General features: G+C 37.5%; 1 protein-coding gene across 1 annotated transcript; it reads right to left on the bottom strand.

Moving 5' to 3' along the window:
* Window positions 1-51062: 51062 nt before the first annotated feature.
* Window positions 51063-111762, bottom strand: LOC127672476 (cytochrome P450 3A13-like). Its single transcript, XM_052167622.1, is given in 13 exon segments — window positions 51063-51158; window positions 53612-53774; window positions 61562-61788; window positions 64665-64825; window positions 65599-65668; window positions 66418-66545; window positions 76587-76735; window positions 77341-77429; window positions 77726-77839; window positions 95216-95315; window positions 101703-101755; window positions 110079-110172; window positions 111692-111762. Coding segments are annotated over 13 exon segments (1515 nt in total).
* Window positions 111763-144179: the final 32417 nt, after the last annotated feature.

Raw genomic sequence — 144179 nt, 5'->3', positions numbered from 1 at the left:
AAGCAACCCCGCCTAAATCAGGGCCTAGACAAGGCTCCTAGACTCTCCCTATAACCCTCACTGCACTATCTAGAACAATTAGAGAACAAAAAGAGGTCAAATGGATACAAACTGGAAAGGAAGAAATCATGATATCACTATTTACAGATAATATGATAGTATACTTAAGTAACTCTAAAAATTCCACCAGAGAACTCTTATACCTGAAAAACAACTTTAGCAAAGTGGCTAGATAGAAAATTATCTCATACAATTCATTAACCTTTCTACACTCAAAGAATAAAAAGGCTGAGAAAGAAATTAGGGAAAGGACACCCTCATAATAATCACAAATAATATAAAATACCTTCGTATGACTCTAACCAAGCAAGTGAAAGATCTATATGACAAGAAGTTCAAGTTTCTGAAGAAAGAAATCAAAAAAAGTCTCAGAGCATGGAAAGATCTCCCATACTCATGGACTGGCAGGTTTAATAAGGTAAAAATGACCAGCTTGCTGAAAACAATCTACAGATTTAAAGGCAATCCTCATCAAAATTCCAACTCAATTCTTCATAGAGTAAGAAAGAGCAATTAGAAAATTTATTTGGAATATTAAGAAACCTAGGATATCAAAAATTGTTCTTAACAATAAAAAGTAAAGGACTGAAGGAGCTGAAGGTTTTTGAAATCCCATAGGAAGAACAACAGTATCAACCAACTAGACACACCAGATCTCCCAGGGACTCAACCACCAACCAAAGAGTAGATATAGAAGGATCCATGGTTCAAGCAGTATATGTAGGACTGGATGGCCTTATCTGGCATCACTGGAAGGAGAGGCCCTAGCCACTCTGTAAGTCAGGATGTGAGAAGTTTTGATCATGCTTACATCAGGTTGTAAAATGGCTGGTGTTGGGATGTAGGGCAGCCTCAGGGCACCACTCAAGGTGTTGGCAGGAACAATATGAGATGCTGGACAGCCAGACCTGACTTGAGGGTACCCAGGTCTGCCACAAAGCTGGGGCTGTCAGGTCAAATTGATACCAAAGGAATTGGATATTCTTTCTAGGTGCCGCTGATATTTCTGTATGCCATGATGATCCTATAAAATGGAAAACTGACGATACAGTGTAGATTGATCAGTGGCCCCTAACTAAAGAAAAACTAGAAGCTGCTCATATGTTAGTGCAGGAACAATTGGCAGCTGTTCATGTTAAAGTCAGTAACTCCCCCTGTAATACACCAATTTTTGTCATTAAGAAAAAGTCTTGTAAATGGAGATTGCTTCAGAATTTCAGGCCATGAATGCCACCTTGGTTCTCATGGGTACTTTGAATCCAGGGTTTCCCACACCTGTTGAAGTTCCCCAAATTTTCACAAAATTATAGATTTAAAGGATTGCTTCTTTACTATTTCTCTCACTCAAGAGGGTAGGAAGAGATTTACCTTTTTGCTACCTGCTGTAAAATTTAAAGAACCTATGAATAGATATCAATGGAAAGTATTGCCTCAAGGGATGCCTAACTGTCCTATACTGTCAAAAATTTATTGCTGCTGCTATTCAATCAGTTAGTGAGAAATGGAAAGATGCATATATAATTCATTATATGGCTAACATATTACTAGTTCATCCTAATTATGATAATCTACAAACATGTTTTAAGGACTTGTAATTTGGTTTAGATGAATTTGTTTTAGTAGTTGCTCAAGAAAAAAATTCAGTTACAATGTCCTTATTTATATTTAGGCTTTCATCTTTTCCCTCAAGATATACATTCTCTGAACGTTATTATTAGAACTGAGCATTTACATATTCTACATGGCTTTCAAAAGTTGTTAGGGGACATTTATTGCTTGAGACCTTATTTAAAATTATCTATAGGACAGTTACAGCCTCTATTTGACATTTTAAAAGCTGATTCTGATCGTTTATCTGTTGGAATCCTGACCACAGAAGCTAAGAAGGCTTTAGAGTTAGTAAATCAAGCTATTCAAAATCAATTAGTCAAATATGTTAATTATGACTGTCTCATCATTTTAATTATTTGCAAGACAGAAATCTTACCCACAGGACTCTTAAGGCAGGAGGGACTTTTGCTATGGCTTCATCCACCTTCTTCACCAAAGAGTCATTTATCCCTATTATTTATCAGTTGCTGACCTTATTATGGGCAGATTTGAGAGTGTAAAATATTTTGGCACCAACCCTACATCTGATAGATGGCTAATATCCAATATATACAAAGAACTCAAGAAGTTAGACCACAGGGAACCAAATAACCCTATTAAAAATGGGGTACAGACCTAAACAAAGAATTTTCACCTGAAGAAGTTCGGATGGCCAAGAAGCACCTTAAGAAATGCTCAACATCATTAGCCATTAGGGGAATGCAGATGAAAACAACCCTAAGATTTCACCTCACACTAGTCAGAATGGCTAAGCTTAAAAACTCAGGAGACAGCAGGTGTTGACAAGGATGTGGAGAAAGAGGAACACTCCTTCACTGCTGGTAGGATTGTAAGATACCAACCACTATGGAAATCAGTCTGGCAGTTCCTAAGGAAACTGGTCATGACTCTTCCAGAGGACCCTGCTATACCTCTCCTGAACATATACCCAGAGGATTCCCCAGCATTCAATACGGACCCATGCTCCACTATGTTTGTAGCAGACTTATTTATAATAGCCAGAAGCTGGAAAGAACCCAGATATCCCTCAATGGAGGAATGGATACAGTAAATGTGGTACATATACAGAATGGAGTACTATTCAGCAATTAAAAACAATGAATTCATGAATGTTTTAGGCAAATGCATGGAACTGGAAAATATCATTCTAAGCCAGGTAACGCAATCACAAAAGAATACACATGGAATGCAATCATTTTTAAGTGGATATTAATGAGCCCTGAAGCTTTGAATACTGAAGATACAATTAGCGTATCAAATGATTCCCATGAAGAAGGAAGAAGAGGGCCCTAATCCTGGAAAGGCTTGATCCAGCATGTAGGGGGAGTACCAGGACAGATAAAAGGGAGGGGGAAAGACAGGAGAATGGATGGAGAGAAAACGACATATGGAACATATGGGGCGAGGGGTACTGGGAAAGGGGAAGGCTTTTAGAATGTAAACAAAGAATATAGAAAATAAAAATAAATAGATAAATAAAATAGCGGTAAGGCTGCAAGACCTGAAAAAAAGGAGTCATTTATCCCCATTATTTATCAGTTGCTGACTTTAATATGGGCAGAATTGAGAGTGTAAAACATTTTGGCAAAGAAACATCAAAAATCATTGTGCCCTTTAATAAAGAACAAGTACAATGGCTTATAGTTAATGATCAGCAATGTTTGTTATCTTGTATCAGTTTTAATGATGATATTGATAATCATTACCCTCCAGGTAAATTAATTCAATTTGCTGAGGAGCATTCCTTTTTATTTCTTTTTATCACGTTTTTTCTCCTTTTGTAAAATGCTTTTAAAGTATTTACTGATGTCTCTGATAATGGCAAAGCTGTATATCAGTATAAAGATAATACTGTTATTTTAGATGTTCCTATATCTTCTGCTCGAATAACTGAGCTCTATGCAGTATTTGAAGTTTTGAAACAGTTTGCTGATACCACTCTTACTATCTATTCTCATTCTAATTTTGTAGTTCATTCTGTTTCTTTTTGGGAGACTTTAGACAGTTTCATGTCTGATAACCCAACTGTTCCTATATTTTTACAGCATGTAGATGCTATTAGAACACGTACCAAAAAGTTTTCCTTGGGACATCATAGAGCCCACAATAATCTCCCAGTTCCCATATTTCTTGGCAATGCTAAAGCTGATGCTGCCACTAGAAATACTTTCTTTGTAAAATTACAGGAAGCTCAAGAGGCTCATAAATTACATTATTTAAATTCTAGAGCACTATGGCTTCAATTTTGGCTAACTTGAGATCAGAGTCATCAAATTGTTAAACAATGCACAAATTGTGCTAAATTGTTACCTGTTACTCATTTAGGAGTTAACCCTTGCGGACTGATATCCAGTGCTTTATGACAAATGGATGTTACTCATGTTCCTGAATTTGGACAGTTAAAATTTCATTATGTCTGTGTAGATACCTTTAGTGGATTTGTTTTAGCTTCCATACATAGAGGATAGGCAGTAAATAATGTCATAGCACATCTCCTATATTGTATTTCCATATTAGGTCTATGTTCTTTAATTAAGGCTGATAATGAACCTGATTATTGCTCTCATAGTTTAAAGAGCTTTTGTAGTAAATTACAGATTTCTTTAAAAACAGACATACCTTATAACCCACAAGGCCATGGTATTATGGAAGGAGCCAATGGCATTTTAAAACATCTTTTTATTAAACTAAAAGTGGAGGGATAGTACTCCCAAAGAAGACTGCAAAACCTACATCTTTTTTTTTCCTTTTTTTTATTATTTTCTAAATTCTTTGTTTACATTCCAAAACCTACTTCAATAGTCTCTTTTCATTTTGAATTTTTTAAATGTAGATAAGGATGGTACATCTACAGCTGATCATTTTTGGCATGCAGATTCCATATCTATGTATGCAAACATCATGTGGAAGGACCTATTGTATGAAGTTTGGAATCAATCCTCCCTTGTTCTCATATGGGGTCAAGGATCTGCTTGTATTTTTTTAACTGATTTTTTTTTTTTATGAAATATCTTCTTCATGTACATTGCCAATGGTAAAACCTTTCCAAATTTCCCCCTCCCAAAAGTCCCCTACCCCAAAATTCTCTACCCTGCCTCCCACCCCCTGCCTCCATATATATGCCCCTCTACTGACACACTCTCACCTCCCCCCCAACCGTCCCAAGCCCTCTTCCGTTTCCCTTTGTTGGGGCCTCTATTGAGTCTTTACCTGACCAAAGACCATTCCTCGCACTGATGCCCAATGAGGCTTTCCTCTGCCACAGTTTTGGCTTGAACCATGTATACCCCTTGGTTGATGGTTCAGTCCCTGGGAGTCTTGGGCTGTCTGGGTGTATGAAGTCATTGTTCTTCCCATGGGGCTATAAACCCCTTCAGCTCCTCCTGACCACTCCCCAGATCCTCCGTTGGGGAAACCAAGCCCAGTCCAATAGTTGGTTGCTAGTTTCTGCCTCTGTATTTGTAAGGCTCTGACAGGGCCCCTCTGGGGACAGCTATGGCATGCTCCTTTTTGGTACATGCTTCTTGTCATAGTGTCGGGGTTTGATGACTGTTTATAGGAAGAATCCCCAGGTAGGGCAGTAGCTGGGTAGCCTTTACTTCAGACTCTGCTCCACACTTTGTCTCCCTTATTGCTCCTGTGAGTATTATGTTCCCTTTCTCAGAGGAACCATAGCATCCTCACTTAAGTCCTCCTTTTTATTGAGCTTCCGTTGCTGGGTGAATTTTAACTTGTTTATTTTGAGCTTTTGGAGTAACATCCACTTATTAGTGAGTGCATACCATGTGCATTCTTTTGTGACTGGGTTAACTTGCTCAGGATGACACTTTCTAGTTCCATCCATTTGCCTAAGAATTTCATGAATTCATTGTTTTTAATAGTTGAATAGTAATCCATTGTATATATATATATATATATATATATATATATATATATATATATATATATATATATATATATATACCACAGTTTAAATATCCATTCCTCTGTTGAGGGACATCTGGGTTCTTTCCAGCTTCTGGCTATTATAAATAAGGCAGTTATGAACATAGTGGAGCATGTGTCCTTATGACATGTAAGGAACACCTTCTGGGTATATGCCCAGGAGTGGTATAGCTTGTCCACAGGTAGTACTATGTCTAATTTTCTGAGTTATTGCCAAACTGATTTCCAGAGTGGTTTTACCAGCTTGCAATCCCCATTGTCTTGAATTTGGAATCGACCCTCCCCTGTTCTCATATAGGGTCAAGAATCTGTTTGTATTTTTGAGCATCAAGCTAATTCTGCTAGATGGCTACCAGAAAGATTGGTGGAACAAATTGATGATTGATCCAAGGCTGAGTCCCTGAGAAAATATCTTTTATGTATTTTCAAATAAAGAGCATCATGCTGATGGTTACGATCCAGATTGTTGTGGAGGCTGCCCACATACCTGCACTACATGAACAAATGGAGCTGACATGGATCATAGAAGATGGAAAGGGGAGAAAAGTTACATGTTTTATGTGCTGCTCTAAAGGAAGAATGTTATTTTTATGCTGATCACACTGGAGTCATAGATGATTCTATAGCCAAAGTGTGTGAAGGGCTAGAGGCTTGTAAGAGGTTGAGGGATAGGGATGTAGGATGGTTTCAGACTTGTTTCAGCACTTCCCTGTGACTGACTACTCTTATACCTTCTCTGCTTGGGCCATTGTTAGGTCTGATCTTCCTATTCTCCCTTGTTCCAGTTTTGTTTAATAAATTCATGAACTGTCTGAGACAACAGATTGATCAAATTCAATCTAAACCTATACATGTTCATTATCAGTGGCTAGCCTTAGCTAATGAGTAGTCTGTGACAGGTAATCTTCATGGTGACAGTTTTACAGGGGACATCATGTTTTTGAGCTAAGACAGAAGGCATACCTTTGCTGGATATTCATTCAATGACAGCTACAAACATGAACTGAGACTGATTGCACCACAGAACCTAAGACAGACTTCATTGGCTTTTATTTTATTTTACAGAAGGGTGACATGTAGGAGACCACTGAAGTCAGACATGCCTTTCTCATGTCTGAGCAGGATCGAGGTGGGGGCATTAGTCACAAGAAGTGGTCTGGTCAGTCTGGAACTGTTGCTGCTGACTGTACCCTGAGCTCTTGATGAGACACAGCATACTGACATATACTTTAAATTAGATTCTTTGTGAAGGTCAGGTTGTTTGTCTGTGCTGGTTACTTACCACATCTTTTATTTTTCACTGCCAAATGTTTTACCATATAATGGCTATGTGAACCTGCATTATAGGAAACTTGATCAGAATCCTGTCTTGTCTCAATTTCCTGTGTCTCTTGCCCCCTAGGTCCTCACTCTACCCCATAGGAAACTCTTGGAGAATCTGCAGACAGGTTCAGATTATTTTTGAGTTAACTATATCCAGTCACTTTGTTGAAGTTGTGTATCACCTGAAGGAGTTTTCTGGTAAAAATTTTCATTTTCTTTATGTATACTATCATATCATCTGTAAATAGTGATACCTTGATTTCTACCTTTCAAATTTGTATCCATTTAATATCCTTTTGTTGTCTTATTGATTTAGCTAGAACTTCAAATACTAAATTAAATAACAGGAAGAGAGAAGGCAGCCTTATCTTGTCCCTGATTTTAATGAGATTTATAGTTTTTCTCTATTTAATTTGATGTTGGCTGTTGGCTTGCTATATATTGCATTTTTTATATTTAGGTATGAGCCATGAATTCCTAATATCTCCAAGATTTTTAACATGAAGGGGTTTTGAATTTTAAGAAATTCCTTTTTCATAGTCTAATGAGATTCATGTGATTTTTTGAATTTGTTTTTACAGTGGATTACACTGATGGATTTTTATTTTTGTATATTAAACTACTCCTGCATCTCTTGTATGAAGCTATTTGTTATGAGTGATGTTTTTTTATATGTTCTTGCATTCAGTTTGTGAGAATGTTATTGAATATTTTTTGCATCAGTTTACATAAGGGAAATTGGTCTAAAGTTCTCTTTCTTTTTTGGGTCTTTGTATGGTTTAAAGTTAAAAGAGTAACTATGGCATCAAGAACAAATTAGGTAGTGTTTCCTTTGTTTATATCTTCTAGAATAACTTGAGGAACATTGGTATTAGCTCTTCTTTGAAGGCCTATTAGAATTCTGCTATAGAATCATCTGGCCCTATACTTTTTTGATTGGGAGGTTTCATTGACCGCTTTTATTTCCTTTGTGGTTATGGGAGTTTTTAAATAGCTTACCCGATGTTGGATTGAGTTTGATAAGTGGTATCTGCCTAGAAAAATAATTTATTTCCTGTAGATTTTTCACTTTTATGATATGGTCTTTTGTAGTAAGACCTGATGTTTTTGTTTTTGTTTTTCAATATCTTCAGTTTCTTTTCTTATGTGCTCCTTTCCCTTTCTGATTTTTTGATTTGAATATTGACTCTGGATATTTAGTTAGTTATGTTAGGGGTTATTCTAGTTTGTTGATTTATCAAAGAACCAGCTCTTGGTTTTGTTGATTCTTCGTATCATTCTCTGTTTCTAAATGTTTGATTTCATCCATGATTTTGGCTATTTCCTGCTATCTATTTCTCTTGGGTGTGTTTGCTTCTTTTTCTTTTAGAGATTTCAGTTGTGCTTTTAAATTGTTAGTATAGGATCTCTCCAATTTCTGTATGAAGGCACATCATCCTATAATTTTTCTCTTAACACTGCTTTCATTGTGTCTCACAAATTTGGGTATGGTGTGCCTTCATTTTCATTGAATCCTAGATAGACTTTACTTCTTCCCTGAGCAAGTTATTTAAAGACTTCTTTAGTTCAGGAGTATGTAGGCCTTCTGTTGTTTTGGTTTTTATTGAAGTCTAGCCTTAGTCAGTGGTGATAACTGAATCTTCTAGTATCCATTGAGGCTTGTTTTATGGTTGATTATATCGTCAATTTTGATAACATTACATGAGGTTCTGAGAAAAAGGTATATTCTGTTTTTCTTGGTTGAAAATTAATTTATTCATTTTTTAATATTAGAATGGCTACTATGAGTTATTTCTTGGAAAAGTGATTTCTAGCCCTTTTCTCTCAGGTAGTGTTTGTTTTTGTTGTCAAGGTGTGTTTCTTGTATGTAGCATAATGATAGATTCTTTTTACATATCTGGTCTGATAGCCTCTGTCTCTTTATTAGGGAATTGAGTCAATTGATGTTGAGAGATATTATTGACCAATGATTGTTAATACCTGTAACTCTGGTAATTAGTGTGTGTGTGTGTGTGTGTGTGTGTGTGTGTGTGTGTGTGATCCTATTGTGTTGGGTTTGTTGTGAGATGTTTAAATTTTTGTGTTTCCTTGAGTATAGTTACTCTCTTTGGCTTGTAGTTTTCCTTCTATTATCTGGTGTATGGCTGGATTAGTAGAACAATATTGCTTAAATTTGGTTTTGTCATGGAATATATTGGTTTCCCCATCTATGTTCATTGAGAGTGTTGCTGCATCTAGTATTCTGGGTTCTTATCTGCGGTCTCTTAGGGCCTTTTGACATCTCTCCAGTATCATCTGACTTTTAGAATCTCTGTTGTGACTGTAATTCTAATAGATCTGCCTTTATATATTACTTAGACTTTACCCATTATAGCTTTTAATATTCATTATTTGTTCTGTATATTTATGTTTTGATTATTATGTGGTGGGAGGATATTATTTTGTTATACAATATATTTTGTGTTCTGAAGGATTTTTGTAAGTTCATAGCTCTGTTTGTTGGTTTATGCTTGGGCCAGGGAGTGGCACTACTAGGAGGTGTGGCCTTGATGGAGTAGGTGTGTCACTGTAAGCAAGAACTTTAATATTCTGGTCCTAGCTGGCTGGAAATCACTCTTCTTTTAGAGTTCTTCAGATGAAGATGTAGACCTCTCAGTTCCTCTTGTACCATGGCTGACTGCATGGTGCATGTTAATGCCTTGATGATATTGGACTGAATCTGTGAACCAGAAAGCCATCCCCAGTTAAATGCTGCCCCTAAAAATTGTTTCAGTATCTCTGCACAGCAATAAAACCCTAACTAAGACAATAGCTAGCTCTTTATTTAGGTTAGGGAAGTTTTCTTCTACAATTTTGTTGAAGAAGTTTACTGATTTTTTGAACTGGAAATCCTTACACACGTCTATTCCTATTGTTAGGTGTGGTCTTTTCATTGTGTCCCAAAATTCCTCAATATTTTGGGTTATGAACTTTGGAAATTTTGTATATTCTTCAACTAATGTACCAACATCTTCTATGGCATCTTCTATACCTGAGATTCTCTTTTCCATCTCCTGTATTCAGGTTTTGATGCTTGCATCTATAGTTTCTGTTCTATTTCCTAGGTTTTCATTCTCAAGAATTCCATTTGTGATTTCTTTTACTTCTCTATTTCCCTTTTAGGACTTGGATTGTTTTGTTCAATTCCTTCACCTGTTGTATTGTGCTTTCTTGTTTTTATTTCTTTGGATCTTTTTGTTTGTTTGCTTGTTTTTTATTTATATTTTTTATTATATTCAACACAAAATATATACCACTCATAAAAATGATGGGCATATTAAATAAACATTATCTATTTATGACTTTATCTTTTTAAGTCTTTTTGTTTGTTTCATTGCTTTTAGTACAGCTTAAAATCTTGACCTTTACTGTGGATCAAACCCAAAATAAGAACAATTTTTAGACATTGTGGTTCATTGTAATAAGGCTGTATTTCTATGTGTCTCACATCACCAGAGGATTGTACCTCTCTGGTAGCTTAACTAAGAGTTGACAGTTCTGCCATGAGAAGGAATGAATTATAGGCATTATTATTTCCATACAGATTTCCTGCTATGATCATAGCTATTTGACTTGAGTGATTGTCATCATTCTCAAGCCACAGGGAACAGGTTACATTCATTTAAGAAATCAAGTATGTATTAAGATGGTCTATCCATGAAGTCATTCATGGTGGACACTTGATCTTCAACAAAGGAGCTAAAACCCTCCAGTGGAAAAAATATAGGCTTTTCGACAATGGTGCTTGTTCAACTGGGAGTGAGCATGGAGAAGAATGAAAATTGATCCATTCTTATCTCCTTGTACTAAGCTCAACTCCAAATGGATCAAGGAACTCCACATAAAACCAGACACACTGAAATTAATAGAAAAGAAATAGGGAAAAACATTGAGCACATGTGCACAGGGGAAAATTTCCTGAATAGAACACCAATAGCTTATGCTCTAAGATCAATAATTGACAAATGGGACCTCATAAAATTACAAAGTTTCAGTAAGGCAAAAGGACAAGACAGCAACCAACAAATAGGGAAAAGACCTTTATCAATCCTATATCCGACAGGGGGCTATTTTCCAATATATACAAAGAACTCAAGAAGTTAGACTCCAGAGAACCAAATAACCCTATTAAAAATGGGGTACAGAACTAAACAAAGTATTTTCATCTGAAGAACTTCGGATGGCTGAGAAACACCTTAAGAAACATTCAACATCATTAGTCATTAGGGAAATTCAAATCAAAACAACCATGGGATTTCACCTCACACCAGACAGAATGGTTAAGATTAAAAACTCAGGAGACAGCAGGTGTTGGCGAGGATGTGGAGAAAGAAGAACACTCCTCCACTGCTGGTGAGATTGCAAGCTTGTATAACCACTATGGAAATCAGTCTGTTATTTTCTCAGAAAACTGGGCTTGTCACTTCCGGAGGCCCCTGCTATACCACTCCTGTGCATATACCCAGAGTATTTCCCAACATGCAATAAGGACACATGCTCCACTATGTTCATAGCAGCTTTATTTATAATAGCCAGAAGCTGGAAAGAACCCAGATGTCCCTCAATGGAGGAACGAATACAGAAAATGTGGTATATTTACAGAATGGAATACTACTCAGCAATTAAAAACAATGAAATAATGAAATTCTTAGGCAAATGGCTGGAACTGGAAAATATCATCCTAAGTGAGGTAACACACTCACAAAAGAACACATATGGAATGCAGTCACCGATAAGTGGATATTTGCCGAGAAACTTTGAACACCCAAGACACAATTCATATATCAAATCATTCCCAAGAATGAAGGAGAGGGCCCTGGTCCTAGAAAGGCTTGATGCAGCAATGTAGGGGATTACCAGGACAAAGAAGTGGGAGGGTGTTGATTGGGGAACAGGTGGAGGGACAAGTGCTCAAGGGACTTATGGGGAGGGGGTAACATGGAAAGAGGAAATCATTTAGAATGTAAACAAAGAATACAGAAAAAAAAGAAATAAGTCCAGGGTATGTCCAGTTTGCTGATGAGTACATCCACTGTCTTGCTGTCACATTTCTTTGCTGATGTTGGAAGCCACACTCTTCAGTTTCCACTGTGGACTGAAGACAAGAGGCTCTTGGGAAATCCTCCAGCCTTGGGGACTGAACAGCTATTGGGTTCCAAGCATCTCCAGCACATACATGGCCATTGTTGGATGACCAAATCCTGTCATATGAGCCAATCCAATGAGTCTGTTTTCTAGATTCTGTTCCTTTAAAGAGAGAGAGAGAGAGAGAGAGAGAGAGAGAGAGAGAGAGAGAGAGAGAGAGAGAGAGAGTGAAATGAGCCATTATAAGTCAAAGGAAAGATATGTACTTATAATTGTGATCAAATTGAATATTTGAATGGATGTGTTTTTTAAAAAACTGTAATTGTCTAAAGCTCGGCAGATAGAAGAAGAAAAGACAACTTACTCAATTAGTGACTAAAAAGCAAACTGAACAATTTTTTAAATGAAAAAATAAAATGGAGTCTTAACAAACATGGAAACAAAAGATATATTGAGGAAAAGTGATTGTTACTTGCTATTATATTTGTTGTTAGAGGTAGAATTATGTTTGCGTGGGTTTGTTGAATGTTGACTTTCTTGCTTTTCCTAGGGTGTAGTTTCCTGCCTTGTGTTGGTGTTTTCCATGTATTTTCCTCTTTAGGGCTGGTTTTCTGGAAAGATATTGTATAAATTTGGTTTCTCCGTCTGTAGTATTAAGGATTTTGCTGGGTATAGTAGCCTGGGCTGGCATTTGTCTTCACTTAGGGTGTGTATGACATCTCCTGAGGATCCTCTAGCTTTCAGAATCTCTGGTGAGAAATCTGTTGTAATCCAGATAGGCCTGCCTTTCTATGTTACTTGACACTTTGCCCATACTACTTTCAATAATTTTTCTTTGTTAGTGCATTTTATGTTTTGATTATTATATGTCTGGAGGAATTTCTTTTCTAGTTCATTCTATTTGGACCTCTGTAGGCTTCTTGTATGATCATGGGCATTACTTTCTTTAGGTTAGGAAAATTTTCTTCTATAATTTTGTTGAAGATTGTTACTGGCCCTTTAAGTAGGGAATCTTCACTCTCTTCTATATCTATTATCCTTAGGATTGGTCTTTTCATTTTGCCCTGGATTTTATGGATATTTTTGGATGAGGAGCTTCTTGCTTTTTGTGTTTTCCATGACTGTTGTGTCAATGCTTTCTATGGTATCTTCTGCACCTGAGATTCTCTCTTCTGCCCATTTTATTCTGTTGCTAATGATTGCATCTATGACTCCTGATCTCTTTCCTAGGTTTTCTCGCTCCAGTGTTAACTCAATTTGTGATTTCTTTGTTGTTTCTAGTTCCAGTTTTAGATCCTGGATGGTTTTGTTCACTTCCTTCACCCATTTAAATGAGTTTTCCTGTAATTCTTTAAGGGAATTTTGTCTTTCCTCTTTAAGGGCTTCCAATTGTTTACAGTATTCTCTTGTATTTCTTTAATGTAGTTATTTATGTCCTTCTTAAAGTTCTCCATCATCATCATGAGAAGTTATTTTTAGATCTGAATCTTGCTTTTCCAGTGTGATGGTATATATTCAGGACTTGCTATGGTGGAAAAATTGCATTCTGGTGATGCCATGTTACCTTAATTAATGTTACTTATGTTCTTACCCTTGCCTCTTGACACCTTGTTATATCTACTGCTACCTGCCTTGCTATATCTGACTGGAGCCTATTCTTCCTGTGATCCTGGTTGTGTCGGAACTTCTCAGAGTCAAGATGTCTCTGTGATCCTGTGATTCTTGGATCCTGTGATTCTGATATCCTGGGTGTGTCTGAGCTCCTGGGACTCAAACTGCCTCCAAGACCCTTAGATTCTTGTGTTACCAAACTCCCGAGATCCTGGAATCCTGTCTTCCTGGTATGTGAAATCACTTGGGAGTGGAACTTCCTTGGGATGTTGTGGGACTGGTTGAGGAATTTGTGCCCAATATCTACTCAGGGCGCAAGTCCAAACAGACCCAGGGGAACCCATGTTAATGCTCTGACAGTGTCCCTGAGTGCCTAGATTACACTGGTCACAGTAACTCCTGGTGTTGGGAAAGATATTGTGTCCTCATCTCCTCTGATCCTATGATGCTGGTCTTGTTAGTATGGCTGGGAATGGACTTTCTTCTGGGTATTGTGGAACTTGTTACCTTTTATTGTATTTACTTAATGGGTATATTTGTTTCCTCTTTAAGGCTTCTATTTGTTTTTGTTTTTGTTTTGTTTTGTTTTGTTTTGCCTGTGTTTTCCAGTCTATCTTTAAGGGTGTTATGTATATCTTCCTTAAAGACCTCTGCCATCTCTATAAGATAAGACTTTAGCCCTTTAGCCAGAATCTTGCTCTTGGGGTGTGTTAAGGTAACTAGGGCTTGTTGTAGTAGGAGAACTGGGTTCTGATAGTGTCAAATTATATTGGCTTCTGTTGTTTATGTTCTGGGGTTTGCCAGATAATATGGGTTTCCCTATATGGTTATCGTTGGTGTTAATAGGCCAGGGTGTCTTGGTTTAAAGCAGGCCTCCTCAGGGGTATGTAGAGCTGTGTGACCTGCAATAGAGCAGGCCTCCTTGGAAACAGGTAGTCCTTTCTCTGGTTTGAGCACCCCTCCTGTGTCCTGGTTATTGCATCCCTCCTATGTCCCCGGTTATGTTATATATTCTGGGATACAGGCAGGCTGTTGTATAGTTGTGAGGGAAAAGACTGACAATCTGCTATGTGTGCAGGTGGGGGGGCAGAGCAGAAAGATGATGATTAACATGTTTTACAACTTTGATGCTAACCAATCCCATGCAACAGAAAAAATTTAATTTTCTTGGTATTACAACCAATTGATCCAATTGGATTTATGAAAAAAGGTTCCACAAGATATGAGAATGAAGGAGAGTAACAAGCAATCCATCCCAGAAGAAAGGAACATCCAGAAGAGGCCTTTTGATAGATTTTAATAAATATTTTACTTATCAAGAAATACAAGTTCATAGTCAGATAGTGAAATTAATGGTCCTATTAGATTCTAATTTAGTTAATTACAATAAACAATTTTCAAGATTATTCAATTAGTCAAAAGCTAAGAATAATCAATGTTTAACAGTTCTAATGTTATTTAGAGATGGTGGTTTTCAAAGGCACCAGAGATCCACAGACTATGTCATTTTATGCTATTTAACTATTTAAAGATCTTTTGACTATGATACATATCTATTCTTGACAGTACCCAAATTCCACTTCAATGAACATATTGAGTATATTTATCTCCAGGTAGGATTGCTTCAATATTAGAAAACTAGTCACTGGGAAGAAATGCCCTAATTTCAACTGCAGACAGAAAATTGATGCAGGATATTTGACTGCAAAGCTCTGACAAGATAGGCAAGCTACAAATTTGAGGTCTCCAAGGTTGTTTTACCCAAAGCTGACAGAGTCTGAATGTCAGATTTTGAGTGACACTGTCCCCAGTTGATTGTGATTGGTGAATAAAAATGCCAAGTTCCAATAGCTCAGGAAAAGAGAAAAGGGGAGTATTAAATTTTTGCAGTGTTGGCAAATGGAAGCAAGAGGGGGAGAAAGAATTTGACATGGAATAGAAGAAGATTTTTCAGGAGAGGATAATGAGAGCTGCCATGGATTATATGAACTACAAAAACATTGCCATGTGGGCTGGTCAGTTGCAGCTAAGAGCATCCCAGTTAAAACATAATAACTAATAACCTGGGTTATCTCTACAGTAATACATTCTAACATCATGACAATAAGCAGCTACTCAGCTATTGTTCTGTTTAAGGAATATTAAAATGCAAAGGTTCTATACATGTGTGTCTTTCATCCAGGAATGTAAATGGACTAAGGCAGGTAGAAGCCCTGAGATTTAATGTTTAATACATTATTACTAAAACACAATATCTATTACAACAAGAACATCAAAGGACCAAAAACATGCAGATGACTAAATCCAAACCCAGGAGCTGGTTCTCTGAGAAAATCAACAAGATAGATAAACCCTAAGACAGACTTACCAGAAGGCACAGAGAAAGTATCCAAATTAACAAAATTAGAAATAAAAGGAAGAAAAAAGAACAGAAACTCAAAAGTTTCAAAAATTATCAGTTCTTACTATACAAGCCTCTACTCAACAAAAGTGGAAACTCTGGATCAAATGAACAGTTTTCTAGAGAGACACCAGGTACTAAATTAAATCTGAATCAACTAAACCATCTAAACAGTACAATAATCCCTGAATAAATAGCAGCAGCAGTTATTAAATATCTTGAAAACCAATAAAAAGTACAGGACCAGATGGGTTTAGTGTATAATTCTAATAGATTATCAAAGAAGACCTATTACCAATATTCCTCAAAACATTACACAAAATAGAAACAGAAGCAATTCTACCCAATTCGTTCTATGAAACCACAATTATGCTTACACCTAAACCACACAAAGACCCAACTAAGAAAGAGAACTTCAGACAAATTTTCCACATGAATATCGATACAAAAATATATAATAAAACCAAATCCAAGAACACATCCAAAAGATCATTCTGCATGATCAAGTAGAATTCATTCCAGAAATGAATATAAGAAATATAAGAAAATCCATCTATATTCAAACTCCACAGAAAAAAAGTCATATGATCATCACATTAAATGCTTAAAAAGCATTTAGCAATATTCAACATCCCTTCATGATAAAAAGTCTTGGAAAGATGAGGAAGTCAAGGCCCAAATGTAAACATATAAGAGCAATACACAGCCAAACAGTAGACAACATCAAATTAAATGGAGAGAAACTTGAAGCAATCCCACTAAAATCAGGGACTAGACAAGGCTCCCAGACTACCTATAACCCTCACAGCCCTATCCAGAAGAATTAGAGAACAAAAGGATGTCAAACAGATACAATCTGGAAAGGAAGATATCATGATATCACTATTTGCAGATGATATGGTAGTATACTTAAGTAACTCTAAAAATTTCACCAGAGAAGTCCTATACCTGAAAAACAACTTTAGCAAAGAGGCTGGATAGAAATTATCTTATACAATTCATTAGCCTTTCTGTTCTCAAAGAATAAAAAGGCTGAGAAAGAATTTAGGGAAAGGACACCCTCACAATAATCACAAATAATATAAAATACCTTGTTATGACTCTAACCAAGCAAGTGAAAGATCTATAGGACAAGAAATTCAAGTCTCTGAAAAAAGAAATCAAAGAAAGTCTCACAGCATGGAAAGATCTCCCATGGACTGTCAGGTTTAATAAGGTAAAAATGACCAGCTTGCTGAAAGCAATCTACAGCTTCAAATGCAGTCCTCATCAAAATTCCAACTCAAGTCTTCTTAGAGTAAGAAAGAGCAATTAGAAAATTTATTTCGAATAATAAAAAACCTAAGATATCAAAAAATGTTCTTAACAATAAAAAGGAAAGGACTGAAGGAGTTGAAGGGGTTTGCAATCAGATAGGCAGAACAACAATATCAACCAGCTAGACTCACCAAATCTCCCAGGGATTCAACCACCAACCAAGGAGTACACATAGAGGGTTCAAGCAGCATATGTAGGAGACGAAGGCCTTATCTGGAATCACTGGGAGGAGAGGCCATTGGTCAGGTGAAGGCTCAACATAGGGGAACTCAAGGATTGTGAGCTTGGTAGGGTTATGCTGTACTGCATCTGCTCCACCACAGGCCCCAGCCACTCTGTAAGTCAGGATGTGGGAAGTTTTGATCATGCTTACATAGGTTGTCGAATGGCTGGTATTGGTATGTAGGGCATCCCTAGGGCACCAGTCAAGGTGTTCACGGGAACAATCTGAGATGCTGGACAGCCAGACCTGACTCGAGGGTACCCAGGTCTGTGACAAGGCTGGGGCTTTCAGGTCAAATTGATACCAAAGGAATTAGATTTTCTTTCTAGGTGCAGCTGATATTCCTGTATGCCATGATGATCCTATAACTTGGAAAAGTGACGATACTGTGTAGATTGATCAGTGACCCCTAACTAAAGAAAAAATAGAAGCTGCTCATATGTTAGTGCAGGAACAATTGGCAGCTGGTCATGTTGAAGTCAGTAACTCCCCCTGGAATACACCATTTTTTGTCATTAAGAAAAAGTCTGGTAATTGGAGATTGCTTCAGAATCTTCAAGCTATGAATACCAACCAGCTTGGTTCTCATGGGTACTTTGAAGCCAGGGTTTCCCACACTTGTTGCAGTTCCCCAAAATTTTCACAAAATTATAGATTTAAAAGATTGCTTCTTTACTACTCCTCTCGCTGAAGAGGATAAGAAGAAATTTACCTTTTTGCTACCTGCTATACATTTTAAAGAACCTATGAATAGATTTCAATGAAAAGTATTGCCTCAAGGGATGCCTAACAGTCCTACACTGTCAAAAATTTGTTTGTGCTGCTATTCAATCAGTTAGTGAGAAATGGAAAGATGCATATATAATTCTTTATATGGATAACATATTACTAGCTCATCCTAATTATGATGATCGACAAACATGTTTTAAGGACTTGTAATTTCATTTAGCCAAATTTGTGTTAGTAGTTGCTGAAGAAAAAAATTCAGTTACAATGTCCTTATTTATATTTAGGTTTTCATCTTTTTCCTCAAGATAAACATTCTCTGAAAATTAAGATTAGAACTGAGCATTTACATACTCTACATGGCTTTCAAAAGTTGTTAGGGGACATTAATTGGTTGAGACGTTTTTAAAATTATCTATAGGACAGTTACAGCCTCTAGTTGACATTTTAAAAGGTGATTCTGATCCTTTATCTGTTAGAATCCTGACCACAAAAGCTAAGCAGGCTTTAGAGTTAGTAAATTAAGCTATTCAAAATCAATTAGTCAAATATGTTAATTATGACTTTCCCATCATTTTAATTATTTGCAAGACAGAAATCTTACCCACAGGACTCTTATGGCAGGAGGGACCTTTGCTATGGCTTCATTTACCTTCTCCACCAAAGAGTCATTTATCGCTATTATTTATCAGTTGCTGACCTTATTATGGGCAGAATTGAGAGTATAAAATATTCTGTACAGCTCTCAATGTTCCTAAACTTCACTCACATGTGAGAGTCAGAAGTCTGTTGTCCTCACATACAGAAGAACTTCCTTGCACTTCCTCAAGCAGAGAATTCTGGTGTTCTGTCAAGCAAGCTGCAGACCTGAGGAAGTGCTCTTTTTTTTTTTCATGAGAAAGTAACTTTGTTTATAGCTCAATTAGACAACACATCTAACACATCTCAGAGTTAAACTGCTGACAGAGTTCTCAGTCTACAAGGAGGTTTGGGTCACTTTGAACCAAGATATGCTATTGCTAAGGAAACAGCAGCTGGTGAGAACTAGAAACTGTGGGAAAATCTTATTATATTATAATAAATATAATTTATTTATTATAAATAAATCTTATTTATTTTGGAAAAGAACCAGCAAAAATCATTGTTCCCTTTAATGAACAAGTACAATGGCTTATTATTAATGATCAGCAATGGATGTCATCTCGTATCAGTTTTAATGTTGATATTGATACTCATTACCCTCCAGATAAATTAATTCAATTTGCTGACGAGCATTCCTTTTTATTTCCTTTTATCAGTTCTTTTTCTCCTTTTGGAAAATGCTTTTAAAGTATTTACTGGGGGCTCTGTTAATGGCAAAGCTGTATATCCGTATAAAGATAATACAGTTATTCCTATATCTTCTGTTCAAATAAATGAGCTCTATGCAGTATTTGAAGTTTCGAAACATTTTGCTGATACCACTCTTACTATCTATTCTCCTTCTAATTTTGTAGTTCATTCTGTTTCTTTTTGGGAGACTTTAGGCAGTTTCACATCTGAAAACCCAACTGTTCTTATAGTTTTACAGCGTGTAGATGCTATTAGAAAACGTATGAAAAAGTTTTCCTTGGGACATCATAGAGCCCAGAATAATTTCCCAGTTCCCTTATTTCTTGACAATACTAAAGCTGATGCTGCTACTAGCTGGAGAACATCATACTAAGTGAGGTAACTCAGACTCAAAAGATGAATCATGGTATGCACTCACTAATAAGTAGATATTAACCTAGAAAACTGGAATACCCAAAACATAATCTACACATCAAATGAGGTGCAAGAAGAACGGAGGTGTGGCCCCTTGTTCTGGAAAGGCTCAGTGAAGCAGTATAGGGCAAAACCAGAACAGGGAAGTGGGAAGGGGTGGGTGGGAGAACAGGGGGAGGGAAGGGGTTTTATGGGACTTTCAGGGAGTGGGGGGCTAGAATAGGGGAAATCATTTGAAATGTAAATAAAATATATCGAATAAAAAAATTATTAAAAAAAGAAATACTTCCTTTGTTAAATTACAGGAAGCTCAACGGGCTCATAAATTACATAATTTAAATTCTAGAGCACTATGGCTTCAATTTTGGCTAACTTGAGATTAGAGTCATCAAATTGTTAAACAATGCACAAATTTTGCTAAATTGTTACCTGTCACTCATTTAGGAGTTTACCCTCGAGGACTGATACCCAGTGCTTTATGACAAATGGATGTTACTCGTGTTCCTGAGTTTGGACAATTAAAATGTCATCATGTCTGTGTAGATAACTTTAGTGGAATTGTTTTAGCTTCCATACATAGAGAGAGGCGGTCAATAATGTCATAACACATCTCCTTTATTGTATTTCCATATTAGGTCTATGTTCTTTTATTAAGGCTGATAATGAACCTGCTTATTGCTCTCATAGTTTAAAGAGCTTTTGCAGTAAATTACAGATTTCTTTAAAAACAGGCATACCTTATAACTCACAAGGCCAAGGTATTATGGAAAGAGCCAATGGCGTTTTAAAACATCTATTTATTAAATTAAAAGTGTGGGGGGGGTAATATTCCCAAAGAAGACTGCAAAACCTACTTCAATATTCTCTTTTCATTCTGAATTTATTAAATGTAGACAAGGATGGTACATCTACAGCTGATCATATTTGGCATGAAGATTCCATATCTATGCATGAAAAGGTCACGTGGAAGGGCCCATTGTCTGCAGTTTGGAATCGACCCTCCCTTGTTCTCATATGGGGTCAAGGATCTGCTTGTATTTTTTTAATTGAATTTTTATTCGATTAATTTTATTTACATTTGAAATGATTTCCCCTTTTCTAGACCGTCACTCCCCGAAAGACCCATCAGCCCCCTTCCCTCCCCCTGTTTTCCCATCCAACCCTTCCCACTTCCCTGTTCTGGTTTTGCCCTATACTGCTTCACTGAGTCTTTCCAGAACAAGGGGCCATTCCTCCGTTCTTCTTGTACCTCATTTGATGTGTGGATTATGTTTTTGGTATTCCAGTTTTCTAGGTTAATATCCACTTATTAGTGAGTGCATGCCATGATTCATCTTTTGAGTCTGGGTTACCTCACTTAGTATGATGTTCTCTAGCTCCATCCATTTGCCTAAGAATTTCATGAATTCATTATTTCTAATGGCTGAATATTACTCCATTGTGTAGATATACCACATTTTTTGTATCCCCTCTTCTGTTGAGGGATACCTGGGTTCTTTCCAGCTTCTGGCAATTATAAATATGGCTGCTATGAACATAGTGGAACATGTATCCTTATTACATGCTGGGGAATCCTCTGGGTACATGCCCAGGAGTGGTATAGCAGGATCTTCTGGAAGTGAGGTGCCCAGCTTTCTGAGGAACCGCCAGACTGATTTCCAAAGTGGTTGTACCAATTTGCAACCCCACCAGCAGGATTTTTTTTTTATTGAGTATCTTCTTCATGTACATTGCCAATGGTAAGACCTTTCCCAATTCCCCCCCTCCGAAAAGTCCCCTCCCCCAAAATTCCCTACCCCTATTCCTACCCCCTGCCTCGATGTATATGCCCCTATTCCTGACACACTCCCACCTACCCTGATCACTCCCAAGCATCCGTCCATTTCCCTTTGTTGGGGCCTTTATTGAGACTTTACCTGACCAAAGACCACTCCTCCCACTGATGCCCAACAAGGCTTTCCTCTGCCATATTTTGGCTGGAACCATGTGTACCCCTTGGTTGATGGTTCAATCCCTGGGAGTCTTGGGGTATCTGGGTGTCTGAAGTCATTGTTTTTTCCCATGGATCTATAAACCCCTTCAGCTCCTCCGGACCAACCTCCAGATCCTCCATTGGGGGTCCCCAAGCCCAGTCCTATAGTTGGTTGCTAATTTCTGCCTCTGTATTTGTAAGGCTCGGACAGGGCCTCTCTGGAGACAGCCATGGCATGCCCCTTTTGGTACATGTTTCTTCTCATAGTGTCTGGGTTTGGTGACAGTTTATAGGATGAATTCCCAGGTAGGGAAGTCACTGGGTGACCTTTACTTCAGACTCTGCTCCACACATTTCCTCCATTGTTTCTCCTGTGAGCATTTTGTTCCCTTTCTCAGAGGAACCATAGCACCCTCACTTAAGTCCTCCTACTTCTTGAGCTTCCTGTGCTGGGTGAATTGTAACTTGTTTATTTTGAGCTTTTGGACTAGCATCGGCTTATTAGTGAGTGCATACCATGTGCGTTCTTTTGTGACTGGTTTAACTCGCTCAGGATGACACTTTCTAGTTCCATCCATTTGCCTAAGAATTTCATGAATTCCTTGTTTTTAAAAGCTGAATAATACTCCATTGTGTATATATACCATAGTTTCTGTATCAGTTCCTGTATTGAGGGACATCTTTGTTCTTTCCAGCTTCTGGCTATTATAAATAAGGCAGTTATGAACATAGTGGAGCATGTGTCCTTGTTACATGTAGGAGTGCCTTCTGGGTATATGCCAAGGAGTGGTATAGCTTTGTCTACAGGTAGTACTATGTCTAATTTTCTGAGGTATTGCAAAACTGACTTCCAGAGTGATTTTACCAGATTGCAATCCCCATTGTCTTGAGGTTGGAATCGACCCTCCCCTGTTCTCATATGGGGTCAAGGATCTGTTTTTATTTTTGATCATCAAGCTAATTCTGCCAGATGGCTTCAAGAAAGATTGGTGAAACAAATTAATGATTGATCCAAAGCTGAATCCCTGAGAAAATATCTTTTATGTATTTTCAAATGAAGAGCATGAGACTGATGGTCACGATCCAGATTGTTGTGGAGGCTGCCCACATACCTGCACCGCATGAACCAATGGAGCTGACATGGATCATAGAAGATGGAAAGGGGAGAAAACTTACATCAGTGACAAGAACAACAACTCCTGGAACCTAGTTTCTAGAAATCACTCTCTCAGGGAAGGACTTGTTTAGCTGTACCACATGGACTTGGTCACCCAAAGGACATTTTTACATATGTCTTGCTCATGATTCTGATGAAAATTCTTTTAGCTCTAGTGATTCTTTGTATTGTACAACATGGGGCTGTGAAGCTTCTGGACACATCTCCTGGGAGACTAAGTGTGAAGACTTGATTACTATGTATCTCAGGGGACAAGATTCTGGCATCTCTATGAGATCTAAGTACTTTGTGTCCATAAATAATCTCTATTCTTGTAAAGGAAGCAACACTGTCTATTCCACCTTAGGTATTTCATTCACTGACAAGGGTAAGAGGGTTAATCGCTCAGGGGGGTTTGTATGGGGTATCCTAGTCTACATATCAGGGGTTTCAGGAAGTTATGGTGTTGGTATTACTTTCAGAATTAGATAGATCAAGAAGGCTGTTCCACCTATGGAGGGCCTTGGTCCAAATGACCTTCTTCTTCCATCTCTACTGCATCTAGACTATATTACTGCAAATCCATTTTCTGTGAGTCATCCTACCCTGATCCTCTCTCAGACACATTTGAACTCTTCCCATGAAGAATTGTTTAAGCTTGTCAGTAGATCCTTTTCAGCATTGAATTTTTCTCAACCTAACTTTACTAAAGATTGTTGCTTCTGCCTTTCCTCCAATCTCCCATTTTATGAAACTATAGCCTCTAATAGTACTATCTGGCTAGCTTCTGATCAGGCTGCTGGTTGATGTAATCAATCTCGTGAAAGAGTTACTCTTTTGTACATAGTGGGGATTGGTTTATGCATTGGTGAGTTACCGAGAGACTATAGTCATTTTTGTGATATCCATAGGGTATTCAATGATACTATTTGGTACCACCAGAAAATTTCTGGTGGGCTTGCAACAGTGGCATTATTCCCCGTTTCCTTGGATTTTTTTTTTTGAAAACTATGATTTTTGTGTTCTAGTACAACTTGTTCCACTTGTTACTGTTTCTCTCGTCAGGCCTTTTTAGATGCCTGAGACCCCCATGACACCCTGGTTCTTAGTTGAAGGACCAGAGAACCTGTCACTGCTGTGACTATGGTTGTTTTGCTGAGGTTGGGAGTCATTGGAACTGGAACTGGTATTTCCTCTTTTGTTCTAAAAAACAAACATTATAATGAGCTTTGAGTAGCCATAGATGAAGATTTAGTGAATTTAGAATTAGCTATGTCTCTCATGAGAGATTCTATAACATCCTTATCTGAGGTAGTTCTTCAAAATAGAACGGGTTTAGATTTGTTAGTTTTGCATCAAGGAGTTTTATGTGCTGCCCTAAAGGAAGAATGTTGTTTTTATGCTGATCACACTGGAGTCATAGAAGAGTCTCTAGCCAAAGTGTGCAAAGGGTTAGAGGTTTGTAAGAGGTTGAGGGAAAGGGATGTAGGATGGTTTCAGACTTGTTTCATCACTTTCCTGTGGCTGACTACTCTTCTATCTTTTCTGCTTGGGCCATTCTTACATCTGATCATCCTATTGTTCCTTGGTCCAGTTTTATTCAATCAACTCATGAACTTTCTGAAAAAAAGAGATTGATGAAATTCAATTGAAACCTATACAAGTTCATTATCAGTGGCCAGCCTTAGCTAATGAGCAGTCAATGGCAGGTAATCTTCATGGTGACAGTTTTACAGGGGGCATCATGTTTTTTGAGCTAAGACAGAAGGCCTACCTTTGCTGGATGTTAATTCAATGACAGCTACAAACATGACCTGAGGCTGACTGCACCACAGAACCTAAGACAGACACTTATCCATTGTTTTTTTTATTTTATTTTACAGAAGAGGGACATGTAGAAGACCACTGCAGTCAGACATGTCTTTCTCAGGTCTGAGCAGGATCAAGGTGGGGGCATTATTCACGGGAAGTGGTCTGGTCAGTCTGTAACTGTTGCTGTTGACTGTACCCTTAGCTCTTGATGAGACACAGCATGCTGACATATACTTTAGATTAGATTCTTTGTGAAGGTCAGGTTCTTTGTCTTTGCTGGTTGCTTACCATAGCCTGTTATTTTTCACTGCCAAATGTTTTACCATATAATGGCTATGTGAACCTGCATTAAACGAGACTTGATCAGAATCCTGTCTTGTCTCAATTTCTTCTGCTTCTTGCCCCTAGGTCCTCACTCCACCCCATAGGAAACTCTTCGAAAATCTGCAGACAGGTTCAGATTATTTTTGAGTTAACTTTATATCCAGTCACTTTGCTGAAGTTGTGTATCAGCTGAAGGAGTTTTCTGGTAAAAATTTTCAGTTCCTTTATGTGTACTATCATATCATCTGTAAATAGTGATACCTTGACTTCTACCTTTCAAATTTGTATCCATTTAATATCCTTTGTTGTCTTATTGATTTAGCTAGAACTTCAAATACTTTATTAAATAACAGGGAGAGAGTAGGCAGCTTTATATTTTCCCTGATTTTATTGAGATTGCTAGTTTCTTTCCATTTAAGTTGATGTTGGCTGTTGGTTTGCTATATATTGCATTTTTTTATATTTAGGTATGAGCCATGAATTCCTAATCTCGCCATGATTTTTTTTATTCAATATATTTTTATTTACATTTCAAATGATTTCCCCTTTTGTAGCCCCCCACTCCCTGAAAGTCCCATAATACCCCTTCTCTCCCCCTGTCCTCCCAACCACCCCTTCCCACTTCCCCATTCTGGTTTTGCTGAATACTGCTTCACTGAGTCGTTCCAGAACAAGGGGCCACTCTTCCTTTCTTCTTGTACCTCATTTGATGTGTGGATTATGTTTTGGGTATTCCAGTTTTCTAGGTTAATATCCACTTATTAGTGAGTGCATACCATGATTCACCTTTTGAGTCAGGGTTACCTCACTTAGTATGATGTTCTCTAGCTCCATCCATTTGCCTAAGAATTTCATGAATTCATTGTTTCTAATGGTTGAATAGTACTCCATTGTGTAGATATACCACATTTTTTGCATCCACTCTTCTGTTGAGGGATACCTGGGTTCTTTCCAGCATCTGGCAATTATAAATAGGGCTGCTATGAACATAATAGAGCATGTATGCTTATTAAATGGTGGGGAATCCTCTGGGTATATGCCCAGGAGTGGTATAGCAGGATCTTCTGGAAGTGAGGTGCCCAGTTTTCGGAGAAACCGCCAGACTGATTTCCAGAGTAGTTGTACCAATTTGCAACCCCACCAGCAGTGGAGGAGTGTTTCTCTTTCTCCACACTCTCTCCAACACCTGCTGTCTCCTGAATTTTTAATCTTAGCCATTCTGACTGGTGTAAGGTGAAATCTCAGGGTTGTTTTGATTTGCATTTCCCTAATGACTAATGAAGTTGAGCATTTTTAAGATGCTTCTCTGCCATCCGAAGTTCTTCAGGTGAGAATTCTTTGTTTAACTCTGTACCCCATTTTTTAATAGGGTTGTTAGGTTTTCTGGAGTCTAACTTCTTGAGTTCTTTATATATATTGGATATTAGCCCTCTATCTGATGTAGGATTGGTGAAGATCTTTTCCCAATTTTTTGGTTGCCGATTTGTCCTCTTGATGGTGTCGTTTGCCTTACAGAAACTTTGTAATTTTATGAGGTCCCATTTGTCAATTCTTAATCTTAGAGCATACGCTATTGGTGTTCTTTCTGTTCATAAACTTTCTCCCTATACCGATGTCTTCAAGGGTCTTCCCCAGTATCTTTTCTATTAGCTTCAGAGTGTCTGGCTTTATGTGGAGGTCCTTGATCCATTTGGATTTGAGCTTAGTACAAGGAGACAAGGATGGATCAATTCGCATTCTTCTGCATGCTGACCTCCAGTTGAACCAGCACCATTTATTGAAAAGGCTATCTTTTTTCCATTGGATGTTTTCAGCCTCTTTGTCGAGGATCAAGTGGCCATAGGTGTGTGGGTTCATTTCTGGATCTTCAATCCTGTTCCATTGATCCTCCTGCCTGTCACTGTACCAATACCATGCAGTTTTTAACACTATTGCTCTGTAGTATTGCTTGAGGTCAGGGATATTTATTCCCCCAGAATTTCTTTTGTTGCTGAGAATAGTTTTAGCTATCCTGGGTTTTTTGTTATTCCAGATGAATTTGAAAATTGCTCTTTCTAACTCTGTGAAGAATTGAGTTGGGATTTTGATGGGTATTGCATTGAATCTGTATATTGCTTTTGGCAAAATGGCCATTTTAACTACACTGATTCTACTTATCCATGAGCATGGGAGGTTTTCCCATTTTTTGAGGTCTTTTTCCATTTCCTTCTTCAGAGTCTTGAAGTTCTTGTCATACAGATCTTTCACATGTTTGGTAAGAGTCACCCCAAGACACTTTATACTGTTTGTGGCTATTGTGAAGGGGGTCATTTCCCTAATTTCATTCTCAGCCTCCTTATCCTTTGAGTATAGGAAGGCCACTGATTTGCTTGAGTTGATTTTATAACCTGCCACTTTGCTGAAGTTGTTTATCAGCTGTAGTTCTCTAGTGGGGTTTTTTGGGTCACTTAGGTAGACTATCATGTCATCTTTAAATAATGATAGTTTGACTTCTTCCTTTCTAATTTGTATCCCTTAGACCTCCTTATGTTGTCGAATTGCCTGAGCTAGTACCTCAAGTACAATATTGAAAAGATAAGGAGAAAGGGATCGCCATGATTTTTAACATGAAGGGGTTTTGAATTTTTAGAAAGTCCTTTTTCAGAGTCTAATGAGATTCATGTGATTTTTTTGAATTGGTTTTTATAGTGGATTAAACTGATGGATTTTTATTTTTGTATATTGAACTACTCCTGCATCTCTGGTATGAAGCATATTTGTTACGAATGATGTTTTTATATGTTCTTGCATTCAGTTTGTGAGAATTTTATTGAATATTTTTGCATTAGTTTACATAAGGGAAATTGGTCTAAAGTTCTCTTTCTTCTTGGGTCTTTGTATGGTTTAGTTAAAGGAGTAACTATGGCTTCAAGAATGAATTAGGTAGTGTTTCTTATGTTTCTATCTTCTGGAATAACTTGAGAAATATTTGTTATTACCTGTTCTTTGAAGGCCTGTTAGAATTCTGCTATAAAATCATCTGGCCCTGTACTTTTTTGATTGGGAGATTTCAATGACTAATTTGATTTCTTAGGGGTTATGGGAGTATTTAAATAGCTTACCAGATGTTGGCTTGAGTTTGATAAGTGGTATCTGCCTAGAAAAATCATTTATTTATTTTTTTTAACAAGACAAGTTCCTTTTTTTTTCTTTTTTTCCTTTTTATTTATTCGATATATTCTTTATTTCAAGTGATTTCCCATTTTCTGGGTCCCCACTCCCCACAAGTCCCATAAGCCCTCTTCCCTCCCCCTGTTCCTCCATCAACTCCTTCCCATTTCCATGTTCTGGTATTCCCTTATAATGTTGCATTGAGTCTTTCCAGAACCAGGGGCCACTCCTCTGTTCTTTTTGGACATCATTTAATATGTGGATTATTTCTTGGGTATTCCAAGTTTCTAGGTTATTATCCACTTATCAGTGAGTGCATACCATGATTGATCTTTTGAGACTGGGTTACATCACTTAGTATGATGTTCTCCAGCTCCATCCATTTGTCTAAGAATTTCATGAATTCATTGTTTCTAATGGCTGAATGGTACTCCATTGTGTAAATACACCATATTTTTTGTATCCATTCCTCTGTTGAAGGACATGTACGTTCTTTCCAGCTTCTGGCTACTACAAATAGGGCTGCTATGAACATAGTTGAGCATGTGTCCTTATAGCATGCTGAAGAATCCTCTGGATATATGCCCAGGAGTGGTATAACAGGGTCCTCAGGAAGTGACATGCCCAGTTTTCTGAGGAACCGCCAGACTGATTTCCAAAGTGGTTGCACCATCTTGCAATCCCACCAGCAGTGGAGGAGTGTTCCTCTTTCTCCACATCCTCGCCAACACCTGCTGTCTCCTCAGTTTTTGACCTTAGCCATTCGGACTGGTGTGAGGTGAAATCACAGGGTTGTTTTGATTTGCATTTCCCTAATGATTAATGATGTTGAACATTTCTTAAGGTGTTTCTCAGCTCTTCGAAGTTCTTCATATGATAATTCTTTGTTTAGCTCCGTACCCCACTTTTTAATGGGGTTATTTGGTTCTCTGGGTTCTACTTTCTTGAGTTCTTTGTATATATTAGATATTAGCCCTCTGTCGGATTTAGGGTTGGAGAAGATTCTTTCCCAGTCTGTTGGTTGACGTTTTGTCCTTTTGATGGTGTCCTTTGCCTTACAGAAACTTTGTAGTTTTATGAGGTCCCATTTGTCAATTCTTGATCTTAGAGCGTAAGCTATTGGTGTTCTATTCAGGAACTTTCCCCCTATGCCCATGTGCTCCAGGATCTTCCCCAGTTTCTTTTCAATTAGTTTCAGTGTGTCAAGTTTTATGTGGAGGTCCTTGATCCATTTGGAGTTGAGCTTGGTACAAGGAGATAAGAATGGATCGATGCGCATTCTTCTGCATGCTGACCTCCAATTGAACCAGCACCATATGTTGAAAAGACTATCTTTTTTCCACTGGATGCTTTCAGCTCCTTTGTCGAAGACCAAGTGACCATACGTGTGTTGGTTCATTTCTGGGTCTTCAAACCTATTCCATTCATCTGCTTGCCTGATATTGTACCAATACCAGCAGTTTTTATCACAATTGCTCTGTAGTAGAGTTTAAAATCTGGAATATTGGATCCCCCTGAAGTTCTTTTACTGTTGAGAATAGTTTTAGCTATCCTGGGTTTTTTGTTATTCCAGATGAATTTGAGAATTGCTCTTTCTAGCTCTATGAAGAACTGGGTTTGGATTTTTATGGGAATAGCATTGAATCTGTAGATTGCCTTTGGCAAGATGGCCATTTTAAGTATATTAATCCTGCCAATCCACGAGCATGGAAGGTTTTTCCATTTTCTGAGAGCTTCTTCGATTTCCTTCTTCAGAGATCTGAAGTTCTTGTCATATAGGTCTTTCACTTGTTTGGTTAGAGTCATCCCAAGATACTTTATGCTGTTTGTAGCTATTGTGAAGGGGGCCATTTCCCTAATTTCTTTCTCAGTCTGCTTATCCTTTGAATATATAAAGGCTACTGATTATCTTGCGTTGATTTTGTAGCCAGCCACTTTGCTGAAGTTGTTTATCAGCTGTAGGAGTTCTCTAGTTGAGTTTTTAGGGTCACTTAATTATACGATCATATCATCTGCAAATAGTGATAGTTTGACTTCTTCCTTTCCAATTTGTATCCCTTTGACTTCCTTCTGTTGTCTAATTGCTCTAGCTGGACTTCAAGAACTATATTGAAAAGATATGGAGAGAGGGGACAGCCTTGTCTAGTCCCTGATTTTAGTGGGATTGCTTCAAGTTTCTCTCCATTTAGTTTGGTGTTGGCTACCGGTTTGCTGTATATTGCTTTTACTATGTTTAGATATGGGCCTTGAATTCCTGTCCTTTCCAAGACTTTTAGCATGAAAGGATGCTGAATTTTGTCAAATGCTTTTTCAGCATCTAAAGAAATGATCATGTTGTTTTTTCTTTGAGTTTGTTTATGTAGTGGATAGCATTTATGAATTTCCTTATATTGAACCATCCCTGCATCCCTCGGATAAAGCCTACTTGATCATGGTGGATGATCGTTTTGATGTGTTCTTGGATGCAGTGGGAAAGAATTTTATTTAGTATTTTTACATCGATATTCATAAGGGAAATTGGCCTGAAATTCTCTTTCTTAGTTGGATCTTTGTGTGGTTTTGGTATTAGCGTAATAGTGGCTTCGAAGAAGGAGTTGGGTAGTGTTCCTTCTGTTTCTATTTGGTGGAAAAGTTTGAAGAGTATTGGTGTTAATTCTTCTTTGAAGGTCTGATATAATTCAGCACTGAAACCATCTGGTCCTGTGCTTTTTTTGGTTGGAAGCCTATCTATGACCCTTCTATTTCTTTTGGGGTTATGGGTCTGTTTAGATGGTCTATTTGATCCTGGTTTAATTTTGGTAATTGGTATCTGTCTAAGAAAATGTCCATTTCCTCCAGATTCTCCAGTTGTGTTGAGTACAGGTTTTTGTAGTAGGATCTGATGATTTTTTGAATTTCCTTGGTTTCTGTTGTAATACCTCTGTCTTCATTTCTAATTTTGTTAATTTGGATACTTTCTCTGTGCCCTTTGGTTAGTCTGGCTAAGGGTTTATCTATCTTGTTGATTTTTTCAAAGAACCAGCTTTTGGTCTTGTTGATTCTTTGTATTCTTTTGGTTTCTACTTGATTGATTTCAGCCCTGAGTTTGATGATTTCCTGTCTTCTCCTCCTCCTGGGTGAATTAGCTTCTTCTTGTTCCAGGGTTTTCAGTTGTTCTGTTAATCTTCTAGTGTAAGCTCTCTCGAATTTCTTTTTGGAGGCACTCAAAGCTATGAGTTTTCCTCTTAGCACTGCTTTCATTGTTTCCTGAAGATTTTCCACTTTTGTGAGTATGGCCTTTTGTAGTAAGATCTAATGTTTTTTTTTTCAATTTCTTCAGTTTCTTTTCTTATATGTTACTTTTCCTTTATGGTTTTTTGATTTGGATATTGACTCTTGTCTCTTTTAGTTAGTTATGTTAGGGGTTATTCTAGCTTATTGATTTTCTCAAAGAACCAGCTCTTGGTTTTGTTTATTCTTTGTATCATTCTGTTTCTAAATGTTTGATTTCATCCCTGATTTTGGCTATTTCCTGCTAACCATTTCTCTTGGGTGTGTTTGCTTCTTTTTCTTTTAGAGATTTCAGTTGTGCTTTTAACTTATTAGTATAGGATCTCTCCAATTCTTTATGAAGGCACATAGTCCTATAATTTTCCTCTTAACATTGATTTTATTGTTTCCCACAAATTTGGGTATGGTGTGTCTTCCTTTTCATTAAATCCTAGATAGACTTTATTTCTTCCCTGAACAAGTTATTTAAAGAGTTCTTTAGTTCAAGAGTCTGTAGGCCTTCTGTTGTTTTTGGTTTTTTTGAAGTCTAGCCTCAGTCAGTGGTGATAACTGAATCTTCTTGTATCCGTTGAGGCTTGTTTTATGTTTGATTATATGGTAAATTTTGATAAGATTACATGAGGTTCTGAGAAGAAGGTATATTCTGTTTTTCTTGGTTGAAAATTAATTTATTCATTTTTTGATATTAGAATGGCTACTATGGGTTATTTATTGGAAAAGTGATTTCTAGCCCTTTTCTCTCAGGTAGTGCTTGTTTTTGTTTTCAAGGTGTGTTTCTTGTATGTAGCATAATGATAGATTCTTTTTACATATCTGGTCTGATGGCCTCTGTCTCTTTATTGGGGAATTGAGTCAATTGATGTTGAGAGATATTATTGACCAATGATTGTTAATTCCTGTAACTCTGGTAATTTGTGTGTGTGTGTGTGTGTGTGTGTGTGTGTGTGTGTGATTCTATTGTGTTGGGTTTGTTGTGAGATGATTAATTTTTTGTGTTTCCTTGAGTATAGTTGCCCTCTTTGGCTTGTAGTTTTCCTTATATCATCTGGTGTATGGCTGGATTAGGAGAAAGATATTGTTTAAATTTGGCTTTGTTATGGAACATATTGGTTACTCAATCTATGTTCATTTAGACTGTTGCTGAGTATAATAGTCTGGGCTGTTATTTTTGGTGTTTTAGGGTCTTGTTACATCTGTCCATTATTGTCTGGCTTTTGGAGTCTCAGTTGTGAATGTAATTCTGACAGGTCTGCCTTTATATGTTACTTGGCCTTTACCCCTTACAGCTTTTAAAATTCATTCTTTGTTTTGTGCATTTATGTTTTGAATGTTCTATGGTGGGAAGATTTCATTTTGTGGTTAAATCTATTTGTTGTCTATAGACTTCTTGTATGTTTATAGCTGTGATTGATTGTAGATTTGTTAAATCCATTCGATTAATAACTTTTCTTAATTTTACTGACTGTTTTGTTTCTGTTTCATTGTTGAGAATGGGGTTTTGAAATCTCTCACTATTATTGTGTGAGGTTCAATGTGTGTTTTGAGGTTTGGTAAAGTTTCTTATCTAAATGTGGGTGCCCTTGCATTTGGGGCATAGATGTTGAGAACTGAGACATTATCTTGGTGTATTTTTTCCTTTGATGAGTATAAACTGTCCTTTACCATTGCTTTTAATTTCCATTGGTTAAAAAAATACCCAAAACATAATCCACACATCAAATGAGGTACAAGAAGAACGGAGGAGTGGCCCCTTGATCTGGAAAGACTCAGTGAAGCAGTTTAGGGCAAAACCAGAACAGGGAATTGGGAAGGAGTGGGTAGGATAACAGGGGGATAGAAGGAGGCTTATGGAACTCTTGGGGAGTGGGGGGCTAGAAAAGGGGAAATCATTTGAAATGTAAATAAAAATGTATCGAATTTAAAAAGAAAAGAAAAAATTCACTTATTTTTTATATTAGAATGGTTACTATGACTTGTTTCTTCAAAAACTGTTTTCTAGCCCTTTACTCTCAGGTAGTGTCTGTGTTTACAAGGTGTGATTCTTGTATGCAGCAGAATGATGGATTCTTTTTAATATCTGGTCTGATGGCCTCTGTCTTTTTATTAGGGAGCTGAGTCAATTGATGTTGAGAGATATTATTGACAAATGATTGTTAATTCCTGTTAATTTTGTTGTTGAAGGTAGTATTTGTGTGTGTGTGTGTGTGTGTGTGTGTGTGTGTGTGTATGTGTGTATGCATGTGTGCATGTGTGTGTGTGTGTGTGTGTGTGTGTGTGTGTGTGTGTGTGATTATCTTCTGTTGGACTTGTTGTGAGATGATTAATTTCTTGTGTTTCCTTGGGTGTAGTTACCGCCTTTGTGTGGCAGTTTTCATCTTAGTATCCTGTGTATGGCTGGATTAATAGAGATACTGTTTACATTTGGTTTTGTCATGGAATATACTGGTTTCCCCATCTATGTTTATTAAGAGTGTTGCTGCATCTAGTAGTCTTGGTTGTTATCTGTGGTCTCTTAGGGTCTTTTGACATCTCTCCAGTATCATCTGGCTTTTAGAATCTCTGTTGTGAATGTAATTCTAATAAATCTGCCTTTATATGTTACTTAGCTTTTACCTATTATAGCTTTTAATATTCATTTTTTTCATGTATTTATGTTTTGATTATTATGTGGTGGGAGGATATTATTTTGTTATACAATCTATTTTGTGTTCTGAAGGCTTTTTGTAAGTCTATAGCTCTGTTTGTTGGTATATGCTTGGGCCAGGGAGTAACACTATTAAGAGGTGTGTCCCTGATGGATTAGGTGTGTCACTGTGAGCAAAAGCTTTAATATCCTGGTCCTAGCTGGTTGGAAATCACTCTTCTTGTAGAGTTCGTCAGATGAAGATGTAGACCTCTGAGTTCCTCCTGTACTATGCTTGACTGGATGGTGCATGTTGATGCCTTGATGATACTGGACTGAATCTGTGAACCAGAAGGCCAGCCCCAGTTAAATGCTGGCCCTAAAAATTGTTTCAGTGTCTCTGCATAGCAATAAAACCCTAACTAAGACAATAGCTAGCTCTTTATTTAGTTTAGGGAAGTTTTCTTCTACAATTTTGTTGAAGACATTTACTGACTTTTTGGACTGGAAATCCTTAAGCACCTCTATTCCTATTGTTAGGATTTGTCTTTTCATTGTGTCCCCAAATTACTCAATATTTTGGGTTATGAACTCTTGACATTTTGCATATTCTTTAACTAATGTACCAACATCTTTTATGGTATCTTCTATACCTGAGATTCTCTCTTTCTTCTCCTATATTCTGGTTGTGATGATTGCATCTATAGTTTCTGTTCTATTTCCTAGGTTTTCATTCTCTAGAGTAGCATCCATTTGTGATTTCTTTTACTTTGCTATTTCCCTTTTAGGAGTTGGATTGTTTAGTTCAATTCCTTCACCTGTTGTATTGTGCTTTCCTGTTTTTCTTTCTTTGTATATTTTGTTGTTGTTGTTGTTTTATTTTTATTTTTTATTATATTCAACACAAAATATATTTTATACCACTCATAAAAATGATGGACATAATAAATAAACAAAAAGTCTTTTTGTTTGTTTTATTGCTTTTAGGATAGCTTAAAATCTTGGCCCTTATTGTGGCTCAAACCCAAAATAAGAACAATTTTTAGACATTGGGGTTCATTGTAATGAGGCTGTACTTCAATGTCTCTCACATCACCAGAGGATTGTACCTCTCTAGTAGCTAAACTATGAGTTGACAGTTCTGCCACGACAGGGAATGAATTGTAGGCATTATTATTTCCATACAGATTTCCTGCTATGGTCAAAGTTATTTGGCTTGAGTGATTGTCATCATTCTCAAACCACAGGGAACAGGATACATTCATTTAAGAAATCAAGTATGTATTAAGATGGTTTATCCATGAAGTCATTCATGGTAGTCACTTGATCTTTGACAAAGGATCTAAAACCCTCCAGTGGAAAAAAGATAGGATTTTCAACAAATGGTGCTGGTTCAACTGGGGGTGAGCATGGAGAAGAATGCAAATCAAACCATTCGTATCTCCTTATACTAAGCTCAACTACAAATGGATCAAGGAACTCCACATAAAACCAGGCACACTGAAACTAATAGAAAAGAAATGGGGAAAAGCATTGAGCACATGTGCACAGGGGAAATTTTCCTGAATAGAACACCAATAGCTTATGCTCTAAGACCAAGAATTGACAAATGGGACCTCATAAAATTACAAAGTTTCAGTAAAGCAAAAGGACAAGACAGCAACCAACAAATTGGGAATCGATCTTTACCAACTCTACATCAGAAAGAAGGCTATTTTCCAATCAATATATTCAAAGAACATAAGAAGTTAGACTCCAGAGAGCCAAATAACCCTATTAGAAATGGGGTACATAACTAAACAAAGTGTTTTCATCTGAAGAACTTCAGATGGCTGAGAAGCATCTTAAGAAATGTTCAACATCATTAGTCATTAGGGAAATTCAAATCAAAACAACACTGAGATTTCACCTCACACCAGTCAGAATGGCTAAGATTTAAAACCCAGGAGACAGCAGGTGTTGGTGAAGATGTGGAGAAAGAGGAAACTCCTCCACTGCTGTTGGGATTTCAAGCTGGTACACCCACTCTGAAAATCAGTCTGGCGGTTCCTCAGAGAACTGGGCATGATACATCCTGAGGAGCCTGCTATACCACTCCTGTGCATATACTCAGAGTATTCCCCAGCATGCAATAAGAACACATGCTCCACTATGTTCTTAGCAGCCTTTTTTATAATAGCCAGAAGCTGGAAAGAACCCAGGTGTCCCTCAATGGGGGAACGGATACAGAAAATGTGGTATATTTACACAATGTAATACTACACAGCAGTTAAAAACACTGAATTCATGAAATTCTTAGGCAAATGGCTGGAACTGGAAAATATAATCCTAAGTGAGGTAACCCATTCACAAAAGAACACACATGGAATGCAGTCACTGATAAGTGGATATTTGCCCAGAAGCTCTGAACACCCAAGACACAGTTCACATATCAAATCATTCCCAAGAAGGAAGGAGAGGGCTCTGGTCCTGGAAAGGCTTGATGCAGCAATGTAGGGGATTACTAGGACAAAGAAGTGGGAGGGGGTTGATTGGGGAACAGGTGGAGTGACAAGTGCTCATGGGACTTATGGGGAGGGGGTAACCTGGAAAGATGAAATCATTTAGAATGTAAGCAAAGAATATAGAAAAAAAAAAGAAAAAAGTCCAAAGAATCCTCAGTTTGCTGATGAGTACATCCACTGTGTTGCTGTCACATTCCTTTGCTAACATTGGAAGCCACACTCTTCAGTTTCCACTGTGGACTGAAGACAAGAGGCTCTTATGAAATCCTTCCAGCCTTGGGGACTGAACCGCTATTGGGTTCCAAGCCTCTCCAGCACATACATGGCCATTGTTGGATGACCCAATCCTGTCATATAAGCCAATCCAATGAGTCTGTTCTCCAGATTCTATTCCTTTAAAAAGTGTGTGTGTGTGTGTGTGTGTGTGTGTGTGTGTGTGTGTGTGTGTGTGTGAAATGAGCCATTATAATTCAAAGGAAAGATATGTACTTATAATTGTGATAAAATTGGATATTTGAATGGATGTGTTGTTTAAAAAACTGTAATTGTCTAAAGCTCGGCAGATAGAAGAAAAGACAACTTACTAAATTAGTGACTAAAAAGCAAATTGAACATTTTTTTAAATGAAAGAATAAAATGGAGGCTAACAAACATAGAAACAAAAGATATATTGAGGAAAAGTGATTGTTACTTGCTATTATATTTGTTGTTATAGGTAGAATTATGTTTGCTTGGGTTTGTTGAATGTTGACTTTCTTGCTTTTCCTAGGGTGTAGTTTCCCTCCTTGTGTTGGTGTTTTCCATGATCTAGCCTCTTTAGGGCTGGTTTTGTGGAAAGATACTGTATAAATTTAGTTTCTCCATCTATGGTACTAAGGGTTTTGCTGGATCTAATCCTGATAGGCCTCTCTTTTTATTTTACTTGAGACTTTGCCCATACTACTTTTAATATATTTTCTTTGTTAGTGCTTTTGATATTTTGATTATTATATGTCTGGAGGAATTTCTTTTCTAGTTCATTCTATTTGTACCTCTGTAAGCTTCTTGTATGATCATGGGCATTTCTTTCTTTATGTTAGGAAAATTTTCTCCTATAATTTTGTTGAAGATTGTTACTGGCCCTTTAATTTGGGAATCTTCACTCTCTTCTATATCTATTATCCTTAGGCTTGAGGTTTTCATTTTGTCCTGGATTTTATGGATATTTTTGGATGAGGAGCTTCTTGCTTTTTGTGTTTTCCATGACTGTTGTGTCAATGTTTTCTATGGTATTTTCTGCAACTGAGATTCTCTCTTCTGTCTATTTTATTCTATTGGTAATGATTGCATCTATGACTCCTGATCTCTTACCTATGTTTTCTAGCTCCAGTGTTAACTCAATTTGTGATTTCTTTGTTGTTTCTAGTTCCAGTTTTAGATCCTGGATGGTTTTGTTCATTTCCTTCACCCATTTGAATGAGTTTTCCTGTCATTCTTTGCGGGAATTTTGTCTTTCCTCTTTAAGGTCTTCCAACTGTTTACAGTGTTCTCTTGCATTTCTTTAAGGGAGTTATTTATGTCCTTCTTAAAGTTCTCCATCATCATCATGAGAAGTTTTTTTTTTTTTCATCATGAGAAGTTATTTTAGATCTAAATCTTGCTTTTCTAGTGTGATGGTATATTCAGGACTTGCTATGGTGGAAAATTGCATTCTGGTGATGCCATGTTACCTTTATTTCTGTTACTTATGTTCTTACCCTTGCCTCTTGACATCTTGTTATATCTACTGCTATCTGCCTTGCTATATCTGACTGGAGCCTATTCTTCCTGTGATCCTGGTTGTGCCAGAACTTCTCAGAGTCAATATGTCTCTGTGATCCTGTGATTTTGGATCCTGTGATTCTGAAATACTGGGTGTGTCTGAGCTCCTACGACTCAAACTACCTCTAAGATCCTTAGATACTTGTGTTACCAAAATCCCAAGATCCTGGAATCCTGTGTTCCTGGGTATGTGAAATCACTTGGGAGTGGAACTTCCTTGGGGTGTTGTGGGACTGGTTGAGGAGTCTGTGCCCAATATCTACTCAAGGCACCAGTCCAAACAGACCCAGGGGAACACATTTGAATGCTCTGACAGTGTTCCTGAGTGCCTAGATCCCACTGGTCACAGTAACTCCTGGTGTTGGGAAAGATACTGTGTCCTCATCTGATCTGATCTAATAGGATCTCCTCTGACCCTATGATCCTGGTCTTGTTAAAGTGGCTGGGAGTGGATCGTCTTCTGGGTGTTGTGGAACTGGTTACCTTTTCCTGTATTTACTTAATGGGTATATTTGTTTCCTCTTTAAGACTTCTACTTGTTTTTGGTTTTCTTTTTGCCTGTGTTTTCCTGTCTAACTTTAAGGGTGTTATTTATATCTTCCTTAAAGACCTCTGTCAACTTTATGAGACAAGACTTTAGGCCTTTATCCATAATCTTGCTCTTGGTGTGTGTTAAGGTAACTAGGACTTGTTGCTGTAGAATTTGGTTCTGATAGTGTCAAATTACATTGGCTTCTGTTGTTTATGTTCTTAGGCTTGCCTTTCCCCCATATAGTTATCTTTAGTGTTAACAGGCCAGGGTTTCTTGGATTAGAGCAGACCTCCTTAGTGGGAAGTAGAGCTTTGTGACCTGCATTAGAGAAGGCCTCCTTGGAAACAGGTAGTCCTTTCTCTGGTTTGAGTATCCCTCCTGTGCCCTAGTTATTGCATCCCTCTTGTGCCCCCAGTTATGTTATACGTTATGGGATATAGGCAGACTGATGTGTAGTTGTGAGGGAAAAGCCTGACCATCTGCTCTGGGTGCAGGTGGAGGTGCAGACCAGAAAGATGATGATTAACATGCTTTACAATCAATTTATGCTAACCAATCCCATGCAACAGAAAAAAAATATACTTTTCTTGGTGTTAAAATCAATTGATCCAATTGGATTTATGAAAAAAAAAAAGGTTCCACAAGACATGAGAATGAAGAATGGAAAAGAATTTGAGCATTACTGATGTTGACCCTCACTTGTGAAAAACTGAATGAGGTAAGAAAATCAAGGGATTTTAATTGTACATGTAAAAATTTGTATCTGAGGAAAGATAGAAGTAAAATTTTCTTCAGAGAAATGTTTTGTTTTCCATTAGATTGCTAACGTTTTTTTTCTAAATTAGGCCTCCTACACTTCATTTTAAAAGTGACAATTTATTCATGTTTGTCAATGACTTGTTATTTGAGGATTCAAACCTTTACATTCACAATAGAATAAGTTGGGGTTTGTGCTTAAATGTTGCTCATCATACAACAGTATGGGGATGTGCTCCTGAAAAATATTAGTTAAGAAATAGAGAATGGGAAGCCTGTTACCATGAATGAGTGAGTGGTACATACACTTTTTTGGAGGTTCTATGCCCTATCTGGAGATCTTTTCCTGCCTAACAGGTAACTCATGTCCCCAGTATTAAATTGTTTTAGAGACAGAATAAAGGAGGGGGTGATGTTACCCTGCTGTTACGTCTTTGAAAATGGGCAGTTTATAGACTACCTTGGTAGAAAGATTTTTACCCAGTGTGAACATGAAAAATTTTGATTAAGTGGTACATCTTGTACATTCTAGGAAACAAATTATATAACATCGAAATAACATCTTAATGTAAATGGAGTTGAGATTGGGAACTGAAGAAGGATCATGGTTATGATCATTTGCGCCTCATTTGGAGTGAAGTTCCCTCAACAGACCCAAGGTTCCTTTTGTGAAAAATACCAGATGCTTCTAACATTGACTTTTTCATTCCATTGTTTTTCTCTATAGGTATGGATGTTATTTATTCTTATTATTTGCATTTATTAATTAAATTACTTTTTTTTTACATTTCAAATGTTATCCTCTTTCTTGGTTTCACCCACCTACTCCCCTTTGCCTTTAAGAGTATGCTCCTCTACCCACTCAATCACTCTCACCTCACCCCTCTAGCATCTCCCTTCTCTGGGTCTTCAAACCTCCACGTGCCTCCTCTCTCACTGATGCAGTCCTCTGCTACATATGTAGTGGAATCCATGGAATGCCTCATGTTTAGTTTTATTTAAATAGATCAAACTAATCCCACGCCTCCTATCACATCACTATGGAGTAAGAGTGGTTTTCAATAGCAGAAAAAACAACAGAAAGTCCACATACACATGGAGGCTGAACAATACTCTACTCTATGACACCTTGGCCAAAGAAGAAATAAACAAAGAAATCAGAGGCTTTTTAGAATTTAATGAAAATGAAGGCACAACATACCCAAATCTTTGGGACACAATAAAAGCAGTGCTAAGAGAAAAATCTCTGAGTGCCTCCAAAAAGAAAATGGAGAGTGCATACATTAACAGCTTAACAACACACCTGAAAGCCCTGGAACAAAAAGAAGCAGATTCACCCAGGAGGAGTAGAAGATAGGAAATCATCAACCTCAGGGCTAAAATCAGTCAAGTAGAAACAAAGAGAACCATACAAAGAATTAATGAATCCAGGAGCTGGTTCTTTGAGAAAATCAACAAGAAAGATAAACGCTTAGACAGACTGACCAAAGGGCACAGAGAAAGTATCCAAATTAACAAAATTAGAAATGAAAAGGGGGATATAACAACAGAAACTGGGGAAATTCAAAAATCATCAGATCCTACTACAAAAGCCTATACTCAAAACAACGGGAGAATCTGGAGGAAATGGACAATTTCCTAGACAGATATCAAATACCAAAATTAAATCAGGACCTAATAGATCATCTAAACAGTCCCATAACCCCTAAAGAAATAGAAAGGGTAATAGAAAGCCTTCCAACCAAAAAAAAAAAAAAAAAGAAAAGAAAGAAAGCACAGGACCAGATGGCTTCAGTACAGAATTTTATCAGACCTTCAAAGAAGCCCTAACACCAATACTCTTCAAACTATTTCACAAAATAGAAACAGAAGGAACACTACCCAATTCCTTCTCTGAAGCCACAATTACACTGAAACAAAACCACACAAAGATCCAACAAAGAAAGAGAACTTCAGACCAATTTCCCATATGAACATCGATGCAAAAATACTCAATAAAATTCTTGCCAACCGAGTCCAAAAACACATAAAAACGATCATCCACCATGATCAAGTAGGCTTTATTCCAGGGATGCAGGGTTGGTTCAATATACAGAAATCCATCAATGCAATCCACTACATAAACAAACTCAAAGAAAAAAGCAACATGGTCATTTCATTGAATGTTGAAAAAGCATTTGACAAAACTCAGCATCCTTTCATGCTTAAAGTCTTGGGAAGAACTGGAATTCAAGGCCCATACCTAAACATTGTAAAAGCAATATACAGCAAACCAGTGGAGAGAAACTTGAAGCAATCCCACTAAAATCAGGGAAAAGACAGGGTTGCCCCCGTTCACCTTATCTTTTCAATATTGTACTTGAGGTACTAGCTCAGGCAATTAGACAACATAAGGAGGTCAAGGGGATACAAATTGGAAGGGAAGAAGTCAAACTATCATTATTTGCAGATGATATGATTGTCAACCTAAGTCACCCAAAAAAACTCCACTAGAGAACTCCTACAGCTGATAAACAACTTCAGCAAAGTGGCTGGTTATAAAATCAACTCAAGCAGGTCAGTAGCCTTATTATACTCAAAGGATAAGTAGGCTGAGAAAGAAATTAGGGAAATGACACCTTTCACAATAGCCACAAACAGTATAAAGTACCTTGGGTTGACTCTTACCAAACATGTGAAAGATCTGTATGACAAAAACTTCAAGACTCTGAAGAAGGAAATGGAAGAAGACATCAAAAATGAAAAACCTCCCATGCTCATGGATCGGCAGGATTAATATAATTAAAATGGCCGTTTTGCCCAAAGCAGTATACAAATTCAACACAATACCCACCAAAATCCCAACTCAATTCTTCATAGACTTAGAAAGAGCAATTCTCAAATTTATCTGGAATAACAAAAAACCCAGGATAGATAAAACTATTCTCAACAACAAAAGAAATTTTAGGGGTATCAGTATCCCTGACCTCAAGCAATACTATAGTGACAGGCAGGTGGATAAATGGAACAGGATTGAAGATCCAGAAATGAACCCACACACCTATGGCCAATTTATCCTTGACAAAGGGGCTGAAAACATCCAATGGGAAAAAACATAGCCTTTTCAACAAATAGTGCTGGTTCAACTAGATGTCAGCATGCAGAAGAATGTGAATTGATCTATCTTTGTCTCCTTGTACTAAACTCAACTCCAAATGGATCAAGGACCTCCACATAAAGCCAGACACTCTGAAGCTAATAAAAAAGAAACTGGGGAAGACCCTTGAAGACATCGGTACAGGGGGAAATTTCCTGAACAGAACACCAATAGCATATGCTCTAAGATCAACAATTGACAAATGGGACCTCATAATCTTACAATGTTTCTGTAAAGCACAGGACACCATCAAAAGGGCAAATCAGCAACCAATAAGTTGGGAAAAGATCTTCACCAACCCTACATCAGATAGAGGGCTAATATCTAATATATATAAAGAACTGAAAAAGTTAGAACCCAGAAAACCAAATAACCCTATTAAAAATGGGGTACATAGTTAAACAAAGAATTCTCACCTGAAGAACTTCAGATGGCAGAGAAACATCGTAAAAAATGCTCAACTTTTTTAGTCATCAGGGAAATGCAAATCAAAACAACCCTGAGATTTCACCTTACACTAGTCAGAATGGCTAAGATTAAAAACTCAGGAGACAGCAGGTGTTGAATACATGTGTCTCTAAATATGAATGCATTTGTGGCTAGTATATATATTGCATATAAGCATGTGAGATTCTACACATATGACTACCTTTCAATTTCATTTCATACTTATTTTTGGATGTTTAGGATATGTTGACAATGAGTTACATGATTAGGCCTATAATTACCTGCCCAGTCCTGGTGTTAAAAATACCCAAAACTCTCTATATATTTTAAAGAAGTTCTAGAGATCCAATCTAAAGTGTTCTGCTTATACATCTGCAAAATCTTTACAAATATACTTCAATCTCTTGGCACAACCTTAAGAATAAGGGGCTTTCTCTAGATAAATAAATACTTTTCACTTAATGTCATAAGGGGCTACAACAGTTGCAAGAACATATGAAAACACAAAAAATACATCCCCAAACACAATGGAAGTCAAGTAGAAAGAAATACTTTAAGAACAGTAATGTATCCCACCGAGTACTCTGGGACATCCCCAGCTTTCCTGAACAACCTGCTATCCATGTGGACCTCTATTATCCTGCTACCTCACTGCCCACCTTCATCAGACTTCCTGACCCAGAAGCATGCTGGTTAGATTCCTTTCTTTCACCTATATCCCTTACCTGCTGAGAATTCTGGAGTGGCCCCAGCTGCCCTGAAGAACCTGCAAGCCCAGCTGAACTGCCATTCTCCCCCTACTTCTAGCCCACTTTCATCAGACCTGCTGATCTGGAGCCATACAGAACAGGGATATTAATCAGAGGCTTGACACACCAGGGTGATGGAGATTAGGCTACCTCCACATACCTACTAAAACAGGATCTTTCAAGCATTCATATGGCTAAATGTCTTCAAAGGAACACAGTCAACAAAACCCAGGACAATATGACACCTTCAGGGCACAGCTTCCCCACTATAGCAAACCCTGGATATTCTAACACAACCAAAACAAAAGAAGATGACCTTAAATGCACACATTAAGAGTGGATTCTTCAACAATCTACTCTCTCTGATTGACAGGTCATCCAAAAAAATACCAAACAGAAATAACGAAACTGATTCCTTGAATCAAATGGACCTAACATATCTACAGGACATTTCGACCAAACACAAAAGAATATACCTTCTTCTCTACAACTCCAGGATACTTCTTGAAAATTACCATATAATCTGTTACAAATCACGCCTCAACAAGTACGAGAAAATTGAAATTACACCTTTTGTTTTATTAGACCACCATGTATTAAAGCTGGGTTTCAACAACAACAGAAGCAACCGAAGGACTAGACAATTATGGAAATTTGACAACTCCCTACTCAATGATCTCTGGATCACGGAAGCAATAAAGCCAGAAATTAAAGGCTAAAGAATTCAGTGAAAATTCAATAAGCCAAAAATTTGGGGACATAAGAAAAGCAGTGCTAAGGGGAAAGTTCATAATACTAAGTGTTACAATAAAGAAATTAAAATGTTCTCATACAAGCAATTTAAAAGTATACTTGAAAAATTCTAGGGAAAACAAAAACAACCACCGAGGAGTAGAAGGCAGGATTTAATCAGTTAGGGTTGAAATCTCTCAATTAGGAAAAAATAATACAATAAAAAATCAGACAATCCAAGAACTGGTACTCTGAGAAAATCAACACAATAGACAATCCTTTAGCTAAACTAACCAAACAACAGTCAGCATCCAAATAATAAAAGAGAAATGAAATTAGGGGCATAAGAGGAGACAATGAGGAAATTCAAAGAATCATTAGATCTTACTTCAAAAGCCTGTGATATACAAAATTGGAAAATCTTAATCAAATGTTTTCTAAAGAGATAAAACTTACCAAAGTTAAATGAAGATCAGGTGAATTATTTAAATGGCCAATAGCCCCTAATGAAATAGAAGCATTCTTTAAAATTCTCCCAACTTGTTATATGTTGGAGAATCTTTTGGGTATATGCCCAGGAGTGGTATAGCTGGATCCTCAGGTAATATGTACAATTTTGGGGGGACCAACATATTGATTTCCAGAGTGGTTGCAGAAGCGTGCAAGCGCACCAGCAATGGAGGAGTGTTCTTCTTTCTCCACATCCTTGCCAGCATCTGCTGTCACCTGAGTCTTTTATCTTAGCCATTCTGAGTGGTGTAAGGTAGAATCTCAGGGTTGATTTGATTTTCATTTCCCTGATGACTAAGGGTGTTGAACATTTTTTAGGTACTTCTCAGCCTTGTGAAATTCCTCAGTTGAAAATTCTTTGTTTAGTTCAGTACTCCATTTTAATAGGGTTATTTTATTCTCTGGAGTCTAACTTCTTGAGCAGAGTGGCTAAGATTAAAAACTCAAGTGAAAGCACACGCTGGCATAGATGTGGAGTGCTTATCCCATCACTGGTGGGAGTGCAAACTGGTACATCCAATCTGGCAGTTCCTCAGAAAACTGGAAAAAGTTCTACCTGAAAACCAGTCTATAACACTCCTGGTCATAGTTCCAAAAGATGCTCCCCTATATAACAAGTACACATTATTTCTTTTTAGATACCAAAATATTATCATTATCCATTCAATGAGCATCTATAGCATAGAATGCACTTGGTTAGGTGCTTTGTGTTCACTATAATTTTAAGTGGAACAGTTTCTGTTATCTGGAATGTCATAATGAGAAGACTGGGAATATGACTCAGTTCCAGGGCATTTCATGCCCTTTTCTGTTTCCACAATGTGGTTGTTTGAAAAAGAAGAGATTCATAGCCACATAGATTTGAGCACTTTGTCACTATGGAGTGGCACTCTTAGAAAGGATTAAAAATGTGGCCTTGTTACCTTTTATCCACATCCATGCCAATATATGCTGTTAACTGAGTTTTCTATTTTAGCTATTCTTACTGATGTCAGGTGAAATCTCAGGGCTGTTTTGATTTGCATTTCCATGTGGACTAAGGATGATGAACATTTCTTTAGGTGCTTCTCGGATATTCAGGATTCCTCAGTTGAAAATTCTTTGTTTAGCTCTGTACCCCATTTTTAATAGGGCTTTTTGATTCTCTGGAGTTTAACTTCTTGAGCTCTTTGTAAATATTGGATATTATCCCTCTATTGGATGTAGGATTAATAAAGACCTTTTTCAGGGCTGTTGGTTGCAGTTTTGTCCTATTGATAGTGTCCTTTGCCTTACAGAAGCTTTATAATTTTATGAAGTCTCATTTGTTGATTCTTGATTTTAAATCATAGGCCATATTTCTGCTCAGGAAATGTTCCCCTGTGACCATGTGTTGGAGGCTCTTCCTTACTTTATCCTCTATAAGTGTCAGTGGATCTGGTTTTATGTGGAGGTCCTTGATGCATGTCTACTTCAGCTTTGTACAAGGAGATAAAAATGGGTATGTTTGCATTTTTCTAATGCTGTCCACCAGTTGAACTAGCACCATTTTTTAAAATGCTGTCTTTTTTTCCATTGGATTGTTTTAGCTCCTTTGTCAAAGGTCAAGTGATCATAGGTGTGTGACTTTATTTCTGAGTCTTCAATTCTATTCCATTGATCTTCCTGCCTCTCTTTCTACCAATACCATACACTTTTATGTTAATCAGTATTGCTCTGTAATAGAGATTGATCTCAGGTATGGTGATTTTCCCAGGAAATCTTTTATTGTTATTAACAGTTTTCTCTGTCATGGGTTTGTTGCTATTACAAATGAATTCACAAATTGCTCTTTCTAACATTATGAAGAACTGAGTTGGAGTTTCGATGGAGATTGCATTGAATCTATATATTATTTTTGGCAAGATGGCCATTTTTACTGTATTAATCCTGCCAATTCATGAGCATGGGAGATTTTTCCATCTCCTGAGATCTTTTTCAATTACTTTCATCAGATACTTGAAGTTCTTGCCATACAGATCTTTCATATTACTTGTGTCTGTTGTAAAGGGTATCATTCCTCAAATTTCTTTCTCAGCTCCTTTATTCTTTGTGTAGAGGAAGGCTAGCATTATTTATAGTACCCAGAATCTGGAAAAAAACCAAATGTCCTTCAGCAGTAGAATGAATACAGAAAATGTCGTACATTACTGTATTACACAGTGGAGCACCACTCAGCAATTAAAAATGTAGAATTTATGCAATCCTTATACAAATGGATTGAACTAATATAATTTTTGGTGAGGTAACCAAATCACAAAATAACACACATGGTATGCACTCACTGATAAGTGGATATTAGCCCAAATACTCCAAATATCCAAGGTACAATTCACAGACGACCTGAAGTTCAAGTACGAAGACCAAAGTGTGGATACTTCCATCCTTCTTAGAATGAGAAAAAAATTCTTACAGGAACAAATATGGAGACAATATGTCAAGCAGGGAATGAAGGAAAGGCCATTCAGAGACTTTCCCACCTGGAGATTCATCACATATACTGTCACCAAAAACCACACTATTGTGGATTCCAAGAAATTCTTGCTGAAAGGAGCCTGATATGGCTATCTCCTGAGAGGAGCTGCCATATACTTATAAATACAGAAGTAAATGCTCACATCCAACCATTGGACTGACCACAGAATCCCCAATACAGGAGTTAGATAAAGGGTGGAAGAAGCTGAAGGGGTCTGGAACCCCATAGGTGGAACAAAAGTATCAACCAATCAGATACCCAAAGAGCTTCCAGGGACTAAGCCATCCACCATGGAATCCACACGGCTCCAATTGCATATGTAGCATAGGACTGCCTTGTCAGACCTCAATGGAACAAGAGGCCCTTGGTGCTATTAAGGCTTGAAACATGCCCCAGTGTAGGGAAATGCCAGAGCAGAAAGGCAGGAGTGTGTCGGTGGGTAGAGGAACATTCTCATAGAAGCAGGTGGAGGAGGGAAGGAAGGGGGCCTTCCTGAAAGGGGGAGAACCACGATAGGGGATAATAGCAGCCCTATTTATAATATCCAGAAGCTGGAAAGAACCTAGATGTCCCTCAATGGAGGAATAGATACAGAAAATGAGGTATATTTACACAAAGGAATACTACTTAGCTATTAAAAATAATGAATACATTAAATTCTTTGTCAAATGGGTGGAATTTGAAACTATCATCCTAAGTGAGGTAACCCAATCACAAATAACACACCTGATGTGCACTCACTGATAGGTGGATATTAATCCAGAAGCTTGGAATTTTCAAGACACAATTCACATATCAAATGATGCCAAAGAAGAAAAAAGAACAAAGTATGAGTACACTAGTCCTTAGAAAGGAGAACAAAATAACCACAGAAGGAGATACAGAGACAAAGTGTGGAGCAGAGTCTGAAGGAAAGGCCATCCAGGGACTACCCAGCCTAGGGATCCATCCTATAAACAGTTACAAAACCCAGATACTATTATCGATGCCCACATGTAGTTGCTGACTGGAGCTGGATATAGCTGTCATCTGGAAGGCACCACTAGTACATGAAACATACAGAGACATCAGGTCTACCTTAGTTCGGAGCATGACAGTTTTACTATTTTAAATCTATCCAGATAACACAATGGTTGGGCAAAGAATATTCGGCCCTAATGTTATCAGCTATATGCTTCCAACCTACTCAGTGCCTGTCTGAGGTGGAGGGTGCAGGCTCTGACTTATGGTTGTTGTGTCTTACTCATTCTGAAGCCTGGTCCAAAGAAACTTCCTCTCTCCCTGTGTCCCTTCTTTTCCTCCTGGGATCCATAAGTATTTCCTTTCCTTTTGCCCAGCAATTGGCTTACACCATCCTAATTGACACAATCAAGAACCGATTAGGCAGCCAAATTTTAGTATCAGATCCTCCACACCCAGGTAGAAAAATGGGAGATGGCCGGATGGTCTTGAGAATGAATTTAAATCTTCACTCTGCGGTGATGTGGTCTCAAAGTAGCTTGAGGATATGCCAGAAACCTGTGGATGGGGCAGCTCCCAAGAGTCTGTAGGAGTGCCCTTAGTTATGACTCTTAGGTTTGTGATTATAGAACCAGAAGTGCTCATCTCCTATAGCCAGGTAGAAAACCCAATAGAGTTATAGAGACACCAACCCACCCACAAAACTTTCCACCCTAAATTTATTCTGCTGACAAAAATGCAAACATGCGGGATGGCTCAGAGACTGAGTGACTGGACAAGAAATATTTGGCCCAATTACAGACCCATGTCATGGGGAAGCACCAATACCTGACACTATGAATGGTACTCTGTTTTGCTTGTAGACAGGAGCCTACCATGGCTGTTCTCTTAGAGACTCAACTCTGCAGCTGACTCAGACAGATGCAGCAATCCATAGTTAAGCATTTGATAGAGCTTGGGAACTCTTCTGGAAGAATTAGGGGGAGGATAAAGCATTCTGAAGGGTATAGCTACTCCACAGGAAGACCAACATGGTCAACCAGCCTGGACCTTTCAGGACTCTCAGAAACTGAACTATCAACAAAAAGGATAAACATGCATGCACGCATGCATGCGTGCACACACACACATACACACACACATACACACACACATACACACACACATACACACACACACACAAGTATATGTGCAGATATGCAACTCACTCTGCATGTGGTTCTCAAACAACTAGATCAGGGGCTATCCCTAAATCTGTTGCCTACCTGTGGGATCTATTCCCATAACTCAACTCTCATTTTCTGGCCTCAGTGGGGGAATCACCTAGCACTAACTCCACAGAGACATGATGTTCCAGGGTGAGGAGATACGAGGGGAGGGAGCTTCTCCCTTTCAGAGAAGAAGAGGAGTGGGGAAGGGTTTTGGACTCTGGAAGGGGATGTAGGAGTGGGGCAGCGATTAGGATGTAAAGTGAATAAAAAAGAAAGAGAACAATAATCCATTTTGAGAGTGATGCTACATGCCTATAATCCTTGAAATTAATATGCACACTCTGGAGGATTCAATGATTGAAACCAATTGAGTTATATAGCAAGTTCTAGACCTCAAACAGGAACTTAGCAAGAAAACTTAGCTCCCCCCAAACCACAGTAAGTAAATCTTTAAAAACAAGTACTAATCAAAGAAGTTGTTAGTAGAGTGCTTACCCATAAATGGGAAATTAAAGATTCTACAATGAAACAAAATTGACAATATTATTGGGTAAACTTTAATCACTATAGAAATAAAGCAAAGGTGATTTTGCTATCACTAGAAAAGTGGATTTTTGATATGAGATCACATGTACATTACTGAACAATAATTTTCCTTTCACATATAATAATCAAGACTGTATCCAGACAATTAAAACTAATTGAACACCGAATAGTCAACTAATAAAGTGCAGAAGAATAAAGTCGTCATCATCTAGATTTTTTTCTAGGGTAAGTTAAAATCTCAGGTATTTGCCATTTATTATTTAAAGAACATATCAGAACTTGAGAACAAAATCATCCTTCATTTATGGTTCCATCTCTTGATGTAACTTTCAGGACAATAGGCTTTTCTGGAGAAAGAATCAGTTTCTTACTTAATTTCAGAGGAATCTGAAATAATTGAATAAACACATTGGTAAGTTAAAGGAATTATCAAATTTCACAGGTTGCTAGAGCCAATTTATTAATAACAGTACTGGCTTCTTCCGATGTTATTGCATGTCTGTGATCCCAATATTCAGAAGTAAGAGGGAGGAAGAATACAAAGTTAAGGCTTGCTGAGGTAAATAGTATCGTCAAAACTTTGTGATCAACACAGACTTCTTCCTGTTTTCACAAAATCCATATAAGTGATTAAATATCACTTTAATATTGAACATTTTGAATTGCTTATGTAGAATATGAAACTATCATTCAGTCTATTTATACTTTAACATACATATTGAATACTTATCCTGTAATAGGCTCAGGACAAAATCGTTTAACAGTGTATCTTTTTATTTGATGTAAATTTTAAATTAAAATTAGAAATTTGAACTTCGTAAAGCAGATCTTAGGGCACAAAGTATATATTTTTAAAAATGTGATATAAAGTTAATTTCCATTTGGTAAACTGGAAAGACAACCATGATTAGGGTTTGTTCATAGGGAGCACTGTTGTCATACTTTGACTTCCAAAAGGAATGTTTACCTTCCAATCTGATACAAGTGTGTTCATAATACAGGGTGGACCTTGGGAACTTTTAAGGTATTAGTCCCCTCTATCTATTTTGAAATTGCAAGATGGTGCTAAAAGAAAACATACAGTTATTTTGATTAATTTTAAAATTATATTCTTGTTGGTTTGTGGGAGAGGGGGTTCTACATCAGAAATATTTTGAGATATACATGTTACAAAACCCATGAAATTAAACTTGCTGGGCATTTTTCTATTAACTTAATTACAATATATTCTTAAGTTCTTCATATGAGACATTTCAAACATGTTTATTAATGTGACAAGTTGCTTTTAAAGTTTACGGAGAAAGGGGTTGAGAATTTGTAAGACCAGATGACTGACTTCAAGGAGACAGTGCCTTTCAGGAATCACAGGCAGATACACACATATACTTTTACAAATAGTTAACCTGAAACACACTTTAAAAACTTCTTCCATAACTGTAGGAGTCATACATGTCAAGGATGTTAGGAGAACATGGCCCACAGAACAAAGCAGAGCTCATGGGAGCTCACTGAGACTGCAGTGGCACTCTGTATATATGCCATGTTTGTGTAGATTGGAGTTTTTGTGTGACTTCTAACAATAGGAGTGTGTGTATGAGTCTTTTGCCTTCTTTGGCGATCCATTTCTTCATACTGAGTTATCCTATTAAGAACTGTTTATGTATATTACATTGCATTCTTTTATGATGTGTTTTGTTGCTAGTACTGGGAGATCTGCTCTTTTATGAAAATAAATGAAGTAGCAGGAGATCTGGTAGAAAGGGAAGCAGGACAGGGGCCTGAGAGGAGAGGAGGGAGTGGAGGCTATGGTTGAGATATGTTTTATGAAAAACAGAAAAGAATTGGTCACATATATAGTGTACATAAGAATGAAAATGTTCTAATAAAGCCAATAACAGTGTAAAGTACAAATATACTTGTAACAAGGGAAAAACCACCTACATTCAATGATATTTTTATAACCATATAAGAGATATTTTCATTAACTGTACGTGATCTTACAACTTACACTTAGACACAGAATAACTGCCCCCAAAATGAAGGGCCCTAGAGCTCACACATGACTTAAATACATCTTTAACAGAGAACATTTAATTAAAATAGGTATATGTATATATGTATAAATGTATAAATGTATAAATGTATATATGTATATATGTATACATATGCATATGTGTGTATGTATGTATATGTATGCATGTAGGTATGTGTATACATAAATACATACATGTATGTATGTATAAATGTATATATGTCTGTATATATGTATTATGTATATGTATGTATACATGTATGTATGAATATATGTATGCATATATGTATGTATATATGTATGTATATATGTATATAAGTATATGTGTACATATGTACATATATATTATGCCAATATATGTATGTACATATATATGTATGCATATATGTGTACCTATATATGTATATACGTATAGGTATATATGGATGTACACATGTATATATGTATATATGTATATATGTATATATATGTGTGTATATATGTACATATTTATATCTGTGTATATATATGTGCATATCTATGTATCTATCTGTCTAACTATCTATCTATCTATCTATCTATCTATCTATCTATCTATCTATCTATGGGATACATATCCCTAAGTTTATGAAAGTGCATGTGATAAACAGTACACAAAATTGATATATTCGTGGGTTTCACTTATAGCCCCCAGACAGAATCATACATAAGAATTCAGGTTATTCACTATTCCAATAGTGGTCAAGTTGATTTATTATCAGATTTGGAAGTGAAAGGTTCTTTGTACAGTTTCCCAAACTATATCAAAAAAGAATACATTTTTCCTCACCTCTGTTTCCTCACAAGTCTGTACAGAAAAGTTCTGCAAGATTTTGACAACAGCAAGCTTCATGTTAATGAGAGCAAACCTCATGCCAATGCAATTTCTCGGACCATTTCCAAAAGGCATGTATACATAAGGATTGATTCTGTCCTTATTCTCCTTGCTGAACCTGGTGCCAAAATTGAGCAAGAACATAAATAAGGAAACAAGAACACATGACTGATATATTTGTGGGTTTCACTTATAGCCCTCAGACAGAATCATACATAAGAATTCAGGTTATTCACTATTCTAATAGTGGTGGAGTTGATTTATTATGAGATTTGGAAGTTTAAAGTTCGTTGAACAGATTGACAATAAGGACACTTCCAGAATTAAAGATGATGTGTAGTGGATGCTCATTGAAATCAAGTGTGTCCTTAAAAATTAAAGTCATTAAAATATTAAAGAAGTCTAGGTTCCCAATGTCTAAACATTACAAAATAGAAGTAAATGAAAAAGGAAGTGTCCTGAGGTCTGAGTTGGGGATTCACTCATTGGGAACGAAGGAGAAGATAAATGTTATTAATGAATTGTTTGTATTGCATCCTCTAGTTTCCTCATGCTCCATTCTTGCCTTCCTATCTTTGCCTTATTCGACTCATTCTAATCTGCTTCCTTTTCTTCATTATCCCTTTCATTTTAGGACTCCTTTCGCCTCATTAAGACACTTTAATATTTGATTTTTCTCTCCTTCCTTCAATTGTCATCAAGTGAATTAGTTTGCAAGGACACACATTAAGAAAGACGTGAGCTGTGTGAATAGGGGATGTGGCCTAGAGCAAGGGTGATGCTGAGGTATATCCAAACCCTGTCAAGCTCATCCTGAGAAAAACAGGAGTAAGGATTTTTCTATCCATGTCTCTGGGCATGCATGTGCTAGTAAACATAGCTTTCTGTTCCCACTTCCACCACCTTTGGGATAGACACAGAGCCTGGTGGTCAATTCCAGGTTTAACCTCTTTCTTCCCCATAAGATCAAGTCCAGAAATCACCTGGAATTCCTCTTCATGAAACTGAAGCATTCCTAGCATCTCAGCTACAGCCAATAATGTACACTCACTTTGTCTCCCTTATTACTCCTGTGAGTATTTTGTTCCCATTCTCAGAGGAACCAAAGCACGCTGACTTAAAGTCCTCCATCTTGAGCTTCCTGTGCTGGGTGAATTGTAACTTGTTTATTTTGAGCTTTTGCGCTAAGATCCGCTTATTAGTGAGTGCGTACCATGTGCTTTCTTTTGGGATTGGGTTACCTCACTCAGGATGACACTTTCTAGTTCCATCCATTTGCCTAAGAATTTCATTAATTCGTTGTTTATAATAGCTGAATAGTACTCCATTGTGTATATATACCACAGTTTCTGTATCCATTCCTCTGTTGAAGGACATCTGGGTTCTTTCAAGCTTCTGGCTATTATAAATAAGGCTGCAGACTGAAGTAAAGGCCACCCAGAGAGTGACTTACCTGGGGATTCATCCCATAAACAGTCAGCAAAACTCAACGACAAGACGTATATTCCAAAAGGAGCATGCCATGGTTGTCTTCAGAGGGGCTCTGCCAGAGCCTTACAAATACAGAGGCAGATGCTAGCAACCAACCATTGGACTGGGCAAGGGGTCCCCAATGGAGGAGTTGGAAGGTGGTCAGGAGAAGCTGGAGGGGTTTACAGCCCCATGGGAAGAACAATGATTTCAGTGACTCACATGTCCCAGGACACCCAGGGACTAAACCATCAACCAAGGAGTTCACATGGTTCCAGCCAAAAATGTGGTAGAGGAATGCTGAGCTTCAGTGGGAGGAGTGGTCCTTGGTCAGGTGAAGGCTCAATAGATGCCACAACAAAGGGAAATTGAGGGGGGCTAGGGAGGAAGTGGATCGAGTGGAGGGGCATATACATGGAGGCAGGGGGTGGGAGGAGGGGTTGGGTGTGTGTGGAGAGGGGTAAAATCGGGAAAGGTTTTACTAGTGAAAATGTAAATGAAGATGATATTCAATAAATTAAAAAATAGTGTACACTCACTATGAAAACCCCTACATACTACATACTACATACTGCATACTGCATACTACATACTGCATACTGCATACTGCATACTGCATACTGCATACTGCATACTGCATACTACATACTATATAAGATTTACAAAACACGTATTACTTCTTACTGAAAACTTGGTAGAAGCCTGTTTCTCCCTGCAATAACTGCCACACCAGAAACCTTTGGATGCACTTGTATAGATAACCTTTGTTCCCTCCTTGCAGCCTAGTGTACAGCTGGTGTCTGGAAGCCCTGGGGGGAGAAGTGAAGCTGGACTGGCACCACACTGCTTTTCAATTGTCTTATCAATTATTTTTGTCTCTATCTTTTCAATTAGTAGAAAGACTACTAAAAGTAAAGTCTTATGTGCAATTTAAATCATCAGTCTCAACTGACCTAGACCCCGAGATCTCTCAGACACTAAGACAACAACAAGGCAGCTTACACCAACTGATATGAGGCCCCTGACACATATACACCAAAGGACTTCTTGGTCTGCCCTTGGTGATAGGAGATACACTGAACCTTCAAAATACTTGAGATCCCAGGGAATGGAGAGGCCTGGCAGGGTGAAATTCAGTGGAGTGGGGGTATCCTCTGGGAGATGGATAGGAGGAGTAATGGGATGGGGAACAGTCAGGGGGAAGACCAGGAATGAGATGAAGACTGGATTGTAAAAACATTCAAGAATAAAAGAAAAACAAGAACAATTAAAAAATTTAATTTCTCATGTGATTATATAAATAAAAATTCAGATTCTGAAAATGCTCAGGAAGCCTAATAACCATCTGTTCTCTGAGAGTTTTTAAGCATCATGAAAGATTGTGAAATAATTCCTTAGTAATATTTTACACAATACATTGGAGTCAGATGGAGGTTGTGTTGGAATGTATGTGCAAAATGAATTTGGTGAATCTCATTAGGGAATATTATATAAAACATGAGAAATATTAGAACACTTCTGTAGACTTTATATTATATGTTAGGTTATAACCATAACTTTAATGTTTTCTTTTTAACTTTTGCATTCCTCACTCTCTGGACTAGTAGCCAGTGATGTTCACTGAACATATAATATTGGGTTCAAAGCACATCAATGTGTACAATAAATGACATCTGTTTGAACTCATTTAGCTACAGGAGGTGAGATTGGTGGGTAGATAGATTTCGCCTATACAGGAAACTGAAATCAGTCAACTCTATTTTAGTCTTCCAATGTGTACTATGTGCGAACTGCCTTAACTAGACACAGAACTAATACTACAAGATCTTTGGCATCAAAATCTTTATGAAAAATGATAGAACACTATACATCTAAATTATTTGACTCCTGATTCAACTACTACTATCTTAAAAATATTTTTCACATAAGTAGTAGTATGTGGACTGAGCAGATTACATTCATGAATATAATATGTATAGCCTTACACTTATATACAAGCAATAACAATTTATGCCAAAAAGAGACCTTCAACTTGGAAAAGTGTGGGTAGAGATGTACAGTAACTTTTGGGTGGGAGAAGTATAAGAACAAATGTTATACCTAAATTAAAATCTCAAAATCTCCCTCCCATCCACTTTGCCCCTTCTGTCTGGTCCTTTCCCCTGTGACAGAGTGTTAGCTGGGGTGCTCCACTGAAGAAATCATATCTTAACCCATCTGAAAGGACCAGCTGCACACAGAGGAGTTGAGGACCTGCTGCACTCAGAATAGAAGAGGATCCCCTGCGCTCAGAGCAGTTGAGGATCCACTGGATGCAGAACAGTTGAGGATCAGCTGAACTCAGAGCAGTTGGACAGTAGATTGACTGCTCGAATGAAGACCCAAGAGCCTGAAGGCCTCCCAAGAAATCTACTGCAGCCAGGGCAACAGATCAGGAGCTTCTCTGCCCCTGTGAAAAGTTCCCAGTTGGAGGTTCCCACAGGTGGTTTGCTACAGTCAATACTGCAGGGCTACTAGGAGACCTGAAGCAACTCAGGAACAAAAGAGGCAGACTCTAGACAGTCACTGAAACCAACAATCACCAGGGATATCCAAATAGCAAAAGACAAGTGCAGGACCATAAACAGTTTATCTACCAATCCAGCCCTATAGAGGATTCCAGAAGGAAAACTCCAGCACAAGGAAGGTACTTTTACCAAAATGACAAAGTATTAATCATCTTACAACAAAGACAAAGGAGTAAACCACATGCCCATACTGCCATGTACAAAAAATACATAACAGGAACTAAAAATATTCTGTCTTTAATATTTATCAATATTGATGAACTCAAATCACCTAAAAAAAGACATGAGCTAACAGACTGGATACACAAATAGGATCCAGAATTTTGATACATACAAGAAATAAATCTCAATAACAAAGACAGACAGTACCTCATTGTAAAAGACTGGCAAATGGTCCCAAGGAAAATCCTGGTGTTGCCATCCTAATATCCAAGAAAATAGACTTTCAACCAAAAGTTATAAAGTGTGATGAAGAAGGACACTTGATATTCATCAAGGGGAAAATCCACAAAGAGAAATTCTCAATTCTGAAATTTATGACCCAAATGCAAGTGCATCTACAATTATTAAAAGAAAAACTTTACTATATCTCAAAACAGACACTGAACCCCAGACAATAGAGGTGGGAGACTTAAACACCCAGGCTGGCCTTGAACTCAGAAATCCACCTGCCTCTGTCTTCCAAGTGCTGGGATTAAAGGCGTGCACCACCACTGCCTGGCCACAATGATAGCATTGTTTTTTTTTTTTTTTTGAAAATAAATTTTTTTTTATTCGATATAATTTATTTACATTTCAAATGATTTCCCCTTTTCTAGCCCCCCCCCCCACTCCCCGAAAGTCCCGTAAGCCCACTTCTCTTCGCCTGTCCTCCCTCCCACCCCTTCCCAGTTCCCCGTTCTGGTTTTGCCAAATACTGTTTCACTGAGTCTTTCCAGAACCAGGGACCACTCCTGCTTTCTTCTTGTATCTCATTTGATGTGTGGATTATGTTTTGGGTATTCCAGTTTTCTAGGTTAATAACCACTTATTAGTGAGTGCATACCATGATTCACCTTTTGAGTCTGGGTTACCTCACTTAGTATGATGTTCTCTAGCTCCATCCATTTGCCTAAGAATTTCATGAATTCATTGTTTCTAATGGCTGAATAGTACTCCATTGTGTAGATATACCACATTTTTTGTATCCACTCTTCTGTTGAGGGATACCTGGGTTCTTTCCAGCATCTGGCAATTATAAATAGGGCTGCTATGAACATAGTAGAGCATGTATCCTTATTACATGGTGGGGAATCCTCTGGGTATATGCCCAGGAGTGGTATAGCAGGATCTTCTGGAAGTGAGGTGCCCAGTTTTCGGAGGAACCGCCAGACTGCTTTCCAGAGTGGTTGTACCAATTTGCAACCCCACCAGCAGTGGAGGAGTGTTCCTCTTTCTCCGCACCCTCTCCAACACCTGCTGTCTCCTGAATTTTTAATCTTAGCCATTCTGACTGGTGTAAGATGAAATCTTAGGGTTGTTTTGATTTGCATTTCCCTAATGACTAATGAAGTTGAGCATTTTTTAAGATGCTTCTCTGCCATCCGAAGTTCTTCAGGTGAGAATTCTTTGTTTAATTCTGTACCCCATTTTTTAATAGGGTTGTTCGGTTTTCTGGAGTCTAACTTCTTGAGTTCTTTATATATATTGAATATTAGCCCTCTATCTGATGTAGGATTGGTGAAGATCTTTTCCCAATTTGTTGGTTGCCGATCTGTCCTCTTGATGGTGTCCTTTGCCTTACAGAAACTCTGTAACCTTATGAGGTCCCATTTGTCAATTCTTGCTCTTAGAGCATACGCTATTGGTGTTCTGTTCAGAAACTTTCTCCCTGTACCGATGTCCTCAAGGGTCTTCCCCAGTTTCTTTTCTATTAGCTTCAGTGTCTGGCTTTATGTGGAGGTCCTTGATCCATTTGGATTTGAGCTTAGTACAAGGAGACAAGGATGGATCAATTCGCATTCTTCTGCATGCTGACCTCCAGTTGAACCAGCATCATTTGTTGAAAAGGCTATCTTTTTTCCATTGGATGTTTTCAGCCTCTTTGTCGAGGATCAAGTGGCCATAGGTGTGTGGGTTCATTTCTGGATCTTCAATCCTGTTCCATTGATCCTCCTGCCTGTCACTGTACCAATACCATGCAGTTTTTAACACTATTGCTCTGTAGTATTGCTTGAGGTCAGGGATACTGATTCCCCCAGATTTTCTTTTGTTCTATGAAGCCAAATTTACTCTCACACCTAAACCACACAAGGACCAAAAGAGAATTTCAAACCAATCCTGCTTATGAATATAGATGCAAAAATACTCAATAAAACTGTTGCAAATCAAATCCAAGAGCACATCAAAACCGTCATTCACTACAAGTAGGCTTCATCCCAGAGATGCAATTTGGTTTAATATACAAAAATTCATTAATGTAATCCACTTTATAAACAAACTCAAAGAAAAAAGTACATGATCATCTTCTTAGATTCAGAAAAAAACATTTGAGAAAATACAACACCTCTTCATGTTGAAAGTATTAGAGAGATCAGGAATTCAAGGCCAAGACATAAACAAAATAAAAGCAATTTCCAGTAAATCAGCAGCCAATATCAAATTAAATGGAGACATACTTGAAGCAATGCCACTGAAATCCGGGACAAGACAAGGATATTCTCCTCATATCTAGACGAATAAGACAATGAAAAGAGATCAAGGGGATACAGATGGGCAAAGAAGAAATAAAGGTGTCACTATTTGCAAATAGTATACATAAGCGATACCAAAAATTCTACCAGAGAAATTGTCCAGCTGATAAACAACTGCAGCAAAATGGGTGGATATGAAAGTAACTCAAATCTATCAGTAGCCTTCTTTATACAAATGATAAACAGGCTGAGAAAGAAATTATGGAAACAACTCACTTCACAATAGCCAAAAATAATATAAACTATCTTGGAGTAAATCTAACCAAACAAGTGAAATAGCTGTATAACAATAACTTCAAGTCTCTCAAAAAAGAAATCTAAGAAGATCTCAGAAAATGTGCACATACTAAATAAAATATTCAATAAAAGAAAGATCATATCAACTCTCTAAGGAATAGATTACTTGCATTTCGAGGAATCACTCACTAAATGACTGTGGAGGAGCCATCTTCAGGAAGCAGACAGGGACAACACTAGGAGCAGGTGCATTCACATTTATCCTCAGTGAAACTGCTCAAACTACTAAAAGTATGAATTTCTGCAACTTTTAAATGCACACATGTGTAACTCAATGGTTTCCCATATTTGAGACATGATTCCCATATTTGGGCACATGTCTAAAGATTTCTTCTAGCATAAAGGACAACTTCAAAGAAACATAAACAGTGACTTTAATAAAACATTAGTTTCATAATCATTGTAATTGTGCTTGATCTCTCTGACAGGTACTAATACACATACATGCATACATCATGCCAGCATGCCTCAAAAAATAGTGTTGATAAATTATATAAAGTAGCTAGTATTTATAAAAACTGGAGAAACATTTGTTTATACTAATTTTTAAATATCTACCCATACTTAGAAATGCTTACAATGATGTCACTGTATTAAAGAAGCTTTTAAGACTCTAAAAAAATTCACAATTTAGAAATATAATTTCTTTGTTCAGCTAAAATCCTTGTAGCATTTTAAAATAATAATTATCACTTTGTAGTAAAAACGTTGTAAATTTAAACATACATTTAAGATAATAAAAATTTCCATCTGTGTGATTAGTATGTCTCTATAGGAGACATATTAATGTGCTTAGAGAATTATGATTTTGAGTGTGTCCATTCACATAGACATCATACCTTTCAGGACAGAATTTCTCAGGTTCTGGCCAGTATTTGGGATCTCGGTGAAGAACAAAGACCGGTACAGCTACTTTTGTATTTTGAGGAATGAACACACCATTGATTTCAGCATCTTTCTTACTTAGTCTGGAAAGTCTGGCACCAACTGGATATAATCTCAGAGTTTCACTTATTACCATGTCCAGATATTCTAACTCTACCAGGCCATTATAAGTGGCAGGTGCCTGGGAAGAGAAAAACAGATATTTGATGATTTGAGATCTGTAATTAACTTTCATATCAATACATACAGCACTTCTAAGTTGTTAGAAACTACTCATTCAACACAGATTAATGATTGAATTGAACACTGATATGTTATATTCACAATAGTCATGTTTTTTGATCAGCTAAAGGGCCATTGAAATTCACAGTGAAGTGATTATGGGGGATATTCAAATAAACTTCTTTTTAGATCTCAACTCATAAGTTTCTCTTTATACTTCTCTTCTTTCCAGTAATAATGAGTATCATATTTTATCAATCTTGTTCAATATAGATCAGCTGTCAAAGTAATCATAACTTTTTATAGAGAGGCCATTAATGCAGACCAAGGAAATTTAATGCAGACAGTGTCAAATTATCTTTGAAAAATCTGTATCAAGCCTTTCTAATGAGAACTCATTGTGTGTAAAACCTATTATTAAGTTTAATATTACTATAGGTGTGAAGGGTTCTGATCCTGGAAAGGATTGATCTAGCACTGGAGGGGACTATAAGGACAGAGAAAAAGGAGGGGAGGTGATTGGAGAAGGGATGGAGAGAAGAAGGTTTATGGGACATATGGGGAGGGGGAATCCGGGAGTGGAAATCATTTGGAATGTAAACAAAGAATATAGAAAATAAAAATATTAATAACAAAAGAAAAATCTATATCAAGCCTTTCTAATGAGAACACATTGTGTGAAAAACCTATTATTAAGTTCAATATTACTATAGGTGTGAAGATTAATGGCATATTAAACAGGAATAATGTATGACATTATAGTGAAATAAGTTCAGTAGGATCTTTTCCTTTGGAACTTTACTTGATAAAATAAGGTAAACGTGGGCAATAATTGACTGTAACATTTATATTCTACTGAAATTTCCATTCAACTCCATGCAGAGTTGCTGAAACAGACATCCTCTTCTTGCTTCATATAGTGTTCAAACAATTCTTTACCTTTCAACATCTCACAGTCTATAGTTGGCTGAAAGGATGTCTTAACTGAGAGATTAAGGATTAGAAGTTTAGATAGGTTTGTGGATATGTCTTAGAGTTTTGTTTTCCTGATTGTCTTGATTGATGTGGCTGTGTCCAGGCAATTGTGGGTAGCATTATTTCATGAGAAGTTTGTATTGACGTATATGAAAACAGCTATATCATGATAGCTCAGTGAGTGGGTCAGACAGTAAATAGCATCCTTCATGGTCCCTGATGTTCTTATTTGACTTTGAGGAAGTGCCTCTATCAAAAGAAATGCTATGTGGAGCTGCAAGCACTCTTGCCTACAAGTTCTTGTCTTGAGTCCCTGCATTTTCTTTGCTCAATGATAGATTGTCATCAAAAAATGTCAGCTGAAATGAGTAATTTCTTCCACATACATTGTTTTTGTCATGGTATTTGCCACATGAGAGAATGAAATTAGAACAGAAGGTGAGTATGAGACCTGATGATGCTTTGTATGCTTCTCACTGATAGCTAGACACTCACAGATCAGATACCACACACTCCATTGCAGTCACGTTTGTGTAGAGATGTAAAGACAGCTTATGAGATATGTTGCTATTGCTCCATGGCACATTGGAACTACCATTAGGTGAAAAGCTATGTTGGAATCTTCCATAATTTCCATGTCCATATCTAATCATATGACTGGAGAAAGAAGTAATGGAGAGAATATCTGCCCAGCTTTGATACGAAAAGTTATAATGGCTGGTTTTTGTATTGTGCTATTACATCATGTTCTGTCTCATTGGGTTGTTATCTCTTAGAGACATGATCTCTTATAGAGAGAGAGAGAGAGAGAGAGGGGGGGGGAGGGAGGGAGAGGGAGAGGGAGATTGAGAGGGAGAGGAAGAGGGAGAGGGAGAGAGTCTGAAGGAGAGGAAGGGAAGGTGGTGGGGCTGTGAGGAGTGAATGGAGGAGAAACTGTGTTAATGTAAAACATGAGACAAGAATCTCTTGTCAATCTAAAAATAGAAAAATAAATGTGTGGTAGATTATTGTATGTCTTCAGATATTTACTGCTCCTTGGTCTCTGATCTAGGCTTTATTTCATTTCCTTCAGTAGCATCTTCAGTGGCTATTTCTATCTTTTTGAAAAATACATCTGGGTTCTTTCCAGATTCTGGCTATTATAAATAAGGCTGCTATAAACATAATGGAGCATGTGTCTTTATTGCATGCCGAGGAATCCTTTGGGTATATGACTTCAGGTGCCAGACTGATTTCCACAGTGGTTGAAAAATACAATAAAATGTTTTTAAAAACAAATAAGTTGTAATTGTTAATATCCGTGCCAAAGCATTCACAGTAATAAAGCAGCTACTAGGTCACTGAGAGACTAAAGGAATGCCTCAGTGATGAAGAACACTGTTTTCTCTCGCAAAGGACAAAGAGTGGTTTCCCAGTGCCAAAATTGTGGATCACAATTACTGGAAACTTAGTTTGGGGCATCTGTATTACCATTCTGGTGACGTCAGGATCTAGGCATGCACATGATGATAAATATACATTTAGGCAAAACAGTTATATACATTAAGTGCAGATTTAAAAAGTCATTGACTGTTAAGTGATTATACTTAAAGACTGGATATTTTGTTCATGCTTTTAGAGTATGCCGTTTTGGCAAGAAATAATAGATATTAGAGGATCATTAAAAAGTACAATGATTAATTTTCTCTATGAACACTATTGGCTTCCATCTCTCATTTCTCTTCTGCGCTTAGATTTTCACTATTGATTTCTATAAGAACCAATGTCTATGATATTTATTATCATTTTAAATATATGTGTGGAAGAAATGTTTCTTGTTGAGGTTTGATGTATTCTGGTCTACAGATGCTATCTACTCACCTTATTGGGCAGAATTGCATCAATTTCATGCTGGAGTTTCTTCTGGACATCAGGGTGAGTGGCCAGTGTATACATAATAAAGGAAAGAGTATTGCTTGTTGTCTCATAGCCAGCAAAAACAAATATTATTGATTGGGCCAAAATCTCCAGATCAGAGAGAGCTAAAATAAGATTAGTCATAACAGGTATAATGGATCATGTTGGGAAGATGCCATGGAAGCAGATTTCCAGGATAAATTTCTAAATCAATGGTTCTGCATGAGGCTGAGAAACAGCGTTGGCTAATTTAGGAAATGCATACATCATAAATGAATTTTGGCCTAAGAAATCATGCTTACAAATGGCTTTAAGATTACTATAAGAATAATAATATTTAAGTATGACATTCCCTCTTACTCTTCCTAAGTCACATCCACACTTACTTGCAAATCTAGAGCCTCCAATTCCTTGAACATCATTGTAACATACACACAAATGAATAATCATAAAACTATAACCTAAGGAATTCTCTCAGTATTATCTGCATATAGTTGTTTCTAGGGCTGATATCTAGATATTGGATAGCTATTTATGGAACTCATTTATGGAGATGTCTCATTATCCCTGTAGCTTGTTATCTATGGAGGAGTCACCCTGAAGTTTCCCTCCTCTATTAGGGATATTAACCTATTTTTTAAAACTTAATTAGGTCTTCGTTAGGTAGCTAGGTTTTTGAGATTTCATGCAGGTAGATTCTCTGTCATAGATAGAAGGCACAGTAATCTTCAGAATATGAGCATTCTTTACTGTGTGTTTTTAGAGAGTTCCTTAAGCTGCTGTATATAACACCACATGTCAGTGTTTCTCTGAAATTTAATAGACTGTCCCTTTATATGTTAAGAACCAACCCCTTCTTCTGTGCATATCTTTCAGATCCTAATGTATCCTTGGTTACCTGTATGGGAACCATCCTCATTTTTGGAATTACCGCAGTTCATCATCAGCTGAAGAAAATCTACTGGGTTCTGAAATCAGAAATATCAAAGTCAGATTAGTGTTTGGGGGACCTTAAAATGGAAATTTAATGAAGAACTTAAAATTTTTTTGAGGCTATAAATTACTTAATGTTAGAATATAGCTATTGTTGCCAGAATCACTAGTAGAACAAAACACTCATCATTAGATTTTGGAGAACAAGATGTGTACTTCTAATATCATGCTGCCATGCCCAACACCTTTTTTTCCCTCATGGCTTTCTCTGATTCTGCACATCTGTTGGTGATGAGCACAAGCCTTTGCCTGATTGATTATAGTTCTTTCTCCTGTCATAAACACTTGTTTATAAAGAAATTCTGTATGCAGAATGTGTCAATTTGTCATGTCCTTGACACATTCTGAACCCACATCCCATAATTACTGATGGGTATTTGTGGCTCTAATTCCTGGATTTTATATGATTATCTGAAATGCTCCAATCAACAGAATACTAGAAAAACACTGGTGACATCTCAGACACAATACTGACTCCCAAACATCCTTCTGCTATGTTCTTTTTCTGCCAATATCCCTCATCCAGGTTATAGGCTGCATTGGGCAAAACTTGGTTATGCAATTGGCACTCTCTATGGTCAAATATAACTGCCCAAGTTCTAGACTAGCCACATCTCAAACTGAATAGATCAAATTCATCAAATATTTCCATAGGGTCTTTTCTCGAGAATGTGTGATTTTGACAGCATTTCCTTTGAATTGAAAGAAGTTTTTCATATATTACCTCTTGGATATTTTCAAGCCGACATTTTTTGGTCTTCTCTACAAATTTTTTAAAAAATGTTATAGCATCATTTGGAAAAATGGAGATGTTTAGTTTGTCATATATTCGGTTAAGAAATGGAAAGAGGGCTATAAAAAAGAAAAATATATGATGAAAACAAAAATTTAAATTTTTGACAGTCATTTTATTTAATAAACGTAAAAGTCAATGTTTTAGTTGAAAAAACAACAGGAAATATTGTGATAGAAATGAATGCTATTATAACCTATATTCTATCATACTTAAAAGTAATTGAATTTTAAATAAAACACAGAGTCACTAAGAGGAATTCAGCTACAGAAAGATTCACAGTGGAGTTCTATGAAATATTTAACCGACAATTTATAACAAGTTTTCATGTGAGTTCCCAAAACAGAAAATTAGGTAAAAGTGGAAAATTGTATCTGGAAGCTTCTCCATCCCTGTTTCTAAAATCAGAAACCTTTTGGGAAAGAAATCCTATATAGAAACAAGACTTAAAAGTTTGATAAGTTAACTTCACAAACATTTACCACTTGAATGCAGAATCATGAAGTGAATCTCGTTATATATTAACATGCATGTTATCAAATAAGGCACATGACAGAATAATATCAAATTACACAAAATAATCAGAGATTGAGTATTCTGAAAAATTTCAGGAAAAACTAAACATTTTTCCTAAATAATGTTCTCAGATAAATAGCAATAGCATAGAATTCCCTAAACTTTATGAAACTTGTCAGTAGATACTAAGTAACCAAAAATTGAGGGTTGAAATATTTCTTATTACTTTCCAGAAAATGGAAATGGAAGGTTGCTCACTCCATCATCACATCTATTCAGCTATAAGAATCATAAAACGAGGTTCCTATGTCTTTTATGGTACAGTATGTATTCACAAAAATGAACAAAATTAAATTGTCATGTGTTCTGGAGTTTGAGGCCAAGAAACAATAGTTTGAGAGAAGATGTGATTATTATACAGAAACTGCTTAAAATTTAAGAAATAATTGCAGTGTTGGTGAACAACTGCACACCCTTATACATGCTAGATAAGTATGCTATCATGAAGCTCCAAACCTCTTTGGGTTTGAGGAAGAATTTTGATAGTAGGTCAGAGTGGTCAATGATTGTAATATTCCTGCCTCTACTACACTACTTCTGGGGTCAAAAATCTTCCCCAACACACTTAACACAATATTATCCACATACTTATGTATACACATATCTAATACAACAAACAATGTCAATGTGAAACTTTTAGCAAGAAAATAATACTGAGAAAATCTTCAAAGTGATCTCCTCTATTCTACATCTTCCAAGTCATAATAATTTATTATTCCCGGAGGGCAGTAGCCATCTGGTTCAACCCAGAAATACCAGCTATAAATGCAGTCAAAAATGCCAGCATGGACTATCAGACCAGGCAAAACCAGGGATAAACAGATGACTAAAGGCTAGAGTAAGAATACACTCAAGAAAAGCTAGGATAATATGGCACCACTAGAACTCACTTATTCTACTACAGCAACCTTTGTATATCCTATCACACATCAACAGCAAGAAAACAACCTTAAATATAATCTTATGTAGATAATACAAGTCTATAAAAAGCAAATAAATGAATTCCATAAAGATGTACAGGAACATAAAACTGGTCAATGAAATGCATAAAACTGTTCAAAGCCTGAGAAATGGAAATAGAAGCAATGGAGAAAACACAAACTGAGGTAATCCTGGAGAGAGAAAATCTAGAAAGATATCAGCGACACAGAAACAAGCTTTACCAACAGAATACAAGAGATGGAAGAGACGCATTCATTCATAGAAGATACTGTAGAAGAAATAGGAGTCGAAGAAAATGTTAAATCTTAAAAAAATTCCTGACACAAAACACTCAGAAAATATCTAATATTATGAAAAAAAAAAAACTCTACGAATAATAGGAATAGAAAAGGACATTTTGTATCTCAAAACACCACAAAATATCTTCAACAAAATCACAGAAGAAAAATTTCCTAACTTAAAGACCAGGGTGGTTATAAACATACAAGAAGCTTAGAGAACACAAAATAAATTGGACCAGAAAAGAAAATTCTTCATGCTGCACAATAATGAAAACTCTATATATATACAGAACAAAGAAAGAATATTGAAAGCTGCAAGGAATAAAGGCCAACAAACACATAAATTCAGAATAACACCTGACATCTCAACAATGATTCTGAAAGCCAGAAAGGTCTATACAGATGTCAAGCAGACCCCAAGAGAAGACCAATATCAGCTCAGATTACTCTACTCAGCAAAAATTTCAATGATTATAGATGGACAAACCAATGTATTCCACAACAAAACCAAAATTAAACACTATTGTTCCAGTAATCTAGCCATACAGTAGATACTAGGAGGAAAATTCCAACCGAACAAGGCTAGCTATACCAAATAAAACACAAAAATTCATAATTTCACACCAAATTATGAGAATTCATAATTTCACACCAAATTAGCAAAACTAAGAGTATAATTTTCCTACAAACACACACACACACAAACACTGTCAATAATAACAGGAAATAGCAATCATTGGTTATTAATATCTTTCAATATCAATGGTCTAAATTCACTAATAAAAAGTCAGAGGCTTACAAAGCTGATTAATAAATAGGGTGCACCATTCACTTGCATACAAGAAACACATCTTGGCAAAAACGATAGACACTAACTGAATCAGTGGCGGAAAAGTATTTCCAAGCAAAGAAACTCAAGAAACCAGATGTTGTAGCTATTCTAATATCTAATACAATAGACTTTCCATCAACATTAATAAAAAGAGGCAGGGAATATCACTTCATACTTGTAAAAGGAAAGGTCCACTTGGAGGATGTCTCAACTCTATCTGTGTGCCAAATACAAGGGTATCCATGTTCCTAAAAGAAACATTACTGAGGCTTAAATCACACATTGAGCTCCACACATTAATAGTGGGAGGCATCTATATCCCACTCTCATCACTGGACAGGTCATCAAACAGAAGCTAAATTGAAACACAGGGCCTATAACAGATGGTATAAATCAAAGGGGGCTAAAAGATAGCTATATAACATTTCACCCAAACACAAAATAATATATCTTCTCAGCACCTCAAGGAATCTTCTGCAAAATTGAGCATATACTCAGTAAAAAGGAATCATAGTCAGATACAAGAAGATTAAAGTAATACTTTGTTTATCATCTGATGACCATGGATTTAAACTGGACTTCATTAACAATAGAAACCCTAAAAACTCGTGGTAACTGAAGAACTCTTTTTTTTCAGTGATCACTGGGTCAAAGAAGAAATAAATCCAAGGCTTTCTAGAATTCAATGAAAATGAAGGCAAAACATACCCAAACATGAAAGCAGTGATAAGAGGAAATGCCATAGCACTACATGCCTTCATAAAGAAATATGTGATATTGCATACTAGCAATTTAACAGTACACCTGAAAGTTCTAAAACAAAAAGAAGGAAACACACTCAGGAGGAATAGATGTCAGGAAGTAGTCAATCTTAGGACTTAAATCAACCAATAAGAAACAAACAGACCAATACAAAGAATCATGAAATCAAGAGCAGGTGAATACACAAAATTAAAAAAAAAGTATTTGAAGGTACAAGAGGAGGGACTAACTTATATATAAAGAGAAGTTCCTCAGTGTGACTTCTGTCTTTTCAACAGTAAACAAGAAAGCCAGGGTCTCTTTAAAATATATATTTCATATTTAATACATAAGATCTGTTGAAAAGTATTAATATTTCAAAAACTTATTGATTACAATTAAAGGAGAAGCAAAAACTGTATGTTATGTCAGCCTAATGAATTGCCTAAAGAATTAAACACAGTGAAGCCTGCATGTATTACATAATGGAAACAAGAATTTGGACTGAAGGAAACCATAATTACAGCCAAGAGTGAGAGAGGAAGAGTTTCAAAACTGCTAAGGCAATTGTTAAAAAAGAGGACCAATGATTTTTGTGTTTCCCTTGCAAGGGCTTCTATCAAAAGTTAGAAGCCCTTGCAAGGGAAACACAAAAATCATTGAAAGAAATCCAGGAGAATACAAAAGCCAACAAGGAGGAAATGCAAAAAATACTTAAAGAAATACAGGAGAACTTTGCTCAACAGGCTGAGGTCATGAAAGACGAAACACAAAAATCTCTTAAAGAAATACAGGAGAACTTTGGTAAACAGGCTGAGCTCATGAAAGAGGAAACACAAAAATCTCTTAAAGAATTACAGGAAAACACAAACATGCAAGGGAAGGAGCTAAGCAAAACCATCCAGGATCTAAAATCAGAAGTAGAAACAACTAAGAAAACTCAAAGGGAGACAACTTTGGAGATAGAAAGCCTTGGGAAGAAATCAGGGGACAGAGATGCAAATATCAACAACAGAATACAAGAGATAGAAGAAAGAATCTCAGATGCTGAAGATTCCATAGAAACCATGGACTCAACAGTTAAAGAAAATGCAAAGTGCAAAAAGCTTGTAACCCAAAATATCCAGGAAATCCAGGACACAATGAGAAGACCAAACCTAAGGATTATAGGCATAGATGAGAGTGAAGATTTACAACTTAAAGGGCCAGCAAATATCTTCAATAAAATTATGGAAGAAAACTTCCCTAACCTAAAGAGAGAGATGCCCATGAATATACAAGAAGCCTACAGAACTCCAAACAGACTGGACCAGAACAGAAATACTTCCCGTCACATAATAATCAAAACACCAAATGTTCTAAACAAAGAAAGAATACTAAAGGCAGTAAGAGAAAAAGGCCAAGTAACATATAAAGGAAGACCTATCAGAATCACAGCAGACTTATCACCTGAGACTATGAAGGCTAGAAGGTCCTGGGCAGATCTCATGCAGACTCTAAGAGAACACAAATGCCAACCAAAACTACTATATCCAGCAAAACTCTCAATCACCATAGATGGAGAAACTAAGATATTTCACGACAAAACCAAGTTCACCCAATATCTATCCACAAACCCAGCCCTAAAAAGGATAATAGGAGGACAACACCAATACAAGGAGGGAAACTCCACCCTGAAAAAAGCAAGATAGTAACCTTTCATCAAACCCAAATAAGTTAAGCAATCAAATTTAAAAAATAACGTCAAAAATGATAGGAAGTAACAATCACTATTCCTTAATATCTCTTAACATCAATGGACTCAATGCCCCAATAAAAAGACACAGACTAACTGACTGGATACGTAAACAGGACCCTACATTTTGCTGCTTATAGGAAACACACCTCAGGGTCAAAGACAAACACTACCTTAGAGTAAAAGGCTGGAAGACAATTTTACAAGCAAATGGTCTCAGGAAACAAGCTGGAGTAGCCATTTTAATATCAGATAAAATTGACTTTCAACCCAAAGTCATCAAAAGAGACTCTGAGGGACACTTCTTGCTGGTCAAAGGAAAAATACAACAAGAAGAACTCTCAATCCTGAACATCTATGCTCCAAATGCAAGGGCACCCTCTTTCATAAAAGAAACTTTATTAAAACTAAAAGCACACATTGCACCTAACACAATAATTGTGGGTGACTTCAACACTGCACTTTCCTCAATGGACCGATCAGGAAAACAGAAACTAAACAAGGACACAATGAAACTAATTGAAGCTTTGGACCAATTAGATTTAACTGATATATATAGAACATTCTATCCTAAAACAAAAGAGTATACCTTTTTTTCAGCACCTCATGGTACCTTCTCCAAAATCGACCATATAATTGGTCACAAGACAGACCTCAACAAATATAAGAAGATAGAACTAATCCCATGCCTCCTATCTGATCACTATGGAATAAAAGTGGTCTTCAATAGCAACAGAAACAACAGAAAACCCACAAACACGTGGAGATTGAACAATACTCTACTCAATGACACCTTGGTCAAGGAAGAAATAAAGAAAGAAATTAAAGACTTTTTAGAACACAATGAAAATGAAAACACAACATACCCAAATCTATGGGACACAATGAAAGCAGTGCTAAGAGGAAAACTCATAGCCCTGAGTGCCTCCAAAAAGAAAATGGAGAGAGCATACATTACCAACTTAATGACACACCTGAAAGCCCTAGAACAAAAAGAAGCTATTTCACCCAGGAGGAGTAGAAGGCAGGAAATCATCAAACTCAGGGCCGAAATCAATCAAGTAGAAACAAAGAGAACCATACAAAAAATCAACAAAACTAGGAGCTGGTTCTTTGAGAAAATCAACAAGATTGATAAACCCTTAGCCAGACTGACCAAAGGGCACAGAGAAAGTATCCAAATTAACAAACTTAGAAATGAAAAGGGAGACATAACAACGGAAACTGAGGAAATCCAAAAAATCATCAGATCCTACTACAAGAGCCTGTACTCAACACAACTGGAGAATCTGGAGGAAATGGACAATTTCCTTGACAGATACCAAATACCAAAATTAAATCAGGACCGACTAGACCATCTAAACAGTCCCATAAAGCCTAAAGAAATAGAAGGAGTCATAGAAAGTCTTCCAACCAAAAAAAGCACAGGACCAGATGGTTTCAGTGCAGAATTCTACCAGACCTTCAAAGAAGAGTTAACACCAATACTCTTCAAACTATTCCACAAAATAGAAACAGAAGGAACACTACCCAATTCCTTCTACGAAGCCACAATTACGCTGATACCAAAGCCACACAAAGATCCAACAAAGAAAGAGAACTTCAGACCAATTTCCCTTATGAACATCGATGCAAAAATACTCAACAAAATTCTTGCCAACCGAATCCAAGAACACATTAAAACGATCATCCACCATGATCAAGTAGGCTTTATCCCGGGAATGCAGGGTTGGTTCAATATACGGAAATCCATCAATACAATCCACTACATAAACAAACTCAAAGAACAAAACCACATGGTCATTTCATTGGATGCTGAAAAAGCATTTGACAAAATTCAGCATCCTTTCATGCTTAAAGTCTTGGAGAGAACAGGAATTCAAGGCCCATACCTAAACATAGTAAAAGCAATATACAGCAAACCGGTAGCCAGCATCAAACTAAACGGAGAGAAACTTGAAGCAATCCCACTGAAATCAGGGACCAGACAAGGCTGCCCCCTTTCTCCTTATCTTTTCAATATTGTACTTGAGGTACTAGCTCGGGCAATTCGACAACATAAGGAGGTCAAAGGGATACAAATTGGAAAGGAGGAAGTCAAACTATCATTATTTGCAGACGACATGATCGTCTACCTAAGTGACCCAAAGAACTCCACTAGAGAGCTCCTACAGCTGATAAACAACTTCAGCAAAGTGGCAGGTTACAAAATCAACTCAAGCAAATCAGTGGCCTTCCTATACTCAAAGGATAAGCAGGCTGAGAAAGAAATTAGGGAAATGACCCCCTTTACAATAGCCACAAACAGTATAAAGTATCTTGGGGTGACTCTTACCAAACATGCGAAAGATCTGTATGGCAAGAACTTCAAGACTCTGAAGAAGGAAATGGAAGAAGACCTCAAAAAATGGGAAAACCTCCCATGCTCATGGATCGGTAGAATCAATATAGTTAAAATGGCCATTTTGCCTAAAGCACTATACAGATTCAATGCAATACCCATCAAAATCCCAACTCAATTCTTCACAGAGTTAGAAAGAGCAATTATCAAATTCATCTGGAACAACAAAAAACCCAGGATAGCTAAAACTATTCTCAGCAACAAAAGAAAATCTGGGGGAATCAGTATCCCTGACCTCAAGCAATACTACAGAGCAATAGTGTTAAAAACTGCATGGTATTGGTACAGTGACAGGCAGGAGGATCAATGGAACAGGATTGAAGATCCAGAAATGAACCCACACACCTATGGCCACTTGATCCTCGACAAAGAGGCTGAAAACATCCAATGGAAAAAAGATAGCCTTTTCAACAAATGGTGCTGGTTCAACTGGAGGTCAGCATGCAGAAGAATGCGAATTGATCCATCCTTGTCTCCTTGTACTAAGCTCAAATCCAAATGGATCAAGGACCTCCACATAAAGCCAGACACTCTGAAGCTAATAGAAAAGAAACTGGGGAAGACCCTTGAGGACATCGGTACAGGGAGAAAGTTTCTGAACAGAACACCAATAGCGTATGCTCTAAGAGCAAGAATTGACAAATGGGACCTCATAAGGTTACAGAGTTTCTGTAAGGCAAAGGACACCATCAAGAGGACAGATCGGCAACCAACAAATTGGGAAAAGATCTTCACCAATCCTACATCAGATAGAGGGCTAATATCCAATATATATAAAGAACTCAAGAAGTTAGACTCCAGAAAACCGAACAACCCTATTAAAAAATGGGGTACAGAGTTAAACAAAGAATTCTCACCTGAAGAACTTCGGATGGCGGAGAAGCATCTTAAAAAATGCTCCACTTCATTAGTCATTAGGGAAATGCAAATCAAAACAACCCTAAGATTTCATCTTACACCAGTCAGAATGGCTAAGATTAAAAATTCAGGAGACAGCAGGTGTTGGAGAGGGTGCGGAGAAAGAGGAACACTCCTCCACTGCTGGTGGGGTTGCAAATTGGTACAACCACTCTGGAAAGCAGTCTGGCGGTTCCTCCGAAAACTGGGCACCTCACTTCCAGAAGATCCTGCTATACCACTCCTGGGCATATACCCAGAGGATTTCCCACCATGTAATAAGGATACATGCTCTACTATGTTCATAGCAGCCCTATTTATAATTGCCAGATGCTGGAAAGAACCCAGGTATCCCTCAACAGAAGAGTGGATACAAAAAATGTGGTATATCTACACAATGGAGTACTATTCAGCCATTAGAAACAATGAATTCATGAAATTCTTAGGCAAATGGATGGAGCTAGAGAACATCATACTAAGTGAGGTAACCCAGACTCAAAAGGTGAATCATGGTATGCACTCACTAATAAGTGGTTATTAACCTAGAAAACTGGAATACCCAAAACATAATCCACACATCAAATGAGATACAAGAAGAAAGCAGGAGTGGTCCCTGGTTCTGGAAAGACTCAGTGAAACAGTATTTGGCAAAACCAGAACGGGGAACTGGGAAGGGGTGGGAGGGAGGACAGGGGAAGAGAAGGGGGCTTACGGGACTTTCGGGGAGTGGGGGGGGCTAGAAAAGGGGAAATCATTTGAAATGTAAATAAATTATATCAAATAAAAAAAAAAAAAAAAGAGGACCAAACAAGGCCACAAAGTGCCATTAAATGATAAGAACCAGTGAATGCTTTTCATTAAGAATCTGAAAATAAATGGTTTCAGTTCCTTTAGCAAAGGACACAGACTAATGCTGATAGTATTAACACATCCTTTAACCCCTATAGTCAGAAAACAGAGTCAGACAGATCATTATGAGTTTCATCCAATCTGGTCTACATAGCTAGTTACAGAGCAGCCAAGATCATGAGTTTGTCTACAAACAAACAAACAATACACAAACTAGCCAATTGTATTAGCAATCAGAATTTGTTTTGCTGATTCCAAGAAATATATCCAACCATCAAATATCAATATAGGAAATGAGCATGCATTACTATTCTGAAATACCAAAACAAATCACAAGCATATAGACTATGCATTTAAGGGAACTATCATCCATATAACATTGCAACTCTAAATGTATATGCATAAATATGTAAACTTAATTAATACTAGATATTGTGTCACAGAATAACCTGTGTCACAAAATGGTGAGTTCTACACTTACTCCTAAAATTAGTATACTATCCAGAAAAATAACAAACCTTGAAATTAGATATTTATTTAAGTTTCTTTCAAGATATAGTGAAATGAATAATATATGTAAATGTATAAATATAAATCATGGCATTGATGGCTCAAAGACAGAAATCACATGGTCATGTAATAAAATTATCTAAAAAGAGCAAAGATATAGCAATGATGGATAAGATGTAAGATGAAAGTACAAAGGGGGATAATACAGATCATATAGTGGTGAAGCCTGAAGGGGGGAGAATTAATTGTGTATTGATATGCTGTGAAGTATATTGTACATTGCATGCTACTTACAATAAGACTAATATCATAATAGTTTAAAAATAGACAGCATACCCATAGAGAAAATTAATGGATTGAAAAGGTTAAATTTATGAAGCTTCTTGACATTACACAAAAAAGGATCCTGAGCATTGTTGACAGAATCCACCTTCACTCCAAATGAGGTGCTAATGATCACATCCAAGCTGTAGGCAGCAAAAATTCTAAGAAAGACAAAGGGATTGATATGAGACCAACACAGCTCCTGAGCTATGGGACAATTTGTCTGCATTATGTTTAGTGCAGCCTGAGTTTACTATTGTGGCATCTTCAAAAATCAATGTGATTTTACTGCCCACATAATTTCCAGAAAGTCACCCCTCTTCAGTTTAATTAAATAGAGGTAGAAGCGATTTCTCTTTTGTTGATATATTTCTAAGATGTTCAGCAAAACATGAATTTTAGATTGTCCAAAGATATAAACTGTAATACTCATGGCAAATTAAGGATCTCTGATGAACCTCATATATTCTCCTCTTTCATTTCTTAGTATTGAGAGCTGTATCTTACCTAAATTTTCATCATTCTCTCTAAACTATATAATTTGTCTTCTAAAATAAGAGACAACAAATGCTAATCTAATTTTGTTTCATGTACATTAGAGGGAGATTCTCCAAAGTTAATCTGGGAGGTGTTTCTTAATGCATGGTTTACAGGAGGATAACATCATACTTGTCCTTTTTCTCTGGAATAATCTGGGGTTCTTGAAAAGTAGGGGATGTCTCCAGAAGTGACAAAGCCCACAGCCAATACATGCATTACTACTCACTCTCTCACAGCAATGGGCTTGCCTTTCTCTACTTCCAGTCTCATATTATTCACCAGCACATCTCCATAGTGTTGGATGATGGGGAACATCTAAGTACAAAATACAATACACTGCATTGACAAATGTCAACATCTGAGGTTCCCAAATAACAAGACTTTTGAAATTATGAAAAGAGTCACATTTTAACAGAGGTGAAAGAGCAACCTCCACTGAAACAAATAAAAACCATAAAAGGAAAAACAATAAAAATAACAACATCAACAAAGAAAAGAAAGACAATTCTTAGCAATGTGATGCACAAAGGAACATTTCTTTGAAGAATATATTACTTCACCCTGTACTCAGAATTAATCACATCTTTAAAAAACATCCTTTATTTTCTTACCTCCTTCAGTTTTCCACTGGTGAAGGTTGGAGAAACCAATGATCGAATTCTTTTCCATTCTTCATTTTCACTTCTTAGGAGGCCCTTTTTCAAAATTCCACCAGGACCCACAGCCTACAATACCAAGAAAATTATACTTTTCCCTTTCGTTATTTTGGTTATCTTGGCATTTGTAAAATATTTATAAAATAGACAATATTCCTTGATATTAATTGATAGTAACCCTCTACAGGGTGGCTTAGATTTTGCAAGTCTCTCAATAAATTTTCTCAAACTGGGGATGAACCAGTGGCTTGGTGGTTAAGAACGCTTACTCTTCTCGCAGACGACCCTGGTTCAATGCTTAGCACACACCCAGTTGGTGGTTCACAGCTACCAGTAATTACAGCTCTTGGTTTCTGAAGTCCTCTTTTGGTCTCTGTGACCACTTGCACAAATGCCATGCATATAATACACTCAAGCACACAATGTGATGAATAAATTAAATATGTAAAATACCTCAAAGTACAAGAAGGATACATACAGCTATCTGATATTGTATTAACCTGTCCTATTACAATTTTTACATCAATATAATTTACTCATGAGAAAAATTTCCTTTCAAAATGAATAGACAGGAAAGAGATTGAAATATAGTCTCGAACTCAGTATAGAAAATAGAAAAAAGAAAGATTGGTTTCTTAGATAGCATTCTATTGTTGTGATTTCTGTGATAAAGAACATGGGCAAAAGCAACTTGGTTCGAGAGGGTTTATTTAAGCTTACAATTCAGATCCCATCCCTTCAAAAAAAGAAGTCAAGGCAGAGACACAAGGCAGGAATAGAAGGCAGGAACTGACGCAGAATCTCTGCATAAATGTCACCTAATGGATTGCTCACCTGCTTTCATATATAACCCAGGACTAACTTCCCAAGGATGGTGTCAACCACAGTGAGTTTGGTTGTCAGTCACTAATTAGGAATATGCTCTGAAGCATTTCTAGACATGAGCTAATGGAGGCATTCTTTCAATTGAAGACTCTTCCTAACTAAGTCTAGGTTTATGTCGTGGTGCCAAAAACAATCAGCACTGTATAAGCAATTTGCCATTGTAATTGTACATTTTATTCACCAGATGTAATCATTATCTCAGAGATTTACTGCTGAATGAACTCACCCTTTCTAGTTCTATCTGAACTCAGGCCTGGCTGTTTCAACTCATATGCTTTGGCTTAAGATCCTATCCAAGTTATCTGATTCAAGGGGGCTTTTCTCAGCTTCTCACTGAATTTCTCTGGTTGGATTCAAACTAAGTTTGCAATTTTTTTGTAATTTTCTGTCTATTTTTTATTCTCTGGATTCAAATGCCTCTGCTGACCTTCACTTCACAAACTGTAAAAACTGAAGGGAATTCGGGGAGAAACCCAACTGAACGCAATTGAACTGCATACAATGAATCTCCCTATGTAGTGTGAAATATTTAAAAAATATAAATCCCACACTACTACCATCAAGGCATTTGTGCCATATGGCGGATATCATGAAGAATAGTTTTTCATTTGATTCACCTGAATTTATATTCAGGCAGTTTCCCTCTGTAATATCTGGTCCATATAACTCTAGAAGGTATATAGACACTAATCAGCTATTCTAAAAACACAAAGACAAACCCTTTTTCTCAAATCAGCATACCATTCAGTCAGCAACAAGGAAATCTTGTATCCTGCATTCTCTTTCAGTGGAATAACAAAACAACCAAAAACCTCATAATTCTACTCGTTTTGAAAATCTGTCTTCTTTCCTAACTATTAAAACAATTTAATCACACTTTTATTAACACCTGCTAATAAGAACCAGGCACCTTGTCAAATCAAGAATTTATCTTATAATTCCCATGAAGCCCACATTCAAAGAATATAAATTTCCTGTAGACTATACCATCTATTCTGTTATACTCTCTGCCTGGTCCCAGGAAACAAGCCGGAGTTGCCATTCTAATATCAGATAAAATTGACTTTCAACTAATGTCATCATAGGAGACATGGAAGGTCACTTCTTGCTGGTCAAAGGAAAAACACAACAAGAAAAATTCTCAATCCTGAACATCTATGCCCCAAATACAAGGGTGCCCTCATTCATAAAAGAAACTTTACTAAAGCTCAAAGCAAACATTGCACCTAACACATTAATTGTGGGTGACTTCCACACTCCACTCTCACCTATCGACCAATCAGGAAAACAGAAACTAAACAGGGAGACAGTGAAACTAATTGAAGCTTAGGACCAATTGAAGTTAACATATATATATATATATATATATATAAAACTTTTCATCCCAAAGCAAAAGAATACACCTTTTTCTCAGCACCTCATGGTACCTTCTCCAAAATAGATCATATAGTTGGTCACAAGACAGATCTCAACAAATATAAGAAGATTGAAATAATCTCATGCCTCCTATCAGATCACTATGGAGTAAAAGTGTTCTTTAATAACAATAAAAACAACAGAAATCCCACATACACATGGAAACTGAACAATATTCTACTCAATGATACCTTGGTCAAGGAAGAAATAAAGAAAGAAATCAAAGATTTCTTAGCATTTAATGAAAATGAAGGCACAACATACACAAATCTATGGGACACAATGAAAGCTGTGCTAAGAGGAAAACTCATAGCTTTGAGTGGCTCCAAAAGAAATTCGAGAGAGCATACACTAGAAGATTAACTGAACAACGGAAAGCCCTGGAACAAAAAGAAGCTAATTCACCCAGGAGGAGAAGAAGGCAGGAAATCATCAAACTCAGGGCTGAAATCAATCAAGTAGAAACCAAGAGAACCATACAAAGAATCAACAAAACCAAAAGCTGGTTCTTTGAAAAAAATCAACAAGATAGATAAACCTTTAGCCAGACTAACCAAAGGGCACAGAGAAAGTATCCAAATTAACAAAATTAGAAATGAAAATGGAGATATTACAACAGAAACCGAGGAAATTCAAAAAATCATCAGGTCCTACTACAAAAACCTGTACTCAACAAAACTGGAGAATATGGAGGAAATGGACATTTTCTTAGACAGATACCAATTACCAAAATTAAACCAGGATCAAATAGACAATCTAAACAGACCCACAACCCCTAAAGAAATAGAAGGGGTCATAGATAGGCTTCCGACCAAAAAAAAGCACAGAACCAGATGGTTTCAGTGCAGAATTCTATCATACCTTCAAAGAAGACTTAAGACCAATACTCTTCAAACTTTTCCACCAAATAGAAACAGAAGGAACACTACCCAACTCCTTCTTCGAAGCCACTATTACGCTGATAGCAAAACCACACAAAGTTCCAACTAAGAAAGAGAATTTCAGGCCAATTTCCCTTATGAATATCGATTCAAAAATAGTAAATAAAATTCTTGCCCACCGCATCCAAGAACACATCAAAAGGATCATCCACCATGATCAAGTAGGCTTCATCCCAGGGATGCAGGAATGGTTCAATATAAGGAAATCCATAAATGCTATCCACTACATAAAAAATATCAAAGAAAAAAAACCACATGATCATTTCATTGGATGCTGAAAAAGCATTTGACAAAATTCAACATCCTTTCATGCTAAAAGTCTTGGAAAGGACAGGAATTCAAAGACCATATCTAAATATAGTAATAGCAATATACAACAAACCGGTAGCCAACCTCAAACTAAATGGAGAGAAACTTGAAGCAATCCAACTAAAATCAGGGACTAGACAAGGCTGCCCCCTCTTTCCATATCTTTTCAATATAGTTCTTGAAGTCCTAGCTAGAGCAATTAGACAACATAAGGAGGTCAAAGGGATACAAATTGGAAAGGAAGGAAGACGTCAAACTATCACTATTTGCAGATTATATGATAGTATATTTAAGTGACCATAAAAACTCTACTAGAGAACTTCTACAGCTGATAACTTCAGCAAAATGGCTGGCTACAAAATCGAGGCATGCAAATCAGTAGCCTTTATATATTCAAAGGATAAGCAGAATGAGAAAGAAATTTAGGGAAATGACGACTCCCTTCACAATAGCTACAAACAGCATAAAGTATCTTGGGGTAACTCTAACCAAACAAGTGAAAGACCTATATGCCAAGAACTTCAAATCTCTGAAGAAGGAAATCAAAGAAGATCTCAGAAAATGGAAAAATCTTCCATGCTCATGGATTGGAAGGATTAATATAGTTAAAATGGCCATCTTGCCAAAGCAATCTACAGATTCAATGCTATCCCCATAAAAATCCCAAAACTATTCTCAACAGTAAAAGAACTTCAGGGAGATTCAGTATTCCAGACTTTAAACTTTACTACAGAGCAATAGTGAAAAAAAAACTGCATGGTATTGGTACAATGTCAGGCAAGCGGATCAATGGAATAGGATTGAAGACCCAGAAATGAACCCACACACCTATGGTCACTTGATATTCAATAAAGGAGCTGAAAGCATCCAATGGAAAAAAGATAGTCTTTTCAACTAATGGTGCTGGTTCAATTGGAAGTCAGCATGCAGAAGAATGTGAATCGATCCATTCTTATCTCCTTGCACTAAGCTCAACTCCAAATGGATCAAGGACCTCCACATAAAACCTGACACACTGAAACTAATATAAAAGAAACTGGGGAAGACCCTTGAGGACATGGGCACAGAGGAAAAGTTCCTGAGTAGAACACCAATAGCTTACGCTCTAAGATCAAGAATTGACAAATGGGACCTCATAAAACTACAAAGTTTCTTTAAGGCAAAGGACACTGTCAAAAGGACAAAACATCAACCAACAGATTGGGAAAGGATCTTCGCCAACCCTAAATCCAACAGAGGGCTAATATCTAATATATACAAAAAAATCAAGAAGGCAGAACCCAGAGAACCAAATAACCCCATTAAAAATGGGGTGCGGAGCTAAACAAAGAATTTTAACATGAAGAACTTCGGAGAGCTGAGAAACACCTTAAGAAATGTTCAACATCATTAATCATTAGGGAAATGCAAATCAAAACAACCCTGAGATTTCACCTCACAACAGTCAGAATGGCTAAGGTCAAAAACTCAGGAGACAGCAGGTGTTGGTTGTGGCGAGCCCCCCTGACCGGCAGGGAAGAAGACCACCGACACGAGGATTCTTCTCTTATCACACCTTTATTGGAGTACCGATGGATTAATGGAGAGTTGAAGATGAGAGGCAAGGGAGAAGGAAAGGGAGCGGCATATATAGGCAGGACAGGATGTTTCTACTATAGATAAGCTAGTCAGGCTGGGATAGGCTGCTTGCTGTTGCCGGGCAGACTTGTGCTGGGACAAAGGCCAAAATGAGATGTTTACTGCACTCCTCGGCGCCATCTTGTAATGGCGTTTGCAGGAACAATAGGCAGCCCCTCACATCTCCCTCCTTTTGTTTTATTATGCAGCAAATAGATCTCCCAATTGAGAGGGTAGAGATAGTGGTCGTACCTCCCAGCCAAAATTAATTTCAGACCATGTACGGGAGTAATCCCTAGGCCTATTCTGGAGCCCGAGATACTCTCGACCTGTCCTCTGCCGTTTTTCTGGGAAAGGGAGACTTGGGCAGGCAACCCTTATGCGGAACGACATGTCTCTCAGGGGGATAGTGGCCCTCTGTGCGATACCTTGTTCAACAACCCTCCTTGGGTGCTGTGTTGGACACTCTGCCCAGTGCAATGAACCTGAGTTCCGGGCGTGCAAGAGCTGTCCGGTCAGCTGTCTAAATGCTTGAGCAAAATTCCAGGGCTGCAAATGCCTGAGTAATAAAACCTCAGAGATCTTTGTAGAGGCTGATCCAGGCTTGAGGAGATTGGCCTGCTTCCAGAGCTGTCAAGGCTCGAGCAATGACAACCTTTTCCCTGTTCCGAGCTGCTCACATTTTGCAGAAAAGGAATAGAGTTAGAAATAGTCCTGCCAGACAAAACGCGCCAACATGCCAACTCCTATCCACTCTTTAAAATAGGAAAAGGTTTTTACCATCCAATCTGAAAATTGTCCTATAGTGACCAATTCTACCTTGGTGCTGTTAAGCACATGAATGCGATAACTGAAATTAGCTTGTAATTGCTCAAATTCTCTGGACCAATTTCCACTCAGAATATTAGACAACTGCTTAGACTCATTGAGGGTCGCAGAGTAGGGTGTTACACAGATGTGGGGAGTTCTGTCTACACAACTTGTAGAGATGACATCAAATAAATCTTGTAAGGCTACCTCTAAGAGGTCTATTCTCTTATTGAGCATTAAGATTCCTGATGCAAAATGAGCATTTATTTTCTCTTGTGAGGAAAAAGCAGTAGAAGTCTTCTGTACTATTTCATTAATTTGAGTAACTGTTTGTACCTGATTAGCCATAGCAACTCCTGCAGTGACCGCTGCAGCTGCAGAAACTGCTATTGCAGTGACTATAGCGGCAGTGATGCCAAAATCTCTTTTCTGTCTAAACAAGGTAACCAAAGGAAATTCACTTGGATCAACCCTAACAGGGATAGGTACTAGGGTAGGCATGCGCATTACTAAAGCTGAGTCATATTTTCTGTTACTCCAACACTGACTGATGTAACAACTTTGGTTCCTGCAATCCACTACTGGAGAGGAATAATTAAACAGCAAAAACAAAAATGGAGGATCTACACACATGCGACCTCTAGAGAATGTCATATTATGTTGCTTATGAAAACTATTAACTACAAGCCTATTAGTAGTGGAGTTTAGGACTCCAGAAACATTGAACAGATCTACCTTACTATTTTCCAAATTGACTATAGGCGATAGATCACAGACCCTGGACCCTTTGAGTTAATAAGGGTCCAGGATGATAAAGGCCATCCGTTCTTTGTGGAATTGTTACGATACTTGTATCTGTCTAGATCAATTGTAAACCAGAAACCAGGTGAAATGGGAAACACTCTATCAAATTGTCCCCTGCAGTGTAAAAACTCAGGTGGGTAGTCAGGAAGGACATTTGGACAAAGATAAGTAGACTTAGACCCGTTGTATATCCTGCTACTATTGTCCTTAGAGATCATGGGTATCAATAATGTCATGTTCATCCAAAAGGTATGAGTATTAACTGTGTCCAAGCCATTACTACCATCGCCCGAGCCTGACTGTTGGCCTGCGCTGACTTTAATTAATGCATCTCGACCGGAAGACCTAGTCGTAGATATCTAAGTGGATCATCAAAAGCTGCCAGCGTTTGGTTCTGAATTTGAATACATTGTGACTAAAAAGAATTGGAAAAACAAAGTGTTCCTGCCAATGGAACCCGAGTCTGATTAAAACTTTGCACCTTCAATTCAGACTGATCTTTAGATTTACAAGGTACCCCATAATGGCATCGGGTGGAGTAAAATTGAGGAAAAACATTGGATTCATTATGCACAGGCACTGGTATTGGCCACGTGCGAGAAAAAGACCAAAAATAACTTTCACTGGCGATCGTCAGGTGAGTCAGCCACCACAGCATCATTATTCTTCTCCACATCTTTGTCACTGGGATTCGAATCCTCCTCTCTTGGGCTTTCAACTCGGCGAGTCAGCCTCTCTGGAACCCAGATCGGATCAGCTCGGTCCTGTGGAAAAACACAAACAGCTCCCCTGGATCTCTGAATCACAGGATCCGGTTCATACCAGTTATTGTCCAGCACATCCTTCCACATGACATGCATGCAAGGAGATAGAACTGAATTTACGTGCCTGTCGGCGGCAGTTGTATTGGACTCTTTAAGATTTAAGAAATTAAGTGTAAAGAGAGCTAGAGATGTTCTTACTCGTGGGGTAGCATGTTCAGCTATTCCCCCTTTTGTTTAATTAAGTAAGATTTAAGAGTGTGGTGGGCGCGTTTCACAATACCTTGCCCTTGGGGATTATATGGGAGGCCAGTTAAATGAATCACATCCATTTGACTGCAAAACTGTCGAAAATTTTTGAAAAGTATATGCTGGTCCATTGTCTGTCTTGAGGAGTCTGGGTTTGCCCCAAGCACTCTATGCCTCGAGGCAATGTTGAATTACATGTGAGGCCTTTTCTCCTGTTAGAGGTATAGCATACATAATGCCAGAGTATGTATCAATAGAAACATGCAAATATTGAAGTATTAGTGGTCGAATTCCCCGTGGGTTAATTCCCATGTGAGGCACAGGCAAAATTGACAACAATTTTGACATTGGGTAACTATTTCTCTAGCTTCTTTTCTAATCATTGAAAAACGGTGACGTAAGGTTTCAGCCATCACATGAAAGCACTTATGAAATTCTTTTGCAGCTTCTGTCTAGGAAAACAGTGCAATAGCCACGATCTTGGTGGCTTTATCCGCCAATTCATTTCCTAGTGACATAGGACCAAGGAGGCCCGAGTGTGCTCTGACATGAGTAACATAAACAGGGAATCTTCTATTCACTAACACAAATTGTATTTGTTGAAAAATATTAGCAACTCTGCTGGAGGACTTTATTATCCCAGCTTTCTCAAGAAGGTTAACTGCATTAACTACATAAGAAGAGTCAGACACAATATTAAGCGGTCCTGGGAAGATCTCAAGAACCTCTAGTACTACTAAACATTCCACAATTTGAGGTGAGATTTTATTATATTGTTTAGATACTACCTTGCAATTAACTACATAAGCACCTATACCAGTTTTTGATCCATCAGTATATACCATGATTCCATCTGGGAGTGAGTTTCTGGATGTCACTCGTGGAAATACTACAGCCTGACTCAGGGCAAATTGCAAAATTGGATGCTTTGGATAATGATTGTCAATCTGTCCAGCAAAGGAGGTAACTAAAATCGCCCAATCATTGGATGTAGCTGCCAAAATTTGAACTTGAAAGGAGCATTATTTGAAAACTTTTAACATAATTTGTAATTTAACCACCTGTGAGGAGCCAGGCTGATATTGGCACAAAACCGGCTCATTGTGCTCGATCATACAAGCTCCACAGCCTATTTTTGATCCATCTGTAAATATATTGGGGGCACCTGGTAAGGGTGCTTGTGCAGTTACTTTTGGAAACACCGCAGGATGTTCCTTAAAAAATGAAAGCAAAGGATATCTGGGATAATGATTATCTATTAATCCATCAAAACAGCAGTGCAATATGACCCAATCATTAATTGTTCTGCACAAAATCTGCACCTGAGAGGCAGTATAGGAAATAATCAGTGATGTAAGATTCTTCTCAAAAAACTGTAGGCATTGTTGTATCTCTAGAAGGGTCAATTTTGTAATTGCAGTAGAGTAATGATCAATAGATTTTGCTGGTGAGGCTCTAGGATGCACCCACAACAAGGGACCTTCTTGCCATAGCAGGCCTGTAGGCTGCAAAAAGGTAGACAAAATGCATAAAGCAATTTTCTCTTTTTCTTTGTAGCGAAACAACACTGTGTCTTGTAAGCCTTGTTTTACTCTGTTGAGGGCTACTCTAGCCTCTTGTGTCAATATTTGGTATGAATCTAAGACCGAATTTTAATGCCTTTATAATTTCTATATAGCCTTATTAATGTTTTATAGATCTACTTACCTTTTGTTACCATTATATTTTCTTTTGAATCATGTCCAATAACTTATGAATCAATATTCTATAGTCAAGGCATGTAAAACATTTATACCTTTAAGACCAATTAGAAATAAGGATGAAGCAATTACACAAATCTCATTAATTTAAACCAAATATATATATTTTTCTAGCTGTAATTTCAGGGGAATAAAACACCTTGAACCCAACCATCACCACAGTAGAAATTTTTCCCAAGAGAATTAACCATTAAGTTTGAGACTGCTGGTCTCTTAAAAAGTATGTGAAGCTCCTTTAATCATCTTCTTCTGTGTAAATTGCAGACTGACAGGACTGCCAGTAAATAACACCCCCTTTTTACCATTTTATGTTTTCTCTTTAACACATAACATAAACACAACAATCATTCAGCCACTCAAACAATAGACAACATAAATTGACACACATATAGACAAGTTTTTGGTGCACCAAAATAGGCAACAGACAGAAATGGAACTTAATGTCCCAAAAAGATACAAATACCTTAACCAGAAGTAATAATATCTCCATAAGGATTCAGAGAGAAAATAGGACGTCTCCCATTTTCTTCTGTTTCCTGGAAAGTTTTAAAGTTAGCTTTTAACCGTTATTATTATTATTATTATTATTATTATTATTATACTTTTAATACTATGTCTTATACATGAAAAAACTGCTTTTCAGAAACCTGCTTTTTCTCTTGTTTAAGAGTTAACCTCTTATCTTCTTTTCTTCTGGGAGTTCTGCCAGAGAAGGGAAGAAAAACACAGTGACCTTGTAGAGAAAAACACAGTGACCTTGTAGAGAGAGGTAGGAGGGGGGGAGAGCCCAGGATTTTCTTTGTCCGGCCGTTTTAACTGTCTCTGACTTTTAAAGAATAAATTTTTTTCTTCTAGAGAATTTAGCTCGAATAGGCTGCATAAATTCCTCAGGTGTGATCTAGCTCTCCGTGGAGCTCCTTTAAGAGGGCTATACTTAAAGCAAGCTCTTGCTTTCCCAAATAAACGCGCAGGCTAGCAAAAAGCTGCTTTTAAAAGTAGGACAGGGGAAGAGAAGGGGGCTAGAAAAAGGGAAATCATTTGAAATGTAAATAAATTATATCGAATAAACCACCGGAAGGGCGATACGGGCCACTGGTCCCGCGCCTACTCTGGCTTTGTTCAAAATTGGCTACCGCCCATAACGATCGCTCTCATACTCTGTAGCAGTTTCTTCAAGCTCCTCCTTGTCCTCCTCCGACAATCCTTCTACTACCGAATCATCTGAAATTTCTAAGTTTGCAAACTCTTCCAGAACTGGATATAGGGGTTCCTTTTTACTTTCCCCTTGTTTTATTTTTCTTTTCTTTTCCCTTTTATTTCTGTTGTATTTTGCAGGCCTGTCTTCCTCCCCTTTTGACTCCGCTTCCAAGAGACTATCCTGTTGCGAAGCCAAAACTTTGCGCCCCTGCTTAATCAGCTCCATGTTCTTACTGTCCTTGAGGCACGAATGGACCAGCTTCCATAAAGGAATTGATCCTCGGCCAATTCTATCCTCCTGTTTTGCTCTTTCAAGGTCTTCTCCTAACTTTTCCCAGCAGTCGAGGTTAAAATCGCCCGAAACAGCGAACCACGGCGCTGCCTTATCAATATCCTTCACTATAGTTTCTACTGTGCGCGGTGATATCTTCAGTCCTCTCTGCTTTAGCAGACCCTGTATAAGGGCTGCAAAGTCACAGGTGCCAGGTCCAGCCCCCAAGTTGTTGCCCATACTGCCCACTTATCTACGAGGGACTTACAGTACAGCGAGAAATGCCGCTTTATCTACAACGGTCTTACTTTCGTTTTTTAAATCCAACAAAGGCACTCCTCGCCAGGTTTATGGCAACGAAGCCAAAAACAGCACAGAAGAATCACCACGACTGCACAGAGAAAAAAATCCAGCAAACATCAAAGGGTCAGCAGGGTAGTCGAGCCACATACTACTTACTTGGGGAGACTTACTCACTCCATGTGTAGAGTTCTGAATCCTTCTTGGGCCCCTCAGACGTGTCCACTGGACCTACTTCCCGGGTTTCGGCACCAGCTGTGGCGAGCCCCCCTGACCGGCAGGGAAGAAGACCACCGACACGAGGATTCTTCTCTTATCACACCTTTATTGGAGTACCGATGGATTAATGGAGAGTTGAAGATGAGAGGCAAGGGAGAAGGAAAGGGAGCGGCATATATAGGCAGGACAGGATGTTTCTAATATAGATAAGCTAGTCAGGCTGGGATAGGCTGCTTGCTGTTGCCGGGCAGACTTGTGCTGGGACAAAGGCCAAAATGAGATGTTTACTGCACTCCTCGGCGCCATCTTGTAATGGCGTTTGCAGGAACAATAGGCAGCCCCTCACAGTTGGTGAGGATGTGGAGAAAGAGGAACATTCCTCCACTGCTGGTGGGATTGCAAGATGGTGCAACCACTTTGGAAATCAGTCTGGTGGTTCCTCAGAAAACTGGGCATGACACTTCCTGAGGACCTGGTTATACCACTCCTGGGCATATACCCAGAGGATTCTGCAGCATGCAATAAGGACACATGCTTCACTATGTTCATAGCAGCCGTATTTGTAGTAGCCAGAAGCTGGAAAGAACCCAGGTGTCCTTCAACGGAGGAATGGATACAAAAAATGTGGTATATTTACACAATGGAGTACTATTCAGCCATTAGAAACAATGAATTCATGAAATTCTTAGACAAATGGATGGAGCTGGAGAACATCATACTAAGTGAGGTAACCCAGTCTCAAAAGATCAATCATGGTATGCACTCACTGATAAGTGGATATTAGCCTAGAAACTTTGAATACCCAAGACATAATCCACATATTAAATGGTGTCCAAAAAGAATGGAGGAGTGGCCCCTGGTTCTGGAAAGACTCAGTGCAAGAGTATAGGGGAATTCCAGAAAAGGGAAGTGGGAAGGGGTAGATGGAGGAACAGGGGGAGGGAAGAGGGCTTATGGAACTTGTGGGGAGTGGGGATCCAGAAAAGGGGAAATCATTTGAAATGTAAATAAAAATATATCAATAAAAAATAAAAAAAAACAACAAAAAAAGAAAGATTATTTATAAAAATAAGGGAAGTCATAATTGACTAAACTACTTCACAGCCAGTGCATAACCAATCACTCCCAAGACCCTGAGAACATTATGGAAGATAGGGTTGCAAGTCTCTTAATGCCAAAGGATTTCCATGAAATTCTTGACTCTGGGCATGATATTATTATTGCACCCATGAATTAACGATTGCTGTGTGTATTCCTCTAGATCTGTAGAATATCAATCCAATTAGAAATTCATCATTGAATGTAAAATGGATCTTGATGCCATGGCTTTTTCCTGAGGATTTAATGGTAGTTGTATGAGCAGTTTTTTCTCTATGTACATCTGTCCCACAGGGGTACAACAGTTGCAGAGCCCAGAAGAGGTCACTGGATCCAATGATATTGAAATTACAGACATGTTTTACATATTATATGGCTACAGGGAATTGAACTCATTCATCAATAATTATAGTCAGTGTTCTTAATAACTGACTCCAAACATGGTTTTGTAAATCTGGTAAAAGCCGTCCATAGGCTTTAGTGCTGAAACTACATCTCTTCTTTCTAAATGAATATGTGATGCTTATCTATATACCTTCTAGAATCTTACATTTATAGCTATAGATTACTGTTGTCAGTGATTGTCATAGAAGGTTTATTTTACAGTGGGGAAAGATTAGCACAGGAAAATTATAATTAGACAAAGATTTTAAGAATGATAGCAGAATTCTCACTCCTAAATGTGATATCCAAATCACTCACTCAAAGGCTCAAGAGCAGTAAAAAAAAATGGAGTAGCGTTGAAGAAACATATAGCCTATATAGGAGATGAGGACTATTAGTAAAGTACATATACTACTCTTGAGAAGGGCATGAGTTCAGTTTCTAGACCCTGTAAGGTGGGTCAACTGCAGTAACTTCAGATACAGGGAATCCAACACCCACTTCTGACCTTCATAAACACTTTACATATATACTCAGTCATTTACATATATGCACATATATTTAAATAATTATAAATAAAGCCTTTTAAACAGTATATGGTCTGCAGGAAAGGTAGAGACATGTAGAGAGTTCCCGTTGGGGCATGAAAAGGTCATTGCATTCTTGAGATTCTAGCAATTGTGTTTAATGACCCAAGACTGACACAGAATAAGAACCATAAACTCTAAACCATGGAGAATGGAAAGATTGAGAGGTTCTGTTTCTACTGGTAAGTACTGGAAACCAGTGAAAGAAGAGCCATTTTTTTTTCAGCAGTGTAGAGAGTGGAAGGGTGCTTATGTTCCTGCAAAGAATTCTGTAATCTGTTATTTTATAAGCAAAACTAAATTTATTGGCTCACAATTTTTGAAAGTCAGTAGAGTATAAGGAAGTATAATATGGAAGAAGAAGGGGAACAATGAGAGTGGCACAGGAACAAGACTAGGTAATAGAATCTAAATAAAAGCAACATACACATATACATATATATGTATTTGTGTGTGTGTATAGTTATTATATGTATATATGGTAACATGTATTCTATTTGTGAACTAGTTATTGGACTTAATGTGTGTGATGTCTGCTTGGATATATTAAAGGTTGGAATTTTCTTCTCTGTATTCTCTTAGCAAGTAGTCTGGAATGTGCAATGTATTCTGGTTTAATGCTTATTCGACCCGTCAAAAAAAGAACCAAAATAAAACAGATTAAATCCTACAATAATATCATAATAAAATTTTTATACAAACAATAAATAATGAAAACATAAAAGATGAACTACTGCCGTTATTCATATATATGAACATACACACATGATGATTCACTGCATGCACAAATAATTTAAAAATATATAAAAGTATTTTAATAATAAACTAAAAAGTAAATAAGTGATATAAAAATTTAGTGTGATGGTGTTATGTGCTTTAATCTCAGTGCACAGGAAGTAGAAGCAGAGAGATACTGTGAGTTTAACATCAGCTGGTGTACAATTGTGTTCAAGGCCTGGCAGAGATACTTTTAAGATAGTGTTTGAAAAAAATTAGCATGACTTTCTAAAGAAAGTAGTAACAAAAAACATACACCAAACAAAATATATAGTAAATATTTAAATAATAAATTCTCTATATTACAAATCCACAATCAAGATTATTTTTAATGGAGACAAATTAAGCAAAACCATTAAATTATACTAAAAAGAAGAGAGTGAGAGAGAGGTATCCTCCATCCTCAATACTTTTTAATATAGTGCTCCATATGTACATGTATGTATATGTGTATGTATATGTATACTACTACTAATAAGTGCATATATATATATATATATACATACATACATAAATATATACATACACATACATTCAATAGAATACTATTTAACTGAAAAGCAAATTGAAATCATGTAGTTAAATGAATGGAACAAGAAAGTACTATATAGCGTGAGATAACCCAGACCCATACAGACACATACCATATATTCTTTCATATATATGGTTCCTAGACCCCAAACTTCATATGTGAATATACAATAAAGAGTAACCACTGAAAGTAGAAGAGTAGACGGGACCATGGCTAGGGAAACTCCCAGGAGGAAAATAACAGGATGCATGGTATACATGTAATATGAAGGACAAGTGGATAAATTAAAAGAGAATTTTAATTGTAGAGATGAGAAAAAGGAAACTACAGGGAATAGCAAATATTCCCTGTATTTAAAATGTAACTGACCCACACACAGTGGATATCAGAAAGGTGATCTAAAAACTTATAAGAGGATGCAGCAATGAGTAGGCCCATCCTGCTATGACACCTATGAAACACAACAAATACTATTACAAGAAAATGCTAATAAAATATAATAGCAGCATTAAAAGATTAGTAGTAATTATATATATATATATATATATATATATATATATATATATATATATTAGTACTATATATATATATTAGTAATCAATAGCTGACTAGTTGGACTCAAGGCCTGCTCAAAGTAAGAAAAATACTTACTGGTACTGGAAACCTAGCTAAATATGTGTGGCTATTGAGGATTCTAAAAGTGATCCTATTACTATCACCCCACCCTACCAGAGCAGTATGCTATGCCACTGTCTTCAAGTTTTTTCATTGTATCCACAGAAAAGTATAGATCTCAATCCTTGTCAAGAAGTTTCTTTGAAATGTAAATGACAATTACAGAAAACCACAGCTAGTCATTATGGAGAGGAATAATTTCACACTGCTCTCCTACCTTATTGATACCATCATAACAGAGTTGCTGCACCTAAGGCTAATAGAACATTGTAGAGGTATGGCCAGAATTTTAAAAGCCAGAGTATCAGGAAGATTTTTTGTGAGATTGTGCCTTCTAGCTATACCAGGGAAGCTACAAAATGTAAAATCAACAACATCATCGCCTAAACAAGACCTGAAAACTTTCATCAAATGGTGATGTAGGGAAAATTTTAAACTCCTAGATGAAGAGCCAGAGAGGGAGAACCAGTCTTCTCCTGAGAGTCATCTGTGATTGGTTGTTGAATGATGAGTAATCATCTCTAGAAACATACATGTGCTTGCCACATTGAACAGTATAATCAAGTTGTACTTATGCATTTTTCATCTATATATGCAACAAATTAAAGAGTCATGCAAGTTTCATTAAGATACTTGAAAATAAAGGCAGGCTGATTTACATGAGTCTTAGATAAGCATGATCTACTGAGTGAATTACAGAATAGCTAGGGCATATATTGGCCCTTGTTCAAAAAAAGGAAAAAGAAAGGAAGATGAGTGTGTGAATTTGAAATAGAGTTTATGTGGGAATATGAGGGGAGTGAGCAGGAAATAATAAATGGTATAAATGCAATTTAATTAAAATTTACAAATTGTCGTGCTAAACTCTTTATATAAAAAGGTATGTATTTGAATGATGTTACCATTTTTAGATAAATATCTCTGTCATCACAGAAAACTGTGAATGCTGCGTTTGAATATATGCACTGACACTAATAAAGAATAAAAACACACTTCTAAAATAAACACATATGCATGCATATACATGCACACACATATGTATATGATTTATCTTTATCTGTATATATGTGTATATTTGTGCAGTTTTGCCTAGTCTAAAGGATATCAGAAAAGCACTAGCCTTATCCTTAGTTATTATTGCCAGTTTTCCTTGGGGAATAGCTGAAATAAAAATAAGGAGGCCTGTCTTTGGCCTTTGGCAGCAAAGCTGCTAAAATCAATTACTGACTTCTGCTCTGTAATCTTGTTTGCTTAACTTCTCTGCTGATAAGTTTCACATTTTCACTTCTAAATGATTAGATAGTAAGTTCAGTCCTCTTTAGCCATTAGCTAGAGGCTATAGGTGCAAACGATTTAAAGGAGATTTTCATTTATTTCTGACGATTTTTCCTTCAGGAAGGATGAGCTACCCTTCTCCCCAACAGAATAGCACAAAGGCACATAGCACTATGAACATTGTTGGAAAATTATGGTGAAATCATAAGAATTTCAAAATAAAATGTTTGTTTGTTTGTTTGTTTGTTTGTTTGTTAGTGCTGGAGCATGAAACATGAGCAAGATAAATGTGCTCCTGGGCAACAATACCAACTTTTCATTGTAAAATTTTTAAATGAATGCTCACATTTTAATTTTTTACATTGTCAGATTATAATTACAATATTTTTGCAAGTACTCCTTCCTTCTCTTTTTCATATTCATTTGGTTTTGTAATAAATGTTTCTCCATGCATATATGCATATGTATATAATATTCTATATAATATATATAACTAGATTATATGTATATAACTAGATAAAAAGATAAAAATCTGTTCAGTATGCACAATGTTTACATGTTGAAAACCAAATACCTACAGGTCAATTTGTAAAGATTGAATAACATTCCTTCACAAAAACCGTCTTGATCATTTCTGGATCTGTGATAACCAGGACAGGGGTCATCCCGTCATGTAGCCTGTATTGGGAAAACAGAGAAGATTACACCAGTTTGATCCAGAACAATGAAAAGAATATTTTTTCTCTTTTTTTATTCGATATATTTTTATTTACATTTAAAATAATTTCCCCTTTTCTGTTCCCCCACTACCCAAAAGTCCCATAAGCCCCCTTCACTCCCCGTGTTCTCCCACACAACTCTTCCCACTTCCCTGTTCTGGTTTTGCCTTATACTACACTGAGTATTTCCAGAACAAGGGGCAACTCCTCCGTTCTTCTTGTACCTCATTTGATGTGTGGATTATGTTTTGGGTATTCCAGTTTTCTAGGTTAATATCCACTTATTAGTGAGTGCATACCATGATTGGTCTTCTGATACTGGGTTATCTCACTTAGTATGATGTTCTCCAGCTCCATCCATTTGCCTAAGAATTTCATGAATTCATTGTTTCTAATGGCTGAATAGTACTCCATTGTGTGTATATACCACATTTTCTGTATCCATTCCTCCGTTGAGGAGAACCAATTGGATTTGACTGATATTTATAGAACATTTCATCCTAAAGCAAAAGAATAGACCTTTTTTTTTCATCACCTCATGGTATCTTCTCCAAAATCGACCATATAATTGGTCACAAGACAGACCTCAACAAATATAAGAAGATTGAACCAATCCCTTGCCTCCTATCAGATCACTATGGAGTAAGAGTGGTTTTCAATAGCAACAAAAACAACAGAGAGCCCACATACACATGGAGGCTGAACAATACTCTACTCAATGACACCTTGGCCAAAGAAGAAATAAAGAAAGAAAACAGAGACATTTTAGAATTTAATGAAAATGAAGGCACAACATACCCAAATCTTTGGGACACAATGAAAGCAGTGCTAAGCGGAAATCTCATAGCCCTGAGTGCCTCCAAAAAGAAAATGGAGAAAGCATACACTAGCAGCTTAAGGTCACACCTGAAAGTCCTGGAACAAAAAGAATCCAATTCACCCAGGAGGAGTAGAAGACAGGAAATCATCAAACTTAGAGCTGAAATCAATCGAGTGTAAACAAAGAGAACCATACAAAGAATCAATAAATCCAGGAGCTGGTTCTTTGAGAAAATCAACAAGATAGATAAACCCTTAGTCAGACTGACCAAAGGGCACAGAGAAAGTATCCAAATTAACAAAATTAGAAATGAAAAAGTGGGATATAACAACAGAAACTGAGGAAATTCAAAAAATCATCAGATCCTACTACAAAAGCCTATACTCAACACAACTAGAGCATCTGGAGGAAATGGACAATTTCCTAGACATATACCAAATACCAAAATTAAATTAGGAACAAATAGATCATCTAAACCGTCCCATAACCCCTAAAGAAATAGAAGGGGTCATAGAAAGTCTTCCAACCTAAAAAAGCACAGGACCAGATGGTTTCAGTTCAGAATTCTATCAGATCTTCAAAGAAGATCTAACACTAATACTCTTCAAACTATTACACACAACAGAAACAGAAGTAACACTACCCAATTCCTTCTATGAAGCCACAATTACACTGATACCAAAACTACACAAATTTCCAACAACGAAAGAGAACTTCAGACCAATTTCCCTTATGAACATCGATGCAAAAATACTCAATAAAATTCTTGCCAACAAAATCCAAGAACACATAAAAATGATCATCCACCATGATCAAGTAGGCGTTATCCCAGGGATGCAGGGTTGGTTCAATATTCGGTAATCCATCAATGCATTACACTACATAAACAAACTCAAAGAAAAAAACCACATGGTCATTTCATTGGATGCTGAAAAAGCATTTGACAAAATTCAGCATCTTTTCATGATTAAAATCTTGGAAAGAACAAGAATTCAAGGCCCATACCTAAACATAGTAAAAGCAATATACAGCAAACCAGTAGCCAGCATCAAACTAAATGGAGAGAAACTTGCGCAATCCCTATGAAATGAATCTTGATCTTCTGTAAGAACAATTGTTCTTCAATACTGAGCCATCTCTACAGCCCCAATACCATTAACAAATGACAAGTGGTAAAATTTGCAAGGAACTTTTCCTTTGGGAACATTAGAAATATAGAACATTTCACTATCATTGAAGAGGGCCAGATTCTCTCCTCTCCCTTTTGCCCTCTCCACTTGATGTGAACTGAGTTCAGGAGCTGGCACCTGCTGGAGGTCATGAGATCAGAAAATCTTGCCCCAGTGGTGTGTGTATAAGAGAGTTGGCAGGCTGATCTTTTCAAATAACTCTCAGGTCCAATACAGGATTCTAAATTGGCCCAACCTGACAGTGACTCCTCCAGGATCTGGTGGGGTACATGATTGGGCCAGTTCTATAGATGAAAAAAAAAACCCGGCTCTCCATGACACAGATAATGACAGAATATTTGAGAGATGTCGCAGTGAGGTTCCAGATTTGATAGTATAGTAGAAGCCAGAGGACTAGGACCAAACCAACAATTCATTACAATGAACATTTCCAAGCAAAGAAGTGTGAACAAAATTTTATCTTGTGGGACACTCTCTGACACATAAATGCTTCCACAATGAGATTTTATTATTTTTTTTCTGTTGAGGGTAGGTCACAAGGGTTGAGGGTGGGTATGAGGAGAGAGGGTGCTGAGTTGAATTGGGGTGTATGATGTGGTAAGAAATTCAGAAGGAACCAATAAAAAGTTAAATCCAGCAGAGATTGCCCATGACATTCGAACACATTGTTCTTAGTGATCATGGCAATGCAACTGGCCTTGAGATTACTACTGAGATTGCTGAGGATGGAATCTCTTATACCTTTGTTGTGTCATACAGAACATTGATGTTACTTCTTCTCAGACTGTAACCAAATTACAAGCACCTCTCATAGGGAGGTTCTGCTGCTGTTGGCTTAGTTATCACACAAAATAATTAATGAAACATGCCTAAAGACAATAATATGATTTAACACATACTATACCTGTACTTTAAAGTTAGTTGTATGTGTTGTGAGAAAATATCCATATACATTCCTGTTAAATAGTCATTGTCTTGTAATGAATGCAGTAAAAAGAGAAGGAAAAGAAATTTCAGCTAAGTGTGATGCCACAGACTTTTAAGACAAGTAGCCAGGAGGTAGTCATAGAAAACAGTGATGTCTGGGCTATAGAAACTTACACTTCTACCTTGGATATGTGGAGATCTAGTCTCAAAAAAATAACGAGAGAAAGCCCAGGATGCAGCAACCCTATGGAAAATATTACAGGCAAGTAAAGGATCCTGAGATTGAGAGAAATGGTCTTTCCCAGGGAAGAACACATCAACTAATTACACAATACCATGTAGTCAGACCATAATATATAAATATAATTAAGACTGACTGAGCATGTTGTGATTATATATATATATATATATATATATATATATGAATTCGTTTGCATGTACAAATTATATACTTGAAGGGAGAAAAGGAAGGGAGGAAGGAAGCAATTATAACCTCCATCAAAAATGAAGTAATAACAATACGAAGACCACACTGTATAAGTATGTAAACTAAACAAAAGTAATAACTATAAATATGCCCATTTTCAGCAGGCCCTGTACTTTGTCTGGGCATCATAATAGTATAGGCACAATGTTTTTATACATTGTGCTAAATTTAGCCTCAGTTATTCAAATGCTTACTTTTCTGACCTCATAAATTGTCTCAATGCAGACATGTTACTGTAATGTTTATTACCAAGGATCTCCCTCTCAAGTTTGTGTAAACAATTCTTATCATTTCTTCTCTGACTTGTCAAAAATACTAACCACCCAATGGCTGGGCAGAATGTAGAATAGGGCAGGATAACTGCCAGGCATAGAATGGAGAGAGTGAGAAAGAATTCACTTTTCAGATTAGCTGACAGGATGGAGGAATCGGAGCCATGGAGAAGTGGTCAAAGAGCCAGATTAATAATAATATGCAAGTATCGTGGGATGTGAGTGGGAGGAAGTCAGATCCACATAGGAGAAAAGGATGGATCATTTAACTGTTCAGCTAATGAGGTATAGATGTGAATAAATGCCCTTTGTTCTGTGTAGTCATTGGAGAATACCATAAGGTAAAGAAGTACAGCTGTCCGATTAATTCACCATGTACATTTACATTATATATAATTCATTTACATAATAGGGGTGGCCCAGTTTAAGGGGCATAGTTGAGCTAACCCAGGGTAAGAGCATGAGAAAGCTGGTCATGACAATCCTGCTGTGCAATGAATGAAATGGTGGGGTGTGGATGCCCCCCTCACCATCTGCAGCAGTCAAGAGAACTAGATGGGGCGGGGGTCATGAGAACAGATGAGCTGGCCCTGTTTCTCAATGGACACTAAGCTCAGAAGAACAGACCTTTGTAGGACAAATCTGTTTGTGCACTGTGTGAAATTTATACTTGTGTTATTCGAATACCAAGTTTTTTGTCTTCATATCTTATTTCAATCTGGACATGGAATTGTAAAGCTTATGTCAATAATTTCATGACTAAAATTTTTGTCTTACCATATTTTCTCTGTCATGTCAATAAGAGCTGATCACCTGTTTGGTGTGTAGAAAGAGAGAGAGAGGAAGACACATTCAGATTGAACCATGAGGAGAAAGGAGGGAGTTCATGAGAGTTCAGCAGAAGCATGGAAGGCTCTAAATTAAAGTATTATGCAGATTTTGGCTTGAAGGTATCCAGGTGTGTTTAAGGGAATGAACAAGATCAACTAGATGTGGGGGCATGAGAACAGCTGAGCTGGCCCTGTTTCTCAATGGACACAGAGCTCAGAAGAACAGACCTTTGTAGGACAAATCTGTTTGTGCACTGTGTGAAATTTGACTTCCCAGGAATTGAGGTGAAGCTTTAAAATAAACCTTGGTCTTTCTGTTTTATTATTGGAGAACTAGCTTGAATAAAGAAAAATGTCCATCATATTAATGTACAACTTACATTAGTTATATTAAAATGAACAATTAGAGGCCTTACACCTCGCCTGAGCAGCCCAGTAGAGCTGACCATGGTTGAGGGGATGCAGGTGATTCATCCCTGAGGATGAGATTGAGCCAGAGCTGTCTCTACCACTCATCTGCGATGATGTGCAGTGGGTGATGGGGAGGTGCCCTACTCCTTTCCCCCCTCATTAACTGTGGTCATAAGAACAGAAAAACTGGCCCCATCCATGATCTGCTGCAGCACTGGCAAGTATTAGTCCTGCATCTTGCCTGCACAGTGTAGATCTGATTCTGGAGATGCGGATGTGAGTGAGCCATATCATGGAATGAAAGAAGTAAATCTGATCCTGTGTCTTGTTGATGGTACCATTGGGTGGCAGGGATATAGCAATGCTGGTAAGCTCACCCTTGTAGTGTGGATACGGGAAGCCAGTGGGATAACTAGGTCTCTTACTATCCAGGCCTTGATCCTGGGCTCTGAGATGGCTTACATCTAAATCTACATCATCTGCTAATTACTCAAGCACATGAATTGGCCAGTCCTTTTTCAAGGTTTCAGAATTTCCTTGACACTTTGCAACAACAAAATAACTGGGAGAAGTCCCAATGAGGATCCAATATTGATGGTGTCACACAAGCCAGAGCCCTCAAACCAGACCAATGACTCATTGCAGTGAACATTTGTAAGTAAAGATGTGAAGACAAAGGGATATAGTGTGGGACACGGAGAAAGATAATGTAGTTTCCACAATGATATGTTTTCTATGCATTGTTTTTTGACATTGCTGTCATCATCATCATTTTTGTCCTCAGTAGTGGTGAAATGCCTGTGTGTGTGTGTGTGTGTGTGTGTGTGTGTGTGTGTGTATGTGTGTGTTTGTGGTTATTTTGTGGGGAGGTTGGGTTGCAAGGATGAGAGGTGGATATGAGGGGATAGTAAAATTAGTATTAGTGGGATGGCCTATGTGAAACTCATAAGTAATCAATAAAATGATTTAAAAACACAAAGAAAAAGAAAAATAAATCCTGTCTTTGAGAATACTGGAAATAGTTTTATTAAATTCTTTTCTGGTGCCTAAGTGAGGGCAGGAGAAATACTTTTAAAATTATATTCATGTTTTAGTTTTTGTCTAAATTAATACATTTTACACAACAAAAATCCTAATTAATAACAAATGGAGCCAAGACCCCTTATATGACAGTGAGTAAAAGTAGGACCATGTTGCTAGATCATTAAATGATGCAGAAAAATCATGACCTACAATGTTCTAATTCAGACTGAATTAAAACATACTTGCGGAACTCTTGGCATGGCAGACTTTCACACACATTAAAATAGGTCAATGCAACCCAAGATACTCTAGACTGACAGAGTCTTCAGCTCGGTTGGTTTCACATCTTAGCAAAAACATATATTAGACATTTCCAAACTACTTACGTCCACATATCTCCATACTTTTTTCGGAATTCTACGTCACATTTCCACACACCCTGGGAAAACAAATTAAAGAGATCATTATTTTTATACACATTTGGCCCCTAAGTGAGAAACCAATGACTCAGTAACCAGGAAATTAGTCTCATTGTATACATTCCTAACTTGCAAGTAATACAAATCCTACAGAATTCTCTGAGACATGTCAGGCATTTAAATATATTCATGATTTTGTTTCTGAGTATTGTACATTCCCAAATGTGTCCTCCTCTAATAAAAATATATGCTAACTGCTTTAATCTATGGCAGTTTCTTTGGTTATGCTTTGTGAAGTTCTGAAACACATTAGTCTTTCACATTTTGATTCATAAGGCATCAAGAATCAGGGAGACTGACAGGAATTTTCAAAATCTCTTTGCTTCTCATTGCTTACTGCCCTTTCACTCACCCGATGATTTCTCTAGGATTTTAATATCCTCAGTAAAGTAAAGACAATATCGATGCCTATAGCATATTAGATTTATACTAGAAATTAAGTAGAGGCAAATGATTTTGCCTTCTGGTGCCTCTGTTAAACATCAAAAGATGAGGAGTTCTTCACTGACATAAGGGAAACAAAGTTAAAAGCTTGATCTCAACTGTTACCACTGAACCCAGAGTTGTGGGAGGAATCACTGTAGTCATTAAGTGGTTATTGTAACTTTTTTGAGATAAAATCCTATGTACCTCATCCTGAATCAATCCCTGTGTATATAAAGCTGAACTTGAATTTCTGATCCTATTAACTGTTGGTATTATAAGTGTGTGGCATCATCCTATATTTTACATGATGCTGGGTCCGGTCTAGCTTAGGGATTAGTCTGTTTCAGGCAAGCCATATACATAAGGCATTTACTTCTTCAGCCACTGTGAATTTCAACTGCATGAAACTATGAGCCTGCCAGATGTTAAAACCCATCCTGTAGAGTACTTCTCCAGGGCTTAGAGCTATTCTGAACCAAGGCATGCTCAGAGACCCTAAAGAAAGGATAAAGAGAACATTACATTTGTGTCCTTCTACACAAGCAGACTTCCTAAGTTATAGTCTAGGGATAAAGACAGTGCATTGCAGAAGTTGAAGTTGTAGTTCCAAAGGGTTTTGACTTTTTCCTGAGCTGTCTGAATGGCAGATGTGTCTGAACTATCCTAGGTTGTTTGCCAAAATTGTCTGATTTAGCTCTATGGTGACCTTGGTCATTTTCCCCTACATGTAGCATGTAAGAAGGTATGCTGCTTAATAAATTTTCAACATAAGTCATTATTTTATGGAAGACAACCTGTTCAGAGCTATGTTCCTTCTATATTTCTGTTCCATGATTCTTTCCTTAATCATCTTATCATCTTGCCCTTTGGGAATCCTCATTCTTTCTACTTGACTTATGTGTTGCTCAATATGGATTCTGAGATTAGTAGAAATAATATTTGTTAAATGTCAGACTTGTGTATATGTAAAATAGAATGGGTAGTGAAATCACTGAGAGAAAGGATGGCACCCTCACTATTATTGTGTGAAGACAATGTTTGTTTTGAGCTTTAGTAAAGTTCCTTTTATGAATACGTGACCCCTTGCATTGGGGAATAGTTTTTCAGAATTGAGACTTTGTCTGTGTGGATTTTTCCTTTGATGAATATGAAGTTTCTTCTTCATCTATTTTGGTTGAAAGTCTATTTTATTGGATATTCAAAAGGTGACTCTAGCTTTTTTCATGGGACCATTTGCTTGGAAATTTTCCTAGCATTTTACTTGGAAGTAGTGTCTGCTTTTGTCAGTGTGTTGTGTTTTTTGTATGCAATAAAAATGCTGGATCCTTTTTACATATCCAATTTGTTACCCTGTGTCTTTTTATTGTGGAATTGAATCTATTGATGTTGAGACACAATAAAGACCAATGATTCTTAGTTCCTGTTATTTTTATTTTGGGAGGGAATATTGTGTGTGTGTGTGTGTGTGTGTGTGTGTGTGTGATTATGGTTTTCTTCTTTTGTGTTTGTTGTGAGATTATTACTTTGTTGTGTTTTCTTGCCTGTATTTTATGTAATGAATTTTTCCCTTCTAGTATCCTCTGTAGAGCTGGGTTAGTAGCAATATACAGTTTAAATTTGGTTTCATCATGGAATACTTTGGTTTCTGCAAGTTCAGTGACAGATAATTTTGTTGGGTATAGTATCCTAGGCTGGCCTTTGTGTTCTCTTATGCTCTGTGTGACACATGTACAGGTCCTTTTGTTTTTTTTATCACCCCTGTTGAGAAGTTTGGTGTAATTTTGATAGATCTGCCTTCATATGATACTTTGTCTTTTCCCCATATAGCTTTTAATATTGTTCTTTGTTCTGTAGATTTAGTCTTTTAGTTAATATGTGAGGGAAAGAATTTCTTTTATGTTTCAATGTAGTTGGTGATTTGTGGACTTTTTGTATGTTTATGACCATCTCTTTTTTAGGTTAGGGAAGTTTTTTCTATGATTTAATTGAAGATATTTTCTGGGCCTGAATTTTTACCCTATTCTATTCCTACGATTCAGAGGTTTGATCTTTTCATTGTGCTGTGAATTTCCAAGATGTTTTGTATGAGTATGATGAGCCTTTTACACTTTATATTTTCTTTGAACAGTGTGTCAATATCTTTTTTGGTATATTCTATTCCTGAGATTCTCTTGTCCATCTCTTGTATTCAGCTGGTTGTGCTTGCATTGTACTTCCTTATTCCTTTCCTATTTTTTACATTTCCAGGGTTCCAGGAGATTACTTTATTGTTATTATTTCCAGTTTAGGTCTTGGAATTTTTTGGACAATTCCTTCTCTTGGTTGAAGATGTTTTCCTATGTGTATTTAAGGAATTTATTTGCTTTTCTTTAAGTACTTCTAACTGTTTGCCTGTGCTTTCCTATATTTCTTTGAGAGAGTTATTTATAATCTCATTAAAGGTCTCCAACATTTTCATGAGATGGAATTTTAGTTATGAATCTTGCTTTTCAGGTGTGTTAGGGTAATCTGGGCTGGCTGTGGTTGGAGAACTGCATTCTGATGATGTCGAATTACATTGACTTTTGTTGCTTAGGTTCTTGTGCTTGCTTTTTGTCATCTGGTTTTCTCTGGTATTAACTGCCCTGAGTATCTCTGACAGGATTCTGCCTCCTTGGAAAAACATAAACAACTGTAACATGGGTGAGAGCAGGTCTCCTTGGAGGAAGGCAGTGCTTTCTCTTGTTTTGTACAGTCTACTCTATCCCTAGTCAGAGGAGGCCTACTGTGTCCCTGGTTTGCTTCTCTTCCTTTGTTCCTGGTTAGGGGAGACTTCCTGTATCACCGGTTAGGGTGAACCACCTGAGAGACAGTCAGACGTTGGTGCATAAGGTCAGGGCTTGTCTCAGTTGCATGAGGAGATACAGACTAGAGGGAAGATTGGGCTCCCACAGAGAAGATAGATACACTCTATGGCTTCACTGACTCTTGACAGGTAGCTCTCCTTGGCATATCATATTCTGCAGATATTTTAGTTCAGATTTGTCAACATTACATTCTAATCATTTTATCCTTTGTATGAAGTATACAATCCCCACAGCAAGTACTGTGTTTCTTAGTGAGAGTCATTCTGGAATGGCTGATGTTATACTTGAAGTAGACTTTGTACTACTTCACCCTACTTTGTATGTTTCAGTTATGTCTTCTCAAAGCATAGATTGTTTTGCATTCCTTTATCCTCTAAATATTTACTCTGACAGTGTACATGCCTGGCATGTTGCTGATATATTTCCTGGGATCTTAGAAAATTTACTGAGGATGAAAAGATGCTTCACTTGTCTCAGCATGTCCAGCAACAGCTTCAGAACCAGGAGATTATCTTTATTTTCTTCAAAATCTTCAAACACTTGACTTTCTGCTTCCTTGGAAAGAAGTCAAGCAGTATACCCAGCTTCCTATTATTTCATTCAGATATTTGGTGTGTCTTCTCAGTTTAAACAAGCTACAGACTCAGTCAAGTCTCCATCATACCTCTGCTATGCCTCAGTCTCAATTTATTTTTCTAATGCTGTGTGCAGTTTAAGGCTACCAGATTTTCTCTGGGACCAACTGAGCTACCAGCCCCCAACTGATTTCCTTTTTGTTTTTACCAGTCTGTAGCTCTGGGAGGTGATAATTCTACCTGCCCCTACGAATCCATGGACAAAACACACACACACACACACACACACACACACACACACAGTTTGTTCCTTTCCATTTTTTTAATCGATATATTTTTTATTTACATTTCAAATGATTTCCCCTTTTCTTCATTTCCAATTCATCTACCTGGCACAACTTCTGGGTGCTGATGTCTTTCACCTGGAAAAGTGTGCTCTTATAAATTTATTGTCTCCATCTCTTCGCCTACCCTAAACTTCAGTGGCTATTCCCAACCATCTTCTGTGAAACATCTCTGACCACCCCCCTATGGTAGTGGCCACAGACACCAGCTCCCCTTGAGAACTCATATAGTTGCTATGTACTTTCTCCAAATATGCCAGAATGCCCCCTTTGCTTCTTTGAATCTGCCTTTTCATCCTGGTATGTGGAAAATCTGACTGTATTTTTTCCCAGAAATTGGCCCCTGGTGTGCCAGACTGACAAATAATGAACCTATTGAGGAGAACAGGACCATCAGAATTGCCCTCCTTCAGTCTAGAGATCAGGTATGGCAAATTGTCCTGATCATGTAACCTATCTGCCTACTGCTTGTTATGGTGCAAATCCCCAAGGCTTACAATCTTATAGTAGATAGATATTACAGACATATCATTTCTTGAAAGCCACAAATGTGACACATATCTGGGTTACTCTACATGTTTATCCAAATGACAAGAAATGCTAGTAAGCATTAGTTTACTAATTGCCTAGAATCATTTTCTATAGCTAGCCATTGCAAATGTTAAAAACAATTAATATTCCTGCATACACTTTTGGTGCCTTTAAAATTTTGTGCCATCTTTAGTATTATACATATAATTGGCCTGTCTTACATTCCTCAAGGGCGAAAAATTGTAAGTGGGTCTTTTAAAGTGTTTCTTGAAAAGAAAAGGAATTGTACATATACCTGATTACTCCTAAAAATATTTTCAATTTTAATTCATCTATATTTTTTTTGAGATTTGATCGACAAAGATATTTTATGGCACACATGCTCCAGATATAGAGGTGTTTATAGAAAGTTCTTGCTATAGGGAAACAGTGTGGTCCTGACTCTGTGCTTACATAGGGAAGTAGATATATTTGTGTGTTCCCAGATGCAGCTTATGAAGCAGCTTGGGTATCAAAGCACCTTTTCAGACATCCCTACTTTTTGTAAGCATCTGCTGTACTATGGGTGCCAGAAAATGGAGATGCAGATGATGATAAGTTTGAAGTCTGGTTGGTCATACTCCCAACTTGGTGATAGGTTAAATATCTCACTGCAGGAAAAAAAAAATGTGTGCGCTATGTGACAAGGCAGCCTGTTACTTACATTCAAATAATTTTTAGGAATTCTGGCATTACTTTTTGCCACTTCCATTGAAGGTGATGAAGTCTACTGCGCCTATGAATCTGACATCCATTTTGACACATAGACACTTAAGCCTATGTACTAATGATATGATATTTACTGTGCAATTCTGATGTTCCAGTGCTCTGTCTGCACTGGAATATCATGAATTATTTGCATTTTCATTGTTATATCAGTATGGATGTTCTCATTTGAGTGACTGGCGAGGACTATTATTTTAGTATCCATGTGGGAATAAGGATAGAGTTTATCAAACATCACCAACTTACTCATCACCTGAGTTTTCTAGTTTCTGATCAATTCAATTATCCATTGGATAGACAATGCCCAGAATATGGTGAGATTTCTGTGCTTTGGTTCAGAATAAAATTCCCCTTAAATGGCATACTCCATGGTTCAACAGTATTCCTTGCCTCTTAGTAGATAGATGATCCTAATGTGCTCACCACATCTGACTGAAGATAACTTCTTAGAACCTGCCCATTGGATATTTCCTATTATACCATAGTCAGGGGAAGTGGTGAAAAGGACCTTACGCTGTTTGATGTACACCTGGAAAATGAGATGATCTATTCAAGCAAGGACAAACCATGCCATAGGCATCATTTTATATTTTACATTACCTATTCTGTCAACCCTCCATATATTGAAGTGAGTAAGAATATCCCTATGCAAGAGAATGAGGGACACTTAAAAATTACTTGGGTCAGTTTTATTATTTCTGTGAAAACTCTGCTCATTCAGGCCTTATTTTACTTCAACACCCTTCTTTTGATATGGTTCCTGTGCACCTTAATGGCACATTAAGTATGATGATTTTGATAAACACATTCTCTGTTAATTCTGAATTTGTGATTGACACAAATTCTCTAGTATTTTACTAAAAAGTATTTCTACATCACATTTTAATTATAACTTTTGAGTGCTAATAACAGTCAAACCAGAGGCTGCTGTCAGAATGGCCCTTGTCCTGCAAGTGTAAACTACCCGTTTTGTTAATCAGCTTTTTATAATAGCTCTGTTGCTTCATCATCACAAGAAGAAATGTATAAAGCCAAGAATTTAAATGTTATTAAAATTGTGGTGTTTTACCTAGGAGATACTAAGATGTCAGTTACAATTACTGTTTTGCTGGCTTTAGATACCTATATGTTTCTCTTCTAAGTAATGAGGGGGCAAGTGAGAATTGAAATGTGATAGAAGTATACATCATTTATACAGGGAATATAGCACCAGGATAATGTTAGTTTAGACTTCCTAACCATCAATCAAATTGTTAAATACCTGTGCCAATTTTGTTGCACATTCAATTTCTCTTTAGATGTTACTAAATATATATTACAGTCTGTAAACATGTGATATCTTTGTCATTTCTGCATATTTGTTGAGTAGTATCCTCAAATTACTTTTGTTGGGATGCTTTGATAGTATCAGGGGGCCTTTTTTAGTGTATCGAGTGATAGTATCTGGGGCTTTTAAACATTTAGGTACAAATTACTCATCTGGCTATAAAATCTAAAAAGAGTGGTACTATTTGATACATACTGATACAAAGTTCTTCCAGACAACATAGTCAAAGTCCAAACAGACTAGTCTATACAGAAAATACAAACAGTTCAAGTTGTTTCCAGGAACAGTTTCCACGAGTCTCTATCTCAATCTGGTGCTATGACCTCTAAGCAGTCAAGGATAAAGTTTCTGGGATTCAAAACTTTCCCTCAGCCCATGGTTATCCCAACAAGTGTATTTCAAATACATAAAGAAGAGGTCATCAAAAAAATGATGAGGTAAGTTATTGCTTTTTAATGTGAGGTCTAAAAGTGTGGAATTCTTTGGACCTTAAACCTTCATTTTGGAAGAATCATGATATAATGAGTAAACATTTAACACGTTGATCTGTTGTTAAAAATGATGTGCCAGAACTCCAACGTTAGAAAGCATACACAAAATGTTTATGTAAATAAACATTTCAAAATTGTTTGTATGTATGTACATGTACATGTATTTGTATATATGCATGCATTTACACATATTACACACTACACACACTACTTCTAAGTATTTTCATATTTGACAAATCATGCTTTCATTAATAATTTTGTATAAATCTTCTTCTGTTTTGAGAAACAAAACTCATGATATGGTTAAACATCTGTGGTTCATAGCAATTATCTAGTCTCCCATATTCCAGTTCCTTAGAGTTATACGCAGTGTCCTATTTTGTAGTTAAAAGGAGTAAAGTCAAATCTTCATTTAGGTGGCAAAGCCTTGGCTGTTATGTTTGAAATGAGAACATGGTTAAAGAGTTCTTTTAAGAATTCAAGTATGTGCATATTCCCCAAAAGTACCAATATGACTCTTGATAGCCATGTGCCAGAGCTACTCAACAAGTAGAGCAAATAATGTAACTGAAATCTAGTTCAAATTGGTTGGGTGTCACTCAGTGGATATATATATATATATGATCCTTTTCATATTGATTAGGAATAATTGTAATTTTCAGGAATCTGTACTGAAAAAGAAACCTAAGTCTTTTATTTTTATACAGTTTACACATCAACATTTTGGCAGCAGGCCTTGGTGTGTCAAGATCGAGGGTTATCAGTTGACCTGACAAAAACCTGTAGTCCCCAACTCAAGTCAATAAATTCCAGGGATTACCTGGCAGTGATGTTGATGCAGCACAAACAATTTTAAAAGCTGAAAACTTTAGCCTTTCATTGCAATGGCTACTGGTACTGGTGAAATTACACAGGGTTTCTTAACACGCATGAAAATGACAGTCACTGCAGCAAAGTAAGGAACTCAACATCACTCACCCTCCTGTAGAAAAGCAATGTCCCAATAAAAGGCAGAGGCTTGGGGCCAGGAATCCCTAGCTTTTTAAAATGTCCATGAGTAGAAGTTCCATATCTAAAACATGAAGGAGAAAACTAGGTCATAGGCATACTAACACAAACACATATATGAATAAACAGATTCATATGCACATGTATAGGTATTGATATATGTAAATATATATTCACACTGGTACTAATTTATGTATATCATTGACTCAATATATATGAGTATATTCATGTGTATATATATTTCTGTGAATATATATTCTTGGGTGCAAATATTGACAGTTACTAGAATCTATTCAGTGAGGACACAGGTGAGCAGAATTTAACATAAACTCTTAGAGTAATAATACCCTTCCCATCCCAACTTAGCATAGACATTTTACGTTAATATTTGATGTTTTAATCCTAGAGTTAATATGTAATACAACTTTATAAGCTAGAGTTTGAAAGTTACTGAGGGTCTCACAAATTTAGAAAGCAAACACAGATAACCAATATGGGTAACATGAATACAAGATCCACAAGATTCCTTGTGAATGTTATATAAGCAGTGAGCTGTGAGACATTAGAGGAACTTTCTGAGTTGTCGTATCTCACAGTCTGCAAACTGTTCAGAGCTTCAAACATTCAGTTGTTGGGATGGAGAGAAGGCTCAGCAGTTAAGAACATTTGCTTCTCTTTCAGAGGTACCAGGTTCTATACCACACACACACACACACACACACACACACACACACACACACACACACCAACTCACAGCATATTATAATCCCAGTACCTGGGAATCAAGTACCTTTTTTGACATTCATATTTATCACGCATGTAGGCAAAACAGTAATGTGCACGAATACTCTCATTTAAAGATACAGTAGTTGGAAGTCACCATTTGTTCAGATATGGTAGTTTGTTGCTGCAGATGCCTTTGAGCCATTCATGCCCATGGAAGCAATATTTAAAACAAATTAATGACATAGCACCATAAACTTTAGTCTCTCCAAGGTATCATTGGTGACATGGTCATACGATGTTTTCTTCCATTTTCCCAAGAATAGTTGAACAGCACCATGAGTTACCCAAATGATATTACTACTACATAAGTCATCATATATCTGTCTTATTTCTTCCAAGGCTTTCTGTATTGAGTAGATCAGTTAAATGCACTTAATTAACCGACTTTGTAACCCAGCCATCGATATTGAAAACACTTTCTGGACAAACAATCTACCGGCAGAATAATCTTTAACATGTCAGGTGTAGACATTGTGAGTTCTATATCCTAAAAACTTTGCTATACTAATGTGACAAATTACTGACCAATAACACAAAACCATCAAGATAAATAGTTGAATAACCATTTCAAGCTCGGTCTTCAGTCTCACCACACTGGCTCCTAAACAAGAGTTGAGACAGTATGGCTGAAAAGCTCAATGAGATAAATGATTTAGTTTACATCAGATTTCTTTTATCATCTCTGGCAGTATGAATTTTCATTGGATAATACCTTTTGTTTTCCAAAAGGGAATAAGGACCTAAGAATCATCCCAACTATTGGAATACAAAGAAGAGGAGTCTGAGCCTTTACTTACAGGTAGAGCAGCACGAGGATAGTTGACAACAGTGCCCATGTTTCCATGGAAAAGTTTGGAACCAGGTCCATAGCTTTTATTTCAACAATTCTATTCTCTGACTTTTCCTTGCAGGTAAGGCCTTGAGTTCCCCTTCTGCATCCAGTTGTATATCTGTGCTGCCAATCGGCAGTATTTATGTGCAAGGCAGTAGGTGGAACAATCAATATTGTCAGTTGAACAATGAACTTTGTTTCCTAAGTACTGAAACATGAGTTTCATCGTTAATTGTTGGTTAACAATTGTTCATTAAAACTGACATTTTGAGTTTTTCCTAGATATTTTCTGCAGGTTTTGTAGGTATTTAATAACTAAATCTATGCCCTCAGTAAGACCAAAGATCATGAATATTTTAAATAAAAATTATAGTAATGTGATTGATGCTAAATTTCCACTCTATATTTATGCATTTTCCTACATTGCAAAGTTCATTAAATATCCATACACAAGCTCCATTTGGAAATGTTTATGCACATAAACATTCCATATCTCTGGAACACTTTAAATACCTTAAAATATGAAGTATCAGATTTCATAACAAAGTTTGACAAAATGCCACCATAAATAAATATATAAATTCATCCTCAGATAAACTACAATGTCTCATGCATTTCTTTCTTTTTTTCTGTTTTTTTGTTTGTTTGTTTGTTTGTTTTTCCAAACAGGGTTTCTCTGTGTAGCCCTGGCTGTCCTGGAACTCACTCTGTAGACAAGCCTGGCCTAGAACCCAGAAATCTGCCTGCCTCTGCCTCCAAAGTGCTGGGATTAAAGGCATACACCACCACCACCTGGCTCATGCATTTCTTTCTTATCTTTTTTTCTCAATTCACATTTTTGTACATATTCTTCTTACACTATGTCATTATTAATGGAATAGTCTTGACATTGCTCACTATTGCATTGCAATCCAGTGTCTTGGTGTACAGACAGTATTCAAAACAACAATAAGCATAACATAGATGTAAATATTTCCTTAAAAAATAAAAATATGGTAATGTTTGTGAACCTATTTTCTTTTAATATTTTTATAGTGTTATTTTCTTTCATTTCCATAGTAATCCACATCCTGTGCATCCCCCATAGCTGAAGAAGTGTGACATACTTTAGATTGGACTTCTGAAAAAGCATCACATTCACATTCTAGTTGTATCTCCAGTGAATCCATAAAATGAGGTATTTTTAACAACATAATCAGAATTATTACTAATTCCAGAGATTATAAAACACCACTCACCAATTCTTCCCATTTTTACTTGCATGCATCTGGTGGTTTCTGAGCACTGACTAGAGTAAAGGGTATGTATGCTTGGTGCAGCATAATCACTTCTTAGTCATTTTGCTGTTTTTTTTTCTTCTAAATTTTTGTTTTTGTAATAGTGGTGGTGATGGATATTTTTTGTTCGTTACTATTACCAGATCATGTAAAATTTCTACTATATTTTGTACATTGAAAAAAGTTTTTCTTCTGAGACTCATTAGATAAAAGTCATAGATTTACTATTAAAGTTCCATAGAACATGCTTCTATCCATAAATTGAAGGTAAATGAAGAAGTCTTCTGAATTAATCATGCATAGTGTGTAGTTTGACTTTCTGATGTTCCTTGTTCAGATTTTCAGATTTTGCCTCACGTGAAGTGAAAAACAAAACAATTTTTTCATGAGTATCTGTTACAAGAACATGCCTAAGGCATGTAAAGAACAATGAATCCCTGTAGAAATGTAACAGAAAACTACTTGTAGAGAAGAATTATCCTTGAAACAAAGAACAATTGGGAACCTTGAAAATACCCTGCAAGAAGAATAGGAGTGTTATACCATGAAACCTTAATGCGTGTCCATTTCCCAGGTCTCTGGAATGTCCAAGAGATGCCCACATCTCTGATTTCCCATCTCTTTCCCCATGCTCTCCCTACACTTGATCTGCCTACCCCTTCTCCCTTTTCCTGCTGCTCTCAAGGTCAACCAGTTGCGTTCCCAAGCCTTAAGTTTCTGCTTGCTATGCTCCCATGCAGTTCTGCAGTCATGTGGTCTGCCCTAACCTCTCCATACTTCACAACACAAGGACACACTAGCAACAACTCCAGACATGTGCAGACATTGGTGACCACCACGTGAAACCGCTATACCCAGTTTCCTGACTGGGAAAATCCAAATGCAGCAAGCATAACCCTGTCCCCATAATCCATTTTCCAGTCCACTGCTCTGCCTTTATCATTGAAGGACTTTTGGTGCCTGGGACAAATAGATGACTGCAACTATATGGGACCACCAGCTCTATCTCCTTCACTGGAGGCCTGCTTGTTTTGGATTTAATAGTGAAAAAGTAGAAGTGGTTTATTCTTGCTGTTGTGCCTGTCCCAGCAGCCTGGCTGGCCATGAACTGGAGGGCAATGGCAGACCTGTTTATATCTCATGGAGATTCTAACTCTGAGCTCCACAATCTCTTTATCCAGCTCACCAGGTTCCCACTGGTGAGTTGTACCATGCCAATCCCTTGCTTCAAATCCTCCACAGCCTTTGTGGAGCACCTCAGGCAAATCCATGCTTGGCTGCCATACCTTTCTCTCTTGAACACAAACAGGGCATCATTTGAAGATAGACACAATAAAAACAGTTCACAAACAATGGTAACTCAATTTCTGGGCACAACAACTAAAACCTAATAATCTATGACTTATTAAAATCTGACTCCCTCCGGTGGATGATTCCTGCAGATCCTCCATGATACGTGGAATCTGTAGTAGTTACATTGTACCCCTCTGTTGCCCCAGATTCAGAAGAGTCTTACTCTCCCCTGCTTCCTGTATTCTTTCATCCAACCCAGAAGTCCTACCTACTAGTCTAGTGGTTGGCTCCTTTATTCATTTGGGGATTTGTTCAAAAGGAGAGCACCAGGCCTACCCAGGACAACTAACAGGCTGAAGCATTTAGACTCACCTACTTTTGCCTGCATCCCTGGAATCCTAGAGCCAATATGGGCAACCAACTCTATTTGCAATGTCAGAGGCTTGTTGATATCAGGAACTACCAGCTCTACCTATTGAGGTTTTATTTTACTGTCTATTGTAATGCTAAATGTTGGCCCCAAACCTTTAAGTCTGCAAATAGATCCCATGATCCTGTCTCCAATTTAGAGATGCAGACACCTAATAGCTGAGCAAAAGAGACATAGGTTGGTTTAGGTTTCACAGTCTTGGGGGATAGTAGGATGAAGAGAAAAAAGTAGGTGCAGGAGAATGTAGGAAAAGCTGGCATTGGTTAGGGGTCAAGAGTCTATGGCCCCCAGAAATGCCCAGTTGGAGTTAAGTGCAACCCAGAGAGAACATGGTAAACAGTTCATCATAACTTACTTTTATGGACAGAATGGTAGATTCTAATAGCATGGAGAGTAGGCAGCTACCCAACTATCATGCTGCTTAAGGCTTACTATAAGTAATCAAAATAATGTATTGAAAAGGAAGATATAATAACTGATATTAAGGAAATTCATAAAATCGTTAGATCTTACTTCAAAAGCCTGTATTCAAAAAATTGGAAACTATTAATGGAATTGATCATTTTCTAGAAATATATTGCTTACCAAAGGTAAATCAAGATCAGGTAGGTCATTTTGGTGATTTCTCAGAAAACTGGGAACAGTTGTAACTCAAGATTCCTGGGCATATAGCCAAAACATTCTTTAATATCCCAAAAAGACACTGTTCAACTATGTTCTTAAAAATTCAAAATTATCAGAAAAGGGAAACAACTTAGATATTTCTCAGCTGAAGAATGGGTTAAAAATGTGGTACATCTTCACAATAAAATACTATTCAGCTATTAAATACCAAGACATCATAAATTTTGCAGGCAAATGGATGGAACTTGAGAATATTCCTGAATATTCATCCTTAAAAAGGCACCCAGTCCCATAGTATTTCATGATTTATAATTCCATATTAGCCCTAAAATGCTGGACTCATGTTACATTCCACACCCCCCCCCAAAAAAAAAAACTAAACAAAAAGAAAGGCCCAAGTTAGGAAGTTTGAACCTGACATAGAAATATGAATAAAATAGTCATAAGAAGCAGATGTAGGGAGGAATCTGGGAGGAAGGGGAATGTGGTCAGAAATGGGGCATTCATGATCAGGTATGGAGAAGGACCAGAGAGATGGTTAGTGGCCATAAAAATTAATGGAAATCTACAACTGACAGGGTTGAGAGGGTGAGTGGCATCTACAGGATGGGGCAGAGGTCTGGGTAAGGATGGCATCCCAGAATCAATGGGGGTGGTCTTTTGTGTGACTCACTACATTGGAGATATGGAACCTGAAGTGTCCACCTTCTGTAGCCAGGCAGGAATCCAGGTGAAGCAATAGAGATACCAATCCACCCACAAAAATTTCAACCCCAAGGTTTCCTAACTAGAAGAAATGAAGGCATATGTGTTGGAGCAGAGCCTGAGGGAATGGCCAACTAATAATGAGCCCAACTTGAGCTCCATCTCATGGGCAAGCACCTATTAATGATACTTTGTCAGGATTGCAGACAGGAACGTGTAGTTCTCTGAGAAACTCTACCCATCAGCTGACTCAGACAGATACATATACCTACAGCCAAACACTGGATGGAACATGGGGATTATTATGGAAGAGTGGGAAGAAAGATTCTGGCCCAGAAGGGGATAGTAATACAAACAAAGGCAATTAACCTGGACCTTTGGTGTTCTCAGAGTCTGAACCATCAAACAAAGTACATACATGGGCTGGACCAAGGTATCCCCACACATATGTAAGAGATGTGTAGTTTGATCTATACATGGATCACAAAAAACTTGAGCCAAAAGGAGTGCCATGAAAGTCTAGACTCTGGAAATGCTATTGCTATTACACCCATGAATTAATGATTAATGTGGTTATTCCTCTAGATTTGTAGAATATCAATCCAATTAAAAATTTATCATTGAAATTAAAGTGGATCATGATGCCACCACCTCTACCTGAAGATTTAATGATAGGTGTATGAGCAATTTTTTGTCCATCTACATCGTCTCACAGGGGTGCACCAGTTGCAGGGTTCATAAGAGGGCCCTGGATCCAAGGACATTGAAATTACAGATATATTTGAGGTATCGTATGGCTACAGGAAATTGAATCCCAGTCTTCAATAATAGGCAGTGTTCTTTTTTTTCTTCCTCAGATCTTGACTCTATTTGGAAATAGTCATCACAGTACAAAGTGGGATGGGTCTCGATCAAAAATGGCCAGTGTCCTTATAGAACGGAAGTTTGCATACAAGGCACAAATAATCAGCAAGAAAGTAACAAGAATGCAAATGTTCCACTAAAAAATGAGGGAGAGGCCTAGAGCAGATCTTTCCCACTCTAACCTCAGAGGGCATAGAACATTTGCATTCCTTGGTTTTAGATATCTGGCTTCCATGACATATATATTTCTTTTTTTTTTCTCTTCACCTGATTATTTTTTTATTTCTCATGTAAATCTTCAATTTTATTAGAAAATGTTTGAAATTCACCCTTTTAATTAATTTAGTAATTTCTTTTTTTAATTTTTTTATTCGATATAATTTATTTACATTTCAAATGATTTCCCCTTTTCTAGCCCCCCCCCACTCCCCGAAAGTCCCGTAAGCCCCCTTCTCTTCCCCTGTCCTCCCATCCACCCCTTCCCACTTCCCCGTTCCGGTTTTGCTGAATACTGTTTCAATGAGTCTTTCCAGAACCAGGGGCCACTCCTCCTTTCTTCTTGTACCTCATTTGATGTGTAGATTATGTTTTGGGTATTCCAGTTTTCTAGGCTAATATCCACTTATTAGTGAGTGCATACCATGATTCACCTTTTGAGTCTGGGTTACCTCACTGAGTATGATATTCTCTAGCTCCATCCATTTGCCTAAGAATTTCATGAATTCATTGTTTCTAATGGCTGAATAGTACTCCATTGTGTAGATATACCACATTTTTTGCATCCACTCTTCTGTTGAGGGATACCTGGGTTCTTTCCAGCATCTGGCAATTATAAATAGGGCTGCTATGAACATAGTAGAACATGTATCCTTATTACATGGTGGGGAGTCTTCTGGGTATATGCCCAGGAGTGGTATAGCAGGATCTTCTGGAAGTGAGGTGCCCAGTTTTCGGAGGAACCGCCAGACTGATTTCCAGAGTGGTTGTACCAATTTGCAACCCCACCAGCAGTGGAGAAGTGTTCCTCTTTCTCCACACCCTTTCCAACACCAGCTGTCTCCTGAATTTTTAATCTTAGCCATTCTGACTGGTGTAAGATGAAATCTTAGGGTTGTTTTGATTTGCATTTCCCTAATGACTAATGAAGTTGAGCATTTTTTAAGATGCGTCTCTGCCATCCGAAGTTCTTCAGGTGAGAATTCTTTGTTTAACTCTGTACCCCATTTTTTAATAGGGTTGTTTGGTTTTCTGGAGTCTAACTTCTTGAGTTCTTTATATATATTGGATATTAGCCCTCTATCTGATGTAGGATTGGTGAAGATCTTTTCCCAATTTGTTGGTTGCCGATTTGTCCTCTTGATGGTGTCCTTTGCCTTACAGAAACTTTGTAATTTTATGAGGTCCCATTTGTCAATTCTTGCTCTTAGAGCATACGCTATTGGTGTTCTGTTCAGAAACTTTCTCCCTGTACCGATGTCCTCAAGGGTCTTCCCCAGTTTCTTTTCTATTAGCTTCAGAGTGTCTGGCTTTATGTGGAGGTCCTTGATCCATTTGGATTTGAGCTTAGTACAAGGAGACAAGGATGGATCAATTCGCACTCTTCTGCATGCTGCCCTCCAGTTGAACCAGCACCATTTGTTGAAAAGGCTATCTTTTTTCCATTGGATGTTTTCAGCCTCTTTGTCGAGGATCAAGTGGCCATAGGTGTGTGGGTTCATTTCTGGATCTTCAATCCTGTTCCATTGATCCTCCTGTCTGTCACTGTACCAATACCATGCAGTTTTTAACACTATTGCTCTGTAGTATTGCTTGAGGTCAGGGATACTGATTCCCCCAGATTTTCTTTTGTTGCTGAGAATAGTTTTAGCTATCCTGGGTTTTTTGTTGTTCCAGATGAATTTGATAATTGCTCTTTCTAACTCTGTGAAGAATTGAGTTGGGATTTTGATGGGTATTGCATTGAATCTGTATAGTGCTTTAGGCAAAATGGCCATTTTAACTATATTGATTTTACTGATCCATGAGCATGGGAGGTTTTCCCATTTTTTGAGGTCTTCTTCCATTTCCTTTTTCAGAGTCTTGAAGTTCTTGTCATACAGATCTTTCACATGTTTGGTAAGAGTCACCCCAAGATACTTTATACTGTTTGAGGCTATTGTGAAGGGGGTCATTTCCCTAATTTCTTTCTCAGCCTGCTTATCCTTTGAGTATAGGAAGGCCACTGATTTGCTTGAGTTGATTTTATAACCTGCCACTTTGCTGAAGTTGTTTATCAGCTGTAGGAGCTCTCTAGTGGAGTTCTTTGGGTCACTTAGGTAGATGATCATGTCGTCTGCAAATAATGATAGTTTGACTTCTTCCTTTCCAATTTGTATCCCTTTGACCTCCTTATGTTGTCGAATTGCCCGAGCTAGTACCTCAAGTACAATATTGAAAAAATAAGGAGAAAGGGGGCAGCCTTGTCTGGTCCCTGATTTCAGTGGGATTGCTTCAAGTTTCTCTCCATTTAGTTTGATGCTGGCTACCGGTTTGCTGTATATTGCTTTTACTATGTTTAGGTATGGGCCTTGAATTCCTGTTCTCTCCAAGACTTTAAGCATGAAGGGATGCTGAATTTTGTCAAATGCTTTTTCAGCATCCAATGAAATGACCATGTGGTTTTGTTCTTTGAGTTTGTTTATGTAGTGGATTGTATTGATGGATTTCGGTATATTGAACCAACCCTGCATTCCCGGGATAAAGCCTACTTGATCATGGTGGATGATCGTTTTGATGTGTTCTTGGATTCGGTTGGCAAGAATTTTATTGAGTATTTTTGCATCGATGTTCATAAGGGAAATTGGTCTGAAGTTCTCTTTCTTTGTTGGATCATTTTGTGGCTTTGGTATCAGCGTAATTGTGGCTTCGTAGAAGGAATTGGGTAGTGTTCCTTCTGTTTCTATTTTGTGGAATAGTTTGAAGAGTATTGGTGTTAACTCTTCTTTGAAGGTCTGGTAGAATTCTGCACTGAAGCCATCTGGTCCTGTGCTTTTTTTGGTTGGAAGACTTTCTATGACTCCTTCTATTTCTTTAGGCATTATGGGACTGTTTAGATGGTCTAGTTGGTCCTGATTTAATTTTGGTATTTGGTATCTGTCAAGGAAATTGTCCATTTCCTCCAGATTCTCCAGTTGTGTTGAGTACAAGCTCTTGTAGTAGGATCTGATGATTTTTTGGATTTCCTCAGTTTTCGTTGTTATATCTCCCTTTTCATTTCTAAGTTTGTTAATTTGGATACTTTCTCTGTGCCCTTTGGTCAGTCTGGCTAAGGGTTTATCTATCTTGTTGATTTTCTCAAAGAACCAGCTCCTGGTTTTGTTGATTTTTTGGATGGTTCTCTTTGTTTCTACTTGATTGATTTCGGCCCTGAGTTTGATGATTTCCTGCCTTCTACTCCTCCTGGGCGAAATAGCTTCTTTTTGTTCTACGGCTTTCAGGTGTGTCATTAAGCTGGTCATGTATGCTCTCTCCATTTTCTTTTTGGAGGCACTCAGGGCTATGAGTTTTCCTCTTAGCACTGCTTTCATTGTGTCCCATAGATTTGGGTATGTTGTGTTTCCATTTTCATTGTGTTCTAAAAAGTCTTTAATTTCTTTCTTTATTTCTTCCTTGACCAAGGTATCATTGAGTAGAGTATTGTTCAGTTTCCACGTGTATGTGGGTTTTCTGTCGTTTCTGTTGCTATTGAAGACCACTTTTACTCCATAGTGATCAGATAGGAGGCATGGGATTAGTTCTATCTTCTTATATTTGTTGAAGTCTGTCTTGTGACCAATTATATGGTCGATTTTGGAGAAGGTACCATGAGGTGCTGAGAAAAAGGTATATTATTTTGTTTTAGGATAGAATGTTCTATATATATATGTTAAATCTAATTGGTCCAAAGCTTCAATTAGTTTCACTGTGTCCCTGTTTAGTTTCTGTTTTCCTGATCGGTCCATTGAGGAAAGTGCAGTGTTGAAGTCACCCACAATTATTGTGTTAGGTGCAATGTGTGCTTTTAGCTTTAATAAAGTTTCTTTTACGAAAGAGGGTGCCCTTGCATTTGGGGCATAGATGTTCAGGATTGACAGTTCTTCTTTTTGTATTTTTCCTTTGACCAGCAAGAAGTGTCCCTCAGGGTCTCTTTTGATGACCTTGGGTTGAAAGTCAATTTTATCTGATATTAAAATGGCTACTCCAGCTTGTTTCCTGAGACCATTTGCTTGTAAAATTGTCTTCCAGCTTTTTACTCTAAGGTAGTGTTTGTCTTTGACCCTGAGGTGTGTTTCCTGTAAGCAGCAAAATGTAGGGTCCTGTTTACGTATCCATTCAGTTAGTCTGTGTCTTTTTATTGGGGCATTAAGTCCATTGATGTTAAGAGATATTAAGGAATAGTGATTGTTACTTCCTATCATTTTTGACGTTATTTTTTTAAATTTGAATGCTTAACTTCTTTTGGGTTTGATGAAAGGTTACTATCTTGCTTTTTCCAGGGTGAAGTTTCCCTCCTTGTATTGGTGTTGTCCTCCTATTATCCTTTTTAGGGCCAGGTTTGTGGATAGATATTGGGTAAACTTGGTTTTGTCATGAAATATCTTAGTTTCTCCATCTATGGTGATTGTGAGTTTTGCTGGATATAGTAGTTTTGATTGGCATTTGTGTTCTCTTAGAGTCTGCATGAGATCTGCACAGGACCTTCTAGCCTTCATAGTCTCAGGTGAAAAGTCTGCTGTGATTCTTATAGGTCTTCCTTTATATGTTACTTGGCCTTTTTCTCTTATTGCTTTTAGTATTCTTTCTTTGTTTAGAACATTTGGTATTTTGATTATTATGTGACGGGAAGTATTTCTGTTCTGGTCCAGTCTGTTTGGAGTTCTGTAGGCTTCTTGTATATTCATGGGCATCTCTCTCTTTAGGTTTGGGAAGTTTTCTTCCATAATTTTATTGAAGATATTTGCTGGCCCTTTAAGTTGTAAATCTTCACTCTCATCTATGCCTATAATCCTTAGGTTTGGTCTTCTCATTGTGTCCTGGATTTCCTGGATATTTTGGGTTACAAGCTTTTTGCATTTTGCATTTTCTTTAACTGTTGAGTCCATGGTTTCTATGGAATCTTCAGCATCTGAGATTTTCTTCTATCTCTTGTATTCTGTTGTTGATATTTGCATCTCTGTCCCCTGATTTCTTCCCAAGGATTTCTATCTCCAAAGTTGTCTCCCTTTGAGTTTTCTTAGTTGTTTCTACTTCTGATTTTAGATCCTGGATGGTTTTGCTTAGCTCCTTCACTTGCATGTTTGTGTTTTCCTGTAATTCTTTAAGAGATTTTTGTGTTTCCTCTTTCATGAGCTCAGCCTGTTGACCAAAGTTCTCCTGTATTTCTTTAAGAGATTTTTGTGTTTCGTCTTTCATGACCTCAGCCTGTTGACCAAAGTTCTCCTGTATTTCTTTAAGTGTTTTTTGCATTTCCTCCTTGTTGGCTTTTGTATTCTCCTGGATTTCTTTCAATGATTTTTGTGTTTCCCTTGCAAGGGCTTCTAACTTTTGATCCATTTTCTACTGAATTTCTTTAAGTATGTCCTTCATGTGTTCCTGTACCAGCATCATGACCAGTGATTTTAAATCCAAATCTTGTTTTACTGGTGTGATGGGGTGTCCAGGACATGTTGGTAGAGGAGAATTGGGTTCAGATGTTGCCATATTGCTTTGATTTCTGTTAGTGACGTTCCTGCGTTTGCCTTTTGCCATCTAGTTCTCACTGGTGTTAGTTTGTTTTGTCAGTGCTGGACTCACCAGTGCAAGCTGCCCCTTCCCAGTTGGCCTCTGGTGCACAGCTTACCTCCTGCACTGCTTGTAGACAGGGTGCTGCTGCCCAGGCTGTTCAGATCCCAAAGCAGGCACCCGAAGGCTCCCGCTGGGGCCCGCTGGATTCACTGGAGCACACTGACTTCTCCCAGCTGGCCGCCCGGAAACCCAACTAGCCACTTGCAGGACTTGGAGATGTGGTGCTGCCGCCCAGGCTGATCTGGGCAGCAGAACTTCCAACTGGGTTGGTGCACACAAGGCTAGCCTAGCTGCTCAGGCCCTGAGTCTAGGCAAAAGCCTGGTAGTCCAATGTCGGCGCAAAGTTCCCCTCAGCTGTGGGTGTTAATTGGGTGTGTCAGGTGGCTAGGATGGTGGCGTGTGCGAGTTCCCTGAGAGTGCTGGGAGAGTCTGCTGGGCTAAAAATCTCCTGGCTGGGTCAGCACACAGATGGCCCAACGAGCAGCCCAGGGCCTGGGGGCAGTCCAGGGCCTGACCATCTGAGACCCCTGCTATGTCCTCCTTGGGCTATGCCTGTTAGCTGGTTTGGTTTTGCCTGCTAGGTCTCTCTGGCTTCCCATAGGCAAAATGGCGGTGGTGCGCAAACTGGCCTGGATAAACAACCTTCTGGCCGGGTCAGCACACAGATGGCCCACCGAGCAGCCCAGGGCCTGGGGGCAGTCCAGGGCCTGACCGTCTGAGACCCCTGCTATGTCTGCCTTGGGCTATGCCTGTTAGCTGGTTGGTTTTGTCTGCTAGTCTCTCTGGCTTCCCGTAGGCAAAATGGCAGCGGTGCGTGCCGGCCCGGGCAAACAAGCTCCTGGCCTGGTCGGCACACAGAGGGCCCACCGAGCAGCCCAGGACCTGGGGGCAGTCCAGGGCCTGACCGTCTGAGACCCCTGCTATGTCTGCCTTGGGCTATGCCTGTTAGCCGGTTTGGTTTTGCCTGCTAGGTCTCTCTGGCTTCCCGTAGGCAAAATGGCGGTGGTACGCAAAAGGCCCCGATAAACAACCTCCTGGCCGGGTCGGCACACAGATGGCCCACCGAGCAGTCCTGGGCCTGGGGGCAGTCCAGGGCCTGACCGTCTGAGACCCCTGCTATGTCCGCCTTGGGCTATGCCTGTTAGCTGGTTTGGTTTTGCCTGCTAGGTCTCTCTGGCTTCCCGTAGGCAAAATGGCAGCGGTGTGCGCCGGCCCAGGCAAACAAGCTCCTGGCTGGGTCGGCACACAGATGCCCCGCCGAGCAGCCCAGGACCTGGGGGCAGTCCAGGGCCTGACCGTCTGAGACCCCTGCTATGTCCGCCTCGGGCTATGCCTGTTAGCCGGTTTGGTTTTGCCTGCTAGGTCTCCCTGGCTTCCCTTAGGCAAAATGGTGGTGGTGCGCGCGCCGGCCCGGGAGGAAAAAATCCTCCTGGCCGGGTTTGCACCTCGGTGGACCCCCGATCAGCCCAGGGCCTGGGTGCAGGCCAACGCCCGTCGGGCTTAGACCCCCGCGATGTTGGTCTCGGGTTATATTTGCGTACCTCAGTCTGATTTCTCTGGCAACCGAGAACCAATATGGAGCCCTTGTAACTGACTGGCGGGAGCCAGAGTTCTGATGTGGCTTCTGTCCACCTGATTTTTTTTTTAATTTTTATTTTTATTTATTTATATTTTTTTATTTACATTGCAAATGATTTTCCCTTTTTTGGGTCCCCACTCCCTACAAGTCCCATAAGCCCTCTTCCATCCCCCTATTCTTCCATCTACCCCTTCCCACTTCCCTGTTCTGGAATTCCCCTATACTCTTGCACTGAGTCTTTCCAGAACCAGGGGCCACTCCTCCATTCTTTTTGGGCATCATTAAATGTGTGGATTATGTCCTGGGTATTCAAAGTTTCTAGGCTAATATCCACTTATCAGTGAGTGCATACCATGATTGATCTTTTGAGACTGGATTACCTCACTTAGTATGATGTTCTCCAGCTCCATCCATTTGTCTAAGAATTTCATGAATTCATTGTTTCTAATGGCTGAATAGTACTCCATTGTGTAAATATACCACATTTTTTGTATCCATTCCTCCGTTGAAGGACACCTGGGTTCTTTCCAGCTCCTGGCTATTACAAATAGGGCTGCTATGAACATAGTGGAGCATGTGTCCTTATTGCATGCTGAAGAATCCTCTGGATATATGCCCAGTAGTGGTATAACAGTGTCCTCAGGAAGTGACATGCCCAGTTTTCTGAGGAACCGCCAGACTGATTTCCAAAGTGGTTGCACCATCTTGCAATCTCACCAGCAGTGGAGGAGTGTTCCTCTTTCTCCACATCCTCACCAACACCTGCTGTCTCCTGAGTTTTTGACCTTAGCCATTCTGACTGTTGTGAGGTGAAATCTCAGGGTTGTTTTGATTTGCATTTCCCTACTGATTAATGATGTTGAACATTTCTTAAGGCGTTTCTCAGCTCTCCGAAGTTCTTCATGTGAAAATTCTTTGTTTAGCTCTGTACCCCACTTTTTAATAGGGTTATTTGGATCTCTGGGTTCTACTTTCTTGATTTCTTTGTATATATTAGATATTAGCCCTCTGTCGGATTTAGGGTTGGTGAAGATTCTTTCCCAGTCTGATGGTTGACGTTTTGTCCTTTTGACGGTGTCCTTTGCCTTACAGAAACTTTGTAGTTTTATGAGGTCCCATTTGTCAATTCTTGATCTTAGAGCATAAGCTATTGGTGTTCTATTCAGGAACTTTTCCCCTGTGCCCATGTCCTCCAGGGTCTTCCCCGAAGTTACGCAGCGGTAGTACTGTGTTCCACAGTTCTACAAAGAAGTACAATCCTACACAGAAGACTGTGCTTTATAGAGCAGCATTTGTTTTGTCAGTCTTATGACAGCCATGATCTCTTTTCCATTTTAATAAAATTAACTTCTTAATCCCAGACACACTGATTTTTTTTCTAGCATTACTCAGAATATATTATTCTTTTAAAAATATGAATGACACATGCCATTTCTATTTTTATTGTTTTGTTACCAATTATCACAAATTCAAGGCTAAGCACAGCATGGTCTCATTAGATCAGCCAAGTGGTTTAACTTGGCCCTCTGCTCAGGGATCTCACATTTCTTTCTTTCTTTATTTTCTAATTTTTTTTTTTTTACATTCCATATGCTTTGAATGGTCCCCCCTCTCCATATGTTCCACAAGCCCTCTTCTCTCCACCCATTCTCCAATCACATCCCTTCTTTTTCTCTGTCCTGGTAATCCCCTATAATGCTGGATCAAGCCTTTACTGGATCAGGGCCCTCTCCTTATTTCTTCATGGGAGGCATTTGATATGCTAATTGTGTCTTGGGTATTCAGAGCTTCTGGACCAATTAATAATCACTTATCAGTGATTGCATTTCATGTGTATTCTTTTGTGATTGGGTTACCTCACTTAGGATGATATTTTCGAGTTCTAATCATTTGCCTAAAAATTCCTGGGTTCTTTCCAGCATCTGGCAATTATAAATAGGGCTGCTATGAACATAGTAGAGCATGTATCCTTATTACATGGTGGGGAATCCAATTTGCAAACCCACCAGCAGTGGAGGAGTGTTCCTCTTTCTCCACAGCCTCTCCAACACCTGCTGTCTCCTGTATTTTTAATCTTAGCCATTCTGACTGGTATAAGGTGAAATCTCAGGGTTGTTTTGATTTGCATTTCCCTAATGACTAATGAAGTTGAGCATTTTTTAAGATGCTTCTCTGCCATCCGAAGTTCTTCAGGTGAAAATTCTTTGTTTAACTCTGTTCCCCATTTTTAATAGGGTTGTTTGGTTTTCTGGAGTCTAACTTCTTGAGTTCTTTATATATATTGGATATTAGCCCTCTATCTGATGTAGGATTGGTGAAGATCTTTTCCCAATTTGTTGGTTGCCGATTTGTCCTGTTGATGGTGTCCTTTGCCTAACTGAAATTTTGTAATTTTATGAGGTCCCATTTGTCAATTCTTGATCTTAGAGCATACGCTATTGGTTTTCTGTACAGAAACTTTCTCCCTGTACCGATGTCCTCAAGGGTCTTCCCCAGTTTCTTTTCTATTAGCTTCAGAGTATCTGGCTTTATGTGGAGGTCCTTGATCCATTTGGAGTTGAGCTTAGTACAAGGAGACAAGGATGGATCAATTCGCATTCTTCTGCATGCTGACCTCCAGTTGAACCAGCACCATTTGTTGAAAAGGCTATCTTTTTTCCATTGGATGTTTTCATCCCCTTTGTCGAGGATCAAGTGGCCATAGGTGTGTGGGTTCATTTCTGGATCTTCAATCCTGTTCCATTGATCCTCCTGCCTGTCACTGTACCAATACCATGCAGTTTTTAACACTATTGCTCTGTAGTATTGCTTGAGGTCAGGGATACTGATTCCCACAGAATTTCTTTTGTTGCTGAGAATAGTTTTAGCTATCCTGGGTTTTTTTGTTATTCCAGATGAATTTGATAATTGCTCTTTCTAATTCTGTGAAGAATTGAGTTGGGATTTTGATGGGTATTGCATTGAATCTGTATATTGCTTTTGGCAAAATGGCCATTTTAACAATATTGATTATTTATTTATTTATTTATTTATTTATTTATTTATTTATTAGCTTGGATTCATGATTTGATTTTGAACCATTTTTTTCAATTTGTAACTGTGTGTGTGTGTGTATTTAATTTATTACATATATTTTTATTTATATTTCAAATGATTTTGCTTTTTCTGGCACCTCACTCCCCAAAAGTCCCATAAGCTCTCTTCCATCCCCCGATTCCCCATCCACCCTTTCCCACTTCCCTTTTCTAGTATTCCCCTATACTGATGCACTGAGTCTTTCCAGAACCAGGGGCCACTCCTATGTTCTTCTTGGACATAATTTAATATATGTATTATGTCTTGGATATTCCAAGTTTCTAGGCTAATATCCACTTATCAATAACTGCATACCATGATTGATCTTTTGAGACTGGGTTACCTCACTTAGTATGATGTTCTCCAGCTCCATATATTTGTCTAAGAATTTCATGGATTCATTTTTTCTAATGGCTGAATAGTACTCCATTGTGTAAATACATCACTTTTTTTTTGTATCCATTCCTCCGTTGAGGCACACATGGGTTCTTTCCAGCTTCTGGCTATTACAAATATGGCTGCTATGAACATAGTGGAGTATGGGTCTTTATTGCATGCTTGGGAATCCTCTGGGTATATGCCCAGGAGTGGTATAGCAGGGTCTTCCAGAAGTGTAATGACCAGATTTCTGAGGAAACGCCAACTAATTTCCAAAGTGGTTGTACCATCTTGCAATCCCAGTAGCAGTAGAGGAGTGTTCCTCTTTTTCCACATCCTTGCCAACACCTGCTGTCTCCTGAGTTTTTAAGCTTAGCCATTCTAGCTGGTGTGAGGTGAAATCTCAGGGTTGTTTTGATTTGCATTTCCCTAATGATAAATGATGTTGAACATTTCTTAAGGTGTTTCTCAGCCCTCCGGTGTTCTTCATGTGAAAATTCTTTGTTTAGCTCAGTACTCCACTTTTTAATTGGGTTATTTGGTTCTCTGGGTTCTACCTTCTTGAGTTCTTTGTATATATAACATATTAGTCCTCTGTCAGATTTAGGGTTGGTGAAGATCCTTTCCCAATCTGTTGTTTGACGTTTTGTCCTTTTGACAGTATCCTTTGCCTTACAGAAACTTTGTAGTTTTATGATGTCCCATTTGTCAATTCTTGATCTTAGAGCATAAACTATTGGTGTTCTGTTCAGGAACTTTTACCCTGTGCCCATGTCCTCAAGGGTCTTCCCCAGTTTCTTTTCTATTAGTTTCAGTGTGTCAGGTTTTATCTGGAGGTCCTTGATCCACTTGGAGTTGAGCTTAGTACAAGGAGACAAGAATGGATAAATTTGCATTCTTCTGCATGCTGACCTCTAATTGAAACAGCACCATTTGTTGAAAAGGCTATCTTTTTTCACTGGATGTTTTCAGCGTTTTTGTTGAAAATCAAGAGACCACAGGTGTGTGGGTTCATTTCTGGGTCTTCAATCCTATTCCACTTGCCTGACACTGTACCAATATCATGCAGTTTTAATCACTATTGCTTTGTAGCAATGTTTGAGGTCTGGGATACTGATTCCCCCAGAAGTTCTTTTACTGTTGAGAATAGTTTTAGCTATCCTGGGTTTTTTGTTATTCCAGATGAATTTGAGAATTGCTCTTCCTAACTCTATGAAGAACTTAGTTGGCATTTTGATGGGGATTCCATTGAATCTGTAGATTTCCTTGGCAAGATGGCCATTTTAACAATATTAATCCTGCCAATCCACAAGCATGGAAGATTTTTCCATTTTCTGAGGTCTTCTTCAATTTCCTTCTTCAGAGATCTGAAGTTCTTGTCATATAGGTCTTTCACTTCTTTGGTTAGAGTCACCCCAAGATATTTTATGCTGTTTGTGGCTATTGTGAAGGGTGTCATTTCCCTAATTTCTTTCTCAGTCATCTCATCCTTTGAGTATAGAAAGGTTATTGGGTTGCTTGAGTTGACTTTGTAACTAGCCACTTTGCTGAAATTGTTTCAGCTGTAGAAGTTCTATGGTAGAGTTTTTTGGGACACTTAAGTATAGTTTCATATCATATGCAAATAGTGATAGTTTGACTTCTTCCTTTTGAATTTCTTTTCCTTTGACATCCTTATGTTGTCTAACAGCTCTATCTAGGACTTCAAGAACTATATTGAAAAGATATGGAAAGAGAGGGAAGCCTTGTCTAGTCCCTGATTTTAGTGGGATTGCTTCAAATTTCTCTCCATTTAGTTTGATGTTGGCTACCTGTTTGCTGTATATTGCTTTGACTATGATTAGGTATGGGCCTTGAATTCCTGTTCTTTCCAAGACTTTTAGCATGAAAGGATACTGAATTTTGACAAATGCTTTAACCAGCCAATTGCTAAAGTTGTTTATCAGTTGTAGTGTTCTCTGGTGGAGTGATTTGGGTCACTTAAGAATACTATCATATCGTCTGCAAATAGTGATAATTTGACTTCTTCCTTTCCAGTTTGTATCCATTTGACCTCATTATGTTGTCTAATTGCTCTAGTTAGAAATTCAAGTACTGTATTGAAAAGATATGGAGAGAGATGTCAGCCTTGTCTAGTCCCTGATTTTAGTGGAGTTGCTTCAAGTTTCTCTCCATTTAGTTTGATGTTGGCCACCGGTTTGCTGTACATTGTTTTTACTATGTTCAGATATGGGCCCTGAATTCCTGTTCTTTTCAAGACTTTTAGCATGAAAGGATGCTGAGTTTTGTCAAATGCTTTAACCAGCCACTTTGCTGATGTTGTTTATTAGTTGTACGGTTTCTCTGGTGGAGTTTTTGGGTCATTTAAGTATACTATCATATCATCAGCAAATAGTGACAATTTGAGATCTTCCTTTCCAATTTGTATCCCTTTGACCTCATTATGTTGTCTAATTGCTCTAGCTAAAACTTCAAGTACTATATTGAAAAGATATATATAGAGAGGGCAGCCTTGCTAGTCCCTGATTTTGTGGGATTGCTTCAAGTTTCTCTCCATTTAGTTTGATGTTGGCTACTGGTTTGCTGTATATTGCTTCAACTATGTTTAGGTATGGGCCTTGAATTCCTGTTCTTTCCAAGACTTTTAGCATGAAAGGATGCTGAATTTTGTCAAATGCTTTTTCAGCAGCTAATGAAATGATCATGTGTTTTTTTTTTCCTTTGAGTCCGTTTATGTAGTGGATTGCATTGATGGATTTCCATATATTGAACCAGCCCTGCATCACTGGGATGAAGCCTACTTGATCATGGTGGATGCTCATTTTGATGTGTTCTTGGATTTGGTTGTCAAGAGTTTTATTTAGTATTTTGCATTGATATTCATAAGGGAAATTGGCCTGAATTTCTCTCTCTTTGTTGGATCTTTGTGTGGTTTTGGTATCCGTGTTATTGTGGCTTCCTAGAAGGATTTGGGTAGTGATCCTTCTGTTCCTAATTTGTGGAATAGTTTGAAGAGTATTGGTGCTAGGTCTTCTTTGAGAGTCTGATAGAATTCTACACTGAAGCCACCTGGTGCCGTGCCTTTTTTGGTTGGGAGACTTTCTATGACCCCTTTTATTTCTTTATGGGTTGTGGGACTGTTTAGATGATCTATTTGATCCTGATTTAATTTTGGTGTTTGGTTTCTGCCTAGGAAACTGTCCATTTCTTCCAGATTCTCCAGTTGTGTTGAGTATAGGCTTTTGTAGTAGGATCTGATGATTTTTTTTTAATTTTCTCAGTTTCTGATGTTATATCTCCCTTTTCATTTCTAATTTTTTTAATTTGGATACTGACTCTGTGCCCCCTCATTAGTCTGGCTAAGGGTTAATCTATCTTATTGATTTTCTCAAAGAACCAGCTCCTTGTTTTGTTGATTCTTTGTATGATTCTCTTTGTTTCTACTTGATTGATTTCAGCCCTGAGTTTGATGATTTCCTGACCTCTACTCCTCCTGGGTGAATTAGCTTCTTTTTGTTCTAGGGCTTTCATGTGTGCCTTTAAGCTGCTAGTGTATGCTCTCTCTATTTTCTTTTTGGAGGCACTCAGGGCTATGAGTTTTCCTCTTAGCACTGCTTTCGTTGTTTCCCATAAATTTGGGTATGTTGTGTCTTCACTTTCATTAAATTCTAAATTCTTTCAATAAATTTCTAAAAAGTATTTGATTTCTTTCTTTCTTCTTTGACCAAGTTATCATTGAGTAAAGTGTTGTTCAATTTCCATGTTTATGTGGGCTTTCTGTTCTTTTTGTTGTTATTGAAGACCACTTTTATTCCATAGTGATCTGATAGAAGGCATGGGATTATTTCCATCTTCTTATATTTGTTGAGGTCTGTCTTGTGATCAATTGTATGGTCGATTTTGGAGAAGGTACCATGAGGTGCTGAGAAAAGGTATATTGCTTTGCTTTAGGATGAAATGTTATATATATATATATATATATATATATATATATATATATATATATATATATATATATATATATACATACATATATATACACATACATATACATATCTGTTAAATCCAATTGGTTCAAATCTTCAATTACTTTCACTACTTTCACTGTGTCCCTTTTTAGTTTCTGTTTTACTGATTGGTCCATTGAGGAGAGTGGAGTGTTGAAGTGACCCACAATTATTGTGTTAGGTGAAATGTGTGATTTGCGCTTTAGTAAAGTTTCTTTTATAAATAAGGGTGCCCTTGCATTTGGAGCATAGATGTTCAGGATTGAGAGTTCTTCTTGGTGTATTTTTCATTTGATAAGCAAGAAGTGTCTCTCAGGGTCTCTTTTGATGACTTTAGGTTGAAAGTCAATTTTTTTCTGATATTAGAGTGGCTACTGCGGTTTGTTTTCTGAGACATTTGCTTGTAGAATTGTCTTCCAACATTTTACCCTAAGGTAGTGTTTGTCTTTGACACTGAGGTGTGTTTCCTGTATGCAGCAAAATGTAGGATCCTGTTTACATATCCAGTCTGTTAGTCTGTGTCGTTTTATTGGGGAATGGAGTCCATTGATGTTAAGAGATATTAAGGAATAGTGTTTTTTACTTCCTTTCATCTTTGATGTTATTTTTTATATGTGATTGGGTATCTTCTTTTGGGTTTGATGAAAGAAGGTTACTGTCTTGCTTTTTCAGGGTAAAGTTTCCCTCCTTGTATTGGTGTTTTCCCCCTATTATCCTTTGTAGGGCTGGTTTTGTGGAAAGATTTTGGGTAAACTTGGTTATGTCATGGAATATCTTGGTTTCTCCACCTGTAGTGATTGATCTGGGTATAGAAGGTTTGACTGGCATTTGTGTTCTCTTACAGTCTGCATGAGATCTTTCCAGGATCTTCTAGTTTTCATTGTGTCTAGTGAGAAGTCTGGTGTGATTCTGATAGGTCTTCCTTTATATGTTACTTGGCCTTTTTCTCTTACTGCCTTTAATATTCTTTCTTTGTTTAGTACATGTGGGTTTTGATTATTATGTGACAGGAGGTATTTCTGTTCTGGTCCTGTCTGTTTGGAGTTCTGTAATCCTCTTTTATAGCCACGGGCATCTCCCTCTTTAGGTTAGGGAAGTTTTTTTCCATAATTTTGTTGAAGAAATTTGCTGGCCCTTTAAGTTGTAAAACTTCACTCTCATCTATGCCTATAATCCTTAGGTTTGTCCTTCTCATTGTGTCCTGAATTTCCTGAATATTTTGGGTAACACCCTTTTTACATTTTGCATTTTCTTTGACTGTTGAGTCCATGGTTTCTATGGTATCTATGAGATTCTTTCTTCTATCTCTTGTATTCTGTTGTTGATATTTGCATCTATGGGCCCTGATTTCTTCCCAAGGTTTTCTATCTTCAAAGTTGTCTCTCTTTGCGATTTATCAGTTGTTTATACTTGTGCTTTTAGATCCTGGATGGTTTTGCTTATTTCCTTCACTTCCTTATTTGTGTTTTGCTGTAATTCTTTAAGAGATTTTTGTGTTTCCTCTTTCATTACCTCTGCCTATTGATCCAAATTCTTCTGTATTTCTTTAAGTGGTTTTTGCATTTCCTCCTTATTGGCATCTATCTTTTGACTCATATTCTCCTGAATTTCTTTAAATTATTTTTGTGTTTTCCTTGTAAGGGCTTCTTTTGATCCATTTTCTCCTGTATTTTTTAAAGAGATTTAGTTATGTCCTTCTTGTGTTTGTCTATCAGCATCATGACCAGTGATTTTAAATCCAAATCTTGTTTTTCTGGTGTGTTGGGGTATCCTGGACATGCTGTTGTTGGAGAACTGGGTTCAGATGCTGCCATATTGTCTTGATTTCTGTTGGTAAGGTTCCTACATTTGCCTTTTGCCATTTTGTTATCTCTGGTGTTAGTTTATCCTGCTGTCACTGGCTGGTGCTTTAAGCTCCTGTGAGCCCATAAGGCATTTCTGTACCACTGGATGGCTGGGTTTCCCCTGGCACAGACTGCTGATGTGCGGCCCTCCTCTTGGGTGCTGCTGGAGCCCTCGTGTGTCCTGTCCCAAGCAATGTTATACTTGGATTGTGTCTGTGGAAGGAACCTGGTGCTGCCTGTCTGCTCTGTCAGGGAGTGAAGAGGGCAGTGGGGATCCCGCAGGGCATAGGACCCCTGCCTGGCTGGCACACAGATAAACCGATGCTCTGCCCAGGTTCTGGGCGCAGGTGGCAGCCTGCACTTCAGTGGTCTGTGTCCCCAGAGGTCTTAGACTCAGCTTATCTCAGTACCTGGGGTTGCCTCTCCCATCTGACTGGGAGCAAAGATGGCAGCTGCTGCAACAGTCAGTGTTCTTAATAACTGACTCCAAACATGGTGTTGTAAATCTGGTAAAAGCAAGTCATACGACTTAGTGCTAAGACTACAGCTCTTCTTACTAAATGAACATGTGATGCTTATCTAAATTCCCTCTAGAATCTTACATTTATAGCTATAGATTACTCCTGTCAGTGATTATCACTGGTTTATTTTACAGTGGGCAAAGATTAACACAGGAAAATTATACTTAGACAAAGATTTTAAGAATGACAGCAGAATTATCTCTCCTAATTGTGATATCCAAATCACCCACTCAAAGGCTCAAGGGAAGTTAAAAATAGAGTGGAGTAGAAAAAACATAAAACCTATATTGAAGATGTGGATTATTGGTAAAGAACATATCTACTCTGGACAAGGACATGAGTTCACTTTCTAGACGCTGTTATTCGGGTCAATTGCCTGTAACTTCAGATACAGGGAATCCAACACCCACTTCTTATCTTCATAAACACTACACATACACTCAGATATGTATGTGTACATACACGCACATATATTTAAATGCTTATAAATAAAGCCTTTTAAACACTAGTGAGTCTTCAGGAAAGGCAGAGACATGTAGAAATTTCACTTTGGGGCATGAAAAGGTCATTGCATTCTTGAAATTTGAGCAATTGTGTTTAATGACCCCAAACCAACACAGAATAAGAACCATAAACTCTAAGCCAGGGAGAATGGGAGGGATATGAGGTCATGTTTCTACTGGTAGGTATTGGTAATCAGTGAAGGAAGAAGCCATTTCTTTAGCGGTACAGAGAGTGGAAGGGTGCTTATGTTCCTGCAAATAATTCTGTAATCTCTGTTATTTTATAAACACCAATTACTAAATGCATGGACTCCCAATTATTGAAAGTCATTAGCATATAAGAAAGTATAATTTGGAAGAGGAAAAGGAACAGCATGAGTTGTACAGGCACAAAACTAGGTAATAGGAGCAAAATAGAAGAAATACAAACAATATATATACATACATACATATGGTAACATGTATTCTATTTGTGAATTAGTTATTGTACTTAAGCTGTGGTGTCTGCTTGGATATATTAAAAGGTAGAAATTTTTTTCTCTGTAGTCTCTTAGCAAGTGATATGGAATGCACAATGTATTCTGGCTTTATGCTTATTCAACCCATCAAAAATGAACCAAAATAAAACACACTAAAAACATACAATAATACCATAATAACATATTTTATACACACATGAAATAATGAAAATATAAAAATATGAATTACTGTCATTATTCTTGTGAACATATCCACAAGATGATGCCCTGCATATATACATAATTTAAAAATATAAAAATAAATCTTTAATAAGTTGTAAAAAAGAAATGTGATATAAAAAATTCAGTGTGATTTTGCTATGTGCTTTAATCTCAGTATGCAGGAAGGAGAAGAATGTAGATACTGTGAGTTTAACATCAGCCTTGTGTACAAGTGAGTTCTAGACCTGACACAGATACTTTTAAGATAGTGTTTGAAAAAAATTAGCATGTCTTTCTGAAGAAAGTGCTAATGAAAGAAATATACATCAAACAAAATATATAGTAGATATTTAAATAATAAATTCTCTATATTACAAATCTACAATCAAGATTATTATGAATGGAGAAAAATTGAAGCAATACCATTAAATTAAATTAACATGAAGAGAGTGAGAGAAGGATATACACCATCCCAAATATTTTTCAATATTGTGCTCCATATGTATATGTATATGTATGTATGTATATATATATATATATATATATATATATATGTATGTATGTATAAGAAATGGAAATATAACATTTATATAAGTTACACATATATATGTACTACTACTAATAAGTACATACACACATACATCATTAATACAAACACACAAACATACAAAGGAATACTATTTTACTGAAAAATGTATTGAAATTATATAGTTAAATGAGTGGAACAAGAAAGTTCTATATTGAGTGAGATAACCCAGACTCACAAAGACACATACCACATATTCTTTCATATATGTTGTTCCTAAACTCCAAACTCCAGACATTTGTTGTGTATACAAAAAAAAGTAACCATTGAAAGCAGAAGAGTAGAAGGGAACATGACAAGGGAATATCCCAGGATGAAAACAACAGGATATATGGTGTACATGGATTATGAAAGATAAATGGAAAAAGTGAAAGAGAATTTTCATTAGAGAGAAGAGAGAAAAGGCAAACTACAGAAAATAGCAAAAAGTAGGTATAATTAACATTGAGAATATTTGAATGAGACAGGTCTACCATGTCTTTTGGATATCAAATTAATAGGATTTGAAATGTAACTGACCCCCAAACAGTGGACACTAGTTTTCATCATATCAGAAAGGTGATAGAAAATCTAAGGGGAGGAAGCAATCAGTAGACCCAACCTGATATTATACCTATGAAATACAACAAATACTATCATAGCAAAATATTCCTAAAAGTAAAATAATGACATTAATATCTTTGTAGTAATCAATAGCTGACTAGTTGGACTCAAGGCCTGCTCAAATTAGAAAAATGCTTACTGGTACTGGAAATGTAGCTTAATATGTGTGGCTATTGAGGACATGGATTCTAGAAGTGATCCTACTACTATCACCTTACCTGAGCAGTGTGCTTTGTAACTATCTTCCAAATTTTTCATTATATCCAGAGAAAAGCATAGATCTCAATCTTTGTCAACAAGTTTCTTTTGAAATGTAAAGTGATTATTACAGTCAACCACACCTAATCATTTTGGAGAGGAATAATTGTCACACTGCTCTTCTACCTAATTGATACCATAATAACACAGTTCCTGCACCTAAGGCTAATAGAATATTGTAGATGTACAGTCAGAATTTTAAAAGCCAGAATGTCAGGAAGTTTTTTTTTTTTTTTTTTTTTTTTTGTGAGATTTTGCCTTCTAGCTATACAAAGAAAGCTACACAATGAAATATAAACAATATCATTGCCTAAACAAGATCTGAACACTTTCATCAAATGGTGATGTAGGGAAAATGTTATTAGGATGGCTCCTAGATGGAGATCTAGAGAGAGCGAATCAGTCTTCTCCTGAGATTCAACCCTGATTGGTTGTCGAATGCTGAGTAATCATTCCTAGAAACATACATATGCTGGCAACATTGAACAGTCTAATCAAGTTGTACTTATGTATCTTTTCATCTATATTTATGTGTAGCTAGTTAAAGAGTCATACATCTTTCATTCTAATACTTGAAAAGGAAAGGCAGGCTGATTTACATGAGTCTTAGATAAACATGATCTGAGTGAATTACAGAATAGCTAGGGCATATATTGGCACTTGTTCAAAAAAGAAAAGGAAAAGGAAAGGAAAGGAAGATGAGTGTGTGAGTTTGGAAGAGAGTGAGGTTGGGGATATGAGGTGAGTGATCAGGAAAAAATAAATGATATAAATGTAATTTTATTAAAATTTTTAATTGTCATGCTAAGCTCTTTATATTAAAAGGTATGTATTTGAATAATGCTAACATTTTTAGATAAATACTTAGCTCTGTCCTCAAAGAAAACTGTGAAAGCTGGCTTTGAATACAAGCACTGACACTAATAAAGAATAAAACCACAGTTCTAAAATAAACTCATAAATACATATGCACACTTATATACATATAAGTATATATTTGTACATATTTGTACATATATATGTAGACTAGGAAAATCTGATTGATATCAGAAAACAGTTATTAGAAAACACCTTATTTAGTATTACGAGTTTTCCTTGGGGAATATAATGTGACATAAAAATAAGGAGACAGTAGAGACCTGTCTTTGGCCTGAGGCAGCAAAGCTGCTAAAACGAACTACTGACTTCTGCTCTGTGTACTTGTTTGTTTATGTTCTCTGTTGATAAGTGTCATATTTTCACTTCTACCTAAGTAGATAGTAAGCCCAGTCTTCTTTAAGCAATAGCTAGAGGGTATAGGTGCAAACAAATTAAAGGAGATTTTCATTTATCTCTGACAATTTTTCGTTCAGGAAGGATGAGCTCCCCTGCTCCGCAACACAATAGCACAAAGACACATAGCACTCTGAACAACATTGGAAAATGATGGTGAGATTATAATAATTTCAAAATAAAATGTTTGTTGTTTGTTTGTTTGTTTGTTGGTACTGAAAAATGAACGATGAGCAAGGTTAAGCTACTCCTGGGCAACATGACCAACTTTTCATAGTAGAACTTTTAAGGGAATGCTCACATTTTAATTTTTTACATTCTTAGATTAACACTACAACATTTTTTATAAATAATAGTTTTCTTTTTCATATTCATTTAGGTTTTGCAATAAATGTTATTGCATGCATATATGCATATATACATATATGCAAATATATGCTAAGCTCTCTATATTTAGACACACACACACACACACACACACATATATATATATTCCTAGATATAAACCTGTCCAGTATGTGCAATGTTTACATTTTGAAAGACAGAATGGTAGAAGAGCAGACTGTTAGGCACAAAGAATTTTCACCTGAGGAATATCTAATGGCAGAGAAGCACCTAAAGAAATATTCAACATCCTTATTCATCAGGTAAATGCAAATCATAGCAACCCTGAAATTTTACCTCACACCAGTCAGAATGGCTAAGATCTAACACTCAGGAGAAAGAAGGTGCTTGTGAGGATGCAGAGAAAGAGGAACACTCCTCCACTGCTGGTGGAGTTGCAAGCTGGTACACCCACTTCTAGTGGTTCCTCAGAAAACTGGGCATGATACTACCAGAGGACCCTGCTATACCACTCCTGGGCATATACCAAGAGGATTCCCGAGCATGTAATAAGGACACATTTTCCACTATGTTCATAGCAGCCCTATTTTTAATAGCCAGAATCTGGAAAGAACCCAGATGTCCCTCAACGGAGCAATGGATACAGAAAATGTGGTATATTTAGACCATAGAATACTACTCAGCAAATAAAAACAATGAATCCATGAAATTCTTAGGCAAGTGGAACTGGAGAATATCATCCTGAGTGAGGTGACCCAATCACAAAGGAACTCACATGGTAGGCACTCACTGATAAGCTAATATTAGTCCAGAAGCTTGGAATACACAAGAAACAATTTACATATCAAATGATGCCCAAGAAGAAGGAAGAAGAATCCCCTTGTCCTTGAAAGTCTCAGTGAAGCCGTGTTTGGGAATACCAGGACAGGGCAGTGGGAAGTGGTTGATTATGTGACTTTTGTGGAGGGGAGAATCCAGGAAATGGGAAATTATTTCAAATGTAAATAAAGATTATATCAAATAAAAATAAACATTTTCTGATTTAAAAAAGAAAAAGAAAAACAAAATGCCTACCTGCCTATTTGTGAAGACTGAATAACATTCTTTCACTAACATCTTCTTGATCATATCTGGCTCTGTGATGACAAGTACAGGGATTATCCCCTCATAGAGCCTGTATTGGGAAAACAGATAATTACACAACTTTGATCCTGAACTGTGAAATGAATTTGATCTTCTGTAAGAACAATTGTTCTTCACTACTGAGCCATCTGTACAGACAACACCTAAGGACATGCTATTAACAAGTGACAAGTGATAAAATTTTCAAAGAATTCTTCCTTTCAGAACATTAGAAATGTACAACTGCTCAGCAGCATTGAAGAGGGCTAGATGCTCTCCTCTCCCTTTTGCCCTCGTCACTTCAGGTGAGCTGAGTGCATGAGCCAGCACCTGCTGGGGTCATGAGTACAGAAAATCTTCCTCACAGTTGTGTGTGTATAAGAGAGCTGGCAGGCTGACCTTTTCATATACCTCTCAGGTCCAGATCCAGGACTCTAAATTGGCCCAACCTGACAGTGACCCCTCCATGAACTTGTGGAATACATGATTGTGCCAGTCCTATAGATAAAAAATACAACAGGATCTATATGACATTAGATGATGAAATTATATTTGAGAGGTGTCCCAGTGTGATTCCAGATTTGATAGTATAGCAGAAGCCAGAGGACTAGGACAAGAACAACTATTCATTACAATGAACATTTTCAAGCAAAGAGGTATGGACAAAATTGTACATTGTGGGACACACTCTGAAACATAACTGCTTCCACAATGAGATTTTATTAAGTTTTTTCTGTTGGGGGAGGCTGCAGGGTTGAGGGTGGGTATGAAGAAAAAAGGTGCTAGGTGGAATTGGGGTGTATGATATGATAAGAAATTCAGAAGGAACCAATGAAAAGCTAAATCCAGCACAGATTGCCCATGGCATTGGAACACAGTTCTTTTTGATCATGCCAATGCAACTGGCCTTGTGATTATTCCTGAGATCTCTGAAGATGGATAAGTGAGATGAAGAATTAGAACCTCATCAACCTTGCTTATGCCATATAGAATATTGATGTCACTTTTTCTCAGACTCTAAGCAAATTAGGAGCACCTTTCATAGGGGGGTTCTGCTGCTGTTGGCTCAGTTATCACACAAAATAATTAACGAAACAATCCTAGAAGGCAATAGCATGATATAAAACACACCATACCAATACATTAAAGTGATTAGTATGTATTGTGAGAAAATATCCATATACATAACTGTTAAATAGTCATTGTCTTGTAATAAAGGCAATAAAAATGGAAGGAAAAGAAATTTCAGCTAAGTGTGATACCACAGACTTCTAAGACAAGTAGCCATTAGGTAGACATGGAAAACAGTGATATCTGGGCTATAGAAACTTCTAGTTCTATATTTTTACCTTACCATTATTTTCTACCTTGGAAGTGTTGAGACCTAGTCTAAAAAAATGAGAGAAAAACCAGAATGCTTTAAAACAATGGAGAAAATTGCCAGCATGTAAAGGATCCTGAGAATGAGAGAAATGGTCTTCCCGGAGAAGAACACATGAACTATTTACTCAATTACTTGTAGTTAGACCATAACACATACAAATAATTGACACTATAAAGACTGAGCAAGTTGTGTTTATCAATATAAATGCATTTGTACATAGGAAGTATATATTTGAAGGGAGAAAAGCAAAAGGAGGAAGGAAACAATTATAACCTCCACTAAAAAAAATGGAATAATAAGAAAAACACACTGTATAGATGCTATAAATTAAACAAAAATAATAACTATAAATAGGCCCATTTTTAGAAGTTCCTGTTCTTTGTCTGAACATCACAACAGTATAGGCATAATGTTTTCATACATTATGTTAGCTTTACCCTCAGCAATTTAAATCCTGACTTTTCTGCCCTCATAACTTGTCTCAATGCAGACATGGAACTGTAATGATTATACCAAGCACCTCCTTCTCAAGTTTCTGTAAACAGTTCTTACCATTTAGTCTCTGACTTGTCAATAAATACTAATCACCCAATGGCTGGGCAGAGTAGAGAATAGTGCAGGATATCTGCCAGCCATAGAATGGAGAGAGTGAAAGAGAATGTTTCAGATTCGCTGCCAGGATGAAGGAATTGGAGCCATAATAAAGTGGTCCAAAGAACCATACTACTACTACTACTACTACTACTACTACTACTACTACTACTACTACTACTACTACTTAGTATCAAGGGATGTGAGTGGGAGGAAATCAGATCCACATAGGAGAAAAAAAGCTAAATAATTTAACTGCTCAGTTAATGAGGTATACTTTTGAATAAATGCTCTTTGTTCTGAGTAGTTATTGGAGAATAAAATAAGGTCAAGCAATACAGCTGCCCGATTAATTTACCATTTACATTTATATTATGAATAATAAATTTACATAGTCGGGGGCATAGGTGAGCTAATCCAGGTTAAGAGCATGAGAGAGCTGGTCCTGACACTCCTGCTGTGAAATGGTGTGGGTGGGGTGTGGATATCCCCCTCAATATGTGCAGAAGTCAAGAGGGCTGGGGGGGGGGGTCATGAAAACAGATGGACACAGTACTCAGGAGAACAGACCTTTATAGGTCTAATCTTTTTGTGCACTGTGTGAAAGTTATCCTTATGTTATTCAAATGCCAAGTTCTCTGTCCTCATATATTATTTCAATCTGAACATGACATTGTAATGTCTATGCCAATAATCTCGTGACTCAAATTTTCACCTTACCATTATTTTCTCTGTCATTTCAATAAAATCTGATCACCCACTTGGTGGGCAGAAAGAGAAAGAGGAAGGGAGATTCGGACTGAACCACAAGGAGAATGGAGGGAGTTCATGAGAGTTCAGCAGAAGCATGGAAGGTTCTAAATTAACATATTACACAGAATTTGGCTTGAGGGTATCCAGATTCATTTAAGGGAATAAGATAGAACAATTGACTTCCCAAGGATTGGGGTAAAGCTTGAAAATAAACCTTGGTCTTTCTGTGCCTTTATTGGGGAACTAGCATGGATAAAGTAAAATAGCCCTCATATTAATTTACACCTTATATTTATTTATATTAAAATTAACAGTTAGAGGCATTACACATCACTTGAGCAGCACAGTAGAGATGGCCAGGTTGAGGAAGTGCAGGTGAGTCAGCCCTGAGGATGAGATTGAGCCAGAGCTGTCCCTGCCACTGATCTGCCATGAGGTGCAGTGGGTGACTGAGAGATGCCCTCCTCCCTTTCCCCCTTATTACATATGGCAGCTGGGAGAATTGGCCCTCTGGTCATGAGAAATGATAAACTGGCCCTATTCCTCATCTGCTGCAGCCCTGGTAAGAATCAGTTCTGCATCTTCCCTGGGCAGCAGTAGATCTGGTTCTGGAGATGTGGGTGTGGGTGAGGCATCTCAAGGAATGAAAGAAGGAAAGCTGATCCTGTGTCTTGTTGATGGTACCATTGGGTGGCAGGGCTATAGCAATGCTGGTAAGCTCACCCTTGTAGTGTGGATAAGGGATAGCCTGTGGGCTAACTAGCTCTCATACTACCCAGGCCCAGGTCCAGGGCTCTGAGATGGCCCACCTCAAACCTACATTATATGGTAATGACTCAGACACATGAATTTTACCAGTCTTTCTTTTTCAACATTTCAGAATGTCCTTGACACTTGGAAACAGCAGAATAATGGGGAGGAGACCCAATGAGGATACAGTACTGATGATATCACATAAGCCAGAGCCCTCAAACCAGACCAATGACACATTGCATTGAAAATTTGTAAGTAAAGATGTCTGGACAGAGGGATAGACTGTGAGACACACTAGAAAATACTATAGCTTCCACAAAGAGATTTTTTTTATAGTTTGTTTCTTGACATTGTTGTCCTCATCGTTGTTGTCAGTAGTAGTAGACTGTGTTTGTGTGTGTGTGTGTATGTGTGTGTTTTGTGGGGAGGCTGGGTTGCAAGGCTGAGATGTGGATATGAGGTTATATGAAGATGAACAGTATGGGAATGGCCTATGCGAATCTTACAAGGAATCAATAAAAATATAAAAAACAAAGAAAAATAAAAACTAAGCCTTTCTTTGAGAATACTGGAAATATTTTTATAAACTGCTTTACTTTTACCTCAGTGAGGGCTGAGATATTCTATTAAAATTATAATCACATGTCACTTGTGTCTGAATTAATACATCTTACACAACTAAAAAAACATTCCAATTAAAAATAAATGAAGTCAAAACCCTTAAATGACAGTGGGTAAAAGTAAGGCTATTTGTCTAGATGCAGACAAATCATGATCTGTAATGTTCTAATTCAGACTGTGAATTACAACATACTTATGGAACTGTTGGCAGTGTAGTCTTTCTGACACTTTAAAATAGGCAAATGTATCCCAAGATACTCTGGGCCATGTCTTCATGCAGATTGGTTTCACATCTTAGCTATCAGAGTGACTGTGGCCTCATGGAATGAATTAGGTAGTGTTTCTTCTGTTTCTATTTTGTGGAATATTTTGAGGAGTATTGGTAATGGTTCCTTTTTATAGGTCTGGTAGAATTCTGCTCTGTGCTTTTTATTTATTTGGGATGGTTTTAATGGCAGCTTGTATTTCCTTAGTTCCCCATAACTAAATAGATATGGGACTATTTAGATAGTTTAGCTGATCTTGATTTGACTTTGGAATGTGGTATCTGTCCAGAAAATCATCCATCTCATCTAGATTTTCC

The sequence above is a fragment of the Apodemus sylvaticus genome, chromosome 22 (genome assembly GCF_947179515.1).
Source record: "Apodemus sylvaticus chromosome 22, mApoSyl1.1, whole genome shotgun sequence".
NCBI lineage: Eukaryota > Metazoa > Chordata > Mammalia > Rodentia > Muridae > Apodemus > Apodemus sylvaticus.
Note: the sequence above shows the minus strand (reverse complement) of the source record. Positions and strands in the feature narration are given on the sequence as shown.